The 112376-nt window shown below is 60.4% G+C and overlaps 8 protein-coding genes across 16 annotated transcripts in view; 3 read left to right on the top strand and 5 right to left on the bottom strand.

Moving 5' to 3' along the window:
* Nucleotides 1-298: 298 nt before the first annotated feature.
* Nucleotides 299-6520, bottom strand: LOC142363099 (tumor necrosis factor ligand superfamily member 10-like). The gene is made up of 5 exons (XM_075435388.1): nucleotides 6256-6520; nucleotides 2641-2787; nucleotides 2355-2391; nucleotides 1956-2063; nucleotides 299-1712 (listed from the first exon to the last, which is right to left on the bottom strand). Exons 1-5 carry the CDS (start codon nucleotides 6499-6501, stop codon nucleotides 1270-1272), a joined length of 981 nt encoding a protein of 326 aa, XP_075291503.1. The 5' UTR covers nucleotides 6502-6520; the 3' UTR covers nucleotides 299-1269.
* A 7585-nt stretch (nucleotides 6521-14105) lies between these two features.
* LOC142363100 (junctional adhesion molecule A-like) lies at nucleotides 14106-20396 on the top strand. Its single transcript, XM_075435389.1, has 6 exons — nucleotides 14106-14460; nucleotides 15378-15707; nucleotides 15810-16079; nucleotides 16253-16312; nucleotides 17199-17250; nucleotides 18976-20396. The coding sequence occupies exons 1-6, from the start codon at nucleotides 14355-14357 to the stop codon at nucleotides 18986-18988; spliced, it is 831 nt and encodes a 276-aa protein (XP_075291504.1). The 5' UTR covers nucleotides 14106-14354; the 3' UTR covers nucleotides 18989-20396.
* A 3682-nt stretch (nucleotides 20397-24078) lies between these two features.
* LOC142363085 (uncharacterized) lies at nucleotides 24079-35559 on the bottom strand. Its single transcript, XM_075435216.1, has 11 exons — nucleotides 35244-35559; nucleotides 34630-34761; nucleotides 33017-33338; nucleotides 29750-30019; nucleotides 29427-29543; nucleotides 28238-28339; nucleotides 27543-27665; nucleotides 27218-27313; nucleotides 26751-26846; nucleotides 25595-25668; nucleotides 24079-24659 (listed from the first exon to the last, which is right to left on the bottom strand). The coding sequence occupies exons 3-11, from the start codon at nucleotides 33273-33275 to the stop codon at nucleotides 24618-24620; spliced, it is 1179 nt and encodes a 392-aa protein (XP_075291331.1). The 5' UTR covers nucleotides 33276-33338; nucleotides 34630-34761; nucleotides 35244-35559; the 3' UTR covers nucleotides 24079-24617.
* Nucleotides 35560-43253: 7694 nt separating this feature from the next.
* LOC142363094 (uncharacterized) lies at nucleotides 43254-48762 on the bottom strand. The gene is made up of 10 exons (XM_075435275.1): nucleotides 48667-48762; nucleotides 48432-48595; nucleotides 47672-48006; nucleotides 47059-47175; nucleotides 46390-46491; nucleotides 45546-45668; nucleotides 44736-44828; nucleotides 44331-44423; nucleotides 43998-44055; nucleotides 43254-43333 (listed from the first exon to the last, which is right to left on the bottom strand). Exons 1-10 carry the CDS (start codon nucleotides 48760-48762, stop codon nucleotides 43282-43284), a joined length of 1233 nt encoding a protein of 410 aa, XP_075291390.1. The 3' UTR covers nucleotides 43254-43281.
* A 10661-nt stretch (nucleotides 48763-59423) lies between these two features.
* Nucleotides 59424-64867, bottom strand: LOC142363101 (uncharacterized). 4 transcript variants are annotated; one of them, XM_075435391.1, is made up of 5 exons: nucleotides 64393-64867; nucleotides 63255-63565; nucleotides 61505-61609; nucleotides 60723-60772; nucleotides 59424-59754 (listed from the first exon to the last, which is right to left on the bottom strand). In XM_075435391.1, the coding sequence occupies exons 1-5, from the start codon at nucleotides 64542-64544 to the stop codon at nucleotides 59569-59571; spliced, it is 804 nt and encodes a 267-aa protein (XP_075291506.1). In that variant the 5' UTR covers nucleotides 64545-64867; the 3' UTR covers nucleotides 59424-59568. The 4 variants fall into 4 exon arrangements, with proteins under 4 accessions (XP_075291506.1, XP_075291508.1, XP_075291507.1 ...); XM_075435393.1 differs by having other exon boundaries at nucleotides 60723-60766; XM_075435392.1 differs by having other exon boundaries at nucleotides 61505-61606.
* A 9870-nt stretch (nucleotides 64868-74737) lies between these two features.
* TMLHE (trimethyllysine hydroxylase, epsilon) lies at nucleotides 74738-95364 on the bottom strand. Of its 2 annotated transcripts, XM_075435900.1 has the most exons (8): nucleotides 95257-95364; nucleotides 89924-90105; nucleotides 88094-88270; nucleotides 87064-87343; nucleotides 85858-85977; nucleotides 81641-81877; nucleotides 80782-80920; nucleotides 74738-78993 (listed from the first exon to the last, which is right to left on the bottom strand). In XM_075435900.1, exons 2-8 carry the CDS (start codon nucleotides 90102-90104, stop codon nucleotides 78862-78864), a joined length of 1266 nt encoding a protein of 421 aa, XP_075292015.1. In that variant the 5' UTR covers nucleotide 90105; nucleotides 95257-95364; the 3' UTR covers nucleotides 74738-78861. The 2 variants fall into 2 exon arrangements, with proteins under 2 accessions (XP_075292015.1, XP_075292016.1); XM_075435901.1 differs by lacking the exons at nucleotides 89924-90105; nucleotides 95257-95364 and adding an exon at nucleotides 89234-89316.
* A 74-nt stretch (nucleotides 95365-95438) lies between these two features.
* LOC142363158 (uncharacterized) lies at nucleotides 95439-100134 on the top strand. 3 transcript variants are annotated; one of them, XM_075435905.1, is made up of 2 exons: nucleotides 95439-95779; nucleotides 97844-100134. In XM_075435905.1, the coding sequence occupies exon 2, from the start codon at nucleotides 99128-99130 to the stop codon at nucleotides 99857-99859; it is 732 nt and encodes a 243-aa protein (XP_075292020.1). In that variant the 5' UTR covers nucleotides 95439-95779; nucleotides 97844-99127; the 3' UTR covers nucleotides 99860-100134. The 3 variants fall into 3 exon arrangements, with proteins under 3 accessions (XP_075292020.1, XP_075292018.1, XP_075292017.1); XM_075435903.1 differs by having other exon boundaries at nucleotides 95760-96046; nucleotides 97848-100134; XM_075435902.1 differs by having other exon boundaries at nucleotides 95760-96046.
* An 8712-nt stretch (nucleotides 100135-108846) lies between these two features.
* The window catches only part of SPRY3 (sprouty RTK signaling antagonist 3), a 12465-nt gene continuing 8935 nt past the window's right edge, over nucleotides 108847-112376 (top strand). The window contains exon 1 of one of the 3 annotated variants that reach the window (XM_075435605.1): nucleotides 108847-108935. The gene's annotated coding sequence lies outside the window, so the exon portion shown is untranslated. Of the gene's footprint in view, nucleotides 108936-109093; nucleotides 109373-110214; nucleotides 110816-112376 lie in introns of those variants that run through there. The other 2 variants (XM_075435606.1, XM_075435604.1) reach the window with 2 other exon arrangements.

Here is a 112376-nt window from a genome sequence, read left to right as displayed (position 1 = left end):
GCCTTCGCTGGCTCCGTCTGCGGCTCCCAGGGCCAGAACTCCTGGGAACCAGCCCCCTTCCCTCGGCACCCCTGGCACCGCACCTGGGCTGCTCCGCCGCCGGCATCACCGGGCCGGCACGGCAGGACCCCGCTCGGCGGGCACGGGAGCGTGGCGGGGGGCTGCGGCAGGGGAGAAGGGGTCTGTCCCGCACCCCGGGCTGCTGCACCGTGCCGGCGGACCCCGGGACCTGGCCCTGCACCTGGTCCCACAGCCCCGCGGCTTCTGGGGTGCCTGAGCCAAGGAGGTGCGAGCGCGGTGCTGGAGTACAGGCTTTATTTAAACCGGCACGGAGAGCCCCCCAACCCCGCCGCCATGCCGGTGGGAAGGGTGCTGGTGTCCCGTCCGTACACAGCAGCGGTTTTAACGTGACACAGAGGGGATGCGGGGAACTGGGAGAGGGGGCTGCGTCCCAGCCACCCTGACCGCGCTCTGCCCTGCTTGAGCCCCCCTTCTGCACCCGACGTGGCCCCCGGCCCCGGTGCTGCCGCCGCTGGGGCTCGCCCAGAGGTTTAATCCTGCGGGTCGGCCGTTGCCGGGGCTGAGGACGTGAGCTGCGCCGGCCCGGCAGCCCTGCGAGGACCAGAAAGCCCCAGGAACGCAACGCGCGGTCGGCAGCGAAGGGGAGGTGCGGTGGCAGGCACCCAGGCTGGTCCGGCGCGGCTCGGCTCGGTGACTGCTCCAGCGCCGCAGCCCTGCTCACCGACCGCCCCGCAGCCCCTTGCTGCCGTCGCTCCCGGGCTCCGTTAGCCCGGGCTCAAACTCCTTCCCCGACGCGGACGCTGGGCCTGCCTGGTGCCCGCGGGCTGTGCCCTGCTGTCCCCCTGCGCCCGCTGCCGACCCTGGCTCGGGGGTCCCCGCAGCGCTGCCGGACGCGGGGCCGGGCTGGCAGGGGGTCACCCTGCCCCGCGGACGCTGCGGCTTGCGGAGGGGTCCCCGGTGCCTCCCCTGGTGCCAGCGGCTCTGCTCAGGCGGGAGCCGGGGCGGCGATGTCCCACCGGGGCTGGGATGTCCCCTCCACGCAGCTCTTCCATGGCCCTCGCAGACCCTTCCCGGCTCCACGGCTTCCTCCCGGCTGGACGGCGTCGAGCCCCTCGGGGCAGCCCCTCCGTGCCCTCCTCCGGCGCCGCAGGGGACAACGCGTGCCGGCACGGACCCGTGCCGCTGGGTGGTCCGGTTGGAAGGTCCGCAGCCACGCCAGAGAGCCGGCAGGGAGCGGGGAGGCGGCCATCACAGGTCGAGCCGGAAGGCCCCGAAGTAGCTGGCCGCTGCGTCGTTGTAGTCGATGGCCAAGGAGGAGACGGAGACAAAGAGCTCATCGCCGGCCTTCAGCTCGAACAGCCCCCCCTGGTAGAGAGCGTGGAGGCCGTAGTCCGCCTCGGGCGCCCAGCACTTGGTGCCCACCCCTTTGAGCAGGAGGATGGGCTGGCTGTAGGACGTCTTCCAGTTGATGCACTGGACGAGCTGGGGGACGGAGGCGCGGGCGCTGGCCCCGTCGCTGGGGTAGCGGAAGTAGATCTGCGAGTAGACGTAGTACTTGCCCGCCTGGTTGACCCGCAGCCGGCCGTCCCGGTAGGTGATGTTCTGCAGGTGGGAGTGGATGGTGCTGTCTTCCCAGCGGGAGATGGCGTGGCGGCAGGACTGGGAGAGGTTCCCGAAGCGCCGGGAGTTGCCTGGGGAGGAGGGAGGGTCAGCGGGGGGGAGCGAGGTGCTCAGGGCCAGGAGAAAGGGGGGGTGAGGGCGGGCTCCAACTCTCTCCCACTGTCTTGGAGGGATGGAGAAGGTGGTCTTGGACTGGACGGGAGAAACATCTTCCCGTCTGCCACCGAACGCGCCGTCCCACCCTAGTCCCTGCCCATGGGCGAGCTCCTTCCCCCGTCCCCTCCCCGGCGACGCCGTGGGGCTCCCCGACTCACCGTTCTGGGCCAGGCTCTGCGGGCGGAGGGTGAGGTGGGCCGAGGGCTTGCCGGCCGTTCTGGGAGGACCCTGCCCGTCCGAGGCGTTGGCGTGGCTCCGGCGAGCCTCTGCGAGGAAAGGGACAGGGGCTGCGGGGCACAGAGCGTGGGGCCCGAGCGAGCGAGCGGGGCCGTGCCCCGCTGGCGCGGCGCAGAGGCGGGGTGGTTGGCGATGGAAGGCTCTGGTCAATCATTACCCGACGTCTCCGCGCTGTCCCCCTGCGGCCCTGGCTCCGGGCGGACGGACACGGCCGTCCCTCTGACCCGCTCCCCGCGGACGCGTGCCCTTCGCCGGCGGGACGGCTCCGGCTCTGCCCTCTCCCCTCTCCCACCCCGTGCCGGCACGCCGGAGGGACTCACCCTTCACCGTGCTCCTGCGGATAACGTTCTCCGTCACCTGAGCCGTTGGAGAAGAGAAACAGCCCCACGGTTAACGGCGAAACGGGCTCTTCCCCCCGCGCCCCAGCTCCTCTCCGCTCTTCCAAGCCTTCACGGCTTTGCCTTTCACGCTACGGCTCCGGGCTCCTCCGCTCCCCGCTTAAACCATCCCTCTGCCACCCCTCCGCGGAGACCGGTGGGGAAACTGAGGCAGGCGGGAGCTCTCCCATCCTGCCCCGGTCCCCAGCGCCGGTGGGTCTGGGCTCACCGTGGCCACGTAGGCTTTGATGGTGTTGGCCAGCTTGAGGCAGGACTCGCTGCTGATGGTCTCCTCCAGGCTGGAGCCCTCCTGCTGCTGGTTGATGCCCTGCAGACAGCGCAGCTCCTCCCCGCTGCCCGGCGCCTGGGCCTTCAGCTGCGGCAGAAACACCCCGCGGCCCCGCGTCAAAGCGGGCAGGAGAACCCCGAGCTGCCCCAACGCCGGAGCCGGTGCCGCTGGGATGCCAGCGTGGGCGGGAGGTGGGTGCTGGGAGGGTGCGTGGGTCCCACGCTCCGTCAGAAATCTGCTTTTGCGAGCCGGACCGGTGAAGTTTCACCCTGTCCTCCTGTGATCCCTGGCAGGCGCGACCCTCGCTCATCCCTGCCTCTTCGGGAAGCGCAACGGAGCCAGCGCCGAGCGCGAGGAGGAGGAGGAGGAGACACTCGGGGACCTTCTCAAGCTGCAGAGCGCCAGGTAAAGGACAGCAGCCCAGATTTCCCTTTCTCCTTCGCCCTCTCCTGCCTTGCCCCGGGGAACGGGGCTCCTCCAGCGGTGCCACCCAGCCGTCGCCTCCAGCGACGATCGCCGCTCCCGGGGCAGCCTTGGCTGCGGGCGGCTCTTCGGGCGGCTCTTCGTGCTTCCCCCGCCGCCGAGCCAAACCGGGGGGCTGCAAAACCAGCTCCCCCCCCGCCGAGCCGTGCTGGCCAGAGCTGGGACCCCAGCGCTGGCGGACGCTTCCCAGCCGGCGCCTGGGCCGTGGTTTGGGCTGGGAAGCCTCCCCTCCACGTGCTGCGGCGAGCTGCCCGTGCTGGGCTGTCCCCGGGCTCAGCGCCGGCTGTGGCGTCGCGGCGGGGGGGGGACAGACTACGGGGGGTATCACCACGCCGTGCTGCTGCCTAGGGCTGGGGAAACTGAGGCACGGATGGGATGGCCACCCTGCAATCGGCATGCCAGGAGCTGGCGATGAACACCGGCACCTTGACCGTCCTGCCCTTACTGCCCGGGTCGGACCCCAGGACGGGGTCCCCGGGCCCGGCCACGTTGTCACCCAGGGCTTGGCCACCTCCAGCACCCTACACTAATTACTAATTACGGCGCGTGCCCATATCACCAGGGCCAGCCCTCACCCAGTGACCAGTCCCGGTGAGGTGGTGGCACGTTCCCAGCAGCGGCGTGGGGACCGCAGCCATGTGCCTCGTCCCTCCGGGTCCCGACAACCGCCTGGCGCTGACCCCTCGCGCTAATTGCCTTGATTAAGGCTCGCTGCGCCGGGCCGCGTGTGCCAGGCAGCTCTCTCTTGGCGGGGGAACCGCTCCGCCTGCCTGCTCCGTCTCCCTCCTGGGGACCTTGCGCTGGGCGGGCTGTTTAAATTCAGGAAAAAGTGGGAAAGTTCTGTAAAGCGGGAGGGCAGGAAGCTCCCTGTGTGAGGGGCGAGGGCAGTCGGGCCGAGCAGGGAGAGGGAGGTTCTCCTTCCCCTCTGCTCTGCCCTGGGGAGGCCCCATCTGCAGTGCTGGGTCCAGTGCTGGGCTCCCCAGTTCAAGAAAGATGAGGAGCTACTGGAGAGAGCCCAGCGGAGGGCTACGAGGATGAGGAGGGGACTGGAGCATCTCTCCTACGAGGAGAGGCTGAGGGAGCTGGGCTTGTTCAGCCTGGAGAAGAGAAGGCTGAGAGGGGACCTTCGAAATGCCTCTAAATATCTGCAGGGTGGGGGTCAGGAGGATGGGCCCAGACTCTTTCCAGTGGTGCCCAGCGACAGGACAAGGGGCAACGGGCACAAACTGAAGCAGAGGAAGCTCCAGCTGAACCCGAGGAAGAACTTCTTCCCTCTGAGGGTGACGGAGCCCTGGAACAGGCTGCCCAGGGAGGCTGTGGAGTCTCCTTCTCTGGAGATATTCCAGCCCCGCCTGGCCGCGGTGCTGTGCAGCCTGCTCTGGGTGACCCTGCTTGGGCAGGGGGTTGGGCTGGGTGACCCACAGAGGTCCCTGCCAACCCCTGCCATGCTGGGATTCTGTGATTCAGCGACCCCAGAGACGCGGGGCTCGGACTCCCTCTCCCCAGCACAGCTCCCACGCAGGGATCCAGGGACCAGCCTCCGAAATGGGCCCAAAGAGGTCGGTTTAAGCGGCTCTCTCCTCCCTTGGGCCCTTCCCCGGGGCCCTGTCGCCGCCTTCCCCTCCACTCCCGGAGCCTTTCCCGTGCAGCCCTCGCAGCGGGTGCCCGCTGGGCTCTGGGGATGCAGACACAGCCCCGGCCGGCTCCAAGGGATGCTCCGCTGGGCACCAGCCACGCTCGTCCTCCCGCACCCCGGGCCAGGGCGTCTTCCTTTTTTTCCCCGCCTCTGCTGCGGTTTCGTGCGATGCTTGGCCCGGAGGGACCCCGTTCCCGACGAGCTCGGCTTCCTCGGGGATGCCGCCTTCCATCGGGGCCGCCTGGCAGCCCCCCGTCTCCCTCTCCCCACAGCAAAGGTCCCTCCTGGTGGGTGTTTTCCCGTCCCTGACCCTCTTGCTGCCGGGGGGGGGGGCCTGAATCAGCTGCTGGCGGGGGTCCGGGGGCAGGATCTGGCCTGTCCCGTCCCAGTTTGGGAAGGGTTTGGCACGAGGGGCACCGCGGGGGGGTGGGAATGGCTGGATCCCAGCGCGGTTCTTAGGTGCCATTCAGCCGCAGCTGCTGGGGGGGGGAGGTTTAGAGGGGGGGGTCCCCAGCCAGGCCACTTCCAGCATCCTGGAACGGGGGTTCGGGGGGTTCAACGGGCACGGAGCGTGAGTGGGGCGGCAGTGGGAGGGGACGGGGGGACAGGGAGTGGGGACTGGGGGTGAACGGCGCCCAGGGCGGCTCCCCCCATCCCGAACCGGAGCTGCAAACCCTGATGGGACCCCAGGGCAGGGCCCCCCCCGAGTGCGGACCCTCAGCTCCAGACGGAGCTCAGGACAAAGGCTGCTCCTCTCCACATCTGGAGGGACAAAGGCTGCTCCTCTCCACATCTGGAGCCGCGGCTCTGGGCGGAGCCGGGGGCAGTGTCCAACACCCCCCCCCCCCCCCCCCCCCGGCCTCCACATCTGGATCCGCGGTTCCCAGGGGAGCCCGGCTCCGTGCCCCCCCCCCCCCCCCGGCCTCCACATCTGGATCCACCGTTCGCAGGGGAGCTGGGGGCAGTCTCCCCCCCGCAGCCACATCTGGATCTGCGTGTCCCAGGGCAGCTGGGAGCTGTGCCCCCCCCCCCCCCCCCCCAGTCTGGATCCACGGTTCCCAGTGGAGCCCGGGACAGTGCCCCCCCCCCCCCATCTGGATCCGCGGTTCCCAGGGGAGCTGGGGGCAGTGCCCCCCCCCACATCTGGATCCAGGGTTCCCAGGGGAGCTGGGGGCAGTGCCCCCCCCCACATCTGGATCCGCGGTTGCCAGAGGAGGTGGGGGCAGTGTCCCCCCCGCCCCACATCTGGATCCAGGGTTCCCAGGGGAGCTGGGGGCAGCCCCCTCCCGCCCCACATCTGGACCCGCGCCGGGGCAGCCGTCGGGTCTCCCGGGGGTGCCTCCCCCGCTTTGTTCCCGGCTCCCCGGCTCCCCGGGGGGGGCTGGGTGGTCGGTCGGGGAGGGGGGGGGGGTCGCAGGGGGAAGCCGCGGGCTCACCTTGGAGATGGCCATGGTGAAGTAGACGAAGAGGCCGGTGGTGGAGGCGATCTGCAGGGCCAGGATGGCCATGACGGCCACGCTGCCCCAGAGCGGCCCGCACCGCCCCCCCCGCCGCCCCCCGCCCGCCCCGGGGCCCGCCGCGGGACAGGGCCCGGGCCCGGGGCCGTCCGGCAGCATCGGGGCCCCCGAGCCGCCGCTGTCGGAGCGCAGGTACTGCCCGGGGCCAGGCTGCTGCGGGGCCATGGCCGCGCTGCGCGGGGCCGCCGGGGGCGGGGCCGGGGGCGGGGCCTCCCCGCCGGGGGGGGTCGGGACCCGGGGGCTGCGGGAGGGGCGGGGCCGGGGGCGGGGAGAGGGGCGGGGCCTCCTCCGCGGGGGTGAAGGGGGGTCGGGACCCGGGGGCTGAGGGAGGCGGGCGGGGGGAGCGGGGTTGAGTGGCAGGGACATCCCGCATGAGCAGGGACATCTCTCACGGGCAGGGACATCTCCCACGGGCAGGGACATCTCGCATGAGCAGGGACATCACCCACGGGCAGGGACATCTCCCACGGGCAGGGACATCTCCTGTGAGCAGGGACATCACCCACGGGCAGGGACATCTCCCACGGGCAGGGACATCACCCACGGGCAGGAACATCTCCCACAGGCAGGGACATCACCCACGGGCAGGGACAACTCCTGTGAGCAGGGACATCTCCCACGGGCAGGGACATCTTGCATGAGCAGGGACATCTCCTGTGAGCAGGGACATCACCCACGGGCAGGGACATCTCCCACGGGCAGGGACATCTCCCACCAGCCCAGGGTGCTCAGAGCTCCATCCAACCTGGCCTTGAACCCTGCCAGGGAGGGGGCAGCCACAGCTTCTCTGGGCAGCCTGGGCCAGGGCCTCACCACCCTCATGGTGAGGAATTTCCTCCTAATATCTCATCTCAATCTGCCCTCTTTTAGCTAAGAGCCATTCCCCCTTGTCCTGTCACTGCACCCCCTTGTGAAAAGCCCCTCTCCATCCTTCCTGCAGCCCCTCCAGGCACTGGCAGCTGCTCTAAGGTCCCCCCGGAGCCTTCTCTCCTCCAGGCTGAGCATCCCCAGCTCCCCCAGCCCGTCCTGGTCTCAGCACTTCGCTGTCCCCAAGCCCGGTTTCATCCCCCGGTTCCACGAGCGGAGGAGCCTCGCCAGAGGCCGCCGCGACCTCCCCGACGCGGGGCGGTGGGTGACCGGTCACCTCATCTGCTTTCATTGCTGCCCACCGCCCTTTGCTGTCACCCACTCTCGCTGTGGGAAGGGGCTACTGGGGGCTGCTCAAGGGACGCGGGTGGGATAAACGCTGTCCCCTGCGCCACCGAGCTGTGTCAGCCAGGATGCTCCCGAGACAGGGGGGTCTGCCAGGCAAAAGCGTCTGCCAAGCCCACGGGTGGTTTTTTTGGGGTGGAGCTGCTGGAGAGCAGCTCTGTGGAGAGGGACTGGGAGTGCTGGGGGATGACAGGGTGACCATGAGCCAGCAGCGTGCCCTGGGTGCCAAGAAGGCCAATGGGATCCTGGGGTGCATAAGGAGGAGTGTGGCCAGCAGGGCGAGGGAGGTTCTCCTCCCCCTCTGCTCTGCCCTGGGGAGGCCCCATCTGCAGTGCTGTGTCCAGTGCTGGGCTCCCCAGTTCAAGAAAGATGAGGAGCTACTGGAGAGAGCCCAGCGCAGGGCTACGAGGATGAGGAGGGGACTGGAGCATCTCTCCTACGAGGAGAGGCTGAGGGAGCTGGGCTTGTTCAGCCTGGAGAAGAGAAGGCTGCGAGGGGACCTTCGAAATGCCTCTAAATATCTGCAGGGTGGGGGTCAGGAGGACAGGGCCAGACTCTTTCCAGTGGTGCCCAGCGACAGGACAAGGGGCAACGGGCACAAACTGAAGCAGAGGAAGCTCCAGCTGAACACGGGGAAGAACTTCTTCACTCTGAGGGTGACGGAGCCCTGGCCCAGGCTGCCCAGGGAGGCTGTGGAGTCTCCTTCTCTGGAGATATTCCAGACCTGCCTGGACGCGGTGCTGTGCAGCCTGCTCTGGGTGACCCTGCTTGGGCAGGGGGTTGGGCTGGGTGACCACAGAGGTCCCTGCCAACCCCTGCCATTCTGGGATTCTGTGATGCTGTGATTCTGTGAGCTCCTGCTGTCGCTGGAGGTGAGCTTGAAGACTCCAAGGGCTCGGTGGCCAGGGGGCTGCTCTCCGTGCCGTGGGGACAGGAGGTTTGTGGAGCAGCCAAGCCCGTGAGCGAGGGCAGGACCAGCCCTGGAACTGCGCAGAGAAAAACTGGGCGGCAGCCAGACGAAAAAAAACCACCACCCGCCTGCTGATTCTGGCTGAGGAGTTGTTTTTCACTTTGAATGTTTCCTGGTCCGTGCTCCGGGGCGGCCGGGTCAGCGGAGCCTGGAAATGGGTTTCCTCGGGGCTCCGCGGTGCCGAGCAAGTGCGGGAGAGCCGGAGCAGGCGCCTTGCCGGGGTCTCGCCGGCGTAGTCGGCGCGGGGCTGGGCTCTGGGATGCCCGGGCAGGGAGCACCGGGGCGGAGGTGCCAGTTTGCGTGCCTGGGGTTGCCCAGCTTGCCCCTTGGACTAGATGACCCACAGAGGTCCCTTCCAACCCCTACCATTCTTGGATTCGCTGCGGGCAGGGTGGCCGAATGTGCGACGTGGCCGTGTCGCTCTCCCCGTGCTTTGCGGGCGGCGGAGCGTGCGGGGTCGGGGGGCTCAGCCTGGGCTGGACCCCTCGCCGCGGGGCTGGCGACGCGGCGTCCCTCCCGGCTCACGGGAGCCCAGCGCCGGTGCCAGGGCTCGGCTCCCCGCGGCTGCTGCTCTGGCAGCTGGTGATTTCCAGCGTGTGTTGGCTTCGCGGGCTCCGGCCGGGAAGCAGCAGCCCCCCGGGAGGGGAAATCACGGCGTGCCACTCAGGAAGGCCCTCCCCAGCCTCCCCGCTGCGCTCCTGCAGGCGTTGCTCTTCAGATCAATTCCTCTGATGATTTTTTTTGGGGGGAAAAACCCTTTTCCACACCGTACTGCCAGGGCTCGACGGGGAGGTGGGTGCTTCGGCGCCGGGTCAGCTCGCCTTCCCCGGCCGGGACCCCCGTGCCGGGCTCTGCCCTGGCCCCCTTGCTTCGCTCCCGGGAATGCGGAGAATGGTGGAAGCCGTGGCGGGGGACCGGCTTCAACGAAGCCGTGCTTGGAGCTGACTCAGAGCTTCCCACCACAGGTTTCCTGCTGGCTCAGCGCTTTTTCGTGCCTTCCCACCGCCCCCTCCCCAGAACTCTCCCGCTCCCTGGGAGGATGCTGAGACGCGTTCGCTGCCCGCAGAGCTGCGAGAGGCCCCTTCCCCTTCTCGGGGCAGCTCACGGCAGAAGCTCGTGCTCGCTGCCAGGTTGTATCCCAGCAGAAACGCTCTTTCGGGGTGAAACCTTGCTCTTCTGGGTTGATGGAGGCCCGGCTTTGGCTGAGCCATGCTGAGGGGCTGCCAGTTCCGTACTGAGGGGCTGCGAGGGGGGCACAGCAGCCGTGGGGACCCAGCCTCTCCCCCCCTACCCAAGCCCACAGCCTTTATCTGCCCATCAGGTCACTCCCTGCCCAGCATTTGCTTGTCCCCGCTGTCACAGGGGATGGAGACCATCTCTGCTGTCACAGGGGATGGAGACTGTCCCTGCTGTCACAGGGGATGGAGACCATCCCCACCATCACAGGGGATGGAGACCATCTCTGCTGTCACAGGGGATGGAGACTGTCCCTGCTGTCACAGGAGATGGAGACCATCCCCACCATCACAGGGGATGGAGACCATCTCTGCTGTCACAGGGGATGGAGACCATCCCTGCTGTCACAAGGGATGGAGACCATCCCTGCTGTCACAAGGGATGGAGACCACCTCTGCTGTCACAGGGGATGGAGAACATCCCCACTGTCACAGGGGATGGAGACCGTCCCTGCTGTCATAGGGATTGGAGACCATCCCTGCTATCACAGGGGATGGAGACCATCTCTGCTGTCATAGGGCATGGAGACTGTCCCTGCTGTCACAGGGGATGGAGACCATCCCTGCTGTCATAGGGGTTGGAGACCATCCCCACTGTCACAGGGGATGGAGACCATCCCCGGGGCAGGCTGCATCAGGCCATCTCCCGAGCTGGGCTGGGTGTAGGGCTGAGGCTGGAGGGACTGGTGGCCACCCCGAATGGGGCAGGACGGGTTGGCTTGGGTGGGCACAAGCTGGCCCTCGCTGCCTGGAGCTGTGCTGGAGAGCTGGTGTGTGTGGCCTCCTGCGAAGGGGCTGGCTCGGCTTCTCCCCTCGCCCGGCGCAGCTCAGCCCCGGGACCCATCGCTGCACCCTGGGGGGATGTCTCCGTCCCGGGGCTGCTCCCGCCGTCCCCGAGCTGTAAGCTGGGACACGACGCCTGGCTGCTCCCGGGCTGCCGAGGGTGAAAGGGAGCTCCGGGTTGTTTTTGACTCAGCGCTCGGGTTTTGCAACCTCCTGGCAAAGCAGAGGATCAAAAGAGAAAAAAAAAAAGGAGGAAAAAGCAGAGCCAGAGCCCAGCTCAGCCGGGGGCCGGGTGCATCAGCAGCGGGTGGGGGCCAGCCGTGCCCCCCAGCCCCGACCTCCGCAGCCCCTTGCCCCAGTTCTCCTGCCCCGACCTCCGCAGCCCCCTGCCCCGGTTCTCCTGCCCCGACCTCCGTAGCCCCCTGCCCCGGTTCTCCTGCCCCGACCTCCGCAGCCCCCTGCCCCGGTTCTCCTGCCAGGCAGCTGCCCCTGCTCTCGCCCTCGCCATGGGATGGGGGGACAGCCCGGCAGCCCCTCCGTGTCCCGCCACCCCCCATGCTGCCCACGGCTCCCCGTGGCACGGGGATGCAGCCGTCCCGCCAAAGGGATGCGCTGAGGGGAGAGGGCTCGGGGTGCGGGGACGGGTGGACAGAAAGGCGTCCGTGGTCTCGGCCAAACGTGGTGGGAAGCCAAGTGCCGGGAGGGGGGCACGGCTGGCCACCAAAACGCCCTCGGTCCCGCTCCTGTCCCAGACGTGGGCCTGGGAAGGGCTGTTTCCGTGACGCTCGGCTCGTTGGCAGCTTCCGGGCTTCAAGGTCTCCATGACCAGGCTGCCCAGAAGCTGTGCCCCGAGCAGCTTTGTCCCCCCCCACCTGTCCGGAGCTGCGGGCTGGCGGGAGATGCTCGACGCCACGAGCGCCGGGACATGACCGCGGCGGTGCCGGGGAGGGCTCAGGCGCGGGGCAGCTCCGCCATGGCGGCTTCCCTCCTGCCCTCCTGCCTTCGCTCCCTGCAGCCGCATGCGGGGAAGGAACTGGCTCCCCAAAAAGCGAACTGGGGGGGGCAGCGAGCTACGTGGCAGAGCTGCTGGGCTCTCCGGCAAACGCCCGCCGACGTCTGACCTGCGAGCCAGCTTTGCGCCGTCGGCCCGCGCAGCTTCTCCTCCCGTTCCGCTCCGCGTCCCGGCTGCTCCGCCAGCTCCGGGATGCTCCGGGAGCGTCCCAGCAGAGCTCCCCGGCGAGGGCTGGGGGAGGCTGGAGCTGCTCCCCGCTGCTGCCTGTGCCCCTGACGCGCAGGGTCGGTGGCTGCTGCCCGCGAGACCCCCCCGGGCTGCTGCTGGAAGGGGCTGGGGACGTCTTCTTGGTGGTCCCTGCTGCCCAGGTACGGCTGGAGATGTCCCCTCCCGGCACGGGCAGCGGGCGAAGGATGCTGTGCTGGGAGAAGCGGGGTTCCCGGGGTGCGGGGAGGCAGCCCCCGCCGTGCCATGCCCAGGGAGCCGAGGCAGTGGGCAGGCTGGGCAGAGGGTCCCGGGCCTCAGCATCGCTGGGTCCCTGCCCGCGGAACCCCGGCCGGCCTCTCCTGGGGCCCCCAGCAGCACCTTCCGCTTGGAGAAGACGCAGGAAAAGGAGAGAGTGAAATGAAGTGAAAGAATGAAATGAAGCGAAATGAAACGGAATGAAGTGAAACGAAAAGAAAGGAGTGGAAATGAAAGGAAAGGAAAGGAAATGAAATGAAAGAATGAAAAGAATTGAAAGCAGGAAATCAGATGGAATGAAATGAAATGAAAGAATGAAACGAATGAAATGAAATGAAAGGAAAAGTGAAATAATGAAAGGATGAAAATAAATTGAAAGAAGAAAAAGAAATGAAAGGAAAAATGAAAGAATGAAAATAAATGAAAGGACAGAAAGAAACAAAAGCAGCAAATGAAATGGAATGGAATGAAGTGAAAGAATGAAATGAAATAGAAAGAAAAATGAAATAATGGATAATGAAATGAAACAAAAGAATGAAAATAAATGAAATGAAAGAATGAAAATGGATGAAAGGGAAGACTGGAGGTCCCGGAGCCCGGCCAGGCTGAGCCCTGGGCCCTCAGACCCTGCCTGAGCTCCGGTCTAGCTGTGCCCCCCTCCAGCCCCGCTAGAGCCGTGCCCCTGCCTGACCCCCTCCGGATGTGGCACTTGGGGACATGGTTTAGCAGGCGTGGGGGTGATGGGTGACGGTTGGACTTGATCTGAGAGGTGATTTCCAGCCTTAATGGTTCTGTGGTTCTGTGGTAAGACTGGGTCTACCCCCGTGAAGCCACAGCTGGGCGAGCTTCCCTGGGAGGGACGTGGAGCCCTGACGCTGCCGACCCAGCAGCTCCCAGTGTAACCAGTGCCAGAGTGGGACTGCTGGCTCCTGAGACACGCACGCCCTGCCAGGCTCCCGGGGGAGATGGAGGGAGCCTTCTCCAGGCCGGGCTCCCTCATCCCATCTCTCCCGCTTGCCTCCGACGACCGACCTCCTCGCTCCCTCTCGCGAGGCGGCTCTCTCGCCAGCCAACCCGGGACAGACATCTCGATGGCTGCGTGGAGGCCCTGCCCGCCTGCCCTGGGAGCACCGCAACGTGGCTGCTGTCGCCCCGGCGCAGTGTCTCCCCTCCGAGGAGGGGTGGGTGGCAAAGCCCCTCTGCTCCCGGGGGTAGGGACGCCGGCCAGCCCCCGTGGGACCAGCAGCTCGTGCGCCAGGCTGCTGACGGAGGTTTCCTCCTCCATCCCCAGGGCGGTGGGAACGGCACCCGCACCGCAGCGATGCCGGGGGTCCGGCGCCGCTCTCCCCGTGTGCAGGACCTCTCCTGGAGCACCTCTCCTGCGAGGACAGGCTGAGGGAGCTGGGGATGCTCAGCCTGGAGGAGAGAAGGCTCCGGGGGGACCTTAGAGCAGCTGCCAGTGCCTGGAGGGGCTACAGGAAGGGTGGAGAGGGGCTTTTCACAAGGGGGTGCAGTGATAGGACAAGGGGGAACGGCTCTAAGCTAAAAGAGGGCAGATTTAGATTAGATATTAGGAGGAAATTCTTCCCCATGAGAGTGGTGAAACCCTGGCCCAGGCTGCCCAGAGAAGCTGTGGCTGCCCCCTCCCTGGCAGGGTTCAAGGCCAGGTTGGATGGAGCTCTGAGCACCCTGGGCTGGTGGGAGATGTCCCTGCTCCTGGCAGGGGGGCTGGAACCAGGTGAGCTTTAAGGTCCCTTCCAACCCAAACCGTTCTGGGATTCTGTGATTCGTGACCCGGGCTCGGAGATGCGCCGGGCTCCAGGCACCGCGCCGCAGGTCGCAGCTTTTCCAAGCGCCCCAAGCCAGACGGGGACAGCGGTGGGGAAGCCGGGCCCTCGGAGTGTCCCCACAGCCCCCCGCCCGGGGGGAGGGGAGGGGAGGGGAGGGGAGAGGGAAGGATAGTGAAGGGGAGAGGAGGAGGGGGGGGAGGAAGGGCGGGGAGAAGAGGAGGGGAGGGGAGGAGGGGAGGGGAGGGAGAAGAAGGAGAGGGGAGGGGAAGAGAAGAAAGGGGAGTGTAGGGAATGAGAGAGGAGGGGAGGAGGGGGGAGGAGAAGAGGGGAGGAAAAGAAGAGCGAGGAGGAGCAGAGGAGGAAGAGGAGGGGAAGAGGCGAGGAAGAGAGGTTTGGAAGCGGGGCCGGGCCGGGCTGGGGGGGGCAGAAGCCGAGCCCCCGGCCCCTCCCGTCCCCCCCCCAGGGTCAGGGTCACCCCGGGGGCCACAGGTACCCCCCCCCGGCCCGTACCCCCGGTGCTCCGCGCCGGAGCCGCCCCCGCCCCGGCCCCACAGATGTTGCCTCCCTCCCCCACCCCCCTCCTCCTCCTCTCCTTCCTCCTCCTCCTCCTCCTCCTCCTCGGCTGCCCCGGCAGCTCGGCAGCCGGCGGGGGGGTCACAGGCAAGTCTCTGGCACCGGGGGGGGGAATACCGGGGTGCGGGGGTCCTGGGGCTGGCACCGCGTGTTGCGGGGCGTTGCGGGGCGTTGCGGTGCCTTGGGAGGAGCTGGACCCTCTCCCGGGGCTGGGGGGGGCCGCGGGGGCTTTTCCCTGGCTCCTTTTCGCGGGTCCCAGGCGCGGGCACTGCTTCACCCCCGTCTTTTCCCCGGCCGAAAGCTTTTCGGGGAGGGTCGGGAAGGGGGCTGGGGGCTTTCCCGGCGGCGATCCGACGGGAAAGCGCTGTCCGTGGCGAGGGCTCCCGCCGCCCAGTCCCACCCCGGCGAGCCAGACCCCGGGGTTCGGGCGAGGGACCCCAAGGGAGCTGGCACGCAGCCGCCGGGACCCGCTGCTTCTCCGCCTCGCTGCGCGAAGCCAGAAATCATTCGGCCCCTGGCACCCTTTTTGCGAAAAGCCAAGAAATAATTCAATCCCCAGCGCCGCTGTTTGCGAAAAGCCAGAAATTATTCGGTCCCTAGCGCTGCTGGCAGCGAAAAGCCAGAAATTATTCGGTCCCCAGTGCTGCTGTTTGTGAAAAGCCAGAAATTATTCGGTCCCCAGCGCTGCTGGCAGCGAAAAGCCAAGAAATAACTCGGTCCCCAGTGCTGCTGGCAGCGAAAAGCCAAGAAATAATTCGGTCCCCGGCGCTGCTGGCAGCGAAAAGCCAGAAATTATTCAGTCCCCGGCACCACTGTTTGTGAAAAGCCAGAAATAATTCAGCCCCTGGCGCTGCTGTTTGCGAAAAGCCAGAAATCATTCGATCCCCGGCGCTGCTGGCGGCATGAAGCCGGGGATAATTCAGTCCCCAGCTCTGCTGGCGACATGAAGCTGGGGATAATTCGGTGCCCGGCGGCCGCAGAGTGAGACCCCGTCTCTTCCTCAGCCCGCACGCTCTCCCCGTGCTACGCCGCGGCGCTGGGGCCGGCGTCGGGGCAGTTGGTCTCGGCCGCGGGCTGCACCGTGCTCTTGACGGCGCCGAGGCTGAACGCCAGCCGGGTCGTCGCCTGGGAGTACAAAACGGGCTGGGAGGAAGGGGCCGTCGTCAGCTACGCTTTCGGCCGACCCGCCAACACGTCTCGGCCCTACAAGAACCGCACCAGGTTCAACGAGACAGATTTCTCGCTGCGGATCGCGCTGCGGCGGGGAGACGGGCGGCTCTACCGGTTCCGCTCCGAGTCGGAGGCCACGGGCTGGTTCCAGCTGCGCGTCGTGGGTGAGCGGGGAGAGAGCGAGCCCGCGGCCGCGGGGCTCGAGTCGCTGCCGGGGGACGGTGCCTCAGGTCTGGATGCTGACAGTCCCCCCCCATCTGTCCCAGAACCGCTGTCCGAGCCGGAAATCGTGGGCAACTCGTCGGTGAAGGCGGGAGGCAGCACCAAGCTGGTTTGCAACGTCCTGGAGGGGAAGGCGGACTCGTACCGGTGGAAGAAAAACGGGGAGCTGCTGCTGGGCAGCGACCACATCCGGTTTGTGGACAACAGCACCCTGTGCATCGTTAAAGCGACGATGAACGACAGCGGCTACTACGCGTGCGAGGTCCGCAACGAGGTCAGCCAGAACGAAACCTCCTTCCTGCTCCACGTCCAGAGTAAGTGGGGATTTCGGGATTTCCTCCTAATGCCCTGCGAAAGAAACGGGGGAAATGCCCCCCAAAAAACCCGTGTCCCCGCGCCGAGCGTGACCGCCCGGGTTAGGGGCAGGGTGTGGGTGGGGGGCTCGGCTGGGTCTGGCTGCAGGGGCCGTGCATCCTCTCCTTCGCAGACGCGGCGAACGTGGTGCTGCCGGTGGCCCTGGCGTGCGTTGTCGTCGGCTCGCTGGCGGGTGAGTGCTGGGGCTGGCTCTTCCCCCCGGCTTTTGGGTGGGGGGTGCTGGGTGCTGAAAGGGACGGGCTGGGAGGGTCCGGGCTGGCCGGTGTGGCACGGCCCCGCTGGGACCTGGGTTTCCCACCCAGGCATCCTGCGGCCGGGCGCTGGGGCTTTGTCGCTGCCGTCGTTCCGCGCAGGGCATCCCCATCCCAGGAGGTGTTTTTTGTCCTCCGTTGCATTCCCTCGGCTCCCTGCTCCCAGATGTGGGAGTGAAGGTCGTCGTGAAAATCCCTCCTGAGACCCCAGAGCAGGCGGGAGGTTAGACTTTACTGTCCTCATCGGGGTCAAACCCCCCCGGAGTCCGATGGGCGCTGGGGGATGTCGCACATCCCTGCTGGGGTGAGAGCTCCGAGCCCCCCCCGACAGGTTCTGCCCATGCTGCCTCACTCCGTGGGCTCGCTTTTCCTCCTTTTTTGGAGCTGGAGAGCATATTAATTCTCAGATTGCCAACTGCAAACTTGGAGCAGGGGCGGGGGGGAAAAAAACCCCAGAGGAACTCCCAAGTCTGAACTTGAGAAGAGGGTCTGGCAGCTGAACAGAGCAGTAGGAGGCTCTCCCGAGGTGATTTACGAGCGTGTTTTGCTGTTGCACCAAGTTTTCAGGCTTTTCCTGTGAAAAGCCTCCGGGCGCTGGGTAGGTGCTGGCAGAGCTCATCGGCGTGCTCCGGCTCTCGTCGTCCCCGGGTCGGTACCTGCGGGGCGGCGAGGGGAGGGCCGGGCTGGTTCCCTCCAGACCCCGAGCGCCCACCCTGCCTCGGGGAGCCCGGGTTTCCCAGCCGAGCGTTGTCATCTGAACACGGTCTCTAGGGCCTTTAACAGCGACGTCGACTCATTTCTCCCCAGGTGTCTTCGTCTGGTGCAGGAGCAGGGACCGCCCGTGTCTCGGCGGCTGTAGGTAAGATGCCCCCAGCCCCTCTCTTGCTCCTCCGGCCGTAGCTACGAGCCAGAATTCACCCTTGGCTGGAACCGGGTCAGCCGGACAAGCGGGAGGGCTCGGGGTCCTGCGCCAGCCTCTCCTTGCAGATGTAAGAGGCAGCCAAGGGGTTGCTTTCCCTGCTCCGGGGCTCAAAGGATTTGCTGTCCCCCCCTGTTTAGTCCCCACTGGGATTTGCTCTGGCAGTGTCCGTGCTTCCCCCACCCAGAGCCTGGTGCCGCTGGTTATCTCCTCGCAGCTCCTCCTGGTCCCTCATCCCTTTGCTCCATCCCCTGCTCCCCCCCTGCGCTGGCTTTCTAGTGCCCGTTGCGCGTTTTCTGAAGGCGGGTGTACTGGGATGGGGGCTGGTGGTCCTGTCCCAGTTCCTCCCGTTGCACAAACAGCCAAAAACGCACGCTGTGTTTTCTGGGAGAGCGGAATCTTACCCGGAGGGGCATTGCTCAGCTTCTCCGGAGCACGTCTGGGGCTCAGAGGGGGATCTGGCTGCCGGTAATGCTTCTCAGATGGGCGTAAGCCGGGATGCGTCAGATGCCGAGGGTGTGCAGAGCCGCTCCGAAACGCGCTCCGTAATGGGTGGGTTGTTCCTGAATTCCCCAAAGGGCTCCAGAGGCTTCTGGGAAGTGAGCGATTCTCAAAACCTGCTCAGAGCTTGCTCACTCTACGCAACCACAAAAACCTCAAGCTGTTTGTCTGAAGCTTCCTGGAGGGTGAGGACCAGGGTGGGATTCTCCAAGGATGGGAAACCCCACCCCGCGTTGCGGCCGGTTGAAAATCAGAGCGCTGTCGGTTGCCTTGGGCAGCCAGCTCGCAGGTAACTCCCCCCAGGGAGAAACTGGCTGAGGTAGCTCCTGAAATTTGGAGTAGAGTGCCAGTCCAGAGCTTCTCCTCTGGACCAGGATACCTGGATGTCCTGGTGGACAACAGGTTGACCAGGAGCCAGCAGCGACCCCTGGTTGCCAAGAAAGCTAACGGGATCCTGGGATGCATTCAGAGGAGTGTGGCCAGCAGGGCGAGGGAGGTTCTCCTCCCCCTCTGCTCTGCCCTGGGGAGGCCCCATCTGCAGTGCTGTGTCCAGTTCAAGAAAGATGAGGAGCTACTGGAGAGAGCCCAGCGGAGGGCTACGAGGATGAGGAGGGGACTGGAGCATCTCTCCTACGAGGAGAGGCTGAGGGAGCTGGGCTTGTTCAGCCTGGAGAAGAGAAGGCTGAGAGGGGACCTTAGAAATGCCTCTAAATATCTGCAGGGTGGGGGTCAGGAAGACAGGGCCAGACTCTTTCCAGGGGTGCCCAGCGACAGGTCAAGGGGCAATGGGCACAAACTGAAGCAGAGGAAGCTCCAGCTGAACATGAGGAAGAACTTCTTCCCTCTGAGGGTGACGGAGCCCTGGCCCAGGCTGCCCAGGGAGGCTGGGGAGTCTCCTTCTCTGGAGATATTCCAGCCCCGCCTGGCCGCGGTGCTGTGCAGCCTGCTCTGGGTGACCCTGCTTGGGCAGGGGGTTGGGCTGGGTGACCCCCAGAGGTCCCTGCCAACCCCGACCATTCTGTGATTCTGGGATTCTCAGCACTGCCGCCGCCGGCATGGACACCCTGCCGCTGCCCGAGGGTCCAGCGGGGGTCTGGGTGAGCGGCAGACGGGGGACCCGCGCCCTGCAGATGGCCAGGCTGGAGACCTCTCTTCTCCTTGCAGGTGGAGAGCCTGAGCGGCTGCGCGCCTACTGCTGTCCCCGATGGTGCTGGTGCCGGGTGCCCTGGCCGTCTGCTGCTGTCCCAGCCTCTTCTGGCCTCGCCTCTGGGTTGCTCAAGCTGCTGAACCTCGCAGACGTTTTTTCATAAACCACCGGCTCGGACCGTTCCTGCATCGTCCTGCCCTTCCCCAGGGCCCCTTGCACATCCCTGGGGCGAGGTGGGCATGGCTGTGCCCGGAGACCCCCGGCTGCTGCTGAGCTCCAGACCTCCTGAGCTCTCCTGGCCTCCTCGGGGGGCTGCGTGGGGCTAGGGCTTGCGGGTGGGCTGGGTGAGCCCCTGTCCCCGGGCAGTGCCGCGGTGGCAGCCCCCGAGCCCCTCACTGTGCCCTCCCAGACTCGCCCGGGAAGCTCGGATGCTGCTGCCCTGGGCTTGCTGCTCGCGCTGGCCCTCGGGAGGAGGAAGAAGAGCGGGATTTTGCTGTGGTGTCTGGGAGATGAGTGGAGCCGGTGGAAGGTGGCAGGGGACGGAGGAGCTTGTCCTTCCCTCTTGCTGCTCGCGTGGGTGATGGTGGGCTTGGTTGGGTTGGCACGGCCAGGGCAGCCCCGCTTGCAGCCCCTGCCCCGTTGCCTCCCTGCCCCGTGCTGCTCCTGCGGAGCTCTGCTGGGCTTTGCTTGTGGAGGGGACATTGTTGGCCATTGCTTGGCCTGGAGGCACGATGGGCATCTTCAGCCTGGAGAAAACTTGATGCTCTCCCAGGAAGGTGCTGGACCCCACAAAGTGCCTTGCCGACCCTCAGGCCGGGGGGTTTGCACCCATCTTGAGTTCTGACGGGGGTCCAGCACCCTGTCAGAGCCGGTGCCCAGCACCTCTGCCGGGGCGGGCGTTTTGGGTGCCCCGCAGAGCGACGGGATGGTCGCTCCTGTCCCGGAGCAGCTGAGGGCTTGGGGGCCTGTCCTCGCTCCTCGTCGATGTCGGCACGCGGAGAGCGGGGAGGACAGACGTTTCTGTTGCTTGGCTCTCATGTGTAGAGCGGCTTCTGCAGCACAGGGCTTTCCCGGCCTGCGAGCAGGGGGTTCCCCTCTCCCCAGAGCTGTCCCTCCTCTTCGGAGAGCGGAGTCGCACCCGGGAGAGGCTCGGGTCGTGTCCCACGGTGCAGCCCTCAGCCCGGGGCTCCGTGCTGCAGTTAGAGCCTTCAAGCAGAGCGGTTTGGGTGTAGTAAACTAGTTTTCAACCTCAGTTTTCAGCTGCAGTGCAGGTTGTCGGGTTCCCCGCTGCACTTGCAGGCGTAAAACAGGGGAAACCACAGGTTTTACAAAAAATACTTTTCTGCACTTTTCAGGGAGTTGTAGAGCATTTTGGAGATGTTGTGGATTTTTTTATTTAATGTCTGTTGCTGCTAATAAAAGTGCGTGCGTTATCCCAGTGGGTATTGTCGTGATCTTCAGGGGTGGGAAATAACCCCTCGGGGGTCTCTGAAGCCTGCGGTAGCGGAGGGACGTGCTCCCCGCTGCCGGACCCTGCGCGGGCTTCAGGCTCCGGCGGTGGCTTGCAGCCGGTGGCAGAGCTCGGAGACGCTGGGTTTGCCCCCGACACCCGGCTCTGCGCTCGGGGGGGTCTGCTGCTCCTGCTGTGGGGCTCCTGTGTCCCCATCCCCCCTCCACGGCGGTCGCGGCTTGCGGGGCTGAGCTGGGGTTAAACCCAACCCGACAGCTGTGCTCTGAAGCCGGGTGAGGATATTTTTAACCTGCGTCAGTTCCCTGAGTCACCGGGACCTGGCAGGCGGCCGCCCTGGCACGGCCGGCAGCCCTGGGGACAGCGGGACCTGCAAGAAGATGGCACCCGAGCGAGAAGGGGTCGGGGACGTCGCTGGGCTTCGCCCTCTGGGTGCCTTTTGGGAAGCTTTCAGCGCTGAGGTTCATCGGGTGGCCTTCGTACGGGGGTTTCTGCGTGGCGGCTGTGTTTGCAGTCAGCAAAGCCTCCTCCAGGCGGTCGGAGATGCCTTTGTGCGATGTGGCGGCTGCATCTGGCGGGGGAAAAGAGCTTTGGGAAAGCTGGGAAGAACACACGGAGTTTAAATGTGCCCCGAGTAAACAGGTCTCTGCGTTTGTGTACCGGAGCACGGCAGACGCACTGGGATGTACCTGCGGAAGAGACGCTGCCAGTGTCCATCTCGTCCTCGTGCCTTCGTGCCCTCCCTCCCTCCCTCGTGTCTCTTCCCCTCCCCGGGAAGCCTTGGCAGCTGAACGCGCTGTACGCCCGATTAGCAAAGCTGTTAGTGAAAGACTCTGGAGCTCCATCATTTTGCTGTAGCAGGATGGGCAAAACCGGGCTCGGCGCTGGTCCCCGGCAGCAGCAGCGTTTAGCCGCGCTTGGGTTGGCCGAGCAAACCAGTTACCACTGGTGAAGCAGGCATGCGTTCCCAGTTACCGCAGGACTGCTCCCAGAACGGCAGCGGGGTGTGAGCGTTTCAAGCGACGGCCAAAATTACCGCAGCGAAAGTAGCAAGTGCCTGTGTATCTGCGTATCGGTGTTAGAAGTATGTATATCTGTGATTAATTTCCTATACGAACACCCGTATAGATGTGTTATTTGAGGGCTTCAAAAGTGATCCGAGGGCTGGAGCACCTCTCCTATGAGGACAGGCTGAGAGAGTTGGGCTTGTTCAGCCTGGAGAGGAGAAGGCTGCGGGGAGACCTGGCTGCAGCCTTTCAGTACTTAAAGGGAGCCGATAGGAAAGATGGGGACAATCTGTTTAGTAGAGACAGCAGTGACAGGACGAGGGGTAATGGTTTTAAACTAAAACAGGGTAGGTTTAGGCTGGATATAAGGAAGAAATTCTTCACAATGAGGGTGGTGAAACACTGGAACAGGTTGCCCAGAGAGGCGGTGGAGGCCCCATCCCTGGAAACATTCAAGCCCAGGTTGGACAGGGCTCTGAGCACCCTGATCTAGTTAGCAGTGTCCCTGCTCGCTGCGGGGGGGTTGGACTAGATGACCTCTGGGGGTCCCTTCCGACCCAAAACTTTCTATGATTCTGTGATTCTATGTTACCACCACGGCGCTCGTCAGCCCGCTCCCAGGAGCGAGGCCAGTTGGTGATGGATGAAGCCTCCATGCCCGGATGGTCCGCGTCAGGGAACCCGGAGCCAGGCGAGGGCTCGGAGCAGCCTGGGCTGGTGGCAGGGGTCCTTGCCCGCGGGGGGGTTGGAACTGGGCGATCTACAAAGTCCCTTCCGACCCAACCCATTCTGTGGTCCCCTGGCGCGGGGCCCGTCTCGTGTAGGGAAATTCTTGCAGGGGGAGGCTCTGTTTTGGGTGGAAAGGGAGTAATTTTTATACTGGAGCGACAAGAGAGGGCGTCAGACACCGCTTCTTGGAGCAGAGGTTTCCGTTGCACCTGGAGCAGCCCAGGGACGATGATGATTTCTGTTTTTCTCGGACCAGTTTTTGCTTTCCCGGGCCATTTCTCTCTTCTTCCAGCTGAAGCAGCCAGTACCTGTCGCCGGTTCCTGCTTTCCCAGACTGTCTGCACCTTTGGTGACGAGTCCTCCCCTGTGCAGACGCTGAGTTTGTGGTTGCTGTTTCTTGGCTCTGTGGTTGTCGGGGGTATCTCGGGCTGTCGCAGGGTCTCGGTACCCAGCTGCACTCCTCGAAGATGCTGCTGGTCCCCGGGCTGGCAGTGCCCGGGCCAGCAGACGTCTTCTGCTGCCAGCGTTTTGGCAGGCACTTCTGTCAGTGTTTTTTCCTGTTAATGCCTTTATGGCTTTATGCTTACACACAGCCAGCCCCTTTTACCCACCTCCTCTCTACCCCTGCCCCACCTATCCCTTAATAAGTTTTGCACAGTGCCACATCCCCCCTCGAATATCCCAAATCCTCATCTTCCCCCCCTCTCATCAGCTGCAAGCTTCAGGTTTGGCCTCTCCAGAGATGTGCCTGCCAGTTCTTGGTGGCTCATCAGTTGGGGACCGGCGATTTCGGGTCTTTGGCATCACCTCCCTTCGCCCCTGTCTACCCGGGCTGCGATTTATTTGTCCCTCCCCCTTTGTGCAGAAAAGCTCTTTCATGGGGTGACCTGGAATGAGCTGGGACAGGATGGACACAGCACTGGCCCTGTACCCCGGGGGCCTGGAGCTCTCTGAGAGCTGTTTCATGGGTTTGTAGCTCGGTGTAGGAAATTCGTTATATTCTGGCTGGAGCTCCCTGGGTTTGCCATCTCCCTGGTCCTGGTGCCTGCCACAGGATGCAGCGACTCGCAGGCTCCCAGCTCCATGCTCTCTGGCTGCGAGGATGTTTTCCTCCTTGCTATGGGGCAGCAGTCCCCGCTGCCAGCGTTTCCCCAGGGCACAGCCCTTCCCCGTCCCCGAGCAAGCCAAGACCACAGCGGATCCTGCCAAGGTGCGATCGCCCTGCCCAGCCTGGCCCTGCCACCCTCCTTCTCCCCAGCCTCCTCCTCCGTCTGGTCTGGGCTCAGCGAGGGCAAAAAATGGGGAAGGCTCTGGTCTGCACCCCGGGTTTGATCCGCAGGATCCCGAACCGCTCCCAGTTTGCTGCCTGCAGCTGCACTCTGACCAGCAAGCGTTACTGGGTACACGTCCCTGCCCGGGCTGCGCTGCCGGTGGGAAGGAGTCCCCTGCACCCCACTTCCAGCCAGGGAGAGGGATGTCCTCTTCAGGACACCCAGAATCCAGCCCGGTCTGCGTACGTGGGGATGAGGGATGTCCCAGCACAGTGGGGAGAGCCCGCTGCGATCCCCAGCATCGCTGCCAGCACAGCCTGACAGCTCCCTGGGGACACTGGGGGACACCTCGAGCCCCGTCCCAGCCTCGCAGTGCTCGGCAGCCAGGAAAAGTCAGGTCCAGCACAGGGCGAGAAGGCAACTTCTTCCCAGAACAGCATTCCCCGCTGCTGGATGCCAGCCAGCGCCCGGCTGGGGAGCCGAGGGCAGAGGCAGCTGCCGAGGCGGCAGCGAAGCCCTGAACCCCCCCCGGGCAGTGAAACCTGGCCCAGCGCTCGCCGGGCAGGAACCAGTCTGTGAGCGGGGTCGGGAACAGGATGGGGTCGTCTTCTGCTTGAGGAACCAAAACAGGGGTACACTGCAGTATCCAGGTGAAAGAAGTTTATTAAAGTTTATTAAAGCAGCTATAACAAAGCAAAGAAAAAAGCAACATAAGGGGTGTTTTTCCTCTTTTTTTTTTTGTTGTTTCCTTTTCCCCTGTTGACTCCTTAATGTACCAACACAGAAGGCACGGGGGGTGATGGCGTTAGTGAGGACGGGCAGCTTCCAGCTTGGAGTCTGGTGCAGCTTCTGGCTCGTGGAAGAGCCGCCCCTGCGTGGGTGACGGCCGGCAGCAGCCAGAGCAATGGCTCCTCTTCTCTTCCTCTTCTCTTCCTCTTCTCTTCTCGTAGCCTGGGTTTTACAAACAGAGGGCAGGGGAGGTGGTGGTGGTGGTGGTGGGGAGTGTTGTCTGGGACCTGGAGCTATTGCGTGGAGACCTGGGTGGCAACGTCTCGGCCAGGTTTTTGCTGAAAGCTAGTGAAGGGCAGAGCGTGTGGCCGCCCCGCTGCAGCTGACGACAGCTCCCCAGCTCCTCGGGGCTCTTCCCCGGCTGCCGGCGACCCTGGCTAGCGGAGGGACGACTCTCACTCCCCTTCCTGCCTCTGTCCTTGGATTTCTTCCATCGCCTGCGGGAAACACAGGGAGCATGTCCTTCGGTGGCATGAAAGGCACCGGGCACTCCCCAGCCACGCTGTGAAGCGTCCCACAGCAAGCCAGGGTGGTTGTCCCAGGCCTGGGACGAGCACCACATCACCCCCAGAAGCTGGCCTGGGGGGAGGCAGTGATTCCCCCCAAGGCAGGGGGGAGGCTGCAGCTCCAAAAGGCAGGGGTGCAGCATCGGCCCCCCCCGTGCTGACATCCAGCTGCAGGAGACGTAAGTGGGGCCCCCCCCCCCCCATCACCCCCAAATCCTTCTGGCATCTCTGAAATGAGGGGGCAGGAGAGGAAGGTGGGGCTGGGGCGAGTCTGGTCGGGCTGTGGCGAGGCTGAGCACCCGCGGTGCTGGTGTGGGAGGGAGCGAGGGAGGGAGGGAGGCTTCTCCGAGGCAGAGCAGGGCGGAAGACGGAGAGAGCGAAGCGAATAGAGGACCCGTGCGTACGTAGTGCTGCCGGTGTGGTAAAGGACCTGCGGTTTTCCTCTGCCTCATTTGTAGACGTTTTGGGTTAGGTGTAGTAGCGGAGCACGTTTTTACCCAGCTCCAACTGCAGCAGCCCCGAGAACTGATATACTCGGGACGCCGAGACGCTGCTGCGGGCAGCCAAGCACGTCCCTGCAGTGCTGGCATCGTCCGTGGCATCCCCAAACCCAGGGAAGCTCCCTGGGATGTGGCAGTGACCCCAGGGGTCCCGCGGGACCAAGCTGGACTACGGCACCGGCCGGCTCGCTGCGTGCCCCCCGGGGTGAGGACAAAGCCCACAGCGTTCTGCAGGAAGGCAGGCAGACGCTCCCTTGTTATCATGAATTAAATATTTGTAAATATTGGTTATGAATTAAATATTCATCATTAAGTAATAAGGATTTGCAGTAGCGGGGAGCCAGCTGATGGCAGGGAGTTGGTTACCGAGGTGCTTGTCAGTCGTACGCTCCGGGTGGGGTCCTGGATCTTCATGGTCTTCTTCTGCTTATTCCTGTGGTCTGGAAGTAAAGGGATGGCCAAGTCATTCTTGGGTTTCCAGCAACGCCCCGGCAACTCGGGCAGCACCCTGCACTCCTTGGGCCAGGGAAGAAGAGCCGGCTGCAGGGAGCGGTGCAGGTGGGAGCCCTTCACCAGGCAGAGCCCCCAAACCCAGGAGAGCCCCGCTTTTGGGGGGGGGGGAAGCGAGAAGGCAGCATGGAGAGTGGAATTCTGCCTATGGAGAACTGAACGGAGTCCCTGCCGTATTTCCTGTATTTCAGACTTGGAAACGCTCCGTGCACCCCGGGGAGTCCTTCAGTCCACTCCCCGAGGGCGTCCTCTCCTCAACACGCTGCTGACCCTCCTCCTCAGCAGTTCCTTGAGGTGCTACGTGTGATCCCGAAGGCTGAGCCAGGGATTTTGGGAAGCCAGCCAGCCCCTGAGCCTGGGCCACCGCAGAGCCCATGCAGGGGGAGGCCAGATACAACTGCGAATCACGGCAACGAGGGGATTCACGTGGTGAGACCGCAGAAATCGGGAACTTTGAAAGGAGAAGCTGGAAAGCCACAGCAGACGCGTGGAAATCACCTCCCTGATCTCTTCCCTCCCACCCTGGAGCTGGAGGGATGGAAAATGAACGACCCGACCTCACTCTGCTGGCCGCACTTCACTGGTGTGACTGGTCAGCTGCTCTCCTGGGTCACAAGATGTTCCCAGACCTATTTCTGGCTGTTTATCAGGTAGTTTTCTCCTCGCAAAGCTGAGTTTTTTTGACCAGGGTATGGCTATCTCTAGGAAAGACCATGGTAGGATGCTCTGGAGGAGAAGCTTGCTTTCCTTGAGCATCCGTGGAGAAAGCAGAGGTGCTGGCGAGGACCGCAGGCAGGGACCAGAGCCTGCTGTGGCTTTCCTAAAAGGGTGGACACCAGAGCTGTGTGCTTGGTGGATTTGGACAGTCCCGCTCTTGAAAAGAGAAGTCTGTTTTCTACCTAACTGAAAGCATCTTTGCCCCTACCCGCTGCAAGGGGAGGCTGAGCTGGGGGGGTCTCAGTGGCTGAGCAGCTGGTTGGGGGTCCTGGATGGAAACCGCGGGGCTACTTACACCAGAGGAGGTGGAGGAGCAGTAGCGTTACGGAGACTGCGGCAGCAGCGAGGACGCAGCTCATCGTCACGTCAACGGCCTCCGAGCAGCCTCGCTCTGCCGAAGGGAAAGGGACAACCTGCCAGCAGCTTCTCTGACCAGCAGCCCCCTTTGAACGTTCAGGTGCCGTGAATTTAATCCAGGGGCTCCCCACGCGGCGGAGACGGGGGGGATCCCTGTGTTTCAAATCATGGAGCCACCGGGGCGAACCTTGCTTTGCTACCCAAGAGCTATGACCTCCCCGCTCAGCGCGAAGCTGCAGCGACTGCATTGGCTACAGCAAGGGTTCTTGCAGGACCAGCCATGCAAAGCCACCTAAGGACTCTCCCTGCCCTCGGTGAAGCCAAACCCCCCCCCAGATACCCCACCGCTCCCCAGAAGGAACGCGAGCAAGGGCACGAGCTGTGCAAACTCAGGGCACCTCTTACCGTGGAGCTGCTGGATCTTGTGGAGCAAGAGGATGGTGAACAACAAGTTGACGATCAGTGTGGTGGGGGCTGTAGAGTTCCGGATGACAGGGTACCCTGGGAGAAGGAAAAATTGCTGACGGATGAGAGGAAAACGCGTACGGAGCGCAGGCTGGCACGCGGAGGAGCTGGGCTTTGGTGGGAGGGTGGGCAAGGTCTCTGGACGGGTGGCCCAGCAGCGTGCTGAGCCCCTGCTCCCTCCTGGGAGTGGAAACCCAAGGAGTTCACTGCTGGGCTCTCATCAGGCCACTTCCACCAGAGGTTTAGATCACAAACAGCAGCTTACACGTGTTGGTGCTGGAGTGGCTGAGAGCTGCTGGTGTCCACACCGCTGCTGCTGCCGCCTGGGCAGTTCCTATCGCCGCAGCAAAGAAGAACAGCCCCAGCAAGACGAAGGCAGCAGAAGGACCTGTGGGAGCCGAGGCAAACCAGAAGGTGAGATGGAAACCGGTGGAGGCAACGGTCTCGGAATAAGGCAAGCTGGCCAGGGGGTGCAGGCTCCATCACGCCGGGCCACGGGGCTGTGCGGCAGGAGTCGGGGTCTGGAGGGTCCCCACAGCCTGGGGACGGGGCTGGAAGCTGCGCTGGCTCGGCTGCTGCCCAGGGACCACATCCTACAGCTGAGGACAGTTTTTATCCTGGAAGTTGGTAGCAAGCAATATTTACTATAAATGTACAGCACCCTTCTTTCAACAGAGAGTGAGGAGAAGACCCGCGTGTTTTGGGGTGGGGGGTTCCTTGGGCTTGTTTGCCTAAAGGGCCGCTTGCAGCTCAGCAGGCAGCAGATGAGCTCCCCTGGCAAGACGAGTAGGCAGCCTGAGCCTGGGGCAAGGAAGAACTGGCTACGGAGCAGCTGTGGAACAGCTGAGCTTCGTGTCCGTCGCCCTCGGTTCCTTAAGGTCTGGTTTCTTAAGGTTTCTTTTCTAAAGAAAGATGAGACACTGAAGCAACCAAGGGTAAATCAGGGTCAACGAATCCTACCTTCTTCCTGCATCCAGATGATGGAGGTGGCGAGCAGGAGGAGAGAGCAGATGCACAGCAGTCCATGGGTGGACAGACTTAAAGGTTTCTGTGCTTCCTTTCCTGGGAAGAAAGGCAGACGTACTCAGTACCACGCAGACAGGATGGGTGCAGCCGGCAAAGGGAAGATAAACAACAAGCACAGGTTTTCTTGGTAAAGTATTGAATCCCTGAGGTTTCGAAACCCTAAAAAGAAAACCTGGTGAACTTTCAAGGCTTTGGCTTCAGGAGGAACCAGGAGAAGCCAGCCAGGTTTGGGGTTGTCCCACACCGAACCAGACACCAGTTCCACCTAGTGAGGCACTTTACAATGCTTCTGCCCCAGTTTTTGCCTCCGATAATGACCTGACAAGTGCTGGGTTTCCTCTGGAGACCCGCTCCATGGGGGGAAGCCTACATGGCAGAAGCTCTTGCCACAAGCACCAGGCGTGGAGGGCTCCTTGGGGAGATTACCCCTAAAGGCAAGACCCGACGCCACAGTCTGCACGTCCCCTGCGTTAATGCAGAGAGACAAACACACGTGGGAGAATGATGCCTTCCCTGCCAGCAGTAGGGCTTCACCTCTGCTCTCCAGATGGTCGCCGTTATTCTGGGGATGATTCCCGGTGGGTAGAAGAACGCACTAGCAGATTACGAAGACTGGGAGGACTTGCTGTTGGCTATGTCTTTAGGTTTGTTTTCTGATTATCAATGCATGTGTTGCTGCTGAAGCACCCACATTAATCTATATGCTCCTTGGGTACGGATCCAGTACCGTGACCCAAACACCAGTGTGCTTGGTCACCAAACCCAGGAGACGTGATCTTTGGCCAAACCCACACGGGAAGGCTCTTCCCATGCAGCCTGCGTGTCCCACACTTTTTATTTCTTCCCAGGGATGCCCAAGGAATGACTTGGTACTGCAATGTTTTTGGCTCCAGCTCTCACAAAGCCATGTGGGATTAGCTCCTTCTCGGGAGTTTTATGATCTACGCAAGATACAGAGTCATAAGGAAGAAATGCACGAGCTGAGCGCATTTCCTCCCGCTCCCGAAGTGAATCAGGACAACTGGGGTAAGGAGCTTGGCTGAGGCTTTCTGCTGTCTGCCCCGTCCACGGTGGAGAGAGAGGGGTTTGGTCTGGGGGGCTGGGGTGCAGTCCTGGCACTCACCGAACTTGTGGTCCCTCAGCTGACAGAGCAGGACGATGAAGCTGGTGGCGGAGAAGGCAGCGAGCATCAGCGTGACGACGGCCAGCCTCTGCACGTGGTGTAGAGGGGGTGTGAGACCTGCAAGGCATGGCAGGACAGAAACCCCGCGCTGGGGACAACCCCGAAACACAGAGTGGCGATCCCAGGAGACTGCAAAATGGTGGAAAACCCGAGGGATGAGACCAGGGTCTCCCTTGCTCGGGGAAGAGCCCATGAGGGAGCGTTGCAGCCTGTGGGGTGGACCTGTGATGGCACGACCGACCGCCGGGCTCGGCAAGGCTAACCTGTCACCGTCAGGTTCAGGGCTGCCTCCTTCCAGCTTATCACATTGCTGACGTTGCAGGAGTAGGAGCCACAGTCCGACTTCTCCCCCTTCCTTATCTGCAGCACGGTGAGGTCTCCAGAGAGCCCATGGCACTTTTCGGGGGGAAGAGGATGGCCATCCTTCTTCCAGGAGATGGAAGCCACCGTTCCCTCTGGCACAGCGCAGACCAGCTTGATGGGCAAGCCTGCCAGGTTCGAACTGCACTGGAGCTCAGGCTGGGGCACAGGCTCTGAAAAGCAGAGAACAGCGTGGTAGCACTCCCAGGAGCGTGAGTACTACCTTGCTTTGGCCCTGAAAGCTGGCCGACACGCAAGGACACCGAGCCCCTTGGGGATTGAGCAGGTCCTTCCCGTCTGATTTCCACTCCAGGTGGATTTGGAGGGAGAGAAGGTACTGCAGGAGCAGGGCAACGTCCATCAAGTTCAAAGCTGAAAGCAGATGTCCCCATCCCCACTGCCACGCTGCTCCTAGGATGGACAGTACCAACCCCTGGAGATCAGGCACAGCACCTTGGGCTTGGGGATACTGACCCGAAAGAGCTGTGTGCTGGGATTACGCTGGGAAGCTGTGACAGGGACTTCCCGGATGCTGCCTGCCATGAAGTGTCCCAAGAGGAGAGGGCTTTTCTCACACAGCTGTGGCGTGGGGAAGTATGGGAGGGGTCAAAGACATCGCAAAGTTCAGCCAAAGAGCAGCTACGTGGGACTCTGCTGCTGCCTGCATTTAAACCGGTCCAACCCCACATGGGCCAAAGCATGGAGAAGCAAGCCTTGCGTGCTGGAGACCCCGGCCATGTGCAGAAAGGGGGATGACTCTGTCCCTCAGCTGATGCCTGGGTCCCCGCACCGGTCGGGGCTGCTCTTAACTACATGTGGACTTCCGCTTGGTAGCAACCACATGCTCCTGAGATCCTTCATCACTGGATGTCCTACACGCAGTGTACTCGTGCAGTGATGCTGAGCTCTAGGAAAGGGCAGTTCAAAATAGATGAGCTCTCATTTCTGTTTGTTTTTCAGGGCAATCCAGAGATGGAGAAAGGCAATGCTGATGTGAGGGAAGAGTCTGCAAGGCGGGGAGCAGCTGCAGGGAGGCAGAGGGGATCAGCCACATCTGCTGGGCAGACCCACCCTCCGGTGGCAAGCATCCATAAACCCAGCTGATCTCAGGATCTGGCACTGAAGAGGTCAGCAGGGCAAGCGGTGAGGCAGCAGCTCGTCCTGGGGTTGCTACCAAGGAGCTTCTGGCCCCAGCTCCCAGGGGAGCTCCTTTCGTTCCTCAAATCATTACCATGGTGTTTGTTTTGCTCATGAAACGTGAGCAGAAATCCCTTCTCTTGATGGAATTTTATGCCATACGCTTTCTGCGAGGGGCTGTTCACGACAAAACAACTAGGTAAAAGTTAAGGCAAGAAGGTGTCCCCCATTTCTATCACTCCAGGATGAAGGCACCGTGCAGCCTGATGTCCCAACCAGGAACTCAACCCACAGCCAGACTCAGTTGCAAAACACCCTCTGGAATTTCCCAGTGACTCTTTCAGAATCTCCAGCCTGTGTCTTTCAAGGCAGTGATGAAACCAGAAACCCCCGTCTAGTTTGAGACTTGTTGCTCTAGCTGGATGCTCGCAAGCCCAGCAGGATTCATCCCAGGGTATTGCCAGAGCTGGCTGATGTTATCATGGGACCTCTCACCATTATTTTTTGATGGTCTTGGGAATCTCGAGAGCTCCCAGCCAACTGGAAGCTGGCAAGTGTTGTCCCAGTTTTCCAGAAGGGTAAGAAGGAAGACCCTGGCAGTGAGCCTGCCAGTCTCACTTCAGTGCCTGGTAAAATTATGGAGAAGGTTATTCTGGGAGTTATGGAAAAACACTTGAGAGACAATGCAGTCATTGGTCACAGCCAGCACGGGTTCCCCAGGGGAAAGTCCTGCTCAACTAACTTAATTTCCTTTTATGACAAGATCATCCATCTAGCTGACCAAGGGAGGCCAGGAAATGTGGGGTTTTTTGATTTTAGCAAAGCTTTTGATATGGTTGCTCACAGCATCCTTCTGTGATGGACGTCACAGCACCCAGCCAGACAAGTCCGTAATACACTGGGTGAGCAATTGGCTGGTGGGTCGGGCTCAGAGGCTGACAGTAACTGGGGTGACATCAGGCTGGTGGCCTGTCACCAGTGGGGTTCCCCAGGGCTCGATTTCAGGGCCAATGCTCTTTAATGTTTCTAGAAATGATCTAGATGCAGGAATTGAATGTACATTAGGTAAGTTTGCTGATGATACTAAACTAGGAGGAGCTGTGGACTCCCTCGAGGGCAGCGAGGCCTTACAGAGAGATGGGGAGAGAGCAGAGAGCTGGGCAATCACCAGCTGTATGAAATTCAACAAGAGCAAGTTCCAGATTCTCCACCAGAGATGGGGCAATCCTGGTTAGACATACGAACTGGGAGACGAGAGGCTGGAGAGCAGCTCCGTGGAAAGAGCTCTGGGGGTTTGGGTTGATGGCCAGTTGAACAGGAGTCCCCATGTGCCCTGGCAGCCAAAGGGGCCAACCGTGTCCTGGGGTGCATCAAGCCCAGCATCGCCAGCCGGCTGGGGCAGGGGATTGTCCCCCTGTGCACTGCACTGGTGCAGCCCCACCTCGAGCCCTGGGTGCAGTTTGGGTGCCTCGGTACATGAAGCGCATCAAACCATTAGACCGTGTCCAGAGGAGGCCTACCAAGATGGTGAAGGGTCTCGAGGGCAAGACTTAGGAGGAGTAGCTGAGGTCACTTGGCTTGTTCAGCCCAGAGAACAGAAGGCTGAGGGGTGACCTCATCACTGAGGGGTGACCTCATCGCTGAGGGGTGACCTCATCGCTGAGGGGTGACCTCATCATAGTCTACAACTTCTTTAAGGGGGTCAGCAGAGGGGGAAGGGGCTTATCTCCTTGCTCTGGTGACCAGCGATAGGACACGAGGAAAGGGAACAAGGCTGCATCAGGGGAAGCTGGACATTAGGAAAAGGTTCTTCACTGAGAGGGTGGGCGGTCACTCTTGGTCGTATGGTTTAGTGTTGGGTAGTCCTGCAAGGAGCAGGGAGTTGGACTTGATGGTCCTTATGGGTCCCTTCCAACTCGAGATATGCTATGGTTCTGTGACTCTATTCTGGTTGCCCTCTTGTGGACCTGCCTGCTGCACTGACTGGTGAATCTTTGCCTGACGAAACCATCCTCTTAATGCGTTTGACTTACTGATAACTTCAAGGAGAGTTGTCCTAGCTTTATCTTGGATCAGATCAACTGTTGCTTTATAGATGCCGCTGTCTGCCTCTCGTAACCTCTGCAGGAGAATCGAGCCGTTCTTTGGATAGAAAATCACTCTGCCTTGGTAAGACGCGTAAATGGTTGGAGACTGGAAGTCTGCATAGTACTGCAGGATGACTTCGGGGGTGGTGTTTCGTATGAATTCCCACTCGGTGAAGCTCACGTTCTTCATATCCGGCGCATGCATCAGCACGGAGGACCCTTCAGCTGCAGCTCTTCTTTCTGTGACTTCCACCACGGCAGAGCACCCCTGCAAAACCAGCAACAGGTCTGGAAACAGGAGAGATGCCAGAGCAGCATGGGTTAGTTTTAAAGCAGAAGCCAAAGAGCAATTTATTCTCCTTGTAAATCCTCTTCTTCTTTTTTTTTTTTTTTCCCCACAAGTTATCAGCTGCCTTCCTGAGGTGCTACACGCCACGCGTCTGATCTCCTGCCTCCTTTGTGCAGATAAAAACTGTCAAATTTTTGTTGGCATGTTATCTAAATGCTTCTTAGCTGGTTAAGACAATTCCTTGCCTTTTGGAATGAAAATGATGGGAATCTGGACTTCTGGGGGGTCTTCTGCACAGCAGGAGTTGCTGACAGGGACCGTAAGGCGTGTGGCTTCACCCCTTGATCTCAAGCTGCACCCTCGGCACCGGTGAGAACGAGCATTGCTTGGAACACAAGCTCTGAGACGCGCTTTGCTGGGACTGTGTAGCCCTGGCTGCTAAATAACCAGTGCCTGAGAGCTGACCTTTCTGCAAGGCATCCTCAGCCTCGGCACCCTCTCGAGAGGGGGTTAAGCCCTGCAGAGCTGGTGCTCCCGCCCAGTGACTTATGTGTCTGCAAGGTGCTCAGTCATCATGTAGTTACACTTCTTGACACCTCTGAGTAATGCAGCAGCTCTCCGGTGTGCTGCTTTTGACACAAAAAGGCATCTCGACAGGCTTTCATGTAAGAGCCTTTGTCTTGAAAACGTTTTAGGGTTTCCCCAGGGGAAAATGAAGCTAGCGTGGGGTCAGTCTGCAAGGGCGATGGTGAGATGTACCCTCAGCTGCACAAAGCCCGGGCGTGAGCATCCTGTCGTGGCACTGCTGGCAGAGAAGGACTTAGCAAGCGGAAAGTCAGGTCTGGTATCTTCAGCCCCCAGGTCTGCCAGAAGTGTCATCCCGGCGTCGCTTTTAGCACGCGTCAAAGGTTATGCCGGTTGCTGCAGAGGGAACAAGATAGAGGAACAGGTACAGAAAGGAAAGCTCATCTCAGCAAAGAGGAAAGATGACGGAGGGCAGGCTCAGGGGAGAGTACCGGCGGGTCCACCACGGTCGGAGAACAGAGAAGAGGCTTGCAGGGAAGCAATACGTGCAGTGGAGGAGAGCTGCTCATGGCACCCAGGTACGGTGCTGCCACCGCGCTGGAGGAAGGAGGCTCTGGCCGGGATGGCTCCCCGGGGCGCACGCCTTTACCAACGCGGCGAGGTGCAAGGAGCGCACGGCAATGCCGCAAGCGTGTGCTCTCCGAGGAGGTGCACGGCCAACCCAAGTCCCCCATTTCGTACTCACAGCCTGCGATGGCCGCCGGCAGCCGGGCTGACATGGTAAAGCCCTGCGGGCTCCTTCACACCAGCGCGAGGGATGGGCTCCTCCTGCAGCGACGTGCTCTGGGGACGGCCGCGCTGGGCATGGTGGCTGGGCCTGCGAGGGACACCGTGAAAAGCACTGTTGGCATCTGCTGGGTGAGGGAAAAAGAGCCTGGCCGCTTTCTGCAGCCCTTCCTGCGCGCTGCAGCGTTACGATGGCAGCAGGCAGAGTCCTGCCTCGTCCCTTCGGTGTTCATTTCTGCAGCTGCCAGCCGTGACGTTGTCCATTTGTATTTAGCAGCCACCTGGGACAGCAGGAGCCACACGTTCACCCCGATGCCTACGTTCTCTTCTCAGGTTTAACCCATTTTATCACCTCCTCGCGCGGCCCTGACGCTCGTGCTGTTCGTGGAGTGAATGCAGTCTCCATATCTGCTTTACCCACCACCTTCATCACTTTGAAAACCCCCATCCCCCCCCCTTTCCCAGCCCTTCCTCCCCAGCCTGAAGGCTCCCAGGCTTTTCAGGCTCTCCTTGCAAGCTCTTGATCGTTTTCACTGCTGCTCGCTGGGTCTTCTCCAAATTGTTTTCAGAGACCTTTTGCCTTAGTTTCTTCACGACAGAGACTGCAACGGACCCCGTGCCAAGCGGTGGGCACGGAGAGCTGGAGAACAACGCGCCTGCCTCCAGCACGCTCTGCTGCGGGGCGTTGGGTGAAGAGGACCACCGCTCAGAGATGGTTTGCAGAGCTGCATTCCCTGTTGGGTTTTGCAAGGCTCCGGAGCAAGGGTGAGGGCCAGGGACTGGGGGGGAAGTGGACAGCAGGACAATTTTTTGGCAAAGGGCTTTCACTGCCTTGTGATCAGAGCCTCGGCTGGGAGCAGAAGAGGTCAGGATGCTTTGGAGATGAGGTTTATTTTAGGAACAGCCTGAGGTCAGTGTTGGCAAGAAGCTGGCTTCTGATGCAGGGGTGGGCTGGAGCGTTTGAGGCTGAGGTCCCTTTGGAGGGACACGGCCTCCTGGCCGCATCCAGCTCTGCTCCGGGGACTGCAGCTGAGCAGCCTCGGAAGGGCGAAGCCATTTCCACCGCCGAGCTGCCCATGAGCGCAGCACACCCATCACGCTCCCCCGGACCCGGCCAAGCTGCCCCCAGCCCAGGCCCCCAACCCCAAGAAGGGGAAGAGGAAAAAAACCACCCCCAAAACTCAATGGAAGAGAAAACAGCCAAGGTCTGTTGCGTTCACCCCTGCAATGGACACCTCCAGCCCAGGATGTCCCCACCACCAGAAGAGCCAGCTGCACGTCCCTGGTTTCTGCCTGGCTAAAAAAGGAACTCGGGAAATGAGGTTCTAGGGAAGTCTAGGGTGATTTAGCTTCTGTGCAGCTAAAAACCTGCGTTATCAGGGACGGGGTGGCTGCTGCAGGCTGCAAAGCCGTGCTGACCTGTGGAACGCTGGCTACCTGAATGCCCTCAGGTCCTACATGAACTCCTTGTGGTGCTCTTCCTAGGTTAGCAGGTACATGGAGACCGTGAAAAATCCTGTCATTTCTGTGGTGGGATGTCCTCACGACTGGTATTTCACTCACTCATTAACCAACAGGCCTAATTAGAAGCGGAGAAGGAGCAGGAGACTCTGTCTTCTTTCCCTTAGCGAAATGCCTGAGATCCCGGAGGAGGGTTGAGATGGGATGGTCGGAGATGGGAGGGTTGTGCTGCTAAATTTAGCCTCGTGTGTGGCTGCTTTCACTCACATCCTCTTGCTCTCTGAGGTTTGGGCAAGGACCGGCTGTGGCTTCTCGTGGAGAAATGAGAACCCTGTGCTGACCTGCAGCTCGTGGGGCTGTCTTCAGGGCAGAAGGACAACGGCTGTGGAACGAGCGCTGCTGTTCTGCCCAGATGGAAGATTTCCTTTATCCAAGGAAACCCAAACAGGCGTGGGAAGGACCTGCTTCCCGCCCGGTGCAGCTGGGTCCGACAGGCTCTCCCTGCACCCACGGAGAGGGGACGAGGCGCGTTGGGAAGGAGGACACGCGCTGTGGCTCCTGCTCCGTTTGCTGCTGCTCCGCTGGGAAGTTTGGTGGGAAATGGGAACCAGCGCTTTCGGTAAGGGGCAGGCATTTTCAGAAGGTTTCACGGGATCTTACGTGAACAGGGAGAGGAACGGGACCCGTGCAGACGCACACACTCAAGGCTCCCGTGTTTTCCCCCTGGGCCTCCAGCGACGTTGCTACGCTGCGTTATCTTCCCTGTTTACAAAATCCCACGTGGAAAAGCAGAGGCAGAAGCATGCTGCAGCCTGCTGGAGTTCTACAAAGAGGCCTTTTTAAAGGGAACTTCTTAGCATCTTCATTACAAAGCCTGCGTGTGGCACTTGGGAAGTGCATCTGAGGCACTTCAGGCTCTCCTCCAGCCTTTTGTAGGGATGGAACGTGCGTCAGCTCTTTGTCAGCTGCAAAACACAGAGCTCATTGTGTGAGCTGGAGATATGATCTCACCAGGGCAACATGCAGATGAACAAAAAACGTCCTTGTCGGGGTGGAGGGAAGGTCCCTGGCACTAAAAAGCCCTCCCAGTCTTCGAGCTGGTGAGGATGCTCATCAGCCTTCTGCGAGCAAGGCAGGGAGCCCTTGCTGCTGCTGGGGGGCTGCCTTGGGGGCAGGGGGGCCACCGAAATGCTCTGCCGTTATTGCGACTGCCGCCTCCTCTTCCTCCTCCTCCTCCTCGGGCGGTTTGCGGGTGGCACAGGACCGTGGCAGCTGCCAACGGCTGACGGGAAGGCCGAGGGGCTGCTTGCGGTCGGCCAAGGCGAGCAGCAGCTGCAGAGGGCGAGGGGCCAGCGCGATCAGCACGGGCGCAGGCGCCGCGCTCCGCTCCCGCCTCGGGCGTTATCGCCCCGCCGGCACCCCTGCGGCCCAGGCGAGGGAAGGAAAGGCGATGGGCGAAGCGGGGACGTGGTCTTTATCGGCCCCTGGCAGAAGGGCGGGCTGCAGAGAGCCTGGGGCTGGCTGGCCGTGCTTGGCTGCCGGCGTGTCTCCCGACGGGAGGGTGCCATCCCCTCCCGCGCAGCCCAGGAGTTTCCATCAGCAGCCCAGGAGTTTCCATGAGCAGCCCAGAAGTTTCCATCAGCAGCCATTAAAAGCCCGTGTACTCCCCCTGACCTGGGCTAAGGGATCACGACGCACCTCGTCGCAACAGACCTCGCGCTGGGAGGAAACCAAAGGGATGTGTGGTCTGCAAGGACAGCGGAGCAGCGCAGGCACCTGCGGTGCCGGCTGGTACCACCGCGCCCGTTGATAAGGACGTGGGATAAACGTCCAAAGCACTGTCTGCTCCTTCTGCTCTGAGGGGAAGCAAAATGCAGAAGAACGTAAATCATCCCGTTACATGCCATCCCACAGCTTCCAAAGGTTAGCGATCGCGTTAGCAAATACGAAACCCTGCTGAGCAACGCCCAGCTTGTTGCTCTCGGTCCCACGGCTGCTGAGGCACCGCGACAAGAGCGGTGACCGGGGAACTGCTACAACCGAAGATGAGCAGGGAAACTGCAAAGTGCTACCAGGCAGCGCTGCTTTGCATGGAAGGGAAAACACCTTTGGCTGAAACCCCGAAACAGCAGGGTTATCGTGAAGGTTCTTCACGGCTCATGCAAATCGTGCCAACCCTAGCAGTCCACAGTGCCCAAACCAGCAGCGAGAGCAACCAGAAACGCAGCAGGTGGAACGCTCATCCAGCAAAGAATCACAGAATCCCAGCAAACAGGGGTTGGCAGGGACCTCTGTGGTCACCCAGCCCAACCCCCTGCCCAAGCAGGGTCACCCAGAGCAGGCTGCACAGCACCGCATCCAGGCAGGTCTGGAATATCTCCAGAGAAGGAGACTCCACAGCCTCCCTGGGCAGCCTGGGCCAGGGCTCCGTCACCCTCAGAGGGAAGAAGTTCTTCCTCGTGTTCAGCTGGAGCTTCCTCTGCTTCAGTTTGTGCCCGTTGGCCCTTGTCCTGTCACTGGGCACCACTGGAAAGAGTCTGGTCCCGTCCTCCTGACCACCACCCTGCAGATATTTGTCGGCATTTCTAAGGTCCCCTCTCAGCCTTCTCTTCTCCAGGCTGAATAAGCCCAGCTCCCTCAGCCTCTCCTCGCAGGAGAGATGCTCCAGTCCCCTCACCATCCTCGTAGCCCTCCACTGGGCTCTCTCCAGCAGCTCCTCATCTTTCTTGAAGTGGGGAGCCCAGCACTGGACACAGCACTGCAGATGGGGCCTCACCAGGGCAGAGCAGAGGGGGAGGAGAACCTCCCTTGCCCTGCTGCCCACACTCCTTGTGATGCACCCCAGGATCCCATTGGCCTTCTTGGCAGCCAGGGCACGCTGCTGGCTCATGGTCACCCTGTCATCCCCCAGAACACCCAGCGCCAGCTCCACACAAACCAGGGACCCCCTGTCCTCACCAGCAAGTGACGAGTTAATTCAGGGACTTTTGCAACTTGACCCTGCCCTTGCCCAACGCTCTTCGCGTCCTGCGGCCAGGACAGACGGACGGACCTCAGCCAAGGCTCCTGGGACCAAGTAGCCCAAACCGCGTGTGCCAAAGGCCACCAGATCCAACCGCAAGTGCCACGATGAGCTCCTCCACGTGCGAGGGGGCTTCAGCCAGCCCCCAGCCCGCTGCCGACAGGGCGGCCAGCTCCTGCGGTGCCGATGGCGTGGGGGGATGGGGCTCGGCGGCAGGGGAAGCGGGGCGAGCAGACACACCAGCACCGTGGCGAGGCTGCAGGTGCTTGAGCCGAGCTCAGCGGACGCATGCAGATCACCAGGGCAGGGATGGGGGGAGAGGTGGGTTGCTTTGGAGCTACATAATCAGCCCCGTGAGGACTTACGACGAACCTGCCTCCCTGTGAGTATTTATTTAGTATTTCTGGGGCTGGGTAGGAGGGGAGGGCTGGGGAGCGCAGCCCAGGTCCTGGCAGGGGAAAGTGCCTGTGCCCTGCAGGGAAGCATGGGGGGGGGGGGGTGGGATTCCCGCAGCCCCTACCTCATCCCTCCGTCCCCATTGCTCCAGCAGCCATCTCCACCGCTCCGGTACACAACCCCATCGACCTGGTACCTGTTCCCATCAGTCCAGCTCCCAGCCCCATCACTCTGGTGCCCAACCCCACCGCTCCAGCCTCCAGTCCCACCGCTCCAGCCCCAACCCCACCACTCCAGCCCCCTGACCCATCACTGCAGCCCCATCCCCACTGCTCCAGCCCCCTGACCCATCACTGCAGCCCCATCCCCACCGCTCCAGCCCCCACCCCATCACTGCGGCCCCATCCCCACCGCTCCAGCCCCCACCCCATCACTGCGACCCCATTCCCACTGCTCCAGCCCCCAGCCCCACCACTCTGGTGCTGCCCAGCCCCATTACTCTGGCGTCCAGCCCCACCGCTCCAGCCCCCAGCCCCATTGCTCCAGCCCCATCACTTCAGCCCCCAGACCCACCAGCCCCCAGCCCCGCCACTCCAGCCCCCCAGCCCCATCGCTTCAGCCCTGCAGGCTGCAGCCCGGAGCCGGGTCCGCGGGGACCCCGCCACTCACCGCGGCGGATGGACGGACGGACGGACAGACAGACGGACGGGGAGGCGGGCGAGCGGCAGCCCGTGGGCGGGTGCTACCGGGAGGGCCGTCCCCGGGGCGGGGGGGGGGGGCTCCGCGGGGGTCCCGTCGGGGCGGCCCCGGCCGGGTGCAGGGGGGCTCCCCGGGGGTCCCTTCGGGGCGGCCCGGGGTCAGCGTCAGCCGAAGCCGCCTCCGTCCCCGCCACCCCCCGCGGCTCTGCCCCCGCTCGCCCCGCAACGGGAGACCCTGGCAGCAGCCCCGAGCCGGCCCCCGGCTGCCCCTCGCCCGTGGCTCGCCCGCGGGGCCCCCACGCACCCCGATGCTCCTCTGCCCCGCGCACCCACCCCGCAGGGTCCCGCACCTTCGGCTTTCCACCGCACGGGAGACGTTTCGGGTCTCGGAGACCTCTCCAGCCCATCCCTACACCCTGGGGACCTCCGGCTCCTCGCCGAGTGCCGCCTTCTACTCACCACCACAGCGCTTGCCAAGCTGGTCCTTCATCACCGGCTCTCACTGCATCCTCGTAAAGAAGCCGACCAAGCCCGGGGCGGAGAAGTGGTTGGTGAGGTGGGTTGGAAACCGGCTGAGCAGCCGAGTGTTGGAGGGCTGGTGCTGGCGGTGCCTCTTGGGCCTCGGCAGTGCGGCCAGTCCTTTTTGACACCTCCATTAGCACCCTGGGTGCTGGGACGGAGCCCAACCTCAGCCGGTTTGCCAGTGTTGCAAAGCTGAGAGGAGCCGCTGGCGCACCCAAGGGTGGTGCTGCCATCCAGAGGGACCTCAACAGCCTGCAGACCTGGGCTGAGAGGGACCGTGGGCAGTTCAGCCAGAGGACATGCCGAATCCTGCCCCTGGGGAGGGACAGCCCCAGGCACCAGGACCCCCAGGGCTGGGGAGCAGCTCTGCAAAGCCTGGGGGGTCTTGGGGACACCCGCGTGACCATGAGCCTGCAGCGTGCTTGGGTGGCCAACAGTGTCCTGGGGTACATCAGGAGGGTCACCGCAGGTGGAGGGACGTCACCCCTCTCCTCTGCTTGGCACTGGTGAGTCCCTGTCTGGAGTGCTGGTTCCGGTTCTGGGCTCCCCAGTACAGGAAGGGTATGGGCTTACTGGAGAGAGCCCAGTCAAGGGCCACAAAGTGGTTCAGGTACTGAGACACCTCTCATCCGAGGAGCGGCTGGGAGAGCTGGGGCTGCTCCACCTGGAGCAGAGGAGGCTTGAGGGGGCTCACCAAGGGGTAGATATCTAAAGGGGGTTGTAACGAAGACTGTTCAGTGGTGCCCGCTGGCAGGCCGGGAGGCGACGGGCACGTGTTAAAGAGGAGATTCGGTCCGAACAGAAGAAAACGCTGCCTTACTGCGGGGTGACCGAGAGCTGGCACAGGTTGCCTGGAGAGGCCATGGACTCTCCATCCCTGTCAGCACTCGAAAGCCATCTGCCCACACTCCTGAGCAACCAGGCACCCTCCTCAGCACGCCTAGTTTAGCCTGCTAGATTAAATGAGCCACTTTTTTCTTTAATCTTAATGGCATCGCAGAAAAGCCAGTGACTCTGCTGACAAGGACTAAGCAAACAAAGTTGATAAATAATTCCTAGTCCCTGCTAACCAGGGCAACAGCAGGACGCAAGGCTCGGAGGTGTATAAACATGGCCCCTGCCCCCTGGCGCAGCTGCTTTCCGCCCGTTATTAACCAGAGATTCTCGTGACACCGCGCTGGTAAGAGGGAGAATAATTCCCTTTACAGGCGGCAGTAACCATCGCTCCATTTGCCTTTGCTCCCCCTTGGGCCAACCGTGAGGTTTCCCTCATGCGGAACTGCAGGAATACTCTGGGGGATCGGGGGGGTGGAACTGAAAAAGAAACTTTAAAAAGGCATAGAAATGGGTGAATTTTTAACTTCTTACCTCTAGCACAGCTGCGATCTCCGGTGCAGCAGAGCAGGCTGCTCACGGGTGCCGGGCGGGAGCTGGATCCATGTTGGCGTCCCGATGGGACGAGGACAGTTTATCCGAGATGCTTGCTGGGTCCGGGAGCTCCGTTGTCTCCCCTGCCTGCCTTGCTTTGTGCCATTAGCTGATACCGACGCCGTAACGACCTCCGTGGCCTCGCAGTTTTGCACCCCTCAAACTTGCTCGCCTTGGAACACTCAACCCAAGATTACTCTACAAGCTGTGGTTTCCCTGTATCCCAACGGCTAAACCCAGCCACGGCTCACAGGGTGCTCAGGGTCCGAACCCCTGCTCTGGATTTTAATGCAGATTTTTCCTACGTCTCCACCTCGCTGAGCTTCAGCTGCGTGCTCCTCCTCGGTCAGCTTGGTTGGAGCGGGCTCCGCAGGACGCTCAGCTCCTGCTGAAGGAAGCAGGATTTCCACCCCCCCCAGCGTTCTGGATACCAGGGGCCCCGGAGCTGGCGTTTCTCTGCGCAGGGAAGGGGGGGCTGAGACACGGATGTGACGCTGCCTGCTCGGGCAGGAAAAAACGAGGAGGAAGGCCAAAAAAAGTAAAAACAAAGCTAATGAGGATCCGGTTGCCTGCAAAGCAGACACAGCGAGACCTCCCCCAGGGATGCTGGTGGTCCCCCAGGGATGCTGGCCCTTGCTAACGGGGACAGGTAGCACGTGGACCTGTGGATTCAGGGGAAGAGGACTTGACACCCCCCCCAAAAATCATGCCCTGAAATCTTCTGCACCAGGGCATGAGAGGCCAAGCGTGGCAGCGGGAAAGGGTGGGGTGGGCACATTGGGTTACCCACAGACATTTAAAAAAAGATGTGACCTCGTTATTGTGATAAACTGGTGAGAGAGGCTCCTGCGGTTATTGCTGAAGGTGCTCATCTGCTGGAGGGTCTGGTCTTAAAGAGAAAGGAAGGGAAAAACAGGCATTTGGCCTCCCCCAGTTCTGTGTTAAAAGAAAAAAAGAAAAGGGCAGAAATGAGTTCGTTTCATTGCCTTTTATTACAGGTTTTGAAACCGAGAGCCCTGAACCTGTTAAACCCGGGAGAAAGGTCAGGGTGACTCAGCCAGGTGAGAAGCTCCCCCGCCGAGCTCTAATGGGTGGAAACCACATCCTTGCTGTGGGGCTGAGACATTTCAAAGGACCTGGGAGGAAGAGGAGGAGAGATGTGCTGAGCGTCGCCGGAGCTGGGGGACTCTGGGCGCCCATCCAGACCCCCCCCATGCAAGGGCTGTAGTGGGCTCTCTCCGCACCCACCCTTCCATGGTGGTGGGCATGGTGGTGACGGGCTGATGGTTGGACTTGATGATCTTAGAGCTCTTCCCTAACCTTGATGATTCTATGATTCTGTGGCCCGAAGACGCAACAAGACCCTGCGAACAGCTGTGAGTGTGATGACACTCGTTCCTTGGTGTCTCGGGATGGTTTTGGCCGGTGCAAAGAGAAGCTGACTGAGGCCCATCAGGTTGCGGTGCCCTGGGGGCTTTCCCGCAGCCCAAACGCACCCCCCAGCACAGCTGAAATCCAAAGCGCTGGGACGAAGCCAGCAGGAATTCAGGCTGAAAACCTTGGGCTGAGGCCGTAAGGCAGAGGTCTGCGGGGAGATCTGCGCAGGTGCTCAAGGGCTTGGCTCCAGCGGAGCTACCTGCTCTGAGCCCAGGGGGAAACCAGGGGCTGGGAGGGCAGCGCTGGGCTGTGTCTTTCTTGGGGTCCAGGACTTAAAAGAAAGCACAGGATAGTCTGCATATCCTGCTCTTTTCCCTTCGGGACGGCATGAATTTACACGGAAAAAGGCAATAGAAGATCTACCTCTCCTTGCCCCCAGAGCTGGAGTCACACTCCTTCGGCCGTCCCTGAGTCGTGTGATCTGCAGAAAGAAAAGTCTGTTCCCAGGCGTCGGGAGAAAGCGACCGAGAGGCACCGGACGCACGGCGCGGGATGTCGCACTTGGGGAGCCTGGCTGGGTCTCACCGGGGAAGGGGAACGGTCAGAGGAGAGGTCTTGGAGTCCTCACAACAGCCAAACAAATAATTTCTAAAAGTGATGCGTATGGCTGCTTGATCGCGTGGGGCAGAGGGAAACCAACTCGCTACGCGCCAGGCGCTCGGAGGGGCAGGGAAGCGGAGGAGCAGGGAGACTCACAGCAGAGGAAGATGGCGAGGAGCGGGAGGGCCGACACGGCCGCCGTGCTGACGGCGAGGGCGGTCACGTCCACGAACTCTGTGCATCCTTCTTCTGCGCTCAGACGAACCAGGCGTCGGTGCGAAACGCCGTTGGAAGTGGAAGGAGAGAAGGGAGAAAAAGGCGAATTGCCACCGTGAAAACACACACACGCCAAAAGGGCGAAAAAAAGGGGGGAGGCTGAAAATGAGTTTTGCTTCTGCAGAGACTTCACTTCCTTGAAAACCCCAATTTGTTGTGTTTTTTTCGGAGCAGGTCTAACTCCGAATGGCCGAGTTGAAGGGATATCAGGATTACATATCGTGGACCAGTTTTAGGCCCGGTGTGACAAATCCCTGGGGTGGTCCCTGGAGCAGCCCCGCTCACCGTGACGACGGTAGATGTACTTTATGAGGACGCTGGTCATCAGCACCACCAAAACCACTCCTCCGGGCGCAGCGTAGCCCATCATGCGCTGTGCTGGCCGAGGGAAAGACAGCAAAATGATGTTAATGCGTGTTATGAGGTGTGGACAGGGGTCTGCCCTCACCCGTGGTCTGGTGCAGAATCCACCAGCCGGAGTTAGCACAAAAATAGAAATACAATTTTCATTTAAGAAAGTCAAGGATGCGGTCTGGGCTCCCCAGTTCAAGAAAGACGAGGAGCTACTGGAGAGAGCCCAGCGGAGGGCTACAAGGATGATGAGGGGACGGGAGCATCTCCCCTGCGAGGAGAGGCTGAGGGAGCTGGGCTTGTTCAGCCTGGAGAAGAGAAGGCTGAGAGGGGACCTTAGAAATGCCTTTAAATATCTGCAGGGTGGGGGTCAGGAGGACGGGGCCAGACTCTTTCCAGTGGTGCCCAGCGACAGGACAAGGGGCAACGGGCACAAACTGAAGCAGAGGAAGCTCCAGCTGAACCCGAGGAAGAACTTCTTCCCTCTGAGGGTGACGGAGCCCTGGCCCAGGCTGCCCAGGGAGGCTGGGGAGTCTCCTTCTCTGGAGATATTCCAGCCCCGCCTGGCCGCGGTGCTGTGCAGCCTGCTCTGGGTGACCCTGCTTGGGCAGGGGGTTGGGCTGGGTGACCCACAGAGGTCCCTTCCAACCCCGACCATTCCGTGATTCTGTGATCTTGGGCAAAATAAAAACTCCATAGACCAGTTTTATCTCCCTCCCTTCTACCCTTGGTAGAACAGCTCACCAGTTTTGCTTTTGAGTTGGATGAACTTTGTAGGCTGGAAGGTCACGTTGGCGGAGACCAGGAAGGTTATCACAATCACGTATGTAAGCGCGATCTCTGGCAGTATGGTTGCAATAGAAGGGCCTGAAAGAAAACATGACAAGGCAGAGTACCAGTACTTGCATTTGTCTACTGCCTTCATCGTTTTGTAACCCTCCATCATGTCCCTTTCCCAGCCTCTCCTGACTCCCAGCCTTTTCAGCCTGTCCTTGCAAGCAGCCTCTCCATCCCTTGGTCGCGGTGAAACACTGGACTGAGTTGCCCAGAGAGGCAGTGGAGGCCCCATCTCTAGAAACGGTCCAGGTCGGGTTGGATGTGGGTCTGAGAAACCTGGTCTAGTGGTAGATGCCCCTGCTCACTGCAGGGCGGTTGGAGTAGGTGGCCTTGAAAGGTCCCCTCCAACTCGAACCATTCTAGGATTCTATGATGCTCTGATCATTTTATCTGCCCTTCTGCAGTGAACTCTGGGCAAGGGCGCTGGGTGAAGGGGAGTAACTATATTAATTTTATGGGTGGGTGTGCAACCCACGCGGTGGTCCAGCCCCCTGCGACTAGCTGAGATGACACATGGGGAAGACACGTGGTTGGGTCCATCCCTGCACGTTTGGCTGCGTGACCCTCCCTCTCCGGGGCACAGCCTTCCTCTCCAACCCCCTCGAGACTCCTCATCTCCCGTGAGGTCGTCACCCCGTAATGCTTTGCAGAGCGAGGATTGCTCTTCCATGCTGCAACCCGTGCAGGGGAAGGGAGCGGGGTCTGCACGGCACCGCCTGCCACCCCGAGGCCCCCCGCAGCCCCCTCGTACCTTCTTCTCGCATCCAGAGGACCCCGGCGGTGCCTGCCAGGACAGAGGCGATGCACACCAGCCCGCAGGTGTAGGCGCTGAGCCACCTCCACAGCTCCCCTCCTAGACACCCAGAGCAGCGCGAGGTGACTGCTGTGACCCCCCCGGGATGTCCCGTGCCAGCCCCCAGCCCTTCCTCGGGGCGGGACGCAGCCCATCCCCACCCGGGATGCTGTGGGACATCCCTGGCCAGGGCCCCGTGGGTCTGACCCGCTCCTTAGCATGGGTGGCTGGCAAGGGCTCTGTGCCTCCCCCCCCACCTCGTACAGTGTATTAAACGTACTCTGTTAAAAAGAGAGCCTTGTAATTAAAAAAAAATGCTCCAGAGAAACATATTTTTCTATAATAGTGTCCATTAGTCACCTCAGCCCTCTAGAAGAAAATGTCTGGGAAGTGCCAGGATGTGACCTAGCCTGAAAACAGAGTAAAGCTGGTTTCCACCAGTAGGAAAATTTGCCATGGAATGTTTTCTCTGCTCTTACAAAGGCCGGCCAGATGACGTAAAGACAGGCTGTTTAGACAGCTGGACTAAATTAGCTGGTTGCCAGCTCTTCCCACGGCAACGCTGCTCGCTCCCCCCCTCCAGACAAGGGAAGTGAGGGTTCGGCTGCCCCCCAGCTGCAGACTCACTTATTCTCAGTTTGTCAGACTGGCAGACGGGAAAAATTAATCCCCATCCCGAGACAGCAGCAAAGACCACAGCAACCACAGCAACCCTCAGCACGTCCTGCAAGGGAGGGGAGAGACCTGGAAAATAAAGTCCCGAGGAGGCAGGAGTCAGCCCAGCGGCAGGGCTGGCTTGGACAGTTCTGGTGGGCCTTGGGGCTCCTCCATCACCAGGACAGTTTCCATTGATCTTCCAGCTGCTGGCCAAAGCAACGCTCTCTGCTGCAGTCTGTGGTCCATGAAATGCCCAGCCTGGGATGTCTGCTGTCCACCACCGCCCTGCGTGTGTCCAGCTCGCCATCACCTTGGCCAAGGGCTATCACTTGGGACCTTCTCCAAGAGAGAGCAGCCAACCTCCCGCCGCCCATCCTGCCAAGGACTGTGCCTTGGGGGGATCAGAGACTGGGAACTGCAGCTGAGCATCCTAGGATGGGGTGCTCCCGTGGGCCACAAGCTCCCGGGAGGGCGGCCAGAGCTTGGGGGATGGAGGCAGAGGGATGGGAAACCACCCAAGGATCCCCAGGGAAGGGTGGAGAGCAGGAAGAGTGGTCGGAGGTGAAACCCCAGCAATGATCACCTGCAATGCTGACGTTCAGGGAGGCTTCTTGCCAGCTTATCGCGTTGCTGGCGTTGCAGGAGTAGGAGCCGCAGTCCGACTTCTTCGCCGACCTCAGGTACAGAACGCTGAGGCTGTTGGAGAGGTTGAAACTTCTGCCTGGGGGAAGGGGCTGCCCATCTTTCTTCCAGGTGATGGTGTCCACCCTGCCCTCCGCCACGTCACAGAGCACCTCGCCGGTGGCCTGGGCCACGAGGGCCCTGCTCCAGAGCTGAGGGCGAGACACGGGCTCTGGAGAGGGGACAGAAACACCGGCACTTCTCTCAGACACGACGTGGAGCATCAGCAGTGGGGATCTGGGATGCAGTCGTCACTGCAGCATCCCTGAGGCCGCAGCAGTGCAATAGCGGGGACCTTTCCCTTGGAAAGTCCTGTGCTGCACAGGGCTGTGCTGCTTTCTGGGTCCGGGCTTCTGTTCCCTAGCTTTTATTGCATTTGGGTAAATACAGGGCATTTAAAAATATGTCAGGAAATGAGAAAGAAGAGGAAAAGGATGCAGATCCCGTTGAGATTTGTGTGCGGTGGAAAGGAGAACTGGGTGGTGAAGGGCTGTGGTAGCATTACGGCAGCGACATTATTACAGCAGAGAGAGGATCACGCCAGAGCCAATTAAGGGAATTGCTGAGAGCGATGTTGCGGGCAAGTTTCTAGGTTACTTAAAGTGTGTTCTTATCTCTGCGGTAGCGGCTGGCGCCTGCAAATTGCAAACAGCCTGACAGACGATATGGTCTGAGGGGGAGACTTTTTGTGACTACTCCACAAAGCCCGTCCTGCTGGGCTTCGTTCCATCGACCCTGCCAGGTCCCCCTCGAGAAAGGTGCTGGAGGTGCTGTCCGCAGGTGGCAGCAGGTACCCGGCGTCCCACCCGTCCCCTCCATCTCTCCCCTGGGAGTAGAAAAGCAGGGATAAAATTGCCTTTCCAGGACGGAGCCCAGCCCTCTGTCACATCCAGGCACCCCAGGAGGTCTCCGTGGGCTGCACAACCAGATCTTCTCCACTGGGACAGGTTGGCAGCCTCTTCCCAAAGCCTCCCTGGTGATGTCTCCATGCATTGCGGGTTCAAACAAACTCATGGCTGGCCCATTAGATGTAGCTCAATTCCCTTCTCCAAATCTCTTTGTCTGGCTGATGGTCCATATACAGTGAAATAACGGCACTGGTCTGCTTGCACCCCTCACCCCGCTCCTCCCAGCACTTACTGAGGACTTCCAGCAGGATTTTCAGGCTCTCCCCGTCTCCCACGTTGATGGTCACTTTGTAGATGCCACTGTCGCTTTCCTGGACGTCCTCCAGCAGGAGAGATCCGTTGGATGGATGGAAAGCGGCTCGTCCTGCGTAGGGCTCGTGGATGGCCGGGTTGCGAGAGCCCCGGTAGTGCTGCAGGATGGTGCAGGAGCTGGTGCCGTTCAGGTACTCCCACCGCGTGGAGGAGATCTGCGTGACGTTATCTGGCCCGGGAAGCAGCACCGAGGAGCCCACGGCGACGGCTTTTCTCTCGAGGGGTCCCACTGCTCCTGCAGCCTGTTGCAAAGGCACCAGCAGCCCTAGATGGCAGGGGAAGACAAGCCAGGGAGATGGAGCAACTCGCAACGGCTTGGGAGAGGCTTTGGTACCCCCCGTGCCATGGACACACACGTCCTGGACTGCTTGGTCACAGCCTCTCACAAAGCCATTGCCCGTCGTGCTGCCAGGGAGGGAGACATCCCAGCCGGAGCAGACACGGGTGCCTCAACACAGCACAGGGTGCTTGGAGGTTCCTGGCTGTGGGGCCGTGAGCTTCTCCTCCCTGAGTTTTGTGTGTGCTTGGGTGCAGTTTCCTCCCAGTATGTGCCCAGAAGGGACTTTCTAATCCTGACCGAATTTCCATGGCTCGTTCCCAGTTCCTGGTGCTGTCTGGGGATGAAAGTGTCCACACACGCTGCCAGGAGAGCGGGACGCAGCAGCTCCCCAAAACACACGGCTGTTTCTGGGCTTGTCACGATTCGGGCTCTAACGGGTGCTTGAGGACTTCAAGAGGAGCCGCTGTGGGTAGGTCACAGCTCCAAGCCCCAAAAATACAGAGCTTTCTAGGAAAGCCAGGCAGAAATCACAACCACAGTCCTATCTTGCAAAGTGGATTCTTTAAAAATAAAAAAGGTGAGGTTAAAGAGTTTAAAGCAAGAGGCCAGACCTAGGCAGAGGAGATAAGAGTATTTATCTACCCAGTGGTTAATTGCCAGTGACATTCCTAGTGCTCCTGAGAGGCCGCTCTGAAGGAGGCACCGGGATTTCTGCTAAAAGTCCTCCTCTCCTCGCCGAAGCTGTCAGTCTGGCCATTGCACGGGAGCGGAGACTCGCCGAGACCGGCGGCAGTGATCCCAGCCTGTCCCCAGACCCCGACCACCGAGCAACCGCAAGAAGAGAGATGTCACGAAAACAGGCTTGCAGCGGCGGTGGCCCCGGCAGCGAGGCGAGGGCTGCTCGGAGGCAGGATGCTGCGCGGACTGTGTTTGCTCCGCTCTGCGCCGTGCCTCGGTTCCTGCCCCGATAAGCAGATGTTGGCGTGCATTTACACCGCCGCCTGCCGTCTCTGCAAACAAGCCTGAACGTTGCTCCTTATGCTCCCACCGGCGATTTCTCTTCGCAATTTTGCAGCACAGGTGGGAAAGGCAGTAGGTGTTACCAAGCCAGGTACATCGAGCTCACCTGAGGGTTTTCCTTCCTCACTCTCATAACCTGGAGAAGCAGCTACCGGTTTTTATTTTTGTGCCTGCATGCCCCCCAAGACTGTAAGATGTGCAGGGAGAAGAAACAATCTTTTGACTGAAAATCCCTTTGCTCTAAAAAAACACTATTTATACAGAACACGCGGTACCAGTAGCGGAAAGTAAGAGAAAATACTTTGTCACAGGCACCTTTTACAGCTGTGGTATCCAAAGCTCATCCTGCAGACACTCGGAGCTCACTAACACCGTGGCATCTGAAAATCTGGGTGTACTGTAAGGGGTTTCTTTTCTATTTTAGATGCTCACCCTGAAAATCTTTGTATATTTGTCCTTCTGAGCAGCCAATGCGTATAGAAGGACCACAGTGAGATTGCTCACACGACTATAGCTGCAATAAATTTTGTGTTATTACATATATCAGCCCCGGTATAAATCTGTCGGCAGCAGACTTTTAGCCTTTGCCTGGCCCTTGAGCTGCTTCGACCTCCTCTGTCTCTGGACAGGGAAGCAGAGACACCCGTCCCTTTTGGGTTCAGCATTTTGCCCCATCTAAAAAGTCCAACCCATAAGGACCAGAGATCCCCATGCACAATTGCAAAGCTTCACCGAAGCCTCGGATTCTCCGTGGGTTTGCAACAGGCAAGGACCCGTCCCACAGCCCATGGGATGGCATCGGCACCTCGCCCACCCTGGGGACAGTTTACCTGCGAGGAGCACGCAGCTGGTCCCCAGCAGCTCCGCGGGACGGCACGTCGGCATCTGCCAAGGAAAAACGGCTCAAAAATTGCCACGCTTTTTAAATAGCCACTGTAAAGCTGCAACGAGAAGAACAGGTCGGGCTGTACCGTGTGAGGAGCTTTCGCAGCCTGAAGGACCGGGTTTCCGACGCCGGTGCGGGCAGTGCCGTGGATAGTCCCAGCCTGGACTGGCTCCAGCGTCACCGTCTTCCTGCCGATCGCTGCTCCCCTTCCTTGCTGCCTCCTCCTGCCCCTCTGCCGGGGGACCCTTCCCGGAGGTTTCCCGGTGATGGGCGGCAGCTCTTGGCTCTCACCCCGTGCTCGCTGATGCCACGAGCGGGCAGAGCTGCCCGATGGATCTCTGCGCTGCGGCTGGGCGCAGCGGCTACCGGTGCTCAGACCCCGGGTGGCCTTTCTGCCAGGGCAGGGCAGGGGGAACCCCAAAGGGGCTGAACTGCAGCCCCACAGGGGCACACGGGCAGAGCTGCCATGCACCCCAGCAATGACCTCCTTGCAAGAAACACTGAGCTTGATTGCCAGGCCAAACCAGGGAGAACAACCCGCCTGACTCCACTTCCAGGAGATGTTTCCTATTTCAGGTCTGGCAGCAATATAAATTACAAGGGATGTCCCGGATCATCTCCATGCCCTGAGGCCAGAAGATCTGTCCCTGTCCCTTTCTTACAGAATCACAGAATGTTAGGGGTTGGAAAGGACCTCTGTGGGTCTCCATCATCTTCTGTCCTGCCCTTGGGAGCAGAGCCCAGCTCCCTGAGCAGGGCGGAGGTTGAACTCATCCTCAAGCCTGTTTCTGGTGGTGGTCAGGGGCTCCGAAACACTTGTCCCACTGCGAGTATCTTTTTCCTCCACCGAGGCAGATGTGGACTGGGATCATCCATGTCCCACAAGCTTTCTGCAAAGAGAATTTCAGTTTAAGGGAGAGACTGTCCTGGGATCAGGGGACCAGCTGAGGACCGAGTTCCATGCTCTAGGCTGAAGAGCAGAGGGATAGGAGACTTGGGAAGGTTTGAGCTCTGCCCCAGAGCACTGGGGAAAGCTTTCCTGCCCTGCTGAGCGTGGCTGGCCTCGTCTGGCTCCCATGGACCACCAAAACCAGAGCGAGATGGATGCTGGGATGGGACAGGTGCATGTAAAGCGTTAGGAAACGTGGGTGGATGCAGATGTCGCCAAGTGCAGAGCACCCACGCGGCGATACCCGTTGGCTCCATCAGCCCCGTCCCGTGCTCCCCGTCAGCCAGGGAAAGCCCCCAGCCCCACCTCCTGCCTGCCAGAGCACATCTGACCCAGGTGCCATGGTCAGCCCGATGCTCACCTTACCATCCCTTTTCCCATTTCTTGACCCTTTCTTTCTCCACCTGTCTCCTTCCAGATAAAAAAGCCTGCGATTAGTTTTCACCCATTGGTCCTCATTTTGCTACATCCATCCCCAAGTTTCGAACTCCTGACACCATTACCCAGACAACGTCAGCTTTGGCTGGCATTGCCAGTTTGGTTTTACCCAGAAAGTGTTGGCCTTGCAAGTCTGCTCCCCAGGAGGTCCCCAGGGTTGTCTCAGAAGCTCAGCTGTTTCTCATTTCCCCCACCTCGGCCACCATGAAACCCAGCTGCACCTTGCACACCTGCTCTGGGCGGTGATGCTCCCCACGCTGTCATCTCCTCACATCTGCTGATTTCGGCAGTTTCCTAGACCCCGGCCAGCCTGCGTAGCCTTAGGCTGGTGCCCAGGCAGCCGCGGCGTCGTTTACCTGCAGCCCCAGCGGGCAGGACAGACGTCTTTGGACAGGAAGGACAATGACCTTTAAGATGAGTGGAACTTAAAACCAGCTCAGTCGAAACTGTACGCCAAGCAAAACTTGGGTTTTTTTGTATTAAAGTGGAGGCTGCTCCCACTCAGGTTCTGCCTTTTCTGCGTTGTTTTCTGGCCAGCTGTGCATTTTCATTTTTAATTGAACTTCTCTTTCTCCCCGTGCCCAGCAGAGTGCGGGTTCTCTGTTCCCATCTGCTCGGTTCCCCCTCGCAGGGCCGGGTGTTGGCGGGGTCGTGTCACACGTCCGTTGGCGTTTTGTCATCGCGGTGAAGGGCTGCTGCATTCTGCGAGCCGTTTACGTGAGCTTGGGGTGTCCGAGAAGCTAAAAGAAACCAAAAGCAGTGCCAGGGCACGGGCGCGAGACGCGAGCAGGAAGAAGCCATTTGTGACAAGGAGCAGCAGCTCTGTCCCTTCCTCACCGACGTTCCCTCCCTGGAGCAGCACATTGCTTGGGTGGCCCTTGGCAGATGCAATGGATGCGTCAACGTGCAACAGCAACCTTTGGGGTGACTGTTCACCCGAAGGGGTCTTCAGAAAGACACCGAAGGGTGAAGCTTTCCTCCTCCAGGCATTTGCTTGCAGGAAGGATGAGCTGCGGTAGATGCGTGTTGCTCACCCTCCGCTCCTACCACGTCCCCGTCATCCATATCCACCTCTGCATTTAACTGCTCCAAAGAGTAATTTTCATCAGTTGGGCCACTCTGGCCCCATTAATCCATCCAGATTGCTGGAGGGAAGCTTATCCTTCCATTAATTTCCTTCCAGGTTGCTGGAAGAAAACTCTAAAAACATATTCTCTGCTTAGAGAAACTAAATGAAAATCCAAGGCAGGTTTCTGCTAGCGCTTAACTCCTTTCACAAGTGTCTTCAAAGCCTTTCTGGCCCTTGCGCTGCACCGTGCACCTTCTGAGGGGCTGGGAGAGACCAAACCTCAGATACAGCAGCACAAACCCATAACTGTCAGCTGCGAGGCAGGGTCTGCACACCCACCGCTTCAGGCCGGCGCAGCTTAATGTGGTGGGAGAGAAGTAAGGACAGCAGGCAGACACGAGCAGACACCAAACGCGTACCTCAGACTGTCTGACGGCACAACCCCAGGCCCCTCTCTCGTCCCACTCCCACGCTGCTGCAACCCCAGAGTCACGAAGGGACGGTTGTCGGTCTCTGCTAGAAATCAGAAGTGTGCAAGTGAAAAAAGATATTGCATTTTCTGGTCAACCTCAGCATCTCTGTTGCAAATAGAGGCTGGAGACCCCTCCGCTCCCAGCAGGACCAAGCCCAGGATGGAAGAAGCATGTGCACGGTGGTGCAGCTGATGGTTGCTCACCCCCTTCTGCGGTCCCTAGGCTGGAGAAGACAAACTGCCACCCCCTGCAGTCAAGGGCAATAGGTAAAGGCTCACAAGTCCTGCCTGCAAAACTGCTGACCTGGACAGTAGCATCCTGGGGCAGTCCGGGCAAGGAGAAGGCTTTGCCATGGCCAGCGTGCTCCTGGCCATCAACAGTATTCATGTGGGTGCTCAGCGGAGGTGTCAGCACAGAGCTTTGCAGACGGGGGTTCCTGAAATTCTCCGCCTAGGATTAAATGAGAGGAACACCTCTCTCACCTTCTTGTACTTCGTGTGCTGGGAAATGGTTCCCAGTATTGGCTGCTCCATCATCTGGCCCAGGGACCAAGATACAGCTCACTGCCCTGTAGTTCCCTGGGTCCTCCTTCTTGACCCTTTCTGAGGATAGGACCTCTCCTCCAGTCTTCAGAAACCTCTCCCAGTTGCCACAGCCTTTCAAAGATCATCAAGAGTGGCCTCATGATGCCGTCAGCCAGCTCCCTCAGCACTTGAGGATGCCCCTCCAGGCCCATCAGCTTATGCATGTCCAGTTCACTTACGTGCTGCCTTACCTGGTCTTCTCTCACTGAGGGATTTCCCTTGCTCTGGACATTCTCCAGGCCCTGGATTGCTGAAGGCCGGTCTTACTGGTAAATACTGAGGTGGAGCAGGCATTGGGTGCCTTGGCCATGTCCTTTGTCATCAGGTCCCCCACCCATTCAGCAGCAGTCTCAAAGGCTGATATTCAGCCACGTGGGCCTGGGATGGATTGGGACATGGAAGAGTAAATTACAAGGAGCAGCAAGGTCATCAAGAGGACCCGTGTGTCACTTCAAGTCTGCAAAATACATGGCTGCACGTATCCAGTGGAGGAAGCTTGGTCTGAGATGCAGCCGGCGAGCGCCTGAGGTCTGCAAGCACCGAGCCATTTGCAGCTGCAAAGAAAGCCACGCTAACCTTTCAGAGCTTCAAAAAGCTGATGGAGAAGGGTCTGGTGGGCAAAGCCCTGCGAAGAAGCTGCTCAGAGAAGGAAATGAAGAGGCAGAGGCAGCTGGCGAGGCTGCGGTGTGGGTTAGAGACAAGGACGGGAGGCACAGCGTGGGCGAAGACCAAATGTCCTCTGTGGTGGAAGCTCAGGGTGAGCAAAGAGGTGGAACAGGGAAGCGTGAAGAGCAGCGTGGAGCCAGGGTAGCCAGCCCTGCCTCCTCTCACTTTCATTTATTTTCCCCATTAATTTCTGCCGTTGCCCCTTGGTTTTGGAAGACCAGCGGCTGCTGGCAGAGATGCGTGGGCTGAAGCGAAGGTGCCAAAGCCTGGGAGCTCCAGGGCAGGCTCGTGACGGAAGAGCCTCGTTTTCCCGGTTGACAAACACCATGCACAACGCACGGCCGACAGAACAACGAGCGCAAGCGGCACCTCGCTTCCAGCATCAGGAGCTGAAGCTCTCGTTAAACCCCGAACCCTGGGCCTCCAGTCCAGCCAGAAGGCAGCCTTCCCCCTCATCACACCTGAGAAAGGTTGAGCATGGGTTCTAGCTTGAAACAGGAGGGGAAAAAAGGAAGCGAGTTTCTAGAAAGAAACTGAGCTCAGTCTTCCTATGGGTGTGTTAAAGCAAAGTGAAAACTGCGGATATTCTGTGAGATCTCCAGGAAGCTGCCGTGATTGCCCTTCAGCTCCTGATGAGCTCACGGGGACCTCTCCGCTCCCTCGCTCCCCACGCCGGTGCCAGCTCATCCGGCCGGAGAGCGGCCAGCCCTGCTGCACAGCTCCGCACCCTCCACGCCGATGCCTCCAGCCCCAGGGAGGTGTCTTTCAGAAGCTGGAGCTGGTTATTGATGGGGAGTAAGCCTACAGAGACAGCGGATTTCACCCCTGGGAAAGGGGTCGTTAGCAGAAGCGGCTCTGACGAGGCCGAGCGTGATCAGCAAGCCATGAGAACCTCGTTATGCCTTCGTGCCACGGCTTATCAAACCCCACACCAGCATCCTGCTCAGATCTAAGCCTTGGACCACAAGCGCTTAATGGACAGAAACACGCCAGCCCATCAAGCAAATTTTGCTAGATAGCTCTGTTTTCCAAGTTTGAAATAAAATCCGTACTGAATTGAGCTGCTGGTTTGGCACAGCAGCTGGTGGCGGGGTGGTCTCCCAGCCTGCGCCCCGTTGTCTGCCTGGCCCACCGCACGCCGATATCTTTTCGCACAGAGCTGCAGCAGTTGGCCTGTGTCAAACCCGTACTTGGTTTCTCTTCCTCTGTGCCTCCCAGCCTCACCGAAAAGCAGAAGGATGAAGCAAAATTCTGGAAGCTCTTGCAAAGCTTCACTTTCTGCTGTTTTCAGCCTATCTCAGGCACAATGAGGAGCTACTGGAGAGAGGCTGCGAGGATGATGAGGGGGCTGGAGCATCTCTTCTACGAGGAAAGGCTGAGGGAGCTGGGCTTGTTCAGCCTGGAGAAGAGAAGGCTGAGAGGGGACCTTAGAAATGCCTCTAAATATCTGCAGGGTGGGGGTCAGGAGGACGGGGCCAGACTCTTTCCAGTGGTGCCCAGCGACAGGACAAGGGGCAATGGGCACAAACTGAAGCAGAGGAAGCTCCAGCTGAACCCGAGGAAGAACTTCTTCCCTCTGAGGGTGACGGAGCCCTGGCCCAGGCTGCCCAGGGAGGCTGTGGAGTCTCCTTCTCTGGAGATGTTCCAGACCCGCCTGGCCGCGGTGCTGTGCAGCCTGCTGTGGGTGACCCTGCTTGGGCAGAGGGTTGGGCTGGGTGGTCCCCAGAAGTCCCTTCCAACCCCGACCATGCTGGGATTCTGTGATTCTGTGAATTAGAGAGATACCTGTCTTTCCACTGATCGCTGAAGCAGTATTACATTCCAAGAGAGAAGCTGCTATCGCCCAGCTGGTTGCTTCACCCGAATCCCATTTTTGAACTCCCAGCAGCCTGTCAGCAGCACACGAAGTGTCAAAGGTTTCCCCCAGCTGAGCTCAGGCTGTTTGGGAAGATGGCCAGCCAAGGCTTACCTCATTTCTGCAGCTCAAAGGAACCCTCCAACTGAGATCAGCCCGCTTCGTAGGGGTGCCACAGCTCCTGGTGTCACGCCAACAGCTCCGTGCAGTGCAGGTCCATCCTACAGAAGCCCACAGCAAGCCAGCAGCTTGCGACGCGTGCAGCTTCAAGGCAATGAGTTTTCCTCTCCTTCTGCAGGCGTTCGGCACCGCTCGGTACCAGGCAACGAGAAGGACCACCTGGGTGCCACTGTGCAAAGCACAAGAGGACAAGGCAAGGGTAGAGGAGATACGGGACAGTCCGTGCACACCCCAAAACAGGTAAAAAGCTTTACTGCAGACTCACCGATCTGCAGAGGGTCAGGGCTCGCTCCTGGCTCATGGCACCAGGTTTAGCAAGCATGGTGGTGTTGGGTTGACGATTGGAGTGGTGGTGTTGGGTTGACGATTGGAGTTGATGATCTTAGAGGCCTTTTCCAACCTTAATGATTCTGTGATTCTGTCACCTCCTGGGAAGCAGCGGCTCAGCCTGGGGTGTTTCTGTAGCAGACAGAGCTGTTTTCTCCAGGAGGGAGAGGCAGCTCTGGGAGAGACACGGATGCTGGTAACGGGGCAGTCATGTTTTTGGGTGATTCAAGGATGCATGAATTCTGTCCTAGGTCTTCATTTTGCTCCAAACCTGAGATTATTTTGTGGCTTACCAGGCACAGAGGGAGACCAAGAGGTTGTTCTGCTGACCCTTCCGACAGCTCTGTGGCTGCTGGCAGGTGCTGAGGACCAGCTCTGTGTCCTGAGCAGCCCTCCCTTGCCCTTCCATGCTCCCCAGGGATGGCGTTTCCTTCAGCAGCGGGGCAGAGGTAGGCCCCCAGCTCTGCCGAGAGGGCTGTCAGCAGGGCAGTGACCATACCTGCTTTAGCCTGAAAGGTGAAGGACACATTTCCTGTGTACTTCTTTGCTGCTTCTTCACTTGCTTAGTACTTTCATCTCTCCTGTTGCTTAAGGCCTCACATTAACCACAGCAGTAGATCTCTTTACCTAATGCTCAGCTGGAGATGCAGTGGAGAAGAGCGGCGTGTGCCGCTGCAGAACCTCTCCAGAAGCAGGTTTTTTCCTCACTAACATCAGGCAGGAGAGCTGGAGGCAGCCTCCAGTGCTGCTGGAGGTGTTGGGTGCTCTTCCCTTCCCATCTAGCGGGAAGAGGGTGGGAGGGAAGGCGCAGCACCGGACTCCTTGTGCTTGGTGCTTTGAACACCATTTTCAGCATCATCCCTGGTGAACATCATCCCAGCGAACAGAGGAGCACCTGGAAAGGGAGAGAGGCAGCAGCAGCTTCCATGCTCTGTCCAGGGGGGGTCCTGCCCTGCAGCCAGGCATCACTGCATGGGCTGACAGTGGCGGTGGTTGGGAGGTGCCAAGGGGTCTCGTCCTTCCACAGAAGCCATTTATTATTAGTGATGGGGCCCCATGTTTTGGTACATACTAACTGGCTTTCCATGAAACCCAGAGGGAAACAAAATTGATTTATGCCCTCACTGCATTTTAAAGATGCCTGAAAATGCTGGCACTGCTGGGGTAGACGTGGCCTTTTAATTTTAAACTGGAACTACACAGCTCAGCCTTCCTCCATCCCTGCACACAATCTGAGGACATAGCATGGAGATCTGTTGTACGGAAAGCCCCATGTGCTGCGAAGGGACATTTCAAAAGAACGGTGGAGGAACCTGTTGCCCTGGGATGCTGACTAAGCAACAATCATTGTAGGAAGAGTCTGCTCAACAATTACTTGGCATACTTACAAAAATAAGGACAAGTTTTCGGGTCAAAGGATCTTCAAATATTCTTTTAATATGACAAGAATATTGGTAGTGAACAGGGGACTTGTTTAAAATCCATTTAATGCTCTCCATTATTCCTTATTAGGGGAATCTAGGGAAGCAAGCTTCCCATGGATGAACTGCTGATTTGCCTTCGGCAACTTTGTCTGACACCAGGTGCCTTTGTACTCTCGGGAAATCTCAAGGAGAAGCTAAAACTCGCTCATCCCTCAAATCCAAGAGAGGCTGCAGTTCCAGGCAAGCTAGTGCAGTTCTGTCGTCTGTTGCTCCAGGCCCTTCACCGCCTGGGCGCAGCGTGGGGAGCTGCTGGGGAGGGGCACCGAGGGCGCAGCATCAGCAGCGACATCAGCAGCGACAAAACCACCCTCTTCGCCTTGAGGCACAGCTACCTTCTGCACAGCTCCTGCGTGAGGCAGCTCCCACAGTCACATCAGGAGATGGTAAGGTCCGGTGTCCCGTCCTCGTGGACCAGGAGAAGATACGGATGCGTACGTGGCCTCTGGTGTCGGTTTCGGCTGTGGCTGTTCAAAGGTGTCTCCAACTCTGGCATAGATGGTTTCCATGTTCCTCACCACAAAATTTTCCATGGGGGACTCCTCCGTGCTTGAGATCTAGAGAAGTACAAGGAAAACACCAAAGATGAGAACCTTCTCCAGAGGCTGTGCCGGGATCACGAGGGGTCCAGAGCTACAGACTGCACACAACGAGGAGCTGGCAGAGGCAGGAGCTGCCTAAAGCCTGGATAGCTTTACCCACGACAGTGGTGGGGAAACGTTGGTCCCAGCTCCCCTACCCCATGGAAGCAAAACTGGCTCAGCCCAGCAGCTGTACCAGGGTGACATCTACTTTGCCCAAGGACCTCTCAGACAAAACAGACACAGCCTGGAGAGCAGGTGGGAGAGCTCGATGGACACTGGAAGCGGGGATGAAAACCTTTGCTGAAGTTTTGCCATCATTTCCAGAGCAGTGAGCGCAAGGTGGGGAACCTACGCTTGACCTTGGCCACTTTCACCGGAAAACAAAATAATCACGAAACCCTCTTTGTGTTGAAACAACGGTAGGCTGGTAGGATCTGCAAGACGTGATTTCTGGAGCATGCGAGTCCTTCTGGAGCCGTCCTGCTCTCACCTCTCCTTCACAGGTCTCTTTGCCTCTTTCTCTCCGCTGTATTTTTCACAGGTAAAACTCTGCGAGATGAGTCCCTAGACCATCTCCACCGATCCCTGAAGAAGTGCTGCGACGCAAATTCAGGAGGCCAGAAGAAGGGCGGGAGGATTATCCACACATTCCTCTGCATCTAACCGTGCTCCGCTTTCCTGGCTGCTGCTGGCCAAGCTGCCCCAAGGCTGCTCAGCCCTGAAGGTAAGGGTCATGCTGGTCTGGGGTCCGACTGGGAGGGGAAGTGGAGGGGAAGCTTGCAGTGTAGCTGGGGAAAGGCCAGGCATGTTTCAGCCTTCCCTTAAAATAATGAATTAACTTTTTAATTTCATATCCAGCACCCGATTCTTGCAGCTCAGCACGTCTTATTCAAGCCAGCCGTTGCCCAGCTGCCCGTGCCCGAGAGCTTTCAGATTCTCACCTGTACCCGCTGTTGTCTGATGATTCTCCTCCTCTTCTGCAGAGCTGCACCTAGGAAAAAAAGAGAGGTTTATTATCCGGCAGACAGAGCGATGGGCTGCACCGTCCTCTCTCCCAGCGCTGGAGGACCAGGATCACTCTCACTTCCACTGGGGGGGAAGGGGAGGTGTGTGGTGTGGGTTTTGCCTTTAGGATGGAGATTTCTGTAACGACTTTAAGTGCAAGTGAAATCTCCACCTTGGAAAGAAGTTAATTTGTCTCCTGACAAAGGCGTCCTCGGGCATGAAGGTTTTGAAGACATCGCTGACGGAAGCTGTGGAGATACGCACCTTGTTGGCCTGTTTTAAAGTGGAAACACCCCAAGGTATTCTCCCCAGCTGGAGTTTTAAAGGAACTAGGACAGAATAGCCACGGCCACGCTTGGAGGATGCATTTCAGAGCCCACGGAATTGTGCAGCTTTCACAGACCAGGTGTCTTGCGGTACCTTGATTGTGGCCTCAGCACCAAAACGCATGAGGTCTCCACAAAACCGCTGCAGCAGCCCCGTGCTGTGTTTCTGTTAAGCTGCGCTGCGAACCTGCAGTGCATTCAGCAGCGCTCGTGCCCGGACGGAGGGGGCACATCCGAGAGGTGCCCTTACAGAAGGAAGATTTCTGGTGCGAAGAGCGGAACCCAGGCAGCTCCCGAGCCCTCCATGACCTTGCACGCCCAAGAACATGCCCATGCGAGCTGGAGGAGGTAACCTGGAAGGAAGGGTGAAAAGCAGGAGGAGACCCACTCACCCCGGTGCCGTATGCAGCAGAAGAGCAGGAGGAGCAGGAGGATGGAGACTGAAGAACAGATTCCAATTACGTAGTAACGGGTGTGGTTTGGCTCCGCCGTGTCTGCTGTTTGAAAGAAAATTTTCAGGTTTTCTGAATGAGTAATTGCAGTGGTCTCACTGCACTTGTTAGAGCATTCCTGCTGCTCACCGCAGTCTCCTCGGGATCAGAGAGCATCACTGTGGACACACAGGTCAAAGGAAACACGAAAGCCCACCTACAGCTGAAATATTAACGAGTTTCCTTTCCCATGCCGAGTGCCTGCGCGTCTGCCCGCACCATGCCGTGGGCATTGCCTTGGCAGGTCCAGACCCGGACCCCTCTCCGCACCACCGGGAAGATGGCCGACAGCTTCACCCCGTGCCGGCCAGAGGCTGGAATTTGTATGTCAGCCCAGAAAACGTTCTCAGAGAGATGTCTATCCCGTAAAGAGCGTGAGCCATGGGCACGTCTCACGGCACTGCCGGAGGGGGTCGGGAAGGAGCTCGCCAGTCCTAGCACAGACGTTCAGCTGCTACATGCAACGATTCGCATGGAACCACGCCAGACAGAGGATTTCATGTGCAGTGCACGTAGGGTGGCAGCCGAGCTGTGGAAGAGTCGTTGGGATGAAGGAAGCGCACTGCTTGGTGCCCTGGGAGGTGGCAGAGATCACAGAATCACAGAATGGTCGGGGTTGGAAGGGACCTCTGTGGGTCACCCAGCCCAACCCCCTGCCCAAGCAGGGTCACCCAGAGCAGGCTGCACAGCACCGCGTCCAGGCGGGTCTGGAACATCTCCAGAGAAGGAGACTCCACAGCCTCCCTGGGCAGCCTGGGCCAGGGCTCCGTCACCCTCAGAGGGAAGAAGTTCTTCCCCGTGTTCAGCTGGAGCTTCCTCTGCTTCAGTTTGTGCCCATTGCCCCTTGTCCTGTCGCTGGGCACCACTGGAAAGAGTCCGGCCCCGTCCTCCTGACCTCCACCCTGCAGATATTTAGAGGCATTTCTAAGGTCCCCTCTCAGCCTTCTCTTCTCCAGGCTGAACAAGCCCAGCTCCCTCAGCCTCTCCTCGTAGGAGAGATGCTCCAGTCCCCTCCTCATCCTCGTAGCCCTCCTCTGGACTCTCTCCAGTAGCTCCTCCTTCAGTGATAAGCCAGGCCAGGGAAGAGCAAGCAGCAAACACAGAGAGAGATGGGCGTGAGGGACACTGTCAGGACTGCGTGGCGGCGTGGATAAACGCGCCAGGCACCGAGGAGGAGCCCACCCTGCCACAGGGCCCAGGGCTGCCAGCTGAACCGACACACACAACCTGCACAGGCTGAAATACCATTTCGGGTGTTTTCATTAGCCCATGAAGTTTACAGATTTACCCCCAACACCCTGTTTCCCAGTGAGTGCGGGATTTACACCAGTACAGGACCCGCGCCCAGGGCTGAGGTCTGTCAGCCCGTCTCTGCCCCTGCAGCCGCTCACGCCGGGTAAAGGCGAGGCTGGCGAGAGCGCGTTTCTCGCACGGAGGCTGCACAGGAAACCCTTACGCCGTGGTGAAGATGGCAGTGTGCGACAGGATGGGTTTCCTGTTGCCAGAAGAAAAGACCTACAGCACCATAGAAGACATCCCTGGGAATCCTCTCTTCACCGCAGAAGCTCATCCCTTTGGGAGGAGGGACAGGAGCTCTGCTGGCACGCGTGTCCAGGGCTGCGGAGGAGATGGCTGCGCTGAGCACGCTCACCTGGACGCCGCGGGGTGAAACGCTGCTCATGCACGGTCAGGGTGACGGTCCAGGTTCGGGGTGGTGGACTGAAGGTGACGGCGTAGACCCTGCTGTCGTTGAGCTGCAGGTCCTGCAGCAGCAGGGACCCGTTCTCGGGGAAGAGCTGAGCACGGCCACGGTACGCGTTGGAGAAACATTTTGCAAAGCAACTACTGGGAGCCCCCCCGGCACCCAGGGAGCAGTTCAGCAGAGTGCCGGTGACGAGCACGTCCGAGGAGCCATGGAACCTCCAGGTTATTGACACCGGGAAGCGAGGGGCAGCGTCAAATCTGTAGGAGATGGGCAGGAGCACAGAGTGGCCCACGGTGCCGTTGACGGAATCCCGATGGATCTCGACGAGGACGCCCAGGCTTCCCCCTGCGGGGAACAGACAGGGGCAGGTCAGGGACACGCTTCACCCCGCGGCGTGAGAGCCGGAGCCGCTGTCCCCTCCCCTCTGCCAGCCCGGCCGTGTGGGTGGCAGAGAGCCCTGGGCCCAGCACCCCTTTGCTGCAGCTCCACGCGCAGACCTGCTGCTCAGCAACACGCGGCTGCCGGACCCAGAGTCTGGGTGGGGGGCTTTCACGGGGGACCCGAGCTGTTGCAGTGATGGGCTGTGCCCCCCCAGGGAGATGCACCTGGCCATCAGCCCAAGAGGTCATTTTTGTCCCCATCCAGGGGTTGGACCAGCTGCTGTGATTGCCCTCACGCTTCAATTTGTGATTTCCAGCCCACATCTAAACCCTGAGAAAGTCTTTTTTCCTGGGTGCGGCTGCCTCACCCAGACTTTAGGGGGTGGAGGACCCTTCGTGGGGGATCCAAGCTGGCCACCAACGCGTGAAGCACCTCTCAGTGCTTCTGCCTGATAGGAACGGGGGAAGCAAAGGCACAGCCCCCTCCTGCTCTCCATCCTCCGGCGGATGGAGCAGCCCCTGCCATTGTGACTCTGCCCAGGATGGACGCCAGCACAGGTCCCTGATGGCTCGTGTCATGGGGACAATGTCCGTGGGGCCACCAGCGAGCCGTCACCGCCAGCCAGCCCGGAAGCCGCACCGGCATCGCCCCCCACCGCAGCCCTCCCCCTCCCCCCGGGACCCCCGGCTCAGCCCAGACTCACCGAGGAGCAGCAGGAGGGAGCCGAGGCCGCAGCGGCGCTGGCCGGGGGACATCTCGGGGTGCTGGGGCCAGCCGAGCAGCCGGAGCGGGAGCTCTTGGCCGGGCGGTCACCACGCCTCCGGCACGGGGTTGGGTGAGGCGGCCGGCGAGCATCTCCGAGCTGTCACCGGGGCAGGGGAGGAAGTCAGTGACTCTTCCTCAGCCCCCCACGCGCCGCAGGGTTCATCTGTGAGCGTGACAGCCTGGGTGTTCTTCCTGTGCTCGGCCATGGCAGCCGGGGAGATGGGGGTCCCAGCCAGGGGTCCCAGGGAGCAGCCCTGCTCAGTGGTGGTCCCCAGCCGGGCAGAAGGGTCCGCAGAGCTCCCAGGCAGCCCCTCGGGCGGGCAGGTTGCGTGTGGGAGAGCGGGGCTGTGGGCAGGCTCCGTGGCTGCGCAGAGGGAAGTGTTTCTCCCCGAGCACGGCCGTGGGGAAGCGCAGACGCGGCAGCGCCCGTGCCGGGGAGCTGCTGCAGTGGCCGAGGGGACCTGAGCGTGGGGAGGAGGAGTGTGGGCAGCACACGGGGCGCGAGGGGACAGCTCTGACCCAGGGACCCCCCAGCCCCCCGTGCCAGCTCCTTGCAGCTCCCGCTCCCCCAGCTCACAACCACCAGCACCCCGTTAGGAAGGGTGGGAGCAGGGTGGCTGGTCTGGATCCTCTCGCACGCAGCCAACCCCCCCAAGATGGAGCACGAGCAGAGCCCCCAGTGTCTATTTTGGCTTTGTCTTGGCTGCTGCTGTTCACGGATGACCACAGCTTCGTGGCCACAGCAGCGGGACGTGGGTCTGTAGGGGGACGGGGTCCTGCCATCCTGGGGTAGGGTCCCTGCTCTGCCCTGGGCACACACGGTGGAAACCCAAGGGTGGTCTGGAGCGCACCGACCACGTTGAGCAGTGCCCACGTGTCCACTCTGCACCCTCAGGGGACGGTCAGCAGATACCCCGCGAAAGCAGCCGCTGCAGCCCCACGCTGAGCTGCCTCAGGCACCGTGGGCTGGCCAGAAGCTTTGGAAAACCCTCTGCCCTGGGGCTTGGCTGCTGGAGCAACCCAAAGGGGTCCTGCAGACGCAGCCTCGGCTTGTGTGGGGAGCAGGTTGCTGGAGGGAGGGGGGCTTATTTGATGGGGAGGGGTACGGAGTGGGGAGAGGGGGATTTGGGTGCGGGCAGGGGTCTGGACTGGAGGAAGGGGTCTCTGGTCGATGGCAAACCTTCCCCTGGTGTGATGGAGAGCTGACCCAGGGGAGCAGGAGGGACACAAAGTGCTCCTGCGAGACGTCCGCACCGCCGCTGGCCCCTGCACCGACCCCCGGGGCTGCTCCAGCGGCACGGGAACGACCGGCGCGGGGGGCACAAGGAAAACGAGCCTCAGGGGAGCGTCCAGCATGTTCAACCTGCGCAAGCATCGCCGCGAGGGTGCTGCCCTGAGCCGCAGCACGTCCCTGGGGTGCCACCGCTCGCTGATCCCGCGCCTTCGCCCTCTTCTCCCGAGCAGCGCCCAGAAGCTGCGAGACACGGCATCACGGTGGCTGCGGGGCTGCTCCGTGCTGCGGCCGTCTCTGCCTGCTCTCGGTCCCCAGCTCCGGTCAGGACACCGTCTCGGATGCCTCCCAGGACGCCGGCTGTGGGCACAAAGCAGAAGTTACCCGAAAATGTCAGGCTGCGGAGAAAGCAGAGACCGAGGCCGAGCACATCCCTTGTGCTGCGGATCTGCTGGGTCTCTCCGGCTCGGCACGGCCATGGGATGGCTCTGCTCCCAGGAGCAGCATCACCACAGGGAAAAATCACAGCATCACAGCATGGCAGGGGTTGGCAGGGACCTCTGTGGTCACCCAGCCCAACCCCCTGCCCAAGCAGGGTCACCCAGAGCAGGCTGCACAGCACCGCGTCCAGGCGGGGCTGGAACATCTCCAGAGAAGGAGACTCCACAGCCTCCCTGGGCAGCCTGGGCCAGGGCTCCGTCACCCTCAGAGGGACGAAGTTCTTCCTCATGTTCAGCTGGAGCTTCCTCTGCTTCAGTTTGTGCCCATTGCCCCTTGTCCTGTCTCTGGGCACCACTGGAAAGAGTCTGGCCCCGTCCTCCTGACCCCCACCCTGCAGATATTTAGAGGCATTTCGAAGGTCCCCTCTCAGCCTTCTCTTCTCCAGGCTGAACGAGCCCAGCTCCCTCAGCCTCTCCTCGTAGGAGAGATGCTCCCGTCCCCTCATCATCCTCGTAACCCTCCGCTGGACTCTCTCCAGTAGCTCCTCATCTTTCTTGAACTGGGGAGCCCAGCACTGGACACAGCACTGCAGATGGGGCCTCCCCAGGGCAGAGCAGAGGGGGAGGAGAACCTCCCTCGCCCTGCTGGCCACGCTCCTCCTAATGCACCCCAGGATCCCATCAGCCTTCTTGGCACCCAGGTTGCTCGGCTGGCCCAGCCCCTGCGCTGGAGCCGGCTCCATCCATCCCCAGCATTTCTGCCTTGGACCCGAGCGCGCAGCGCAGCTCTCCCAGCGGTGCATGCGCTCACCCGGAGCCATCGGAGGTGGAAGAGCAGCTGCAGGAGCAGCAGGACGCAGCAGTAGCAGCTTGTGAGGACGTAGCAAGGGATGTGAGTGGCCGTCCCTCCTCCTCCTCCTCCTCGCTCAGAGCCTGTGGGAAGAGAAGTGCACGCTGCGGGGCACGGCGTGCTCTGAGCTGCCTCGGTGTCCGACGCCTGAGCTGACGTGGCCGGCCCGACATCGGTGGCTGCCGGGGAGGAGACGGATCCGGCTCCGAGACCCCGACGCGCACCTGTGTTCCTTGCTGCTGCCTGTCTCCTGGGGGTCTTACCTTCCCCACCACCCCGGGGACATCTCTGCAGGGGTACAACGCTGTCCCCCCATCCCGTGCAGAGCAGCCGAGGACCCTTGATGGCTCCCAGAAGAAGCGTGCGGTGCCATCTCCCTTCCCGAGCACGGCACGACACGCACACCCCTGCCCCGGGGGTCCGCACTCCCCCACCCGGGGGGCCCCGCAGCCCCCGATCCCTCCGCCTGCCTTTGCAGGGCCTTCCTCCTCCTCCTCCTCCTGCTGCTGGGAGGAAGTACCCAGCTCTGCTGCTCGCCCTGCACAGCTGGGAACGCCGATGCCGCAGATGCTTCCCATCACCTCCGCTTCTCTGGGGAGCGGCACAGAGGACCCCGACCTGCTCCACCCCGCAAACCCCATTCTGCCCTGGGAGCGGCAGAAGTCGCAGCAGCTTCCTTTTTACAAGATGAAGAACAGCAACAGGAACCCCCCCTTGCCCCAGGCACGCCACCCCCAACAAGGGCCCCCTGAAAGGTCTCTGCTTGATGGTGAGGAGCGTGCCGAGACAGGGTCCTGGGCAGAAAGGCAGGCAGGCTGGCAAGGCTGGTGCAAACCCTGGGCCCCTCTCCCCTCCCCAAAGCCCGTCTGTGGCCGTCATGGGGCTGGGGCTCAGCGTTTGAGCTCACGCTGACGCTCACCTGGACGCTGCTCGTGCACGGTCAGGGTGACGGTCCAGGTTCGGGGTGGCGGACTGAAGGTGACGGCGTAGACCCTGCTGTTGTTGAGCTGCAGGTCCTGCAGCAGCAGGGACCCGTTCTCGGGGAAGAGGTGAGCACGGCCACGGTACGCGTTGAGGGAGAAACACTTTGCAGAGCAGCTGGTGGGAGCCCCCCCGGCACCCAGGGAGCAGTTCAGCAGCATGCAGGTGACGAGCACATCCGAGGAGCCATGGAACCTCCAGGTTATTGACACCGGGAAGCGAGGGGCAGCGTCAAATCTGTAGGAGATGGGCAGGAGCACGGAGTGGCCCACGGTGCCGTTGACGGAATCCCGATGGATCTCGACGAGGACGCCCAGGCTTCCCCCTGCGGGGAACAGACAGGGGCAGGTCAGGGACACGCTTCACCCCGCGGCGTGAGAGCTGGAGCCGCTGTCCCCTCCCCTCTGCCAGCCCGGCCGTGTGGGTGGCGGAGAGCCCTGGGCCCAGCACCCCTTTGCTGCAGCTCCACGCGCAGACCTGCTGCTCAGCAACACGCGGCTGCCGGACCCAGGTTTTGGGTGGGGGGCTTTCACGGGGGACCCGAGCTGGTGCAGTGATGGGCTGTGCCTCCCCAGGGAGATGCACCCGGCCATCAGCCCAAGAGGTCATTTTTGTCCCCATCCAGGGGTTGGACCAGCTGCTGTGATTGCCCTCACGCTTCAATTTGTGATTTCCAGCCCACATCTAAACCCTGAGAAAGTCTTTTTTCCTGTCTGCTGTCATCATATGGATGAAAGCAGAAGAGCTCTGCTGAAGTTGTAGCCATCCCACTGTGACCACCCTGCACGGGCTGCCCGGAGCTCATTAGCAGTAATTACTCCAGCCGTGGCTGCAAAGGAGCAGGGCGATCGGCTGCGCTGGGTCCGGGCGGAGCGTTAGCCATGCCGGGGTGCCTACGGCAGACGCTTGGCAGTCATTACGTGAATCACGTTGTGACGGTCCCCCCCCAGTTTCTAGCCCTCTGTACTTCAGGAGAACACTCCGTGGTCACCACCAGCTGCTTCCCCTTGCCCCCCCAGCTCTGCACTATCCCAGCCCCAGCTTTTACCCCCCCATCGTGGACTTACCGACCAGCATCAGGATGGAGCGGAGGGCGCAGCGTCCCCGCAGCGAGCTCATGCCTTGCTTGCCTCCGAGCTGCGGTGAGGGCACGGCTGCGAGAAGCTGAGCATCTGTGCTGACCTCAAAATCTGCAGGAGGACACGTCTCCGGCAGGAGGACACGTCTCCGGGCCGTTGACTTTTCACCCTGGCGAAGTCCGGCTGCTCGTCTGCACCTTGGCAGCTGCTCCACAGCTCAGAGGACGACGCCTGCTGTCTCGACAGGCGAGGGCTCGGCTGGTGGGGTGCAACCAGCCTGGGTGAGGGGCAGGGAGGTGCCAGAGGGGTGAGGGCACAGCAGAATCAGAGAATCACAGAATGGTAGGGGTTGGCAGGGCCCTCTGTGGGTCACCCAGCCCAACCCCCTGCCCAAGCAGGGTCACCCAGAGCAGGCTGCACAGCACCGCGGCCAGGAGGGGCTGGAATATCTCCAGAGAAGGAGACTCCCCAGCCTCCCTGGGCAGCCTGGGCCAGGGCTCCGTCGCCCTCAGAGGGAAGAAGTTCTTCCTCGTGTTCAGCTGGAGCTTCCTCTGCTTCAGTTTGTGCCCGTTGCCCCTTGTCCTGTCACTGGGCACCCCTGGAAAGAGTCTGGCCCTGTCCTCCTGACCCCCACCCTGCAGATATTTGTAAGTATATATTAGGTCCCCTCGCAGCCTTCTCTTCTCCAGGCTGGACAAGCCCAGCTCCCTCAGCCTCTCCTCGCAGGAGAGATGCTCCAGTCCCCTCATCATCCTCGTAGCCCTGCGCTGGACTCTCTCCAGTAGCTCCTCATCTTTCTTGAACTGGGGAGCCCAGAACTGGACACAGCACTGCAGATGGGGCCTCCCCAGGGCAGAACAGAGCGGGAGGAGAACCTCCCTTGACCTACTGGCCACACTCCTCCTAATGCATCGCAGAGTGCCATTGGCCTTCTTGGCACCCAGGGCACACTGCTGGCTCATGGTCACCCTGTCGTCCCCCAGCACTCCCAGTCCCTCTCCACAGAGCTGCTCTCCAGCAGGTCTGCCCCAGCCTGTATTGGTGCCTGGGGTTGTTCCTCTCCAGGTGCAGGACCCTGCCCTTGGCCTTGTTGAACCTCATCAGGTTCCTCTGTGCCCAACTCTCCAGCCTGTCCAGGTCACGCTGAATGGCATCACAAGTCTCTGGCGGGGAGGCTGAGGGCCGGTGTCAGAGCAGGCGGGGGAGCGGGATGGGGGGCAGTGACCTTTCAGGAGGTCGATGAAGGAGCTGCGGAGGACAGCGATGGTCAGGGGAAGAGCAGCGCTTTCTGGAGGGCAGAAAAAGCCTGCAAGGATGTGGGAACAAAGGAAAATTTGAGGAGATGACATTTTACTTGGTGCTTTTGCCTGTTTCCTCAAGGCAGCTCTGCTTCCCAAGGCACCCTCTCACCTGTCCCCTGGGACAGGACACCCATCCCAGGCCCCTCCAGCCATGCCCTCTGCTCTCCCCCGACCCCAGCCCAGGGTCAGCTCCGGCTCGGCGGCATCTCCAGCTGCCTTCTCTCCCACCTCCAAGATCTAAACCACAGCCTTCCCCGCCGACACGGAACTGAGACGTACGAAAGGAGGAGCAACCTGAAGGCAGCCTGCAGATGTCCTGGCTCGTTCTTTCACTGAGCTTCGAGCTGGGAACCACCCTCTGAATCTGGGTGTTACACAGGGCATCGCTGTTCAGGCGAGTATAAATCACTTTGGGGTTCAACAGTCCGGTTTATGCCACGGGGAGCCGAGCCAGGCGGGTTGCGTGATTCCTCAGGAGCGGTCTTGGTGCGGGGAAGGGGGTCCTGAGGATGCCAGGCAGTGACGATGCCAAACGGGCACCCCAGCAGCTCTCCGGAGGGCCAGCCGCCGGCAGACCATCACCGACTGCGCACGGTGCTTTCACCGGCAGCCCCCGACCAGCCCGTGGGGACACGCGCCATGCGAAGGGCCCGATCCTGCTCTTGCTCTGCAGCTGCCGGGGCTTGCGCTCATTCGCATCAAACACCCCTCTGGCAGCAGGCCCCCAGACCCCCTCCTACCCCCCCCCCACCCTTTCATGCGGTCCCAGAGCCCCTGCCCTGCTCACCAGCCCGCCCGGTCTCAGCTCTGCTGCAGGACCAGGGGCAAGCACCGGCTGGAGAGCACGCTGGGAGAGAAAATAGGTGGGAGCCATCCCTTTTACCCCCCCTCCTCTTTCCTTTGCCAGGCTTTTTCGCCCCCCTCGACTCCTCCCAAATAAACAACCCACCCCTACCTGCTTTTCCCCTGTTCCTCTCAGTTCTGCTGCATCCACACCCAAATCCCGCGTTTCCATACCACCACCCAGGCAAGCTGGCGTCCCCGGGAAGGCAGAGCTCTGCAGGGCTCCGCAGAGCCAGACTCGCCTCCCCCAGCAGCCGGGGCTCAAGCATCTGAATCAAACCCCTCAAAGAGTCACAAGTGCAAAGAAGCTGAAGTCTAACCTAAGCACAGCCAAGAAATGCTCAAGCTAAGGGGAAAAAACGGCTATTCCACCGTGATGACTTTATATTTCAACATGAAGAAACCAGCTTCCCGGGCATCACCAGCTCAAGCCTCTCTGCCCGATGTCTGGACACCACTAAAACCACCCAGTTTCTCCAATTTTTGGGGAGGAAAAGCTAGAAAGCGTAAAGCTCCTTCATTTCCCTTTTAGCCTGTGAACAGCCACCATACCCAAGACACAGCAGCGAGTTTTCCCCGTGAGGATCAGCTAGTTTTGGAATCCAGCAGCCTGCTGCTTGCTTCCGCCCCCAAAACACTCAGGGAATACTGGAAATTCCCCCAGCCCGTACCAGAGCCCAGGTAATCATTGCTGCTCACAGAAAGACCCACCTTTGCCCCCCACACCTGCAGTACTTACTCCCCATTCCTTCTGTACACAGAAAAATGCCGCAACCCCCCTTCCCTTCCCTTCCCTTCCCTTCCCTTCCCTTCCCTTCCCTTCCCTTCCCTTCCCTTCCCTTCCCTTCCCTTCCCTTCCCTTCCCTTCCCTTCCCTTCCCTTCCCTTCCCTTCCCTTCCCTTCCCTTCCCTTCCCTTAAGCTTTGAGGCTGATTTTATGGACCACAACTCATCAACACCCTGGTAGGAAAACCCTGCCCTGTTCTCACCTAATCGCCTTCAAATCCCCTTCACCTGGAGCCACGTTAAAGGAAAAGCATCTGTTTGCAGTACCCGGACAGATGGACACAACGGCTGCAAACACGGGGAAGGGGCACAGAAACAAAATGAAAAACCTCGTGGAAATCAAGATTAACCCTGGAAAGCGGAGGAAAAAGCTTCTGTGCACCCTTTCTCCGGGTGATTTGCTGCAGCCTGGCTGCTGCGAAGCCTTGGCAGGGGCTGTCCCCGTGCCCGGAGCTCTCCCAGATGAGCTAAATCTCAGCTCCTTCAGGACTTGGATAGATAGAGCCTCGCCGTTTGAAATGTGCTCATCTCTTCCTTCCCTAAACTCCCGCAGGGCACGGCTTTGCCCCTCCTGCACGTTGCTGGGCACGGAGTGGCACCACCGGCCACCCCCGCATCCGACAGCGCCGTGCCCATCAGCTCGGTGACGGAGGGCCGGCAGCGACCCGCAGCTCCTGGAAAACCACTCACCCGCACCACCGATGCCGAACGGCAGGACTTCGAGGCGGGAGCAGGGCCGGACGCTCCTTTCCCCACGTTCAGTCGGCTGCTCTGCTCTGCGCCCTTCACACGCGTCCTCTTCCTCCTCTGTTTGGACACGAAGTCGGACTCGGCAAACGCTGACGGCGGAAGCTCCGCTGGCGTTTCACCGGGGCTCGCGGCTGCGTGTCCATGAGCATCCTCAACCGCCGCCGGGCAGGGATTGTTTCTCGAAACGTGCGATATTTGCTTGGAATGCAGCTCCGACTTCTGGGAATCTTTATTCTCTCCTTGTTTCACGTCCTCTCCTCTGCTTCGTAGCAGAGTTTCACTGCTTGCTGCCTCTTACAGCTTCGGCTTTCCTCCCTTCCGGTGTCTTCAGGCTCAAATTCTTCACCTCAGTCTTCTTCGTCGGAACTCCCAGTGGGCATCTCCTCGGGCACGGTGCTGCCAGCTCTGCGGAGCCAGGACCGCTCTGCCCCGGGGGGGCCAAGCAGGAGCTTCTGACCCCCAAGCCTAATTTTGCCTGCAGTTTTGTTCAGTAAAATCATAAAACCCCTGCCTGTAAAACGTTTTGCCATCTGAGAAACCCCACTGTGCTCGAGCAGCTGGTTTTATGGGGAGTCCCGCCGGGGTTTTTACACAAACCTTGCTGTTTTCTCCCTTTCCTGCCCCTCCGGGCCAGCGGGCAGCGGAGCCGGAGCCGCGGGGAGCAGAGGGTGCCCCGCCAGCCCCCAGAGACGCGCCGAGGGGCGAACAAGCACGGGCAGCCGGATGCCTCTGGCAGCCGGGCTGCTGCGGAATTACAGCAGAGTAACCAACACCTGGAACATCGCCGTCTGCTGCTGCCAGCACGGGACCCCTGCGGCTCTGCCGAGACCTGCCCCTTGCTTTCATTAAATCTGTTGAACTTCTTGAAGGGGGACCAGGTGAGAATTTGCTTCCCTCCCTCATATTTATATATTTCTTATATATATTTATATATTTATTATATGTATTTATATAGAGATAAATATATAAATAATTATAATATTTATAAATATTTGTATATTGATAGATAAATATTATGTATTCATATAATATGTAATATATAATATATATTATATAATATATAATTACATCATATATTTATAAAATGTATATTATAATATATAATATATAAATATTATAGATTTATAAATATATAAACACATATATAAATATTATGAATATAATATAAATAGAAATATATAATAATATATAATAATATTAATGTAAATATAAAAATATAAAAATATATATTTTTAATATATTTATCCCCATTCCATTCCTGAGGCTCCAATTAACGAACAGCGATGAACTGGGAACGGGCACTTCCCATTAGCAGGGCAGCAAGGAGCGCCCCGTTCCTCTGGCCGAGGACGAGGGAGGCCGTCCCAGTCCCGCAGCAGAAGGTGGGCGAGCAGAGACCCGGGGTGGGGTCGGCAGCAGAAGGTGGGCGAGCAGAGAGCCGGGGTGGGGTCGGCAGACACGGATTATTTGGCGCGTGGGGGACCGAGCGCTCACGCGTCGCTGCTCGGATCCCTCAACCCAACCCCGAGGTGCCTCTGTCGCTGCGGATTCGTTACGACTCTGAGAGGAGCCGGGGGTGTAAAGCAGGGTTTCCGGGAGGGTTTGCTGCCGCGAGGTCTGCGCCGTGGTCGGCGCGTCGCCCTTCCTAGCCCACGCGCCGCGGCCAGCCCGGTGCTGGGGCCGAGCACAGGCCACCTCGCTCGGTCTCTGCTCCGGAGCGGGACGCTCGCCGCGCGTCCGTTTGCTTCCGCCTCGCTCTGCTGTGAATTCACATCGCTCCGTTCCCGCAGCAAAACCGCTCCCGTCTCCCTGGCAGCTCAGCCTTGAACTCAGGTTTTAATTAAGTTCATTATTAACCTTAGGCAATATATTTTCGGTTAACTTAGCTGAAGAACTCTGTTAAAATTACCGCTATGTTTTCCAGTAGCCAAAAAGGAAAGAAATTAGGACTAAAGCTAAAAATGTAAATACTTTTCAGCTTAGCTAAGAGTCATTTCAGCACAGCAAGTGCAGAATTAAAACATTTTTTGTGTAAGAAAAGGCTTTTATTCGCTACAGGTAGATCAGTCGAGGGAAGCGTGGATCGAAGGGCCGCAAGCACGCTGTGTTCCTCCTCCTTTCTTGGTAGCCTCTCTTCCCATCAAACTGCTCTTTGCTGGGTCAAAAGCAGCTCGGTTCTTCCTTTATGCAGGTCCTGTGAGGAGCCAACGGCTCCCAGCCGCACCGGAGGGGACCAAAGGGCGGCAGAGGGATGCGCCGAGCAGCGCGGAGAGCTGGGGGGCTCGGCAGCACACAGGGGGGGAAACAGAGTTGGGGCGCACTGGAGGAAACCTGGGGGCTCCTGATGCGACCAGCAGGTAAATGGGGGGGCTCTGGTTTCACTGAAGGACAGGGGACCCTGGGGAGCACCAAAAGCTGATGGATGGGGACCCTGGGCAGCACCAAAAGCTGAAGGACGGGCTCTACCGCAGCCCTGAGGGGATGGAGAGCGGTCCTGAGGGGATGGAAGGGGATCCCAGGGGGACAAGACCCCAAATGGAGGGATGGGGGGGCACTGGGGGGAAAACTGGGCAGTCTGGAGAGGGTGAGTGGAGGCACCTGAAGGTGCAGATGGGTGCACAAGGTCATGGAGAGTTGGCCCTTGGTAGCAGACGGGACCACACTGAGGGCCCCTGAGTGCACACTGCCCTCCCACAGCTCCCCTCATCTCAGCTGCCCCCAGACCCTGCTCAGCTCCGCTTCCACCCTGCCTCAGGTGCCTCCCAGCAGCTCCGCTTTCCTCCCGTATCCCCACATGGCCTCCACTCCCTGCTCCCGTCTGAACCTGAGGAAGAACTTCTTCCCTCTGAGGGTGACGGAGCCCTGGCCCAGGCTGCCCAGGGAGGCTGGGGAGTCTCCTTCTCTGGAGATATTCCAGCCCCGCCTGGACGCGGTGCTGTGCAGCCTGCTCTGGGTGACCCTGCTTGGGCAGGGGGTTGGGCTGGGTGACCCACAGAGGGCCCTGCCAGCCCCTGCCACGCTGGGATTCTGTGATTTCCACTCCCCCAGCACATCCCCAACACCGAAAGAAAGGTGGGGAGCTCCTCGCCTCCCTTCCCCTCCTCCACAAGCGTTTGTCTAGACCCAGGCACACGTTCACAAAACCAGCTCTTTGGAAACGCTCACAGCCAGAGAAGCTTCTAACCAGCAGCTCCTGGGGCTCTCCAAAGCGATGGACGCAGCGGCAGGAACAGAACCGGCCTCACCCCCAGCCCTGAAGCCACCGGGGGAGGGGACCCGGCCCTGGCTTTCAACATTAATTTCTTGCATCTTCTGCCATCACGCGGCCAGGGACAGCATGACCGAGGAGAAGCCACCAGAGATACCTCGATGTACTGCTCCTCGCCTTTATTCCACTTCTGACGGGTAACACAGACTCATTTTCAAGTTCATGATTGCTTGAAGATACGTATTTTGTTAAGGGTTGGTTTTTTTTTTTTTTTTTATGAATCATTTATTTGCAGGCTTGATTTCTCAGTTTTGGAAAGCGTCTGGAACGCACGCGTTGGAGCACCAGCGCAGCGGGAAGGACAGTCCGTCATTTATCGGCTGAAAATCGATAAACCTTGGTTACAGAGACTGATCCTTACAGCAAGCAGAACCTGTCCCTAACAGGGCACAACCAACGCCCGCACCAGACGGGCGGCAGCTGCCGAGAAGTCTTGGGCCTTCAAGTCCAGTTCTGACGCTCACAAGCTGCCAAGGAGGAGTTTCGCTCCCCTGGGGAGTGGCGGGAGGCGAAGCACAGGATTTCAAAGCTCTCTCCACTCCACATTTTATTGTTGGGGCGGCTAAATTAATCTGAACGATACCGATGAGGCAGATTACGGAACCGCCCCGAGGAGCGCGGTGCCTTGGAGGTGGCTCAGAAGAGGAGGTCGGTGTCTGGAGACCGCAGCCGGAGGCAGAGCTCCAGTCACCCCGTCCCTCACCAGACAGGTGCCCACGTCGCGACAATCTGTCACCACCACACTCGGGTCGGTTCTCCCGTGTGCCAGCCAGTTCTGCGCGCTCCAGCTCGGGGCAGCGGCAGATTTTCAGCTTGCAGCTGATCAGGACGGCGGTCCCCGGAGCAGGGGAAGGTAAACCCGATCTCACTGACGAGGGGAAGCTTTCCGCATTATCCAAGCGCTTTCCCCCGCACCCTGTGGGCACAGGGAGACAAAAAGAGTCCAGGAAACCCTTGATACCCTCAAAAAATTTGAAAGAGGGGGGGGCTCCACTGCCTAAGGGTTTCAAATACTGACCAGGGTCCTTCGTCCCCTCCTTTGCCAGCTGACACAGGGGTGGTTTTTCGTCACCACCTCTTCCCCCGCGCTCCAGGCCACCGCTCCACCCACGAGCACAGGGTGAAGCCAGCCCTGGAACGTCTGAGCTGCGCGAGGGACAGCGTGCGCAGCTGCTGTCGCTTCCTACCGCGACGGGATAATGAAGATTTGTAAAACTTCCCATCCAAGTTCTGCTGGCGTAACTGGCACCGAAGGAGAACCTACAGACAAAGTGCCTGACAAAAAGTACCAGGATCTACGCTGCAGGCTGCTCAAGGAGTCCACTGGCTCAGCCGAGAGGAAAATCTAAGCTCCTGCCTGTGTCGGAGGCTGCCGATCACAGGCCCTGGGAGATGTACCTGGCAAAGCCAGCTCACTGCAAGCTTCCATGACCTGCCACCATCGCTCACGCTTCACCTTCTCGCATGTCCTCTGACCAACAGCTTCCCGCCAAGCCTCCCAGAAACCCCTTCCAGCTCCCGGGGCCGGCAGCAGCAGCTCACAGCAGCTGGGCAACACCAGCACCAGGCAGCTCAGCCCCCACGAGAAGCAGCTTTCAGGAGGGTCTCAGCACCAGGGTCTTGCATTCAGCATTCAGATTGATCAAGGGCAGCAAGTTTAGCACACACGCATCTGCGCTGCACTTGTCCCTTGGACACCAGAGCATCTCGCTGGCAGAGGAAAGCCAGGAGTGAGAGGGACGGGCCCTGGTGTAAGATCCAGTCAGAGCAGAGTGAACGTGCCCAAAGACACGGAAGGATGAAAAATAAACAAAACCTAAAATCTCCTCTTGGTTCTAAAATTCCAACATTTCTAACAACGACAGGATTTGCTTTTGTTCCTTACGCTGTGGCAGACTCCAATTTACCCTCCCCACTACCAGGAGCTGCAAAGCACCTCCACACGCAGGAGCATCTGGTGAGAACACCCCAACGGCCAGCCTCCTCGAGCAGCCATGGAGGGATGCCCTAACACAAACTCCTTCTTTAGAAAAGAGGAAAGAGCAGGCGCAGCAGGAAATTTGTCAGCAAATACTGTACCTGCTGCGCCTTCGCCCTTGACAGAAGCAGAGTGCGACCGGCAGCAGCAACACACGCGCTCCGTTACTGGGAACTAGGGAAACACGAGCAATACATCCCTCACATCCTCATCTAACAGTCATCTCTCCTTCCCAACACACAGATCTCATACCTCCCCCTTTCCCTCTAACCTAAATCTTTTCTAAAATGCCCTAACTATACCAGGTTGTCCACCCCTCAGGCAGCCTGGCTTGTGTCAGTGACTGTCACCGGGGTACGCAGCACGTTTAAGAAAGCCGTCACTGAAAGACGCCAACAGCCCTCAGCCTGAGGAGCGGCATTTTCATCAGACAGGGACCACAGATTTTAATTTTCTTCTACAAGAGGTGAAGTCCAGCCTGGGGTGAGACAAGACCCCAGAGATTTCCATTGCGCTCTGTTAAAAAAAGGCCTAGAGCTGCCAGCTGACAAAAAGGCTGAAGAACGGGGAAAAAAGCAGAGATTTCAAATCCTGAAGGCACTTAACTGGAGGAGCACTCCACATCAGCAGGCGCTGGGAGCACTCCTACGGTGTGATCAGCGACACACTGGCCGGCTGGAAAGGCCAGGCTGGGTGCGCAGGCAGCACGGGCTGACTGTGCTCCGAGGCAGAATGCGGTCCCACAAAGCTCCCGTAACCTTTGGCTTCCACCTGCTCCCTCCCCCGAGCAGGCAGCGAGAGCTGCTCGGAGAGGGCAGAGGGGGCTGAGGTATGCGCAATGTCTTCGTCGTGGTGGTGCTGGAGGCCTGCCCGCCCGCCTCTCCGCGGAGCGTGGACGGGGCTAAGCCTGGAGTCCCAGCAAGCGCGCGGTGTTCAGCACATCATCTCTCGTCAGGTAGCAGCCGCAGAGCTGGCGGTACCCGGTGAACGCTTCCCGGCCGTGCAGGACGCGCCAGTTATCCACGAACAGCGCCTGCGGGTGAAGAGAAAAGCCCGTCAGAAGAAGGGCAAGCACCGCAGCCAGGGCCAGGACCCTCCGACACGACAGGGCCCGGAGCTGGAGCGCCCAAGAGACTGGAAGAGCAAGTCAGGGTACGCCACGGTGGGCACGACGCCCGCTCACCGCTGTCAGACAGCGCATGAGACCGCGGCCAGATGTTTCCTGCGATCCAGCACAGCTGTCTTGCCCGAAGCCAGCAGTCCTGCTCTGCACGACAGCCAGCAAAGCACAGAAACACACTCTGAGCCGTTTCTCTGCTTTTCTGCTGGAGAGGCTGGGCAATAGCTCACCAGCCACTGGCCATCTCCTGCCTCCGCAGTGTCAGTCCCCGCCGGCATCCCTGGGAACGGGGAGCTGCAGGGGCTCCCATGGGACCACCTTCTCCGCTGGACCCTCTCGCTGTCGGGGCCCCGGGCTCAGGCTGGATCTAGACCCGGTAGGAATAAAACCCCTTCGAGCAGGCACAGCTGAAGGAAGAAGCCATGCACAGAGATACCTTCAAGTCCACAAGCGTGGCTTTAGCTCTTCCCACTCCTCCAAAGCTGCACCCAGCATCAGCCCTTCAGACGCAGGGCGAAGCTTTCTCCTTTCAATACCAAGGTGTGCTAGGGCACCTCAGTCATTTCTGGGACAGTGAAGATAGCCTAGGACTCCTGTGACTTGCTGGCAATGTGAGGGTTCAAATACGACCCCAGGAGTAAATTCAGCTTCCCACACCTCTGTATTTCCATCAAAATAAAATTTTCTTCTGGAAGAAGACAGAGGCTGAACATTCGGTGTTCCCAGGCTCTCTGCTTCTGAGGGTCCTCATTTCAGTGACTGAAAAGATCTTCCTTCTCTCCCCCAGCTGGCACTAACTTTCCTCTGAGGCAGAGCTGAACTCAGCATTTCTGCCTTACCTGGAAGCTCATATTCTTTTAGGACAGTAAGGACGCACACTCCCCCCAGATGCCAGTGCTGTAACGCAGGGCACCTTACAAGAGCTGTGAAGAGGGAAACTGCAGCACACGGAGCTCGCCCGAAGCATCTACCTTAGCGGCAACAAGGCTGCACATCCAAAGGAGCACCCTGCCTCCCCCCCATACCAAACACACACGAGCCTCCCAGCTTCATGAGCCAGCAGCGTGCCCTGGCTGCCAAGAAGGCCGATGGGATCCTGGGGTGCATGAGGAGGAGTGTGGGCAGCAGGGCGAGGGAGGTTCTCCTCCCCCTCTGCTCTGCCCTGGGGAGGCCCCATCTGCAGTGCTGTGACCAGTGCTGGGCTCCCCAGCTCAAGAAAGATGAGGAGCTACTGGAGAGAGCCCAGTGGAGGGCTACGAGGATGAGGAGAGGACAGGAGCATCTCTCCCGCAAGGAGAGGCTGAAGGAGCTGGGCTTGTTCAGCCTGGAGAAGAGAAGGCTGAGAGGGGACCTTCGAAATGCCTCTAAATATCTGCAGGGTGGGTGTCAGGAGGACGGGGCCAGACTCTTTCCAGTGGTGCCCAGAGACAGGACAAGGGGCAACGGGCACAAACTGAAGCAGAGGAAGCTCCAGCTGAACACGAGGAAGAACTTCTTCCCTCTGAGGGTGACGGAGCCCTGGCCCAGGCTGCCCAGGGAGGCTGTGGAGTCTCCTTCTCTGGAGATATTCCAGACCCGCCTGGCCGCGGTGCTGTGCAGCCTGCTCTGGGTGACCCTGCTTGGGCAGGGGGTTGGGCTGGGGGACCCACAGAGGTCCCTTCCAACCCCTGCCCTGCTGTGATTCTGTGATTCAACTCCTACCTTGCCCGGCTTCAGTTTGACCCACAGTTCGTTTTCCGGTCTCCTGAGCTCCGCGGTGAGCGTGCGGTGAGCAGCGTACCAGCGATGCACAACATCGTAAGGCACGGTGTTGATGACAGCACGATCATAGTTATTGTACCTGAAAAGTAAAGAAGAGATAGGAGACTGCCCACATGGCTCCAGGAGCACAGCCAGGCATTTCCAGCGGGAACCTCAGGAGCCTGCAGCATGAGTCAGTATTAAGGGAAGCGACAGGCATGCCTAGGGAGGTTGTGCTGCACGTGCAGGACCCTCAGGAGATGACACAACACAGAGCGAGGAGGAGTTTACTCTCAAGTGAAGAACTGTTCTTGGTGGGTTTCCACGGAAGGACGGGCCACAGCAATGGGCAAGACTGAGGGCTGCTCCGAACACGAGTGCGAAGCAGTGCTGCACACCCTCCTGCACCAAGCCAAGCCAGAGTTTCGGAAAGCAGCCCAAATGTCCTCTGGAATGGGACCAGCCTGCGCTCTCCCTGTTCCCTGTTATGCCAGGCTAGTTTCCAGAGGCTCTTTCAGGGAAAGGCTGGATTCTACTGCCGCTCAAACGAAGCGAGATGAGGGCATGGAGCTGCAGGGAGGATGACAGGAGTGAAGAATCAAAGCTCAGCACTGACACTCATCTTTGTATCGGTGGTTCTGACACTTCCTCTAAAGCAGCAACGCACGGCCCAGAAGGAAACGCCGGGTGTTTCTGTGGTTTCACCCCTGCCCCTCAAACTTCAGTTGGTTTTTCGTTAACGCTATCTCCTGGAAAACCACCACCGTCTGCCACAATCCCCTCTCCTCCCCATAAGCAAGGGGCCTCACGTGGACGTTACCTGATCAGATACAGCTCGTTGTTCCAGGGATAGACATTGAGCACCGGCCCAACTCCGATCATGTGGTTGTGACAGTCTCCCACGTTCTCGACGTACTCGTGCTTCAACGGCACCTTGCTGAGCAGCTCGAACTGCTCAGGGGCTTGCTGGAGAACCTGCTCTGCCGCGTAGAAACCATCCACCAGCAGCGTCCGCCCGCCCGTGCCCTCGTGCTTCAGGCAGTGAAACACCTGGATGCTGCATGGGCAAGAGAATCCAGAGCACAAGAGAAGACCTTGGCTGGCTGTCCCGCGGACGGAAGGCGCTTCCCATGGACCCAGACAGATGTGGATGGATGCACCACCCTTCTCATTTCACTAAGACCCCACAGGGAACGGAGACAGACCAGCAAGAAGCTGGGCACGACTGGAAAGAGTCTGGCCCCGTCCTCCTGACTGCCTCTCACCTGCTTGTTGAGAAGGCAGTTAGCTGCCTCCCAAATCAAGTGACGTGAGTCTGGGAGACTTCACGTGGTGTAGGATCAAGCCTGCATCACCCAGGGTCCATCCAGGCAGTGGGATGCAGAGGTTCAAACGCATGAAACCAACTTCCCTGGAACATCTCAGAACAAGAGGACAGCCAAAGAAATGCAGGTGGTGCTGCTGAGGTCTCCAGGAGCTACGAGAGGAGTGCAGGGTGACTCTCATTCAGAGGCACGCACCTCAGGGTCTCCCACAGGCAGTCAGCAGTCCCTCCCTCACAGAGACCCTTTGAAAAGCCTGGAGCAGAGGAGTTCCCGCTGAGAAGCTTACCTAGAGACATCCCCTCCCTAGTGGGAAGCCATCCAACTCAGCTTTTGTCCTTCTATTACTTCTCTGAAGCTTTTCTTTTCCTTCATCCAAGCAAGGCAGGCATTGTACTGCTAGGAACAAACACCCAGGAGCTGCCTCCAGCCACCTACTCCCCATTTTCACAGTGTACCAACTTCACTTGTCAGAAAATTAACTGTGACCTTCTGGGAAAGCCTTTATCTTCCAATCTCCCTTCGGGGCCTCTTAACCAGGTCCCACAGCAAGTGATGTGGCGGGGCCTCCCAGCTCCACCCTCACCTTCTCGCCCTGCTGCTCTAACCGCCCTGCTACCCACAGCGGTGTCAGGGTGATTTTACAGAGTCAGTCCACAAGCGCTGAAGCAAAGGACACGCTGTGCCCCGCAGGCATCCTCCTCCTCCTGCAGCTGAGGGCACTGAGGAAGCCTCTTCCGAGGGCCGGCTCTTTGGTACCCGACAGTGAGATAACGCTGCAGTCTCTCCCATAGCTTGGGGAGCTTCTGTCCTCTACCCTTAGCAATAATTTAACTTGAGACTTGCCAGATTTGGCTGATTTCAGCCCAAGCAGTGGGGGAAAGCCCACATTCAGATGAACACATCTTTCTTGACAAACACCTCATTTCATTCAGAAGCAGGTCAAAGACTGTCTCAAGTGTTTTGGAACCAAGTCTGAAACAGCCTGGGAAGAAGGCATTTCTGGCAGAGATGGGGGCTCAGGAAAGCCAGAAATTCATGTTCTTCCTGCACAACTCCGGTTTTGCAGAGCTGCAAGCATTAATGGTTAGCCCTACTAATTTAGCCCATGCTGTCATTGTTTGATGTATGCTTCAGTTGGCTGCAGATGAGAATACACCTACCCGAAGGGAACACTTCCAAGTGGAAAAGAAAGGTAAAAAAACAGCTAATGAGCTCCATAGTTCCAGCACCGAGCACTTTAATCAAAGCTCTTTTGTAGGCTGAAGTTCTGATTGCTAATTACTTCTTTGTTTGATTTTGGGGAAGATTTTGTGAGCTCCTAAAACAAGTCAGCCAAGCAGGTAACACTGTGCAGGCCACAACAGCGCATGGGTTCTGCAGCGAGATGTTCACTGAAAACAGGGAACCCAACTAGCTCCAGCCCGAAGGGTGCAGCAGGACCTGGGCTTTAGGCACACACTTCTAGCTCCACAGAGCACAATAAAAGCCACTCACTTTGCTCGTGATGCTGAGCTGCTTCGGAACAAACGCTAAAGCTCCCTGCCGGGCTGGGCGCAGACCAGAGCGCTGCCTGGGCAACTCTACCCTTCCCGGTCCGAATCACAGAGTGTTTGAATGTTTCCAGGGATGGGGCACCCATCACCCGGCTGGACAACCTGTGCCAGGGTTTCACCACCCTCACAGTAAAAACTTTCTTCCTTCTATCCAGTCTAATTCTACACTCTTTTAATTTAAAACCATTCCCCCTCGTCCTGGGGCCGCTCTGAAATCCAAACGCTGCCAACAGATCTCACCCCTTGGTCCTGCTGGGCTTTTGCAGCCATGCCCCATGGACCTCTCCCATTAAGATCTTTAGCCAGTGAACGGCCTCACTGGGGAAGAGCTAACCCTGCCCTAGGGCAGGAGGCGAGGACTGCGTGACTTCTCTCTGCAGCCCTAGTTCCATCCCGAGCACAGCACTTCCATCCGTTCTGCCCCAGGCCATTTCCCGATGATTCCCTTCTTCAGCTGAAAGTAGACCGAAAAAAATTAAGCTTGAATTAAGCCCAAGTTTCTGGCACTTCACTGCGAACCACGATCAGGGCTGTGGGCTTTCCTTCTCCAGCTGTGTACGAAACTCACAGCCCAGAGGCTGTCTCGGAAAAGCAGCTTGCAAGCTGCATTTAGGGAACAACGCTGCAGCAACAAACTACTTTAGAGGCACAGACAGGTGGGAGCTTCGAAGGGCCGGGGAAGCCTGGTTCCTGACGACCCACAGGGCTGCCCCACGGCCGCAACGCAAGCCCCAGCCTGCTGGGACCGAAGCGGAGCGATGGCACAGAGCACAGCACGTCCGTCCGACACCTCTCCCGCGGCCCGGGAGGGCATGGGCAGGTACCGCAGGCTGTGCCAGGGCGAGGTGCTCTCCCTCCTTCCCTGGAGCGTCCCCCAACAGGGCTCAGCAGCACGAGAGACTGGGTTAAGCCAAAGCAAAAACTTCTTCGGCAGCTTTGTGATACGGGGCACGTGCTGCAGGAGGAGCTGTGCTTTGCCAGAAGCACCCGAAAGACAAATCAAACCCGCTGCTCGTTTCTGGGAGGCTGAATGCCGCACGTCACTTCGGAGGCGGAGGTGGGTGGGTTCAGAGGAGACCGTTAGATCAGCTTCAGGGCAGCACAGAAATGGCTACAGCGCTGAGCCTTCTTTCTGGCTACAACGGCGACCTGAACCACAGCAACACCAAGCAGCAGCCAGCTGTCTACCAGCCAAACCCTCCACTGCCTGCCTTCTGGAAGCCCTAGAAGCTTCAAGCATAGGAAAGAGCGATCAGAGAGGAACCTGATGAAATTCAACAAGGCCAAGGGCAGGGTCCTGCACCTGGGCAGGAACAACCCCAGACACCAGTACAGGCTGGGGCGGACCTGCTGGAGAGCAGCTCTGTGGAGAGGGATCTGGGTGTGCTGGGGGATGACAGGGTGACCAGGAGCCAGCAGTGTGCCCTGGCTGCCAAGAAGGCCAATGGGATCCTGGGGTGCATCCAGAGGAGTGCAGGCAGCCGGGCGAGGGAGGTTCTCCTCCCCTTCTACTCTGCCCTAGTGAGGCCCCATCTGCAGTGCTGTGTCCAGTTCAAGAAAGATGAGGAGCTACTGGAGAGAGTCCAGCGGGAGGCTACGAGGATGAGGAGGGGACTGGAGCATCTCTCCTATGAGGAAAGGCTGAGGGAGCTGGGCTTGTTCAGCCTGGAGAAGAGAAGGCTGAGAGAGGACCTTAGAAATGCCTCTAAATATCTGCAGGGTGGGGTCAGGAGGACGGGGCCAGACTCTTTCCAGTGGTGCCCAGCGACAGGACAAGGGGCAATGGGCACAAACTGAAGCAGAGGAAGCTCCAGCTGAACCCGAGGAAGAACTTCTTCCCTCTGAGGGTGACAGAGCCCTGGCCCAGGCTGCCCAGGGAGGCTGTGGAGTCTCCTTCTCTGGAGATATTCCAGACCCGCCTGGACGCGGTGCTGTGCAGCCTGCTGTGGGTGACCCTGCTTGGGCAGGGGGTTGGGCTGGGTGACCCACAGAGGGCCCTGCCAACCCCTAACGTGCTGAGATTCTGTGACCCCGAATTGCTGGGTGACTGACTACAAGTAGTACATCCCATCAGCAGCACTGGAGACAACACAACGGCATCGCTGCGAATCGCTCCTGCCTTCCGCGCTGTGTGTCTGCGAAGCAGCAAAAGCACTCACCCACAGGGCTCCTGGAAGTAGGTTGTGTCGGTGTGACGGTCCAGAGCCAGCTTGGTGTAGGCCGTGTCTCCCCGAGAGAAGTCGGAGGTGAAGTACCACATTCTGCCGTAAATGGTCTCCCTGTGAAAGAGGCGGGCAGTTATCGCAGCGCGCTGCGGGGATCGGTGGGGTGGTACAGCAGACCCTCTTGCATTTGAGGTTACTCCCCTCCAGCCTTACGTACACAGAAAACTGAAGCAGAACAGCTTCATAAAATCCACACTGTCAGGGGGTGGTGGTTCTAACGCCTCCTCTAGCATTTAATTTCTCCGTCCTCCCTGAGGAGACCGATGGCAACGAGCCTTGCTTCCCCTCCACAAACACAGAGCTCTCCACACCAGACATCAGCCCCAGTGAAATCACGGATGCCACAGGGTGACATGAGGAGTTGCCAGAGTGCAGACAGCCCTTGCTCGTAGCTGCCACGGCGTTGCCCAATAATCCCACTTCTTGTTCTTCGGATCCTGCGTTTTCACCCACCTCTCCCCTGCAACACGCGTGGAAGGGAACAGAGGGCAAGGAGAAACGGTACTCGGGGGCTATGGGGTGAGGGAAGCTGGAGAAAAAAAGTTGGCTGGTTATTCCTTGGAGCCCCTCACTTCTGTTTGGGGTCACTATTGATGAGAAGAAATCCCTTCTCTTCCACTGGTCCAAGGCAAGTCAAACTGTTTCTGCAGCTTGGATAAAACTTGAAGCTCAAACCCCGGCTTGCCATGCTGTTGGTGTGTTTTAACAAACCCAGAAGCAGCATTTCTCAATCCTTTAGCGAGAGCTACAAATTGTTTTTGACCTCTCTGGCTCCCAGGGCCAGGGCTGCCCTCCTAACCTTTCAAGTCATAACAGGAAATGTCTCTCCTTGCAAAGCTCCAGTCTTCCCAGGCTGGCTGCTTCCTTCAGCCACTCCTCTGTGCAGGGTCCCGCTGCCGCCGAGGCCGTCGCATGCTCCCAAGGCAGCCCCTAGACCTCGCGACGCCAGGCTCTCCCCTAAAAAGAGGTCTGACCCCGCAGTGCAACACTCCATCTCGGCTCAAACGGACTGGCCAGAGACTGTAGCAGACCCAGACCTTTGGTGTGCAAACAAGGCCACACTACGCAGTATCTAGGGATGAGAGGGCAGCAGCTTTCCAAACAAACAGTCAGCGGCCTTCCCAGGGCAGCCCCAGTTACCTGATTAAGCTGATCCTTTCCGCTAAGATTTCTGTGTCCTCTTTGGTGGGAGCGACGTTCTCTACAAAAGCAATCCCATACAACAAGAAGTTTTGCAGGAACTCCTTCAGCCCCTCGTCCGTCTCCAGGAAACTCCGGCAGTCAACGGAAGGCACCTGGGCTTGGCGGTAGATTTCTGCGTTCCAGAGAATCCGTGGGTGCATGACCTGCTGCTTCTGCCCCTCGTAGCTGTTCTTCACCAGCCACTCCAGCCCGTACCGCGTCACATGCCCGTCCGGCCCTTCGACAGGGGAGAAGGGTCACAGTCACCGCAATGGCACCGCACAGCCCGAGGCCGCGGTCAGTGCAACCGCCGGCCTAGGACAGTCCTCATGCTTTTCATTTTGCCTGGTGACAGCCTCTTTGCACCCTGCTGCCACTCAAAATATTATCTGGTTAAGGCCACAAGTCCTAAAAGCACTGTCGTTTTTTCAATTTATTTCAGCTTCAGAGGGTTTGTTTTCTATTGGCAGGACAGGACTCCAAGGAGAAGTCAAGCACTGAAGAGAAGCCCACAAATAAAGGTAAGCTACAACAAAAGGAAGAAAGCAGCCAGGAGGCCGAGAAGAAAGGACAGAAATTGTGAGTTCTGACCAGGGACACCAGCTCAAACAGCACAGGATAAGGAAAAGCAAGATTTCTTGCCCAATCTGCTCACTGCCTGCATTGCTGCTGTGTTCAAACAAACCAATAAACCATCCAGACACTGAAGATACAGATGTTTCTACCCAAAAAGGGCTGGGGGGGAGGGAGGGGGAGGAAAAACAGGCACAATGTTCCGACCGAGGCATGTTCACAGCAACAGCGCTGCTCAGAAAAGCGGTGTTTAATATCTGCTTACAGCTGAACCTCTTCCCACAACAGCTACCCACTCAGAGACAAGGCTGCCCTCCCCCAGCAGACCTAAGGGTGGGATCCACCAGCAACACTCCCTCCAGGCAGGGCTTGGTGGTCCTGAAAACACGAAGGGCACAGGCGCTTTGCCACTTACAAGTGAGGAAGAGTGTGGTCTCATCCACTCGGACAGCTTTGGGCTTGATCCCCAGGTCCACGCTCGCTGTGTCCAAGCTGCGCTGGTTGGTCTTGGCGTTGTAGCAGGAAGCAGAGCGGCAGTGGTCCCGCAGCCAGACAAAATCGAAGCGCATCAGCGTGTTGGCGTATCTGAGCTCTGCAAAGGAGGACGGGCTCAACGGATGCACTGGTGTGAACAGCGAGAAAGAACCGAGCCAAGAGGTGAAGCTGAGCGCCCACGAGTTACAACCCCACTTTAGGGGATGCAGCGGCTGTCAGACTTCGCACCTCCCTGCGTGAGCTAAGCCAGCTCGTCGCGTGGGCACAAACTGAAGCAGAGGAAGCTCCAGCTGAACACGGGGAAGAACTTCTTCCCTCTGAGGGTGACGGAGCCCTGGCCCAGGCTGCCCAGGGAGGCTGTGGAGTCTCCTTCTCTGGAGATATTCCAGCCCCGCCTGGACGCGGTGCTGTGCAGCCTGCTCTGGGTGACCCTGCTTGGGCAGGGGGCTGGGCTGGGTGACCCACAGAGGTCCCTGCCAACCCCTGCCATGCTGGGATTCTGTGATGGCAATCAGGCAGAACACCTTCACAGCAGGCCTGGCTGTCGGTGATATCTCCATGGTCTCCCTTCTCCCCAAGCCTACAGGCAGTCTGGTCCTCCAGCAGGAAGGAGCATGGCTAACACACATGCTGCTCACATGCTGACTCTACCACCTCTCCTCAACCAGTAGGAAATTCAGTGCTGTACAGCAGCTGCTGCACGTAACATGGTTGTAGACCCCAGCACAGGAATACAGGCAAGGGTCAACCAAATAATCACAACAACATCCAAACTGCGCCAACGTTACGGACAACATCCGGACCTCGACGCAAAGCTTTGATGGCCATTCAGCGCTACAACAAACCTCCTCCCTGTTGCATCCCGGGACAGCTTAGGAATACTCCAGGCCCTTCAGCAGGGGGTCAGGGCCAGCGGAGGCAACAGGAGAGCCCTCCCTGCTCTAGCCCTACTTGGTTTTGTAACCCAGCTATCCGAGGTCACTCTGCAGTGGGAAAACAAGAATATGCTTTCTGGGGACCACTGTGTTGGATAAAGTGCCGAGCAATTCCCTTTGCTTACAGGTGACTCAGAGCACCAACACCTCCCAAGCCTCAGCAGGCACCCCCAGGCAGACAGACACTGCACCAACGTGCCTCGGTCACCAAGCCACTCCTGAAAACAAAAAGGAAAAATCCAGCATTGGACAGCATTTATAACTGGCTTGCTGCACTACTTCACACGGAGACACACTCTCCTTGCTTTTTGTTTAAGCAGTGTCCCAGCGAGGTACGATTGGCATCAAAAAGGCTTTTTTGCCCCCCTGCCTCCTGCCGCTCGCGCCATCCAGCCGCGCAGACGGACAGGCTGCTTGCAAACCCGCTCCAACCACCGCGTTCCACGCCTCAGCGTTTTAAGGAAAACCTGTACAAGCAGCGGCAAGAGAGCAGGGCACCCACCAAAGCAGCCATCCCCCTGAAGTCAGAGCCCCAGGCGTTGCACAGAACACGAGTGGCTGACAGGCAGGGCTCAGACACAGTTATTGTTCAGCAAACCCTCGATTTGATTTCCAATTTAGCACGGCCTCGTTTATCATAAAAGACTTCCCACCAGCAGACAAACCTGCCTCTGGGAACTCCCAAAGCGAAGATTCCAGCGTGCACCCCTCTAACACAGGCCATATCAGAAGGAAAAAACCCACTCCTGGGGAACAAGGTCAGGAAAATCCCACGCCTCTCCCCAGGCAGATGGAAAAGCCCCCAGCACACCCACCTAGGTGGTCACCGTGTAACTGCCAGGCACACTTGAGGGACTCTGGGGCCGTGTGACGCCAGCGAGCCGCAGCAGCGAGGACGGTCCTTCTGTCACGGGGCAGCCACGGCGAGCGATGGCCGGTGCCTCCACGCCGCTGGCACGGCACCTGGAGCAGACCCACCAGCCGCCTCCGCCACATCCTGAGCAGCCGGGAGAGAGGGGAAAGAACGAGGTGACTCAGCAGTGCCGCTGCATCGCATCCCGCTCTGCGCTCCTACGCCAGGCGCCGCGATCGCATTAGGAAAGCTGGTATTGTCCCACACAACTGGCAGTTTACTGGCAGAAGAGGCGAGAAGAGAGGAGGAAGAAAAGAAGAGGGCATGACGACTGGCAGCCTGGCCAGAGGGGAGAGTCACCTACCTCCCAGGCACCATTTGGACATGAAAAACAACTCAACACAGAGCTTGGAGAGTTTTGTATCGCACACCTTCACTGCCAGGTCCCAGCACCAGCGCCACGTTTGCGTTCTCCCAGTGACCGCGCGATCAGGCACGCTGCCAAGCTGTTCCCAGTCCCTACAATCCATGCTCACTGCTAACACCACACCGACGACGCAGCAGCCTCCACAAAATTGGGTGCTTCACCCTTGTTTAGGCCAGCTGCAGCAGGTGCTTTTGCAGACATCACCAGCACCCCAGAGGAGGAGCATGAAGTTGCACCTGAAAACTGCCTGCCCTCAAAAACTGCACATAATGGAAGAAACAGGGAGTCACCGTTAGGGGGTCAATGAATTTTTTAAACAAACAAGATAATCCAACCCGCGACCATCAGCCAGAACCAGGAGGAGGGACAAGGCTGTCCTGCTTATTTTGTGACCACCATAAACCACAGCAGAAAATGGTCCTGAGAGGAAACCGATGAGATCCTAGGATTTATCAGGCACAGCAGTTCCAGAAGAGACAGCTGTGTGGTGCGAAATACTGGCAAAACCCCATCTGCTGCAGGTCTTGTCCCCGCTCCGGCCTTCCCAGTTTGAATTCACCATTCCCAGACAGAACTACAGGGATCAGGGAAGCAGAGAAAAGCGACCCTGGTCAGAGAAGCATGAACCAGAGGAATCCAGTATTTTGTATATGTATATGTATATATATATATAAAAATATACATATACATATATATATGTATATGTGTATATATATATAATATATTATATATATATAATATATATATATTAGTATTATGTATATGTATATATCAGTATATGAACCAGAGGAATTCGGTCAGTTCTAGAAAAAGTAATGCAAAACAATGAGGAGGAAGAAAATCTCGATTTCCTCTGAAGGACACAGCTGGCACGGAAGAGAAACCACGGGTGGTTAACCTTGGGCTAGAGACTAGCAGGTGATTTCTCAGAGGGAGATGTGGAACGACTCTTCCATACAAAGAGCACAGGCCTAAACCTTACGAGTTTTAAGACATGAAGCCACAGTCTAAATGCGCCGTCATGTTTATTAAACTCTGGAGGTCAGGTCTAAACCCAACAGGATTTTAACAGCACTTTGGCCTGAAGCGCGTAGAAACCTGCTATCACTGGATAAGGAACAGACTCGGAAAGCATTTCTTATCCTAGACTTCTGATTTTCCTTCATTTTCTTATCTGAAGAGACAGGCACCGGCGCTTCGGCTGTCCAACCCGCTTCTCCACTTCACAGCTGACTCGGTGCAGAGATCTCAAAAGATGGTAATAACAATCAAATCAACAGAGGTGCCATGTTCCCCCCAGACAACAACTTGCTAAGTAGGAAAAAAATAAGACACATACAGCCAGGTCTAGGGAAAAAAAAAGTGGGAACATTTCCATGAAGAGAAGGTGGTTTGGGACCAAGACGCGCACGTTTCAGCCGTCAGGTTTTGCAAGGTTCTTGGCCACAGCCTGTGCACAAGTCACCGACAGCTTCAGCGCTGCAGGAAGGTTTCAAACCAGAAGTTTCTGATTTCTGCAGCTGCTAAAATGCAAAACTTGCTCCTCAGCAGGCTGCTGGGGATCAGGCTGTCCTGCAAAGCCGCCGCTTTCAGATCAGAAGCTGCTGTTTCGCTCCACATCGCGGGAGGGGAGGCTCTGGCAGCTCCTTGCTTGCTGCCCGACACCTGCAGTAACCAAGATCTCTGCTAACACAACTGACCTCGCGCCTTGAACACCGCTGCGGAGCCCGTGGCACTCTAGAGATGCTGACTGAGCTGCAGCATCCTGGGAGACTCCAGCCTTCTCACCACAGACCGAGAAACTGGGGCACTGGAGAACTCACACAGCCCGAGCCAGAGTTACCGGCCACCTGAAGACGCGCACCACTGCTCGCTTTTCCCTTTGGTGGTCTCCAGCCCACCAGAGTCTCAGCTTTTGTAGAAATGCCAGCGCTAAGTTCTGGAAGAATGCTTCCCCTTGCCCCCAGCTTTGAAAATGTAGTATAGGAAAGAGTAGTCAATCTGATATGCAAACTTAGTGACTTAGTGAAGAAAATCTGCAGCTACAGAAAACCAGGAGTTGACAGTGATGTTTATCGGCTTTACAAAGCTTAAAGAAATGATTTTAACTTCCTGAAGCAAGCGACAAAGCTCACAAAGCTTAAGACTCTTCTTTGAGAAAGATGCACGGGAGGGAGGACTCTGTCCAGTTTGGCTTCTGGATATCAAGGATCTCCACTAATCCAGTGCAGGGGAGGAAAAGAAGCCAGCTTGTTTGCACACACCGGGTATCTCCTCACGCAGGACCCGAAACTGATAGGAAAAGCTCGTCTGCAAACCCATTTAGAAGGCGGCCTCTGCCCGGGGCAGCTCCAGCCGTACTTATCTCTCTCTGCACATGTTCCTTTTATCTCATCCTCTTCCAATATCAAAACAGACCAGAGAATAAACACAGGTAATGGTAAGTGACCCAGATATTGAATCTAATCAGTGAGACCTCCTGCTTCTCTGCTGTTCTCGCTGGAAGCAGACACCACAAACAGCTCACAGCGAAGCCTGAAATTAAATCTTTCCAAGAGATACTAAACCTAAGAGGAGCTGAAAACAAAAAAAATCTGTATGATTAGATGGGATTTGCACTTTGCCTTATCAGAGCTAACCGCTCTCTCCTGGCTGGAATCAGCGATGCGAACAGGCAGCTCCTTCCCCCATCCTCCCGCTCACCTCACCTTTACGCCGTCACGCAGCTCACCCGGGCAGCAGTGCAACGCAGCAGCCGAGAGATTTCAAAACAAAATTTCCCTTGAAATTCAAAAAGAAAGGGCAGGAGGAAGAAGACATCAAACCACCCTGCGCGTAACGTGGACTTTGAGAAGGGAGCGGTGTTCCACTGTCAAGCCCGTCCCTCTGCCCTAGCAGGACAAAACCCCCCGCAGAGAGGACAAGTGAGAATCTCCTGCGTGGCTCATCCCCTCCACGCGTCCACCACGCAGCGGGTGGAAGAGAGGAGGGTGCTCAGAACCCAGGCTAGAAGCGGCAGGGTGAACGGGAGGAACAGAGCTGGGGGTGCTGGAGGGAAAGGCAGAAAACGCCGAGATCCTGTGATTTGAGGAGCTACCACACGTCTCCAGAGAGAAGAGACGAGAGACATGCTGCCAAAGGAGGAGGAAGGAAGAGCGGGCCTCTCGGAGCGCCGGTCTGTCCAGCGGACTTCCCGCCTGGCCCTCCAGCAGCTCCTCTCACTGCTGACACAAGGAGCATCTGAAGTAACAAATACCGGGTTTTAAGCTCTTGATCAAAGAGCCACAATTTCCATTTTGAGCAAAGAAAAATACCAAGCTAGAAGAATCAGTAGCCAAACCGTTTCAGCAGCGAAAACGTATGTGGAAGAAGAAACTCCACGGATCTGTGGTCTTTAGCCAGCTTTTGGCGAGACCTTCCAGGAACGCGGTGACGCCGGCCTGCCAGCATCACGGGAGCCGCTCCGATGCCCCAACGGCTGTGGCCAGACCCGTTCCATCACTCCGAGACAGCGCGTCCTGCCTGTTCCTCAAGCTCGTTTAGCATCCGAAAAAAAATTTACCTGTTTTTCATTAAGCATTTCCAAACACGCAGTCGCTTACACTCACGCATCCTTTCCCAATGCTAGAAGCAGAGGTTTCTGAGCCGTAAGAAACAGGAAAATTGCAGCAGCACAACAGGTCTCACACTTCAAAAAGAGAGAGAGAGAGAAAAGAAATCGTTTCCCCAGGCAGCCCCGAAATACTCTGCCTGCACATCTCAGACGGGACCCACGTCCTGCCAGCCTCCTGGCTACGCACGGCTCCTCTCGTCCGACGTCTCCACAGCTTCGGGAGCCGTGCCGGACCCCAGGCAGAGCCGCAGCCCGAGCGCAGGCGACCCTCACAAGGGGAAGGCGGGAGCGCTGCGGAGGCCGAGCCACAGCTACTGCCTTGCTGTGCCAGAAGCAGGGAGCAAAGAACGCTCCCCCGGGGGGACAGAGCCCCGCGGCGAGCCGAGCCCCCCACGACGGCCAGCCTCTGGGGCACCGCCAGCAGAGTTAAAGGTTGAACAGCCCGAGCTGACCCAGCTTACCCATTAATTACCCACAGCAGAGTGGCTGTCCCTGCCGAGAGAGGCTCCCGACACGCGCGTTAGATCCGGGCTGTCAGGAATCAGATTCCCCTTCCAGCCAGGGACTGGCAATGAAATTAAGGAGTTAATAAAGACATCCCAGGCGCTGCCAGCTTCGCAGCCGCTTCGTTTTCCTGGAAGTGAAGGTACTTACCTGCTCAGCCCACGTTTCACACCAACGCCGCGGCTCCAGACCCCCCTTCCCGCAACCCCACCACGGCCTCCTCTTTGCGGCCCCCTCGCCCACCTCCAGCAAAGCCCTCGCAGTTTCGCAGCCGAACACAAGCGTGCTCCGGCCCTTCTTTCCCAGCAAAGCCGCCAGCCCCACGGTATGACCCCCGCAGGGGAGCTTGTTGCGGTGAACTCCTGCCGAGAGGCCCCCCGCCCGGGGTCCCGCCCTGGCAGAGCGGGGCCGGGCAGCTCGGGGTTGCTTCTCACCGGTGAATGAGCGAAAGCAGCCCTGCCCTCGGCTGCGGGCTCTCTCCGGCGGAGCAGAGGGAGCCGGGGCCTCCATCGCTCTCACGGCGGGGCAGGGAACGGTACCGGGGAGACGGAGGGAGGGCTCGGGGCGTGGGGGCTCGGCCGGCCTCCCCCCGGCCCCAGGGCCCCGCGCTCGGCCTCCCGGTAACGGAACCGCCGCGTTAGGACCCCCCGCGGAGCTCCGGGACGGGGGGGCGAGGCCCGGCGAGGCCCCAGGCCCGGTACCGGTAGCCAGGCCCTGCCGCTCCACCCGCCCCGGGGAAACCGAGACCCACCTCGGCGGCTGCCCCGGCGCTGGGAGCCGCCCCGGCTCCTCCCGAGCGGCTGCGGCGGGCACCGGGCCCCCGGCGGGGGCTGCGGCGGGGCCGGGCCCAGGGCCCCTCGGGCGGCGTCGAGCGGGGCCGCGGGCCGCCCCGGGGCGGGGCCACACCACCGAGCGCGGGCGGGCTCGGCTAGAGCGCCGCCCGCCATAGAGAGCGCCGCGCACCGCCAAGCGCGGCCCCGCCGGCTGTAACGAGCTGGGAGGCCGGCGTGCAGAGCGCCGCGCGCACCATAGAGACCTGGGCGGGCGGATAGAGCGCCGCACACGCAGACCATAGAGACCTCGGTGTGCTGAGAGCGTGGAGGCGGCGGGAGCGGCGAAGTGTCTCAGGGCAGAGAGGCTGTCGCTGGAGCCGGGAGCCGTGCCGGGCGAGCGAGGAGCGGGAGCGCGACGAGGCCCTTCACGTCTTTAACCATAGAGCGGCCCGGCGGGAGACCATAGAGAGGCGCGCACGCAGCGTAGAGCGTCGCGGGGTTGTGTGTGAGGGGTGACGCATGCGCAGTGCGCTGGGGCAGGGACAGGCCGCCGCCGTATTGCCGGTGGCTGCAGGGCTGGGACCGGGGCCGGGGCCGGGGCCGGGGCCGGGGCCGGGGCCTGGCTGGGGGAAGCGGCTCTGCCCCCCGCCGCTTCCCTCGGCCCGGCTGCGGCCTGCGCCCGGGGCCGGACGAGGCGTGGCAGGCCGCGGGGCCGGGCCGGGCCTTCGGGAGCTGCCGCGGGGGGGGTGCAGACGCGACCATTTTGAGGTATAAAATGCTGATTTTCATCTAAAGGCACCGCAGCCCCACCTGGGGGGGAGGCTGGGGGGCCTGGGAGGGCGTCGCAGGCCCTAATGGTGCCCCGGGGCTCCTCCCGGGCAGCCCCGCGGGTCCCCCTGCCCCGAGCAGGGGGGGGAGGCTGCGGGGTGCTGCCGGAGGACCACGGACGGGGCTGAGGAGGAGCCCGCCAGGCCCTGTCCCCCACCGCAGGTCGCTGGGGTCGCTGCCTGGTCTGGAGGGGGTCCCGGGGTGTCCCCCGTTGGCTGGGGACGGGCTGTGGGGGTGGCCGGCCCTCCCAAAGCAGCCCAGCCCTGCCACTGCCCCACACGTCGGGCGCATCCCTAGCAGTGCCCAGCGACAGGACAAGGGGCAACGGGCACAAACTGAAGCAGAGAAAGCTCCAGCTGAACCCGAGGAAGAACTTCTTCCCTCTGAGGGTGACGGAGCCCTGGCCCAGGCTGCCCAGGGAGGCTGTGGAGTCTCCTTCTCTGGAGATATTCCAGCCCCGCCTGGCCGCGGTGCTGTGCAGCCTGCTGTGGGTGACCCTGCTTGGGCAGGGGGTTGGGCTGGGTGACCCCCAGAGGTCCCTGCCAACCCCCACCATGCTGGGATTCTGTCGTGCTGAGCTCCAGGGTGCTGTGTCTGGGTAGACAAACCGCCCCGGTGCGGGGTCTGTGCTGTGCCGTGATTTCCATGCCCGTTTTTCCAAAATCGAGGCTTTTTGAGTCCTTCCAGTTGCTGTGCCGTCGTGCTGCTGGGTGTGCTGGTCTGGCAGGAGGCAGAGCGGGCGCCTACTGCTGTTGCCTTCGCGGCAGGGGGACGCGGTGGCATCACCGAGCAGCCTGCTACTTTCTGAGAGTTTGTCAGGAGGGGGTGAGGTGGTGCCTGGAGCGGGCAGGGGAGCTGCTGCTGCCCAAAATCTCGGTGCGGCTCCCAGGGGGGATGAACAGCCTCGTTGCTGGGTGAGCTCACGGCGCAGGCATCTCGGCCTCCATGAGAATTTGTCGCGGGCCCTTCCCCGGCTGCCGGGGTGCGAGCGTGCCTCGGTGCCGGCTCCCCGGAGGAGGCAGCGGCTGCGTGGGTGACGGCTGGCCCCGTGCTCCTCGCGCTCGGGCAGTGCCCGTCACCTGTCCCTTGGTCCTTGTCCCGCGCACCCTGGTCCTGGCAGGCAGCCCCGGTCCCGCTCCCGCCGTGCCCCGGCGCCCGCAGCCCCTGAGCCGAGCAGGGACTCGCCCGGGTGCCTGCGGGATCCAGGGCTGCTGGCAGGGGTCTGGGGGTGATCCCCCTCCCGTGGCAGCGCCCGCTCCTCGAACTCTGCCCTTCCATGGCACCTACTAGGACTGCAGTCACCTCTGAGTGCCTGCCCCTTACAGCGGTGCTGGTCGGTGATTTCAGGAGGGCTGAGGGCACAAAGCCCATCAGGAGAACCTGGAGTGTGCAGCTGCGTTAAGGCAGTGAGCTGAAACCCGAAGCAAAGCCCCCGCTGCGGCTCGGATCCCGACGCGGTGTGCGGCCGCCGGCGCCGCGCTCGAGCCGGGGGCTGTCGGAGCCGAGGGTCCCTCCGGGCACAGCGCCCGGCTGCCCGTGGGGCTGCTTGTGGTGCCCCTGGCTTCGCTGCTCCGGTGTTGCTTCTCCCCGAGGCCACGCTCCCTCTCCCAAGAATGCATCACGTCCCCATGGAAACACAAGTGCTTGTTTATTTGACTTGTTTCAAGGGGGTTTTTTTTGTAATTTAATGTAATTCCCTCTCTCTCTTTTGTTTTTTTTTCCTTTGGTGATTCGAAGGAAGGAAGGAAGCCCAAACTCGGATGTTTGTTTATTCTCTCCTGGCCGACGTTCCCTTGGTCGCGCTCCAGTGGCCGATAAACTGGCAGGGAACCGGAGCGCAGAGCACGGCAGAGCCTGGGAAAGGCCGGGACCCTGCTCCCCCCGGCCTCACGTCACGGCTTCTCTCCGATCAGCGTGGCCTGGGGGCCACGTGCTGCCAGCTGCCTTCACTCGCTCCGCTCCTCTCGGACGGGCAGCGCCTCGGTCACCAGCTCCCGGCCCGCTCTTGGTGGGACGTCTGCGAGGAGAGCATCTCCCTGGAATCCAGGTTCCCTCCACCCTGCCCTGGTGTCGTCTTCTCAGCCCCTGACCCATGGCACGGCTGGGACCCGTGGTTCACAGAATCACAGAATCCCAGCATGGTCGGGGTTGGCAGGGCCCTCTGTGGGTCACCCAGCCCAACCCCCTGCCCAAGCAGGGTCACCCAGAGCAGGCTGCACAGCACCGCGGCCAGGCGGGGCTGGAATATCTCCAGAGAAGGAGACTCCACAACCCCCCTGGGCAGCCTGGGCCAGGGCTCCGTCACCCTCAGAGGGAAGAAGTTCTTCCCCGTGTTCAGCTGGAGCTTCCTCTGCTTCAGTTTGTGCCCGTTGCCCCTTGTCCTGTCGCTGGGCACCACTGGAAAGAGTCTGGCCCCGTCCTCCTGACCCCCACCCTTGCAGATACTTAGAGGAAGCTGAGAGGGAATCTCTCGAACAGCGCAGACCCCCACCGTGGGTGTCTGGGTCCAGGGAGGAGAGCGCACGTGGCCGAGGGTGAAGGTCTCTCCTTCGGCACGGTGTCACCTGCCCCTTCCACGGTCCCGGCAGCCGCTCGGCACGCTCCCAGCTCCGGGTCCCTTCTCCCGCGCCTGCGCCTTTGCCAAAGCGGCCGCCGCCAGCCGTGCAGCCTCTCCCTGCGGAGAAGGGCCTTGGGCACGGGGGGGGCTTCCCTGGGGATGCTCTGGGGGGTCCCCGGGCTCTGTGCGAGGCCGGGTCACCCCGGCCCTGTGCGGCGCAGCAGCCCCAGTGCTGGCTGGCTGCCCGCCGGCCCGGGCACTCGTTTCAGGGGATAATGTGTAGCTTCGATGCTGCTAATTGGAGCTCTTTCCCTACGCTTCCTCCTTTCAATCTTCGTCCGCCCTCGGCTCTGCAGGGTCAATAAGTGATTCGCATTAAAGCAGCGTCTCTCTCGGTTCCTCTGCCGGGGGGGCTGGGAGGAGGGGGCTGCATCAGCAGGGTGAATCCTCCAGACCCCCTGGGGATGGGAGACAAATCCTTGCAGGTCTCCTCCATCCAAACCTTCTCCTCCCACGCGGCTCTGCTGCCTTTCCCCGAGCCCCTGGGGTCTCGCTGCTCCTTCTCTGCCTCCCCCCCTCGCCTCGGCCCCTGCCTCTCCTCCGTCTGGTCCCCCCGCCCCGGTCTGCCCACCAGCAGACAGCCGCTATCGATTTTCCTGGTTCAGCAAAACCCAGCCGTCAGGGAAGCCTTCTGGGGCCGGGCGGCGGTGACACGCGTGATGGCAGAGCTGCAAGCTGGGCGCGAGGGTGATGGGGAGAGCCGTCACGGTCCCTCCGGTCCCCGCCAGCGCTGCCTCGGTTATTTTGGGAGCCCTGGGCAGCTCTTCCTCCCCAGTGCCCTGAGCAGCTCGGGTTCTGAGATCCAGTGGTGGGGAAATGCAGCTCCTCCACGGGACCCTTCTAGAAACCTTCAGTGGGGAAAGAGGAAACCCTCAGCCCTCCCCGCTCTGGGGATGAACCGTCCTTTGCTCTCTCCAGACAGACCAGGTGGATCTGGACATTCTTTCCCTGAGGAGCCCCTGATTTTGTCAAGGCCACTTTCCAGCCTGCTGTGTGATGACCCCGGCGAAGATGCTTCGGATCGTGGCGCCTTGGAGAGCAGCAGCCAACCTCCTCCCCTGGCCATGCCCGGGGGGTCTTCCACATCTCCCGTAGCGTGGGAGCAGGAGGGATCCTTCCCAAATGACTGCAGATGAAGAAGAAGCCATTGCACCTAGGAGAAGTGGTAAACGGGGTCAGGAACCGTGAACTGACTTAACTTCCCGATTTCTACCAACGTGCGCTTGGTGATGTCCTCCAGAGAGGGAGGAGTTGCCCAAGGAGGTCAAAGGGAGCTTGACCAAGGGATGGCAAAGACAAGCCCTTCCTTTGAACTTGATCACCTGGGCCTTTGTTGTGGAGCGGCAGGTCCTCTCCCGGGCTGCTCTCACGCCCTCCACTCGTGGAAAATAATAAAACCTTCAGCCTCGCATTGCCCCTGTAAGAAAACCTTCAGCCTGACATTGTCCCCCGCCCCGGGAAAACGGGGTGTCCCTGGAGAGACAGACACCCCGGGGGCCGGTGCGGGGATGGGGCAGCACCTGCACCTTGCTGGTGAAGACAGGGGACGGGTGAGCCTTCAGACAGCACGGGGTTCCCCTCCTGTGCTGGGGGTGGGTGCTCTTCCTGCCCCAGAGCAGGCATCTGGGGAGGGAGAAGCTCGGCCTCCCCTGGGGGTGAGCGGGAGAGGGTGGGGTGGGTGTAAATCCGGGAGCTGAGTGCTCCGTGTGTCCAAGCTGAGGGTTGGACCCACGTCCCCAGGTCTGCCGCACGGCTCCTGCACCAGCTCCCCACCATCGTCGCTGTGCCCGATCCCTTGCATTCCCCCCACCACCCCAGGGATACCCGTCACCCCGGGGCCACCGCTTTGGCCGCTGCACAGCCCCTCTCCCCACCCGTCCCAGCTTTCCCACTGCCTGCGGCTGAGCCTGGCCCTGCCCCAGCCTTTCCACGGCCCCTCGGGTCCGGCTCGGAGCCGAGGAACGCGACTCTCCAGCCCTGGATCTCTTTGTCCTAAGAAGTGGCCCTGGGGGGGTCTTGGTGTCAGGGCGCTTGGCACAGACAGTGGGGTTGTCCCCGTGCAGGCAAGCCCCCGTGCTCAGCCCACCCCGGCAGGGCAGCATGGAGCCGCAGCATCCCTGGGGAGCATCCCTGGCTGACCAGGACATAGCTGGCCACTCTGGGAAGCCCTGGAAGTCGCTGAGGGAGAGCCCAGCCCCATACAGGGAGCTTCAGCCTCCTCCTCACCATTCCCAGCCCGTTAAGGGCCTTGAAGCTTCTGTGCTGCTCGCTGTCCCCAGCTCTGTGGGTGTCGAGGAGTGGGGGTGTGGGGCTGGAGTTCACCCCGCATTGGTGCCGGTGTGCGGGGAGACCCCTCCTTGTTGCGTGCTCAGCCCCCCGTTCCTCCCGGCTGCGGGACCCACTGCGCCGAGTGCCGGTGGCTGGGATCTGCAGCTCCAGCCAGTGCCGAGAGGTGGTTTTTGGGGGGGTGCGGGCAGCTGGGGGACGCTGGCGTCACCCCCCTCTCTCCAGTGGAGCCCTGAAGCCTATTTTGGACGATGCTGGGAACCGCAGTGAGGGACGGATGAGCTGCGTTTGCGAGACGTTGGAGCTGAGCATCAGCTCACCACGGGTCTGACCACCACCTCCCGGCTTCGCTGGGAGCTCCTCCGCCGGGCTGGGGGTGGGAGCAGCCCACCCACCCTCCTGGCCCCACCTGGAGCCCCTTGACCCCGAGGCGTTGCCTGCGTGTCGGGGGTTTGCTGACAGGCTTCGGGCATCTTCCGCCGTGCCGTGTGCGATGGGTGGACGTGTCTAGGGGGTCACACCAGAGCGGGCACCCGCGGGGAGGTGGGAGAGGGGCTGTGTTGGGGGGCAGCGAGGGAGGGGGTGTCTGGGGATTGCGGCCGTGGGGCAGAGCCTCTCCCTCTCAGCAGAGGAAGGCAAGGAGCTGAGAGAAGGTCGGCAAAATTTTTGCCCGGTCCAGAAGCGCTTAGGCAGGAGGGTCCGAGCCTCCGGATAACCACTGTTATTTAATTTATTTTTTCTAAATAAAAAAAAGGAAGGAAGTTGATAAATAATGTAAAGTGGAGAATGCATTAATGAAAGAGAGAGCGAGGGAGAGAGAGGAAAAGAGAGGAAGGGACAGGGCAGAGTGAGAGCGCGGGGAGGGAGCGAGATATTCCTGCCTTTATCGATTGGCTACGATTACATTAGAGCTATCAAATATTCATACTACATTCCACAAGAGGTCATTGTGTGTGTGTCTCCAATTTAGCTCTGCCCTGGCGCAGGGAGCCGGCTCCGAGTGGGAAACGGGCTCCAGCCCCGGGGCTGCTGGCTCCCCCTGGCCACAGGGGTCTCACGGGGGGCCGGGTGGGCTGCCGGGACAGGGAGTGCGTGGGGAGGGGGCTGCGGAGGGGCTGCGCAGCTGTGCTGGCCCCGCGGGTCCTATGCAAAGCCCTTGGGGGCTGCGGGGCGTACGTGGGCACAGCGACCGAAAGCAAGCCAAGAAGACACGCTCCAGCACCTTGCTCCCCCCTAGCAAGGATTTCTGCTCCCTCCCTGGGCGAGCTCAGCGGCCGGGGGTCGCTGCTTACTGGTCGCTATGGGCTGTTCCTTACATGGGAGCTTCTTAATGGGGGATTTTAACTGGGTCGTTCCCTGGGAAGGGGTCAGCCCAGGCCAGGAGAACAGGCAGGAGGTGGAGGAGATGCCTCCTGCCGCCGTGCCCATCTGCCAGGGCATGCCGGCTCCTCCATCCCCTCCACGCTGCCTTTGCCGGCCGGGATCCTCACGGAGATGGGTGCCGCTGGGAGAGGACAGAGAGGGAGAAGGACCCGCAGCCTCGCCGGTGCTGTTTCAGCACACAGCTCAGCGGCTGGAGGGACCACTCAGAGTGGGCTGAGCCCTCCTCACAAAACCCACCCGTGGTGGTTCTTTGCCCTGGGGTGGCAGCGGGGGGACCGCTGCCCGGTTTTACCTCCCAGCAAGGCACTTCCCTTGCCCGTGCCTCAGTTTCCCCGTACCTCCACCTTCCCGCAGCATCGCCGGGGCACCGCTGCCATCCCCGCAGCCCCCGGCCCCTGCTGCCCTCCGCCCCGCCGCGGCCCCGGCCGGCGCGAGCCAGCGCTGCGTTCTCTCCTTACATTAATAAAAATTTTACAGCGCGGTGGCAGGAAATGCATTTTCAGTTCATCTGCCGCAGCTATAAGATTACCAGGAAATGGCTGGCTGGCCGGCGGCCAGGGGCTGCCAAGGGCCGGCACACACCCGGCGCGGGGCAGAGGGAGAAGGCGAGCGGGGCCCATCGCGCTGGCGGGCACCGGGCTAAGCCCATGGGACCGATCCCGGTGGTCCTGGATGTCCCCAAGGTCTGCCAGGTTGTCCCGCGCCAGCTCCGCCGGTGCCCTGGGTGCGAGGGGACGTGGGGTGAGGGATGCTCCGAGCTGGCGGGGACGGATCCGTTCGCTGTTTTGGGCAGCTGGGGTTGTTGATGGACTTCTGCTCCATCCTAGGAGCAGCAGAGCCCCGACGGGCTGCAGCCTCCGCTGAGGCTCGGCCGTGGTGGGACAGCGGAGAGGCGGAAGATCTGGGGCTGGGACGGGGAGGGAGCGCGCACCGAGCGGGGAGGGTCTCTGCAGAGCTTGGTTACTCCAAGCCACGGGATTCTGGGCCACCAGGCTGGGCGGGCGTCAAGAGGAGCATGGCGGGGTGTTCAATTATTTTTCAATGATGCATCAACTGGGGTGCATCAGGAGGAGTGTGGGCAGCAGGGCGAGGGAGGTTCTCCTTCCCCTCTACACTGCTCTGGTGAGGCCCCATCTGCAGTGCTGTGTCCAGTGCTGGGCTCCCCAGTTCAAGAAAGATGAGGAGCTACTGGAGAGAGTCCAGCGGAGGGCTACGAGGATGAGGAGGGGACTGGAGCATCTCTCCTACGAGGAGAGGCTGAGGGAGCTGGGCTTGTTCAGCCTGGAGAAGACAAGGCTGAGAGGGGACCTCAGAAATGCCTCTAAATATCTGCAGGGTGGGGGTCAGGAGGATGGGGCCAGACTCTTTCCAGTGGTGCCCAGCAACAGGACAAGGGGCAACGGGCACAAACTGAAGCAGAGGAAGCTCCAGCTGAACATGAGGAAGAACTTCTTCCCTCTGAGGGTGACGGAGCCCTGGCCCAGGCTGCCCAGGGAGGCTGTGGAGTCTCCTTCTCTGGAGATATTCCAGCCCCGCCTGGACGTGGTGCTGTGCAGCCTGCTCTGGGTGACCCTGCTTGGGCAGGGGGTTGGGCTGGGTGACCCACAGAGGTCCCTGCCAACCCCGACCATTCTGTGATTCTTCTGTGAATTTGTGTTGTCTTTAAAAAAGCGGGGAGGGGGGGTAGGTGTGCCGGCTATAAATACCTCCGAGGCGGCGGTGCTAATGAAGGGAGGGAATTGCGAGCAGCCCCTCGGCGAGGAGGCCCAGCAGCAGAGCTGGCTCCAAGGTCCCGGGGGACGGACGTGGTTTTTAGGCTAGGCAGGGTTTTTAGGAGAGCCCTCTTGGAGGTGACCGCCGCCGAGTGCTGGAGCCGGCTTCTGCGGGTGGGACAGCTTCGGGCCGTGACCCCCTGGGTTCCCGGAGCCTGGACATCGGGCACCGGAGCAGAGCATCTTCTCCAAAGGTGGAGGTGATGACGCCCTGGGGCTGCAGCTGGGCTGGCTCTGCCTTCCTGGGGTGCAGCGGGTGCTCCCTGCGCTCGGGGTGCTCTGACCGGTGGCCGGGGGGCTCAAGCCCTCGGCGTCCGCTTGGCCTCCCGGAGCTCCTGGCTCCCTGCGCAGGGTGCTGCTTTGGGGCGGGGGGGACCCTCGGCTCCCCCAGCCCCGCCGCGGTGACGGCTCCGCTCGGGTCCCCGGGTCCGGATGGGAGAGGACACCCGGGCAGCGGGAAATGAGGGATGGTGAAGGGGGAAAGCGAGGGGTGAGGGAAGGGAGTGGAGCAAGCAAGGGAGCAAAGTGTGGGGAGAAAGCAAGGTCTGAGCCTTCCTGAAGGTTTGTGAAAGTTGAACAGAAAAGAAACCCTGGTTTGCGTGGAGGGGAGCAGCTATTTTTAGCCGTGGGTAGGATGTCAGCTCTGAAAATAGCCTGCTACCAGATCCTAATGAAATCCTCTCTCTTTGGCTCTCACCCGGAGCGAGTTTGGAGGGGGAGGATCGCTGTCACACCCGCAGCCGAGGAGCTCCTGACATTCACAATGACTCGCCGGATTTTTTTATTTTTTTATTTTTTTTTTTTTTCCTTTCCTTCCCCCTCCGGTTTCTCCTATTCTTCGCCGGCTCTGCCTTACGCCGAGCAGAGGAGTCACCAGCCAAAAAAGTGAATGCGGGGGTGGTGCTGCTTAGCTACGGCCAAATCCCAGGCAACATGTGACCAGACTGGCAATTTAATACCAAGCCTTTCCCCCTGCACACGCGCGCGCCCAGGCTAAAGTGACATTGAAAGGGGAACTCAAAGTGCTGAAGGCAAAGAAACTGGGGGGAGTTTCCTCCCCCCCCACCGCTGCCTCCATCCCCGGGGACCGAGTTTTGCTCCGTGGGGTGTGAGAGGGCTTGGTACCCACGCCAGGGGGGATGCTCGGGGCAGGCACCTGGGCTGGGAGGGGACCGAGAGGTGGAAGATCTGCTGCTGGGCACAGAGAGCTGAGCACAGCCGGGCGGCTGCGGGAGGGATATCTGAGACAGGTAGTGGAGCTTGGTCTGGAACCTCTGGGAAGCCTGAGGAAGACCCGAAACAGTGGCTGGTGGCTGCTCCTACAGAAGATCAGGGCGGTGGAGAAGCATCTCGGGGAGTGTGGGGTGTAGGAGCCGGGGAGAGAGATGGCACTGAGGGCTTGGGGACAGAAGAGACGGTCGTGGGAGCACCACGTCCCTGTCAAGCCGGGGACTGAAGGCACCGTACAGACACGGGCTGGATGAAGAGCAGGAGTCCTGTGGATGCAGGGTCAGGCCTGGCAAGAGGGACTGGTGCTCCACAGGCTTTTCTGAGCACCTTCAGGGTCCGGAGGGTGCAAACCACTCAGTGCTTGATTCCCTGGTGGGCGCAGAAGCGGGTTTGGGGTGGGGAAACACACCCCACCCGCCTGTGGCACCCCGCACAGACCTCAGGCTTTGGCTCCCCTGAGGCAGATGCTCTGATGGGAACGGGAAGCCTTCCCCTGCCGAAGGAAGGTCCCCGTGCGGCGAAGGACCCCGCGCAGCCGGCCGGCTGACACGGCGCGAGGGATCCAGCCCCCACACCACCCAGGCAGCTGCCAGTCCTTCCACGGAGCTGGGAGATGGAGTTAGGGTTCTCCCAGTGAGGAAACGCTGGTATCGAGAAGCCCCCCGACAGCTCCGTCACCAACGCGCCACCCGGCTTTACCCACCCTGCTCCAGCTCCCGAGGAGCTCAGGGCCGGGGTCTCTGGGTCACCCGGTTGCTGCTCGAGCCACGTCTTGGCGCTGGTTTCTCTGCTGGGAGGGTGGTGTGGGTTTGGGGAGGGGACCTCGCGGGGACAAGCACGGTTTCTGTAGAAGAAGAGCTGCGGTGGAAGCGCAGGGAGCCCGTCGATGCTCTGGGATGCCCAGCGCTTGGCGCTTGCAATGGGGAAAAAAAAAACCCAAACCTCTACTTTTGCGTTCCCCCTCCGGTGGGTTGGCGTGCTGGGTACCAGCTCAGCCCGGGTGCTGGATGCTGTCCCCCGAGACGACCCCTCCTGCCTCGCTGGCGCGTGGGGACGGAGCCATCTGCACCGGTGAGTCAGCAGGACCCACTTCACACTTCTCCGTCAGGATCCGCTCCTCCTGACGGAACGGGCAGCTCCTGGCAAGCTCCGTCAGCGCGTTACGATCTCAGCCCATTAAAGGGACGCATCCTGAGCTCTTTATTGATGTTTTATGCTGCCTGGCTCCATCTTCAGAGAAAAACTCTCGTTGCAGTCAATGACTGCACCTCGGCGGTGCTGCGGGCGGAGTGAGGAGCTCAGGATCCGGCTCAGCTCCGTTGCCACAAGCGCTGGGGTTTCACACCAACGCGGCCGAGAGACGTCTCGGGGCCGGGAGCCCCGTAGGACCTTCTCTTTCCAGGGACTGGGGAAGGTTCAGAAGGAAAACGCAAGGAAGGGGTTGCTTTTTTCATTTCCTTGCTCGCTTATCCCTCCTCACTGGGTGAAGGAGCTGCGCGACGGGGAAGGGAAACGATGTTTTCTCTCCCCCAGCGCTGCCGTCTGTTCAGCCTGAGCCCGGCGGGGGGGATGTACCTGGCCCCCTCCTCACCGCAGCGTGCGCTGGGAGCCACATGTCCCTCCACCCGAGGAGAATCGCAGCCTTTTAGTAAGTTCCCCAGCGCTTGCTGCTGCTTCTGAAAAGCTGGTGGCACTGTCTGGCTTCAAGTGGCTTTTACATAATCCAGACTGTCAGGCTAGATGAACATCACGGTCCCTTCTGGCCCGAAAATCTGTGAATCTAAAAATTAGAGGGCACCAGCACCTCATTGTTTCTGGCTGATTTAATCAGGGGAATCGCATGTTCTCGTTATCCCTTCCCTTTTCTCCTCTTCGCCCCCCCCACGCCCCCCCGCATCCTCTCGAACCGAGGATGAATTTGCCCTCCCCCTGTGCCCAGGCTGGGCTAATGGCATCGGAAGAGACCAGACGCCTTCAGCCTGGCGCTGGGATCTTCTCCTCGCCGCTGCCCGCTTCCGGCTGATTCCCAGTGGTGAACGGTTCGGCTGCCTGCACGGGCAGGACCAGGGGTGGTCGGGCTCGGAGGCGGCTGGACGGCGTGCCAAGAAAACGGTGCCAAGCTCGCCCGGTGGTTTCAGAACCGCGACTCAGCACCGCGGGTTGAGCTGTTTCGGTTTTGTGAACGTGTGCCTGGGTCTAGAGAAACGCTTGTGGAGGAGGGGAAGGGAGGCGAGGAGCTCCCCACCTTTCTTGCGGTGTTGGGGATGTGCTGGGGGAGTGGAAATCACAGAATCACAGAATCACAGAATGTTGGGGGTTGGAAGGGACCTCTGTGGGTCCCCCAGCCCAACCCCCTGCCCAAGCAGGGTCACCCAGAGCAGGCTGCACAGCACCGCGGCCAGGCGGGTCTGGAATATCTCCAGAGAAGGAGACTCCACAGCCTCCCTGGGCAGCCTGGGCCAGGGCTCCATCACCCTCAGAGGGAAGAAGTTCTTCCTCATGTTCAGCTGGAGCTTCCTCTGCTTCAGTTTGTGCCCATTGCCCCTTATCCTGTCGCTGGGCACCACTGGAAAGAGTCTGGCCCCGTCCTCCTGACCCCCACCCTGCAGATATTTAGAGGCATTTCTAAGGTCCCCTCTCAGCCTTCTCTTCTCCAGGCTGAACAAGCCCAGCTCCCTCAGCCTCTCCTCGTAGGAGAGCTGCTAAAGTGGGGAGGAATCACTGGAGACCCGGGGGATGGCCAGGGCCCGGAGTTCCCCCAAGGCAGAGATCCGCAGCGGGTACCTCGGCTGGGCTTGGGGACACGAGGACAGCGCTGCAGCCATCTCAGTGCCCGGAGCCCGGTGCTGTTGGCCGGCCCGGGCGGGAGCTGCACTGGCAGCCTCCAAAATCGGGGCAGAGGATGGGACTCCTGGGAGCTGCCTCTCTGCCCGGCCCTCTGGACGGGACCCCGGGGGGGTTCGAGGGGTTGAAAGGTGGCGGGTCCAGACTGGGAGAGGGAGCGAAACCAGTCCAAAGGGGCAGTTCAGAGGAGCTGGGCTGGAGGCAGTGGTGGAGCAGGGGCAGAGGCAGCGTGTGGGGGGCACGGTGCTGCGGGGGGGGGGTGTCAAATCCTGCAGCCGCTCGCTCCCGCAGGCTGTCAGAAACGGAACGCAGCCTCGCACCTTCCCCGGAGACCGCTCACGTCACGGCTGCGCACCGTCAGGGGACCACAGCCCTCTTCCCACAGCCAAAAACCCCCCGAAAACCTGCCGGAGGCTCAGTCCCTTCCTTTGGGAGCGGCTGGAAACTTTGCTGCTTTGCAAATGTGGGTTCCCAGCCCTTCCCTTCGGAGATGCTGCGGTCAATAACTCCCCAGGAGGCTGCTGTTCTCCCTCCGCTTCCCACCCTCCCACTTGTCTCGGTATCTCTGCATTCATGCCTTTTTGGCCCTCCCTCGGCAGCGGGCGAGGGATAAAGCGGCGCTGGCTGAGCACGACACAGGCTGCGCTGGGGATGCTGTGAGCCGGCGGAGGGAAGCCTGAATCACCGGCACCTCGAGGTGGGAGTGATGGATTCGGGCTGGGAGAGAAGGGAGGGCGTCACACGTGCTTTCGGGAGTCAGGTGCTCCCGGCCGGCTGGCGGTCGCTGGGAATTGGGCAACTCGAATCCCTTCTGCGCCTTTAAAGAGGGAGCGGAGAGCGATGTGGAGCAGAGGAGGGGCTCGTGGGAGCGCAGAGAGATGCAGCCTGAAGGCTCTGAGCTGTAGCGGAGGCTGAGGGATGCTGTCAGGGACTCGTTCCTCTCGGAGGAACTCCTCCTGGAGGAGCATCTCTGGTGGGATCCCGGGGAGGTGGAGAACCGCTCAGCCTAGAAATGCCTGAAAATGGGCCTGGGAAGGCTCGGCTGGGTGCCACGCGGGCAGAATAGGGTCACTGGCCCCTGATGGAGAGGACTTCTGTGCTTCTGCTGGCATCAGCTGGGAGGGAGCCTCTGAGGTCAGTGGGATCATCCCAGTTTGTGCTCATCTGCTAGGAAAACAAGCGGTGGAGCTGGTTTTGGTCATCCTTCCTCAGACTCCCTGTCTACCCGTCCCCCCCAGCTCCTCTCAGGCACCCAGACCCCACGCTGCCCATCAGCCCCGAACGCCGGCAGCCCGTGGCTGAGGCTCGGGCAGCTGCCCACCCCGGGGAGCTGGTTCCCAGGCTGCTGGGGACGTGGCTGGGATGGCGGAGGGCTTGGTGGCTTCAGCTTCCTGCCTTGGAGACAGGTTCTCAGCCCTTCCCGAGCTGGTGATGTTGCTTTGCTCATCCGGGAAACGCTACTGGAATGGACAGGTGACCCACCTGGAAGTGTTGAGGGGAATCAAGTGAGGGTGGGAGCTCCGGTGGGGTCCACAGCCAATGTCCGGTGCCATCAAGGAGAGGTCTTATGTCTTTGGGACTGTCAGACCAGGTCCAGTTTATTTTTATAAATGGGGCCGAGGGGTAGCACAAGGATCCGAGGGGCTCCTGAGCCGCGGTCGCTGCCTTCGAGAAAGCAGCACGAGGAACCGGGGGAAACCTCTGGGACTGAAGGTCCAGGTCCTGTTTGGACCCTGAGTCCGGGGTTTCTGTTTCTGGGAGAGTGGGATGTGTGCGGGCTGGTTCTGCGGATCTCGGTGCGGGAAAGCCCCTTTCCGGCCTCTCTGCCCTCAGCTTCTGCCACAGGAGCCGGTTCAGGCGCCGGCTGAGATGCTTTGGTGGTGTCGGGGGGCACCCGGTCGCCCACGGATGCCTCCAGAGATGCCTGGGAACGGGCGAGCCGGGCACCCGTTTCGCAGCCGTTGGCAGCCCAAGCGGTGACAGAGCCCGGCAGCCAACACCGGACCCCCCGCAGCCAAACCTGCGACGCTCCCGACGCCACCGACCGAGCCGAACCCACCCCGCGGCACCGGCACCGGGTGATGCCTGCTGGGCTGGGGGGCGGCGGGACCCCCCGGGGGCGGCTGTCCCCGGTGGGCTCAGGGATCTGGGGGGTCAGCGGAGACCCCCTGGGGTAGAGGCAGGGTTTCGGCAGCGCCCGCTGCGTGCGGCGGGCTGGACGCCGGGCTGCGGTCACCGGCTGGGGAGCGGATGCGGGGGGCTCTGCGGGGACCGCTAATGGGCCGATTCCATTTCAGCGGGATGACGCCACTGGGGTGAGCGTTAAGAGCTCCAGCTCCGGGAAGGAGCGGAGAGGGAGAGGGAGAGGAGATGCTCCCGGGCGGCGGCAAACCCCTCCCTCCCTCCCTCCCGTCCTCCGCGCTGCCCCCGTTCGCAGCCAGCGCCGGGGACCAGCCCGCCTTCCCCCGCCGGAGCCGGGCAGCCATCCCGGGGGCTCCATCCCGCAGCCCCCCGCCCCCGAGGCAGCCCCGCGCCGGGCCGCCGGTGCCCCGGGGATGGACCGGCGGAGGCGGCGGGGTGAGTCCGCTGCCCGGCGCGGGGTGCGGGACACGGGGGGGGCGGGGGGCGGGCGGCAGGGATGCGCTGGGCTGGGGGGGGGTGGTCCCCGAGCAGGCGGGGGGGCTGGGGACTTGGTGCGGGTCGGAGTCACGCGTGGGTTGTGAACACGGCGTGGGGGGGTGTCGGAAGGTCCTGGGGAGGCTGCGTGGGGCTGGGGGCTTGGTGTGGGTCAGAGTCACGCATGGCTTGTGAACACGGCGGGGGGGGGTCCGAAGGTCCCGGGGCGAGTGGGCTGCGCGGGGCTGGGGGCTTGGTGCGGGTCAGAGTCACGCGTGGGTTGTGTGCGTGGGGGGGGGTGTCGGGAGGTTCCCGGGAGAGTGGGCTGTGCGGGGCTGGGGGCTTGGTGCGGGCCGGAGTCACGCGTGGACCCGAACAGGCTGCGTGCGGGGTGGGGAGGGGGGACAGGACGTGGGGGCTGCGTGGGGCTGGGGGCTTGGTGCAGGTCGGAATAATGCGTGGGTTGTGTCCACGGCTGGGGGGGTGGTTGGGAGGTCCTGGGGAGGCTGCGTGGGGCTGGGGGCTGCGGGTCGGACCCGGCTCTGAGCCAGATGTGGGGACGGAGGGGCTGGGGGTCCCGGCGCGCGGCGGGGCTGCAGCCCGGGTCGGGGCCACCCGTGGGCTGCCCGTGGCGCAGGGCTGGGGTCTCGGCCTCCCACCACCGCCCCACACCACCCCGCAGCGCCCGGGGCAGGGTGAGGGGGTCCCTGCGGAGGGAGAAAGCCCTTTTGTCCCACCTGGGCGCCCCGCGCAGCTCGTCCCCGGCTCGCAGCCACCTCCAGCCTGTAAATCATTTGCTTTTACGATCCCTCCCCTGGCCCGTTATCGCACGAACTTTATATGTTTAGGGCTGCCGGCGGCCAGAAAGCTCGCCCGGTTTCCGGGGCTGGCATGCCTGCCTGGCAGGCCGGGTGTGAGGAGGAGGAGGAGGAGGCTGGGGTCAGGTCCCCCCCAGACAGGCAGGTAGGCAGGGAGGGGTGCAGCAGTGCCTCGGGGACGGTCAGACCGATGCACGCTGGGATTCGGACCGGCTGGAGCCCCACGATCCGGCTGGAGCGGGGTGGGCTGGGAGCGAGTGGGGGGCAATGGGCTCCCCCGGGGGCGAGGGGGCAGGAGCGGGGTCCCAAGCTCCGGTCGTTCAGTCCCGCTTCCCCCCGTCCCGCTGGAGTGGGGGACGCACGGATCCTCCGGCTCAGGTCCCCTTGGGTCCCCCTTTGCCTCCCCCCACCCAGCAAGCCTGGGTCCGTGTCTAACCCCGACGGGTCGCAGGCCCTGGAGCGTTCCAGCCCCGGCTCGGTGCCGGGGGCTCCTCCCAGGACCTGTCTTTCCCGGGATGCTATTTCCAAGCCCTGCACCCAGATCTGAAGTGTCCGGGTTGGGATGCCCTGCGTGGCCCGATGGCCGGCTCCTCTCTCTGCCGGCTGCCCCCAGGGCTCCGCTCCTGCTGGCAGCAGCCCCTGTGCGTCTCCTCCTGCCCAAGCCCGCGTCTCCGCTCAGGGGTCTCCACGTGGCTCCCGAGCTG

Source organism: Opisthocomus hoazin, chromosome 14 (assembly GCF_030867145.1).
Source record: "Opisthocomus hoazin isolate bOpiHoa1 chromosome 14, bOpiHoa1.hap1, whole genome shotgun sequence".
Lineage (NCBI taxonomy): Eukaryota > Metazoa > Chordata > Aves > Opisthocomiformes > Opisthocomidae > Opisthocomus > Opisthocomus hoazin.
This window is presented reverse-complemented; position numbering and strand designations above follow the sequence as displayed.

What these genes read in the sequence shown, in the direction of transcription:
- LOC142363100 (XM_075435389.1), top strand. Translation starts at nt 14,355, where the DNA reads ATGTTGCCTCCCTCCCCCACCCCCCTCCTCCTCCTCTCCTTCCTCCTC. An exon ending in GTTCCAGCTGCGCGTCGTGG is followed by an intron (nt 15,708 to 15,809) that starts GTGAGCGGGGAG and finishes CATCTGTCCCAG; the next exon opens with AACCGCTGTCCGAGCCGGAA. An exon ending in CTTCCTGCTCCACGTCCAGA is followed by an intron (nt 16,080 to 16,252) that starts GTAAGTGGGGAT and finishes TCTCCTTCGCAG; the next exon opens with ACGCGGCGAACGTGGTGCTG.
- LOC142363158 (XM_075435905.1), top strand. Translation starts at nt 99,128, where the DNA reads ATGGGAGACAAATCCTTGCAGGTCTCCTCCATCCAAACCTTCTCCTCC.
- TMLHE (XM_075435900.1), bottom strand. Translation starts at nt 90,104, where the DNA reads ATGTGGCGGAGGCGGCTGGTGGGTCTGCTCCAGGTGCCGTGCCAGCGG. An exon ending in GTTACACGGTGACCACCTAG is followed by an intron (nt 88,271 to 89,923) that starts GTGGGTGTGCTG and finishes CCTCCTTTGCAG; the next exon opens with AGCTCAGATACGCCAACACG. An exon ending in TACTTCCAGGAGCCCTGTGG is followed by an intron (nt 81,878 to 85,857) that starts GTGAGTGCTTTT and finishes TTGCCCATGCAG; the next exon opens with CATCCAGGTGTTTCACTGCC.
- LOC142363085 (XM_075435216.1), bottom strand. Translation starts at nt 33,275, where the DNA reads ATGCATGCGCCGGATATGAAGAACGTGAGCTTCACCGAGTGGGAATTC. An exon ending in AACTCTCCTTGAAGTTATCA is followed by an intron (nt 30,020 to 33,016) that starts GTAAGTCAAACG and finishes TCTGCTTTTCAG; the next exon opens with AGCCTGTGCCCCAGCCTGAG. An exon ending in TACGACTGACAAGCACCTCG is followed by an intron (nt 24,660 to 25,594) that starts GTAACCAACTCC and finishes TGTTTCCCGCAG; the next exon opens with GCGATGGAAGAAATCCAAGG.
- LOC142363101 (XM_075435391.1), bottom strand. Translation starts at nt 64,544, where the DNA reads ATGCTCGCCGGCCGCCTCACCCAACCCCGTGCCGGAGGCGTGGTGACC. An exon ending in CTCCCTCCTGCTGCTCCTCG is followed by an intron (nt 63,566 to 64,392) that starts GTGAGTCTGGGC and finishes CATCTCCTACAG; the next exon opens with ATTTGACGCTGCCCCTCGCT. An exon ending in CTGCTGCATACGGCACCGGG is followed by an intron (nt 60,773 to 61,504) that starts GTGAGTGGGTCT and finishes TTTTTTTCCTAG; the next exon opens with GTGCAGCTCTGCAGAAGAGG.
- LOC142363099 (XM_075435388.1), bottom strand. Translation starts at nt 6,501, where the DNA reads ATGGCCCCGCAGCAGCCTGGCCCCGGGCAGTACCTGCGCTCCGACAGC. An exon ending in TCACCATGGCCATCTCCAAG is followed by an intron (nt 2,788 to 6,255) that starts GTGAGCCCGCGG and finishes TTTCTGCCGCAG; the next exon opens with CTGAAGGCCCAGGCGCCGGG. An exon ending in TCAAAGCCTACGTGGCCACG is followed by an intron (nt 2,392 to 2,640) that starts GTGAGCCCAGAC and finishes CCAACGGCTCAG; the next exon opens with GTGACGGAGAACGTTATCCG.
- LOC142363094 (XM_075435275.1), bottom strand. Translation starts at nt 48,762, where the DNA reads ATGCATGGAGACATCACCAGGGAGGCTTTGGGAAGAGGCTGCCAACCT. An exon ending in GTCTGACAAACTGAGAATAA is followed by an intron (nt 46,492 to 47,058) that starts GTGAGTCTGCAG and finishes CTGGGTGTCTAG; the next exon opens with GAGGGGAGCTGTGGAGGTGG. An exon ending in GTACATCTACCGTCGTCACG is followed by an intron (nt 44,424 to 44,735) that starts GTGAGCGGGGCT and finishes GTCTGAGCGCAG; the next exon opens with AAGAAGGATGCACAGAGTTC.